Genomic DNA, 121,897 nt, shown 5'->3' on the forward strand with positions numbered 1-121,897 from the left:
TGGAAACCTGTCTGAAGACCAGGGGGCAACAGAAGCACAGTGTTCTGGCAGAATGGGAGACCTGCTCCTCTGGCCCCTGCAGCCCTGCCTGGCTCATGTTCCACGTCTGACCTCTGCCCTCCACCACCAGCAGCTAACGAGGGAGACCAACCCTGGCCCAGCCTGAATGGAGGGATTGGACCCGGGGGGTGACAACAGCAGGGAGAGGACGTGGGGGGGGGGGCAGGTGGAGGACGAGGGGACAGAGGGAGGACGGGGGAGGACAGGGGGGGCCTGTTCTGGTCGCCAGAACGATGCAGGGGGGTGACTGTTCTGGTCGCCAGAACGATGCAGGCGGGTGACTGTTCTGGTCGCCAGAACGATGCAGGGGGGTGACTGTTCTGGTCGCCAGAACGATGCAGGGGGGTGACTGTTCTGGTCACCAAGATGATGCAGGGGGGTGACTGAGATCTACTTAAAGAACTGCAACAGAAACCTGCTACATACGGAGATCTCATTAACGTCTTTGTAAACCCCACCGTCACTGTAACCTTTGTACTGACATGTATGCTTCTCATTTTCCCAGTGAGAGAGCAGAGAGAGAGAGATCGAGAGAGAGACAGAGAGAGAGAGAGAGAGAGAGAGCAGAGAGAGAGAGATCGAGAGAATACATCAATCCACATCAAAGTCAACCCGGATAATAAAATCACATCGCCAAACATTCCTTGGCCCTAACCCACCATGAGCATTCCTGAGACCCCAGCACCTCTTCTGCACTGTAGGTGAAGGCAGGGGGTGGAGGGGGTGTAGGGGGTAAGGGAGGAGGGGTGTGTGTGTGTGTGTGTGTGGGGGGGGGGGGGGTGGAGGGGGTGTAGGGGGTAAGGGAGGAGGGGTGTGTGTGTGTGTGTGGGGGGGGGGGGGGGGTGGAGGGGGTGTAGGGGGTAAGGGAGGAGGGGTGTGTGTGTGTGTGGGGGGGGGGGGTTGTGTGTGGGGGGGGGGGGTGTAAGGGGTAAGGGAGGAGGGGTGTGTGTGTGTGGGGGGGGGTGGAGGGGGTGTAGGGGGTAAGGGAGGATGGGTGTGTGTGTGTGTGTGGGGGGGTGGAGGGGGTAAGGGAGGAGGGGTGTGTGTGTGTGTGTGTGGGGGGGTGGAGGGGGTGTAGGGAGTAAGGGAGGAGGGGTGTGTGTGTGTGTGGGGGGGGGTGGAGGGGGTGTAGGGGGTAAGGGAGGAGGGGTGTGTGTGGGGGTGGAGGGGGTGTAGGGGGTAAGGGAGGAGGGGTGTGTGTGTGTGTGTGGGGGGGGGTGGAGGGGGTGTAGGGGGTAAGGGAGGAGGGGTGTGTGTGTGTGTGTGGGGGGGTGGAGGGGGTGTAGGGAGTAAGGGAGGAGGGGTGTGTGTGTGTGTGGGGGGGGGGTGGAGGGGGTGTAGGGGGTAAGGGAGGAGGGGTGTGTGTGTGTGTGTGTGTGTAGGGGGGGGGGGTTGAATGAGCTGTTTAATGGTTACATTCAACCAGACTGTGGTGATTCTCTCCTCAACACTGATGGATGTCTGGGAATCTGTACACACACATTCACAGGAAGATGAAAAGACCGACAGAAAATAAACAGCTGGGTGGAGGAGTGTTCTGAGGTGAAGAATGGCTGTGGTCACATGGTCCATAAGGAGGAACAGAAGCGTTAGGGTTAGTGGAGTGGGGTGGTGCATGGTTGTTTTCTATAGTATGTATCAACATTTCTCATTTTTTTAGACTGTATTTATGTGTGTGTGTGTTTGTGTCTGGTGGAGGAGGAGCCTGGAGCAGCAGCCTGGTGGAGCTGCCTGGTGAAGCAGCCTGGAGGAGCAGCCTGGTGGAGCAGCCTGGAGGATCAGCCTGGTGGAGCAGCCTGGTGGAGCAGCCTGGTGGAGCAGCAGCCTGGTGGAGCAGCCTGGTGGAGCAGCCTGGAGAAGCAGCCTGGTGGAGCAGCAGCCTGGTGGAGCAGCCTGGAGGAGCAGCCTGGTGGAGCAGCCTGGAGGATCAGCCTGGTGGAGCAGCAGCCTGGTGGAGCAGCCTGGTGGAGCAGCCTGGAGGAGCAGCCTGGTGGAGCAGCAGCCTGGTGGAGCAACAGCCTGGTGGAGCAGCCTGTTAGAGCAGCCTGCAGCTGAGCATGTCTTCACAGCCCCTCTCCCCTGCAGGAACAGTACTAGACCCTACCACACCTCATGCCAACAGCATATTAGCTGCTGAAAATAAATATGCACAAGCACAAAAACTTAGGTGAGAGACACCAACTTGAACAAAGCCCATCCTATACCCATCACCCCTGACCAGATGTGTGATTAGAAGAGAATATTTTCTCACTGCAATGAAGGGCCTGGCACCAAAACTGGTCCAATGTGGAATCTGCTGGCCAGAACAACCCAAACCAACTGCAGCAGTCAGCTGCCTGTCTGCTGCACAGTCAGGGCTCCAGGCTGGGACAGAGTATGTGTAGGCTTAGAAGTGCAAGTCAAGTGAAAATGACCAGAATCTGAATAAAAGATGGCTGTGTTTATAGAAAATAATACTGTAGAATGTGTTTATAGAATATAAGACTATAGAATGTGTTGAAATGGATTTGCAGATCCAGACATTCCAACAGATCCCGGCACAGAGGCTTTGACACTTAATGTGTCATTGACTGCCAACAGGGAAACGTTTGATTTTTTTTTTTTTAAGTGTAAACAAAAGGGTTTAGTATTTTACACGTAAGGTGAAAATATTAATCATTATAATTACCCCCAAAATGATAGTATCAATTCAAACGTATTAGTTACAACGCAGTCGAAACCAGATGAGTAGCTCAACTGGCAGAGTAAATTCAATGATCGTGTCATCATCGACTGAGCATGCAGCTCTGAAACTGTACATGCGTCCATGTTATAGTCTTGTAGGAGTCTGCGAAATTAGTCATCCAATGACAACGACTGGTTGTCGTCCGTCTCTCGCGTCACCGGTGCCGTAAAGCAGGAGTGAAACATGTCTTCCGTGCACAAGCTGCAGAAGTGCGCTGTCTCTCCAACTGGAAAACATTCGGCATCAATAATCTTTCTACACGGCTCAGGTGGTTACATTTTGAAATAATAATATAGATGGTTGCGGCTGATGCTGTCCCGTGTAAACAGGGTGAAGAAATTGCGCGACGGAAGCTGTGTGACAGACAGCCCGGCACAGGCAGCAGCTCGGGGTAACAGAAGGCTAGTTTACGAGACTGGAGCATTAAGCGTTTGACAACCATAGTTTACAGGGCACCCGTTAGGGTTAGCTTACTAGATAGCGGTTTCTAATGAGATGTTAAAGCATAATTTTTTACGTTGGTGCAGTCCATTTAAACACCTTGGAACAGATGGGACCAGCTGGCCAAACTGATTTCAAGCATCAGCAACATAGTCATCAAGAGTCACACGAATTGAGTGAAAAGAGACAGACATTAACGTTGCCAGTGTTGCCTAAAAAATCATTCCAGAAGTGGCTATTCAGGGTTGCCAGGCCCAAGAGACATTTCCAGCCCAGTGGCAGCTCAAAACCCTCAAGGAATGAAACATTCCGTCCAGACAACTTCTGGATTCCCATAAAATTCCTTAAAAGAAATGTTTACCTGGTTAGGGTTAGCCTAACCTGCTTTAGATTTATTTTATTGTTTCAGCATTACACTTATTTATTGTTTCAGCTTTAGATTTATTTATTGTTTCAGGCTGAAATGTAGTAGACCCTAATAAAATTGTAGCATTATGAAAGTAGCACAAAACTTGTCAACCCGGGCTCTTTAATTTTTCCTGTAACTGTATTTTCACAGCCAAATTTTGCGAAAAATACAGGCGTATTTAGTCAACATTTAGATCTGTAGATGTACCCAGTCCAATTAAAGATCTAACAGCCTACTTCTATAAACATTGGGAATGCTAAATCACTAAGAAAGACAAACGTGATGTTATTTTACAAATAAGTGAAAGGTTATTTGGTTGGTTTGTAGGAGACACAGGGCTGGGGCTGAGAGCCTGGGTGAGGGGCGTGTCCACACCAGACTTCACCTTCCCTCACATCAAAGTCATCTACCCCACAGCCCCCGCCAGGTACACACACACACCTACACTCTCACACATGCAGCTACACAAACTCACACAGCTAACACACACCCTTACACATACACACACACAGTTACACACGCTTACACACACCCTTACACACAGTTACACAAGCTAACACTCACACACACACACAGTTACACAAGCTAGCACGCACTCACTGTTACACACACACACACTCAGTTACACAAGCTAACACACCCTCACACACAAAGTAACAAAAGCTAACACACACACACACGGTTACATAAGCTAACACATACAGTTACACACGCTAACCTACACACCCTCACACACACAGTTTCATAAGTTCATAGACTTCTCTCAACTCAAACTACCACACATTGAGTTCTATGAACAACATCCTCTAGACCAGTGGTTCTCAACCCTGTCCTCAGGGACCCCTGTCCTGCATGTTTTAGAGGTTTCCCTGCTATAACACACCTGATTCAAATGCATGGGTCGTTATCTAGCTCTGTAGAAGCCTGGTAACGAATATGCATTTGAATTGGTTGTGTTGGAGCAGGGAAACATCTAAAACATGCAGGACAGGGGTCCCTGAGGACAGGGTTGAGAACCACTGATCTAGACTCCCCAAAGATATAATAACAAAATGGATTGCTATTTCTTGTTGAGGGGATAAGATGGCTGAGTGGTTAGAGAGTCGGACTGTTAATCAGAAAATTGTTGTTGCTTGCAATGTTTGGGACTACCTTGTTGCTATGATCAGTGACCAATGCTATTTTGTAAAGCTCTCTCTTGGAAGTCGCTTTCAATAAAAGCGTTTGCCAAATTCATGAATGTAAATGTAAGTCACTCTGGATAAGAGTGTCTGCTAAATGACTGAAATGTAAATGTTGAACTTTATCCTGTTCCCCTCCCCCCTGACCCCTGTCCCCCGCCTCCCCTGTCCCCCTCCCCCCTGACTCCTGTCCCCCTGACCCCCGCCTCCCCTGTCCCCCTGTCCCCCTGACCCCCGCCTCCCCTGTCCCCCTCCCCCCTGACCCCTGACCCCTGTCCCCCTGACCCCCGCCTCCCCTGTCCCCCTCCCCCCTGACCCCTGTCCCCCTGACCCCTGTCCCCCTGACCCCCGCCTCCCCTGTCCCCCTGTCCCCCTGACCCCCGCCTCCCCTGTCCCCCCTGACCCCTCTCCCCCGCCTCCCCTGTCCCCCTCCCCCTGTCCCCCTGACCCCTGTCCCCCTGACCCCTGTCCCCCTCCCCTGTCCCCCGCCTCCCCTGTACCCCTGTCCCCCTCCCCCAGACCCTACACACCCATGCATGGGGCCTTGTCTCATGTGTGGTTCGACCGGCACCAGATCTCCCCAGAGTGTCCAGAGCACCTGGAGTCTGTGGAAGCTGCGAGCGCCTCCCTGTCTGCCGTCATCCAGGACGAGGTCCGGGCAGGGGTACCCCGGCAGCGCATGATCATTGGTAGGCTGTCTGGTGTGGTGACCCTAGCATGATCATTGGTAGGCTGTCTGGTGTGGTGACCCTAGCATGATCATTGGTAGGCTGTCTGGTGTGGTGACCCTAGCATGATCATTGGTAGGCTGTCTGGTGTGGTGACCCTAGCATGATCATTGCTAGGCTGTCGAGTGTAGTGACCCTAGCATGATCATTGGTAGGCTGTTGGGTGCGGTGACCCTAGCATGATCATTGCTAGGCTGTCGAGTGTAGTGACCCTAGCATGATCATTGGTAGGCTGTTGGCTGCGGTGACCCTAGCATGATCATTGGTAGGCTGTTGGGTGCGGTGACCCTAGCATGATCATTGCTAGGCTGTCGAGTGTAGTGACCCTAGCATGATCATTGGTAGGCTGTCGGGTGTGGTGACTTTTTGTTATTTATGGATAATTTTAAAACTAAAAGATGTCTTCTATAGTGAACATTGGATTTGGGGCAACTGTACTACTATACTGCTCTTTGTTTTGTCCAATTCTGAGAATACCATGTGCTTTCTTTCAACCTCAGGAATATCCGTCTAATTCTAGTTAGTTGTTGATATTAGAGGAGTGTTTCCCTGTCACTGGCTAGACCATGGTGGCCTGGGTTAAGGTTAGGCCATAAGCTCCAAAAGTTTCTAAATGATCCAAAAATGTGTACACTTGTCATTACATAAAATGATCTACCCCCCCCCCTCCACACACACCTACCTGACACACACACAATGATTTATTCAACCCTTGTGCTGCCTTCAGGTCACATGACCCAAAGGTTCATAACGAACCATCGTTGTGTTTACCCAATTTTACCCAATACAAAAACAAATACAAATAATTTTCTTTTAACCTTCGTAATGTGGGGGGTTTGAGACAGCCCAACGGTTAAAAGAAAATGCTTCACTTTGTTTTTGAATGCGGTAAAGTTGTCGCAATACAATGGTGGGTCACAATGACTGATGGGTCAGAATGACCCGAAGAGAACACAAGGGTTAAAATGGTTCTCATATACATGTGTCTGGACAAACCTCAGTACTCGGAGCAAAGTTTGCAGAGAACTCCGCTAGCTTCTTCGTAGCTAAATATGTCCGAAAGCTTCACCAGCCTACGTGGACCATCACTTGTGTCCGTTTGAACAATTTCATCAAGCCATTTGTTTTTAAATGTAAAACTGCCCCTTGTGTTTGGGCGCCTGTAAAGGTAACGTTCCTGATTTTTGTTGCCAGTCAAAGCTTGAGCAGAGGGGGCCAGGATTGTTTTGTTAAAGGCTTGTGTGTAGGCTAGCATGACATGGAAATGTATGAAGTGGGCTTTGCCGCATTTGGGCGATCAACTTAACATTTATTGGTTTTATAAAATAATAATTTAAAAAATACAGATTTTATTTGGTGCGCGGTCTGAAAAATCTAATGCGGGGGTCCTTCAACTGGTCTGCAAAGTCGCGTAGGCACGAAGCCTGAGGGAACATTGCTCTATAGTGCTGACAATGGTTTATAGGCCTACTGCTGAAACTCTGGGCCTTCTGTTGAAATAAGGATCAGGTCTAAAGGGTGTGAGGATGTGAGACTGCTGCGGACATCTGATGTTATTCTCTTTTGGGCACTGAAGGCTCTTTCGCAGTTGGCAGAGCTGATTAGCAGAGCAAGAATAATCTGAACAAGGAACAGTAATCTTAAAGGTCACATGAGATGCTGTTTTTGGATGCTTTAATATAGGCCTTAGTGGTCCCCTAATACTGTATCTGAAGTCTCTTTCCCGAAATTCAGCATTGGTGCAGAATTACAGCCACTACGAGCAGTCCCACAATGAGCTTTCCTCAAACGCGCTGTTTCTGTGTCTGTAGTTTAAATGCTCAAGAGGAGGAGAGGCGGCAACATGCGTTAATGTTTGCAACGGATGTATCACAATGGCTCGTAGCCCCGTTGCGGTAAGATGCCTCAAATTTAGCTGTTTCTCATCTGATCACCCTGGTTTGCAGAGGTGCGCACTAAGTCATTTAAATGAGGGGAAAGACGGACATCGCATGCGCTGTAACACCAACAGCAGAACGATTATCCAAATAACAAAAAAGTGTACAACACTTGCGTTACAGCGTTTGTATTCACTCACATACTTGATGCCATCTACCTTTACATTAGCGACAGTAACTCAGCTGTTAGCTGCAGAGCTAATGTTACAGCCACATTCTAAGGGTAGCAAGTTCGGTAACCATGAAGTGACAAAATGATATAGCGTTACTTAACTTACTTGTCCGAAGTTTTGTAGCTGGACCAAGGTTAGTACTGATCCAGAATTTTATTTCAGCAAGGGCAGCTTTGTATTAGCTCAAGTTGAGGAAACAGTTGTGGCTGAAATGTTTGGCGCAGACATACAAAACTTTGGGAAGTTGTGACCTTTAAATTGTTTTGATAACAAAATAAGTATTAGGCTAAGCGTTTTCTGCTCAGACTGTAATTGTAGCTTTTTAGCATCTATCTCTGTGCGTGACGAGTGCCGGAAAAATCAAATTGATCTTTTTGTGAGATAAAGCGACAGAGGCAGTGTAACGTTTTACCTTCCCTAGCGACAGAAAATCTAGCAACGAGCGGCAAATCTAGTGACTTTCCGTTACTTTGCCAATCTCCGTTTTCGTTGTTGAGCAGCAGCAAATCATGCTAACTCGCATTCAAGTGACGGTGCGTCATTGAAATCTGCGCTAAACTTATTTGCCTCTAACTCAGTCACAGTGAAATCGAACAATTTACTATCCATTGGCTAATTAAAGAAAATTTTTAGTCGCCCAGCGTGAAATTTGGTTGCATATTTGAGTTCTTTATCGCATTGTAGAGAAGTTGTCTGTACTTTCTCTCTACTCTCTCTCCCACTACCATCCTCCTCCCTCTACTCTCTCTTCCACTTCCATCCTCCTCCCTCTACTCTCTCTCCCACTTCCATCCTCCTCCCTCTACTCTCTCTCCCACTACCATCCTCCTCCCTCTACTCTCTCTCCCACTACCATCCTCCTCCCTCTACTCTCTCTTCCACTTCCATCCTCCTCCCTCTACTCTCTCTCCCACTACCATCCTCCTCCCTCTACTCTCTCTCCCACTACCATCCTCCTCTCTACTCTCTCCCTCTCTCCTTAATCCTCCTCACTCTCCCTCTCTCTGGCTTCACCGATGTTTAATTTTCCCTTCAAGGTTATTTTTCTTGTTCTCATGCTCCCTCCCTCACAACACTCTCACACACAAACACACACCTCATCTTCACTGTGGTCATCTCGACCCTGCTGTCAGAGTATGAAAGGAACAATGTAGGTTTCTATTTCCTTTCATGTGCTGCCAAATAAAAATGTTTTTTCTTCTTCTTCTGAGGAATTCTCAAGATCCATAAAGCTTTTTTTCTCAACTATTGTGGTGATCAAGTTCGCATCTAGATAACAATGAACCAAACCCACTGGGACCTGGAGTTGAAAACATGATGGCTTACCAAGGTCACCGGAGATCTGCTGTGGATGTCTCTGACAGAACGAGGGATGGAAAAGAGTTAACCTACAGGTCCTGAAATATATAAATATACAGAAATAGTTGCGGAAAAAAGTAAGGTAGGAGAGGTTTGTGAGAGTGTGGAAGGGTAGAAAGCCCCCAAACTCGACTCCAGAGAAAGTGATTCAGAAAACACATGCTGCTGGAAGACTGCTGAAATATTATCTTCCTAAATCATAACATTTTGTCATTAACTATAAATACTCATTGGAGTCAGTTGGCCTGCCGGCGAGAGGCAGAGCTCTGTGGCCAGACTGCTTCCAGGACTGACGGACTGACAAGCACCAGAACTTTCCATGGAAAAGCTTTTCAAGAGGCGGCCCTGTGGGTCTGTGTGTTGACGCGCTTCAGTCAGAGGAGGAATCACACACACTCACACACACATACATACACACACACGCATACATACACACACATGCATGCACTCACACATACAATGCATACTCACATCCATACTGTTCTTTGGTAGTGTTAGCGGCTGCTGGTCTTGGGGTGGATGAGTTTACTCTGTGCTACACCATTCTTTCACCTGACATACAGATACTTATATGCTGTCGAATTTCTTCAACATTCTAGATCTGCTTAATAGATCAAATGTGAATTAACACTATTATTTGACCCGGATGGTAAAACATTGAATGAAAATCCTGATTTCTACGTTGAATAATATACACAACTAAGCGTGCTTTACCAGACTTCTTTATCATCCAAAGCTGCAACTGGTGGGGTTTTGAACCCATGACCTCTTGATCTGCTGTCAGTTGCTCCACCCCTGAGCTCCATCAGACAGGGAGAGCTCCAGTCAGCTGAGCTGTCCTGTGCCCTCAGGGGGGTTCTCCATGGGCGGGGCCATGGCCCTCCACCTGGCCTGTCGCCACCACCCCGACGTAGCGGGCGTCTTCGCACTCTCCAGCTTCCTCAACAAGGACTCTGTTGTATACCAGGTGAGAGCTGGATGTGATACTGTGTACCAGGTGAGAGCTGGATGTGATACTGTGTACCAGGTGAGAGCTGGATGTGATGCTGTGTACCAGGTGAGAGCTGGATGTGATACTTTGTACCAGGGGAGAGCTGGATGTGATGCTGTGTGCCAGGTGAGAGGTGGATGTGATACTTTGTACCAGGGGAGAGCTGGATGTGATGCTGTGTACCAGGTGAGAGCTGGATGTGATACTTTGTACCAGGGGAGAGCTGGATGTGATACTGTACACCATGCAGGTGAGAGTAGGTGAGACCAGGGGCCTCATTTGTAAAATATAGCGTATCTTTCATACCAGAAGCCGACGTACGGCCAAAAAGTACCTACGCACAGAAATATTCACATGTATGAAACCGGTCGTACGCTAGGTCCTGTGCATGTTTCCTTTCAACAATCAACATTATATTGACGCACGTGAACGAGCCACTGACCCCGCCTTGTCTCCTCCCTTAAATGAATATGCAGATGGACTATAAATGCACTCCTGAGGTCGTTTCTTTGTCTGAATTAAAATGGCTAAACATGCAAAAAAGTAAAATTTCACTGACTGTGAGATCGAAGTTCTGACAACAGAGGTGGAGGCAAGAAAATGTGTCATGTTTAGCGGCCTGTCATCAGGTATTAGCAACAAAAGAAAGTCGGCATCGTGGAAAACTGTCACTATTTGAGCCCTTTTGTGTTTTTAACCTGTAGCACTTTGAGATTTAGCTTAATGTAAAGTCCATTACAAATAATCATTATTATTATTATAGGGCCATAAATGCTGTAGGTTCGGAGAACTGGACCATGGCAGAAATGAAGAAGAAATGGTCCGATGTAAAACTTTAAATTAAGAAACGAGTGGTGGCGCATTGTAACAGCATGGCAGCTATAGGGTTAGTGACATGCATTTCCTAATTTTGTGATTTTGTCGTTCGTTTGACACCCTCAAGTTTAACAGAAATTAAGTGGTGGCGGATTAAACAGAAGGCTGTATAGCATTTCCCGTTTTGGGTTTTGGCATTTTGATGTGATCATCCACATTTATGATCAAACTGAAATTTTTATGCTTTTTGAATAGTCAACGTCATAGACGTATGACTGTAACTTTAGTGGAAACTTTATTTTGTAATGTTTGGTGAGTTTCGGTAGCCTGGCTGCCAGCCCAACTTCTCCCTGCCCACTAAAAAATGTGGTCGGGAAGTTGGGTCTGGAGGGTTTTGTATTGGGGAACAACTACAGAAAACCAGAATCTGGGCGTACCAATGAAATTGCCTGGCCGGGCTTTATACAATGATGGACAGATGATCAACAGTAACGTAATCACCCACGTCACAAAAGAGCGCTTAAGTTGAATTCGTTTTAACCAGAGCCTGTTTGTTTTAACTCTGTTTTGAACAAACAACATATTACGTTGCTCTGATTGGTTGTAGGTCTATTCAGTGGAGCAAAGAGGCATTTGTTTTCCAGGTTCGTTTGAAACACGCCCGTAGTCAAAGCCCAACGGAGAGTTCTCAGACTCATATTCTGACTAGAATTTTGAGTATGACGACGTCAGGCTAGAGTTTCGGCACTTTTCAGTTAGAATTTGCCACGTTACAGAGCCAGACAAGACTTTGCGGACGGTCCGCACATTCTCACGTCTGCTCAAAAGTTTCTGTGACGGCCCGCACATTCTCACGTCAAGTAAATCTTTATACATCACACCGTGTGCAAGCTCTTAGCGATAAGAGCTTCTTAAACGAATCTGGAAAACCCGGCCCAGGTGAGACCAGGTGATGTAGGTGAAACCAGGTGATGCAGGTGAGACCAGGTGATGCAGGTAAGACCAGGTGATACAGGTGAGACCAAGTGATGTAGGTGAGACCAGGTGATGCAGGTGAGACCAGGTGAGACCAGGTGAGACCAGGTGATGCAGGTGAGACCAAGTGATGTAGGTGAGACCAGGTGATGCAGGTGACACCAGGTGTTGCAGGTGAGACCAGGTGATGTAGGTGAGACCAGGTGATACAGGTGAGACCAGGTGATGTAGGTGAGACCAGGTGATACAGGTGAGACCAGGTGATGTAGGTGAGACCAGGTGATACAGGTGAGACCAGGTGAGACCAGGTGAGACCAGGTGAAACCAGGTGATGCAGGTGAGACCAGGTGAGACCAGGTGATACAGGTGAGACCAGGTGATGCAGGTGAGACCAGGTGATACAGGTGAGACCAGGTGATACAGGTGAGACCAGGTGATGCAGGTGAGACCAGGTAATGCAGGTGAGACCAGGTGATGTAGGTGAGACCAGGTGATGTAGCTGAGACCAGGTGATGCAGGTGAGACCAGGTGATGTAGGTGAGACCAGGTGATACAGGTGAGACCAGGTGAGGGTGTCTGAGTGTGTGCTGTGTTGCAGGCAGTGCAGGAGCGTGCTGGGGTGGGCAGGTGTGTACCAGAACTGCTCCAGTGCCACGGCTCCGCTGATCAGCTGGTCCTGCCCCGCTGGGGGAAGGACACTGCCAGGCTGCTGCAGGGGGCTGGCCTCCCCTCCTCCTTCCACTCTTTTCCCGGCCTCCACCACCAGCTGTCTCCTGCTGAGATGGAGCTGCTGCGCTCCTGGGTCCTCGCCAAGCTGCCCCTGGACTGAGTCTGCCTCCACCGACCGCCCACCAGCCCAGGAAACAGGCATCCCTTTCCAAACACACCAGACACCACACATCCCTCCCAGACTGGAACTGCTTGTGCTGATAAACCATCAATAAACCTGAGTTTTGTCAGATCCATGGGTCGTGATGTGATGTGCTTACTCATGCTGCTGTTGTGCGGTTGCCTAGGAAAAGCCCCATGTGACTGCAGAGAGCGCCCCCTCCTTCCAAACCCTGCCCTGTGAGGGTTGGCACTCCCTATTACACTTGTGATTGGTCAGGTTCTGGCTCCTCCCCCTCTGGTCTCCGGAGAAAGCAGGAAATGTGTGGCCCAACCTCATAGGCTGATGTGGGGACAAAGTTAAATGTTCCCCCTCTCTCCATCTCTCCTCACCCACCCCCTCCCCCCCTCTCTTTTCATACAACATTATCATTTCTGCAGGAAATGTGTTTAACATGTGGCGGGTGTGAGGAGTGGGGAGCAGGTGCACTAAGAATGAAGGGGTGGATCAGCCTATCACAGCCAGACAACTAGATGTTTGAATGAGAGTGGGAGGAGGGAAATGTAACACTGAATGCCCACTCCCCAAAAATGCTTACCAAAGTTTTCAACTGTACATGCATGGCTGCTCTCCTTCCAGAACACTCTGGTAGCGTGGCAGCAGCTTTTACAGCACCGAAAGGCCATTTATTTCAGCCGGGGTTTGAAAGTTATGTAACATTTTGTCTTCAACACAGCATTTAGGAAGCACTTGGCTTCAGTGTGTATTTCTCCCGATCTCCTGGACTCAGGTCCTCACCCACACATACACACACACACACACAGCCTTCCGCAGGTCCTCACACACCCACACACAGCCTTCCCCAGGTCCTCACCCACACATACACACACACACACACAGCCTTCCGCAGGTCCTCACACACACACACACACACAGCCTTCCGCAGGTCCTCACCCACACACACACACATACACAGCCTTCCCCAGGTCCTCACACACACACACACACAGCCTTCCGCAGGTCCTCACACACACACACACACACACACACAGCCTTCCCCAGGTCCTCACACACACATAGCATCTCCCAGGCCCTTCAAACTTTCAGACGCGGAGCAAAATGCAGCATGCAGCCATGCAAGAAAGCTAATCACCCGACAAATCATGTTTAAAGTTTATTTGTCAGACCTCTCTCCCTCTCTCCCCCCTGCTCTCTCTTCTCTCCCCCTTGGTCCTCTCTCCCTCTCTCCCTCCCTCTCTCCCCCCTGCTCTCTCTTCTCTCCCCCTTGGTCCTCTCTCCCTCCCTCTCTGTAAGTTTACTTTTCAGTTTTCTCCTTTCCCCTTGTCTCACCCCACCCCCCAATCTCTCCCTCACCCCATTCTCTCATTTTCTCTTCCTTCTCCCACCCCCCAATCTCCCCCCCCCCTCCCCCCTCTCTTGAGGAGAAGGAAACGTGAGTATCAGGTGAACTCTGATTAGGCAACAATGCTGAGATCATTCTGTGGTTTGGAGGACTGGGGGCCGGGGGAGAAGGACGTGCAAGAGAGTGGTGTGCTTGGGGATTTGGCTTGTCAAGATGGAGGGAGGGATGGAGATGTAGGGGAGGAAAAGAGATGAAAGTAGAGAGAAGAACAAATAAAATGAGCAAAAGAGATAGAAGGAAAGGGAGGGGGATGGAAGTAGAGCCAAATCAAACAGCCCATGCTGGTCTAGTGGTGTTTCTGGTCCTGATAGCTGATCCTTCCTCCCTCTTCACCTCTCTCCCTCCCTCTAAACCTCCTCTCCCTCTCACCTCTCTCTCCCTTTCAACTCCTCTCCCTCCCTCCTTCTTCACCTCCTCTCCCTCCCTCTTCACCTCCTCTCCCTCTAAACCTCCTCTCTCTCACTCTCACCTCCTCTCTCCCTCTCACCGCTCTCTCCCTTTCACCTCCTGTCCCTCCCTCTCACCTCTCTCTCCCTTTCACCTCCTCTCCCTCCCTCTTCACCTCCTCTGTCTCCCTCTCACCTCTCTCTCCCTTTCACCTCCTCTCCCTCCCTCTTCACATCCCCTCCCTCCCTCTAAACCTCCTCTCTCCCTCTCACCTCTCTCTCCCTTTCACCTCTCCTCTTCTTCCTCCCTCTAAACTTCCTTTCTTTCTCTCACCTCTCTCTCCCTTTCACCTCCTTTCCCTCTCTCTTCACCTCCTCCCCCTCCCTCTAAACCTTCTCTCTCTTCCTCTTAAAGATGCTGTAAAGCAAATTCCATGATTTGCTTCTCAGTACATTATATACGTGTGAAATGAGTTTCTGAAAGCATGTGCTCAGCACAAAAACGTTGTCACACTGAAATGTGGAGTTAGACCGTTGAACAGTTTCTCTTCCATTTTCAGCTCAGGTTTTGTAAAGGCGGGGCAAAAACCCGACCTATCTACGTCACAGCAACCTATCTACGTCAGATCACAGGTCTCAAGCAGAGAAGACTGCTCACAATTTCAAAGTCAATTTAACATACTTGTCTGTTTTTTTTCATTCGGATGGGTAGTTAACAACACACTTTCAATTCAACTTTATAGCATCTTTAAGCTCCTCTCACCTCTCTCCTTCTTCACCTCTCTCCCTCCATCTTCACCTCTCTCCCTCCATCTTCACCTCCTCTCCCTCCATCTTCACCTCTCTCCCTCCATCTTCACCTCCTCTCCCTCCCTCTTCACCTCCTCTCTCTCCCTCTTCACCTCCTCTCACCCTCCCTCTTCACCTCCTCTCTTTCCCTCTGACCTCCTCTCCCTCCCTCTTCACCTCTCCCTCCCTCTTCACCTCCTCTCTCCCTCCCTCTTAACCTCCTCTCTCTCCCTCTGACCTCCTCTCCCTCCCTCTTCACCTCTCCCTCCCTCTTCACCTCCTCTCTCCCTCTTCACCTCCTCCCTCTCTCTTCACCTCCTCTCCCTGCCTCTTCACCTCCTCTCCTTCACCTCCTGTCTCTCTTCAGGAGGAGACAGGGGGAGGCAGGGGAGGTAGAAGGGGGGAGGCAGGGGTGGAGGCAGGGTAGCAGGCACGGGAGGAGGAAGGGGAAGAGTCTGTGGCTCTGAAGATGTCCGCCCATGACAGCTCTCCTTCACCATACTCTGGGATCCCCTCAGCACTGCTACTTTATTCCCTCTCATGTATAGTTTCTCAGGCAGGGAATAGATGACCATAATACTGTAGATCCTCCAGAGTGACTCATCATTAATTTGTCATTCACTCTCTCCACTCTCTCTTCTCCTCTCCCCCTCCCCCTCCTCCTCTCCTTCTTCCCTCCTCCTCCTCCCACCCCCCCCCTCCTCTTCCCCTCCTCCTCCTCCCCCTCCTCCTCCTCTCTTCCCCCTCCCTCCTCCTGTCTACTCCTCCTCCCCTCCTCAGGAAAGGCTTGAGCTGGCTCTCCTGTCAGCTAAGAGCGCATGTGTCAGGGGGAAGGAATGTAAATCTGGAACGCTTGTGGCCATGGACTCTGGCTTTTCCTGCCAGTTTCCACTAAGCAGCTTTCCATGTGGATCTGGGGGGGAGTGGCTGGAGGATGGTCTGGGAGGGAAGGGGGGGGTGGGAGGGGAGTGGCTGGGAGGGAAGGGGGGGGCTGGGAGGGGAGTGGCTGGGGGATGGGCTGGGAGGAAGGGGGGGGCTGGGAGGGGAGTGGCTGGGAGGGAAGGGGGGGCTGGGAGGGGAGTGGCTGGGGGCTGGGAGGGAAGGGGGGGCTGGGAGGGGAGTGGCTGGGGGCTGGGAGGGAAGGGGGGGCTGGGAGGGTAGTGGCTGGGGGCTGGGAGGGAAGGGGGGGCTGGGAGGGGAGTGGCTGGGGGCTGGGCTGGGAGGGGAGGAGGGAAGTGGGAGGGGAGGAGGAGGGGAGGGCGGCTGGGGGGATCTGAGGCACTGACACTCTCCAGATATACCATCTAGCCACACACCCCCAAGCTCACCTCTCCATGGGGTGCTGGTGATGCTTTATGGATCCAGACCATCGTCATAGAAGCCAGCCCATAATCAGGTTAGGATGCTGACCTCTGTACTTTAGTATGATGTCTCATGTTTTCATGTCATTGGATTTTTCATTGGATTTTTCACCAGATCACTGTAGAAATCCCAATCAGGAAACAGGTTGTAATGATCTCACAGAATGCTACTCAACAAATGTGCTCTTTACAGCAGAAAGAGACATTCTCTTCATAATGTGTTTTGCTGCACAATAAGTCAGCAGGAGGTAGGGGTCAAGGCTCACAGAGGTTCTATCATTGCATTTTATAAACATGTTTCATTTCTTTGACAATATAACCAAATGTCCTAACCCTGACCTTTCACCTCCAGCCCCTCTTTTCCCTCCTCCTCTTCCTCCTCCATAGTTTAGTAGGAAGATGTGAACGTCCTTACTGCACCCCCCATCCCTAAAAACATAGATTAACCCCACCCAAAAATATCTCTCCCCCTCCCCCCATCCCTTGCAACACTACCTACCCCTGAACCCCCCCCCCCCACCAACCCAGCTCTCCATCTCTAAGGCTTTATCTCAACAGGACATCATTAAGATGTTGTTTTAGCTTAGCTCATCAGAACCCTTCTAATTCAATTAGTCTTTTCCTGTTGCTAAAAGAGGGCTTTTTATAATCGTTAACACAATCGTAATGAGACCTTTAAAAACCTAGCTCAAGCTTCAACCACATAGACGAACATTACTGTTTGGCAACAAGGACTGACAACAAAATACTAATTACAGACTGTGGTTTTACCCTGGGAGGGTTTCCTAATGCAATTTTTACAAACTGGTACAATTAGCTTTTTTTAAAAATAGTTTTCTAAATGGTAGAAATGAGTATTAGAGTGTAGTGACGCTTGGTCAGCCATGAGGTGTGGTCAGCTCTGAGGTGTGGTCAGCCATGAGGTGTGGTCCGCTCTGAGGTGTGGTCCGCTCTGAGGTGTGGTCAGCTCTGAGGTGTGGTCAGCCATGAGGTGTGGTCAGCCATGAGGTGTGGTCAGCTCTGAGGTGTGGTCAGCCATGAGGTGTGGTCCGCTCTGAGGTGTGGTCAGCTCTGAGGTGTGGTCAACTCTGAGGTGTGGTCCGCTCTGAGGTGTGGTCAGCTCTGAGGTGTGGTCAGCCATGAGGTGTGGTCCGCTCTGAGGTGTGGTCCGCTCTGAGGTGTGGTCCGCTCTGAGGTGTGGTCAGCTCTGAGGTGTGGTCAGCCATGAGGTGTGGTCCGCTCTGAGGTGTGGTCAGCTCTGAGGTGTGGTCAGCCATGAGGTGTGGTCCGCTCTGAGGTGTGGTCAGCTCTGAGGTGTGGTCAACTCTGAGGTGTGGTCAGCCCTGAGGTGTGGTCAGCCATGAGGTTTGGTCAGCCCTGTCAGAGTCCGGATCTTCTCCAGCAGACTCCACAGCTCTGTGGAGGCACAACCGTACATCCGACATTCAGGGACTGACCTTATCGTGACTGCACATAGTCCCTCTCCACCCTCCCTCTCCCTGTAGCTGTATGTGTGTAACAGAAGTGGCACCCCTGTCGGAGGTATACTCTGCCGTCGTTCGCCCGTACCTGGGATCGAACCCTCCACCTCTTGACATCCCAAGTGCAACCAAAGAAGCTTAGCGCAAGTTCAGTCAGGCAAGACCGAACCCTGCACTTAGGCTCACACAATATGTTCCATTATTATATGGCAACAGTACGAGCGCTCTGATTGGCTAATGGGTAGTCATGCCAGCTGCGTATTGACCTCATCGCTGGTCCGCGGTCTGATACGGATTATTATTGCCCTCCTCTGACGTCATCTTCAAAATGAGCAATATCGAGGAGTCAGCTGAGTTTACTATCCAGACGATACTGAAGACATCAACAGCAACGAAGACATTGTTAACTTTCTAAGAGTCGTTATTTGCGCTTTCTATCAAAAGTAATTGGTTGCTAGGCATCACCTGAAACACACAGTGAGAAGACTTGAGAGCTAGCTACAATTAGCCTACCATTTCTTTTTATTTACAAAATGAAAATAGCTAAAAATGCCATATAATAAACAACTTACTAACCTTGACCGTTCGGTCGAGGTTCGGCTTTGCCGTTCGGTCGAGGTTCGGCCTTGCCTCAGTTTGATATTTCCCGGCATGACCTCACTCTCGGTTAGTAAGTAGTTATTATTCACTCTTTCCGCTAACGCTCTCTCCTTTCCCTCTTGTCTTGTAGGGCTGTCATCTGGGTTTCAGTAGGCAATCGATTAGCCGCTCTCTTCTATCAATAAGCAGTGACAGAACTTTCCCTGCCTGCCAGCCTATCATAATGATGCCGTGCCTTTAAATATGTGTTTCTTCCTTTTTAGTTTGTCCAAGCTACCAAAGTGCGCGACCCTCCACCTCCCCGTTGCCGCCGATGACTTTGTTCCGGCTCCATGGGTCGTCGGCTATCGCCACCACCACCAGTGTCTGGACTTCGTGGGGGATTTCTCTTTGGATGGGGGGCAGACACCCTTTGATCATTTATTTCCCATGGGATTTAAGCTCCAAACACTTGTAGTACTTTTATCATCTGCAAATAAACACTTTACTCATCAAGGTCTCTCCTGATTGAACTACGCCAACCAACAACTGAGCTACGCCAAACAAAAGCTAGTGATTCACTGACGCGGATGGCCTGTATAAATACTTGAGGAGTGAGTTTAACTGAGTCTGGAGATAGGAGTCTGGAGGGAGGAGGGAGGAGTCTGGAGGGAGGAGATAGGAGTCTGGAGGGAAGAGATAGGAGGGAGGAGAGAGGAGATAGGAGTCTGGAGGGAGGAGATAGGAGTCTGGAGGGAGGAGAGAGGAGTCTGGAGGGAGGAGTCTGGAGGGAGGAGAGAGGAGTCTGGAGGGAGGAGAGAGGAGTCTGGAGAGAGGAGAGAGGAGTCTGGAGGGAGGAGATAGGAGTCTGGAGGGAGGAGATAGGAGTCTGGAGGGAGGAGAGAGGAGTCTGGAGGGAGGAGATAGGAGTCTGGAGGAAGGAGTCTGGAGGGAGGAGAGAGGAGTCTGGAGGGAGGAGAGAGGAGTCTGGAGGGAAGAGAGAGGAGTCTGGAGGGAGGAGAGAGGAGTCTGGAGGGAGGAGAGAGGAGTCTGGAGGGAGGAGAGAGGAGTCTGGAGGGAGGAGAGAGGAGTCTGGAGGGAGGAGTCTTGAGGGAGGAGAGAGGAGGGAGAAGAGAGGAGTCTGGAGGGAGGAGAGAGGAGTCTGGAGAGAGGAGTCTGGAGGGAGGAGAGAGGAGTCTTGAGGGAGGAGAGAGGAGGGAGGAGTCTGGAGGGAGGAGAGAGGAGTCTGGAGGGAGGAGTCTGGAGGAGTCTGGAGGGAGGAGATAGGAGTCTGGAGGGAAGAGAGAGGAGTCTGGAGGGAGGAGAGAGGAGTCTGGAGGGAGGAGAGAGGAGTCTGGAGGGAGGAGTCTTGAGGGAGGAGAGAGGAGTCTGGAGGGAGGAGAGAGGAGTCTGGAGGGAGGAGAGAGGAGTCTGGAGAGAGGAGAGAGGAGTCTGGAGGGAGGAGATAGGAGTCTGGAGGGAGGAGATAGGAGTCTGGAGGGAGGAGAGAGGAGTCTGGAGGGAGGAGATAGGAGTCTGGAGGGAGGAGAGAGGAGTCTGGAGGGAGGAGAGAGGAGTCTGGAGGGAAGAGAGAGGAGTCTGGAGGGAGGAGAGAGGAGTCTGGAGGGAGGAGAGAGGAGTCTGGAGGGAGGAGAGAGGAGTCTGGAGGGAGGAGTCTTGAGGGAGGAGAGAGGAGGGAGAAGAGAGGAGTCTGGAGGGAGGAGAGAGGAGTCTGGAGAGAGGAGTCTGGAGGGAGGAGAGAGGAGTCTTGAGGGAGGAGAGAGGAGGGAGGAGAGAGGAGTCTGGAGGGAGGAGAGAGGAGTCTGGAGGGAGGAGTCTGGAGGAGTCTGGAGGGAGGAGATAGGAGTCTGGAGGGAAGAGAGAGGAGTCTGGAGGGAGGAGAGAGGAGTCTGGAGGGAGGAGTCTTGAGGGAGGAGAGAGGAGTCTGGAGGGAGGAGAGAGGAGTCTGGAGGGAGGAGTCTTGAGGGAGGAGAGAGGAGTCTGGAGGGAGGAGGGAGGAGTCTTGAGGGAGGAGAGAGGAGTTTGGAGGGAGGAGAGAGGAGTCTGGAGGGAGGAGGGAGGAGTCTGGAGGGAGGAGAGAGGAGTCTGGAGGGAGGAGTCAGGAGGAGTCTGGAGGGAGGAGTCAGGAGGAGTCTGGAGGGAGGAGAGAGGAGTCTGGAGGGAGGAATCTGGAGGAGTCTGGAGAGAGGAGAGAGGAGTCTGGAGGGAGGGGGAAGGAGTCCGGAGGAGTCTGGAGGGAGGAGAGAGGAGTCTGGAGAGAGGAGTCTGGAGGGAGGAGAGAGGAGTCTGGAGAGAGGAGTCTGGAGGGAGGAGAGCGGAGTCTGGAGAGAGGAGAGAGGAGGGAGGAGTCTTGAGGGAGGAGAGAGGAGGGAGGAGTCTGGAGGAGTCTGGAGGGAGGAGTCTGGAGAGAGGGGGAAGGAGTCTGGAGGAGTCTGGAGGGAGGAGATAGGAGCCTGGAGGGAGGGGGAAGGAGTCTGGAGGAGTCTGGAGGGAGGAGATAGGAGTCTGGAGGGAGGAGATAGGAGTCTGGAGGGAGGAGAGAGGAGTCTGGAGGGAGGAGAGAGGAGTCTGGAGGGAGGAGAGAGGAGTCTGGAGGGAGGAGTCTGGAGGGAGGAGTCTGGAGGGAGGAGTTAGGAGGGAGGAGGGTGAGGGAAGAAGGGAGGAGGCCATGCTGACTCTGAACCCCTGGGGGGCCATGTTCAGGGGGCGGGGCATCTGGAATGTTTAGGGTGACAGGAACTCTGTTAGTATTCTAGAAGGTTCGGGTGCTGACCCGGGCTGGTGTAGATCCTCCCAGTCACAGAAACGGTCCAAACCCAGACACTGGGGCCCAAACACAGGATAAACACAGAGCCATCCAATCCCAACATGCCCCTCGCTTCCCTTGCTTATTTTAAAGAGGGATCACATAAAGATTTCACTCTATTACTTTTTTAAAGCGTGATCAAGTCATAAAATACCACAGCTTTTTTCCCCCTTCGTCTTGTCAAAAAATGACTCCTCGTTTGAAAGTGAAACCTTGAAACTATATCGGTGGAGGAAATTTAATTTCATGTATCTTTTTGTTTCCCATATCCACTCTGGTCTATTACAGTGATTCAATTGAGGCTTTTCAGAGTCCTCTACCTCAGACAGGGACAGAAAAAGCCCTCTGAAGTTCAGCCTGCAGCCTGGAGGAAGCTTCATCTTTAACACTGGGCCTTCTTCCAACATATATATTATTATAAGTTCCTTACTACCCTGAGACAGTACAGCTCTGTCCTCCCACAGCCCATAGAAGGCCTCTCGAGCTCTCCTCTCCAGCCCTAATCCTTCTCACCTCCTCCTCTCCATCCCTCCTCCTCACCTCTTCCTCTCCAGCCCTCCTCCTCACCTCCTCTTCTCCAGCCCTAATCCTCCTCACCTCCTCTTCTCCAGCCCTAATCCTCCTCACCTCCTCTTCTCCAGCCCTAATCCTCCTCACCTCCTCCTCTTCCTCTCCATACCTCCTTCTCACCTCCTCTTCTCCAGCCCTAATCCTCCTCACCTCCTCCTCTTCAGCCCTCAAAGCTGCCACCCCTCTCCCCCCTCCCCCCAGCCCCCCTTTAAGGAACCTGCTTGTCCATTCATGTGTTCCTCACACCCCGTCTGTGTGACTGTCGTTTGTCCAGGAAGCTCTGAGGGTGTGTACACTCTGAGGGTGTGTGTGTACTCTCTGAGGGTGTGTACTCTCTGAGGGTGTGTGTGTACACTCTGAGGGTGTGTACACTCTGAGGGTGTGTGTGTACTCTCTGAGGGTGTGTGTGTACACTCTGAGGGTGTGTGTGTACTCTCTGAGGGTGTGTACTCTCTGAGGGTGTGTGTGTACTCTCTGAGGGTGTGTACTCTCTGAGGGTGTGTGTGTACTCTCTGAGGGTGTGTACTCTCTGAGGGTGTGTGTGTACTCTCTGAGGGTGTGTACTCTCTGAGGGTGTGTACTCTCTGAGGGTGTGTACACTCTGAGGGTGTGTGTGTACTCTCTGAGGGTGTGTACACTCTGAGGGTGTGTGTGTACTCTCTGAGGGTGTGTACTCTCTGAGGGTGTGTGTGTACTCTCTGAGGGTGTGTACACTCTGAGGGTGTGTACTCTCTGAGGGTGTGTACTCTCTGAGGGTGTGTGTGTACTCTCTGAGGGTGTGTACACTCTGAGGGTGTGTACTCTCTGAGGGTGTGTACTCTCTGAGGGTGTGTACTCTCTGAGGGTGTGTGTGTACTCTCTGAGGGTGTGTACTCTCTGAGGGTGTGTACACTCTGAGGGTGTGTGTGTACTCTCTGAGGGTGTGTGTGTACTCTCTGAGGGTGTGTACTCTCTGAGGGTGTGTGTGTACTCTCTGAGGGTGTGTACTCTCTGAGGGTGTGTACTCTCTGAGGGTGTGTACTCTCTGAGGGTGTGTGTGTACTCTCTGAGGGTGTGTACTCTCTGAGGGTGTGTGTGTACTCTCTGAGGGTGTGTACTCTCTGAGGGTGTGTGTGTACTCTCTGAGGGTGTGTACTCTCTGAGGGTGTGTACACTCTGAGGGTGTGTGTGTACTCTCTGAGGGTGTGTACTCTCTGAGGGTGTGTGTGTACTCTCTGAGGGTGTGTGTGTACTCTCTGAGGGTGTGTGTGTACTCTCTGAGGGTGTGTACACTCTGAGGGTGTGTACTCTCTGAGGGTGTGTGTGTACTCTCTGAGGGTGTGTGTGTACTCTCTGAGGGTGTGTACACTCTGAGGGTGTGTGTGTACTCTCTGAGGGTGTGTGTGTACACTCTGAGGGTGTGTACTCTCTGAGGGTGTGTGTGTACACTCTGAGGGTGTGTACTCTCTGAGGGTGTGTGTGTACTCTCTGAGGGTGTGTACTCTCTGAGGGTGTGTGTGTACTCCTCTGAGGGTGTGTACACTCTGAGTACTGGAGCCATGTTGAGATGTTATTGTTAGAGAGAGAAAATATTCAGGTCTGATTCAGCCTCAATAGAGTTCTGTGAATGATTTTTATTAAGTTGCAGCAAAATCTCCAGAAAGTCAATGCCTCTTTCTGCTGAGGAAAGTCTATGAACAAACAAATAAACAAGCCAATGTCCCCAGTTAGCTCCACCCTCCTACCTCTCCTGACCAATAGCACAGGGTCACATTTCATTCCACAAATCTCCTCAGCCAATCACGCTAGGTCTGACTGATGCCCGCAGTAAAAGATGTTGTGGTTTAAGGTTACAACGGTGATGCTGTCCAGCCCTGACACACACACACACCACACGCACACACACCATACACACACCACACAAAACATTTGTTTTGTTACAGCCGTCGTGCCAGAGGGTTGTTTACCAGGCGGATGATTGTTTTACCAGATAATTGTATTTTATATTTGATTTTATTTATAGTCTCAATAGTAAAAGCCTGACCTCTTATGTAATACATTCTTTACAGGGTGCAATTGCCTCACCCATTTCATCTCAAAGAACTGAAAAGCCTTTTAATGTGTTTCATATGTTAAAGATGATTATGGACAGTGCACTTATACATTTCCAAATGAAACTAGAGAGCATACAATTTCTGGGGAAATTGTGAGGGTGTGCTTGCAGCTGTCCCAGCTGCCCATAGTCTTCTGGTGTTTACATATTTAAAAAAGCATTTAAGTGTATGACTGCAGTTCTGACCATTGTGTTCCCTTGATAATAAGTTTGTAAAAATTACATGCATCACTCAGATGGAGGAGAGGTGATACTGGTTGGTTGGAAGAGAAGGAGGCCAAATGTAGCTCATGAAAATGCAGCGCTAGGTAACTTATTAAATTGTAATCAGATAAACAACTTGTTGGTTGCCCAACAAGAGGAAGACACAGCATCTGCTTCTTCAACTCCTTAATCCTCTCAGGGCACCTGTTGCACCGGGTTAGAAAGACATCAGCATAATGTAGCTAATTTTACACAATACATTAAGGATTAAAAAAATCAACACCCATCTTTGCTATATTTAAAGGGTCAATTGTAGGCTATGGGACGTCTAATATTACAGTTAGTGTAATTATGGGTAAGACCGTGTTTCTCAAGTGGTGCGTCCCGACTCCCGACCCAAGTGGATCGCAAGCTGGTGTAGGACTTATTGATTCATATAACCATCTAAACTCCATATATTAATGTTTTCTGTTATTTAAAAGTAAGCTCAGACGTATGAATGGAAAAGGCATCTTTGTAAACCATCCTGGTCTGTTGTTATGTGTAAACCGAACATTTCACTTAGCTACTTGACTTTAAATAATCACTTTGTATTCTACCAAATACAACAAAGCTGACTAGACTAGCTAGATTATTTTTTTTAGCTAACTGACTATCACTACGGCACTAGCTGGTGGCTGGACGATTTGTACAGTACCTCCCAGAAGAGGTCTGGAACGGAAGACTAACAAGGTAGCAAGTTAGCTGTAGCTAAATCTAACACTTGGTAACTCTGCAGATAGTAGCAGATGCTGGGGTAACAGCTAGAGCTAACTCCTCTGTGAAATAGCAGGCCACTGTTTCCGAAAGTAGATCTACTAGCTTAGCTCTAATAATATCAGCGTAGTAGCTATAGAGCTATCATATGTAGCTAGCTAGCTAGCTATATTTCACAAACGTGTTTCATATCACAATGTAAAACGAAAACATTTGGCAGACCGGTGTAAAAATTGACCTAATCTCTATGACTTAAATGTCATTGCAAGTTTTTAACTTCTCGTGATATTTTCAGGCATTTAGCCTACTCATATTGCATTCATTCATTAATAAAGAACCCCCTTTGAAGCTTATTTTAATAACGACGTACCAGCAGTAGCTATCTCAGATGGAATCGCGATTAAAATAGTACCATCTGCTAACTGAAAATATGCCCCCAAAAACGTGAATAAGCTTGACATTTAGTTAGGGTAACGATTGAAAACAGATGCATCATAAACCGCAGTAAGATGTGTTGCCCGGGCAACAGAGGCTAATGTCATGATGCTAATGCTTCAGTTAAATTGTAGACTACCGTTTCCGAAAGTAGATGTACTTCCTTAATAATATTACCTTATATTGTACATTACACATCACAATTGTGTGTCATATCACAAAGTAAAATGAGCAAATAGTTATCACCAAGGCCTCTTTGTTTGTGGCGTTTCTGCAGCTGCCTTGCTGTAAAGAAGTTAGCCTAAGCCTAGCCATCTCCCAGAAGTTAACGAGCTGCTAAACTAATGTTCTGCTAGAGATAGTCACGCGAGTTTTCGTGACGTTAGTGACGTTAAAGGCGTCAGTGACTGGGACGTTAGTGACGTTAGTGGCGTCAGTGACTGTGGCTAGCAAGTTAGCCACCGTTAGCTTCACTTTTCGTCATAAAAACGTAATTTCTACTAAACCGTGCAACGGAACGTAAATCCCGATACAAGCAACTCAATCGCTACCAAGACGAAACTTTTGACACCTAGGTTGCCTATGTAGTCCAAATATTGACAGTTTTAGGGGTGGGAAAATAAATAAATAATATGTGAGATAACAATGGTTGTGCCCTTGCCGAAGGCAAAGCACACCCAATAATATATATGTGAGATAACAATGGTTGTGCCCTTGCCGAAGGCAAAGCACACCCAATTAAGAGTGATTGTATTTGTCTGTGCAAGTGTGTGTGTCCGTGTGTGTGTGTGTAGACAGAAGAATCTTCAGTCAGAACTGTGCTTCCTGGTACAGAGCACGTCATCACAGAAACACAAACATTATTTCATCTGTCGTCTTTGACACACACACACACCACACCACACACACACTACAAACATACACACCACACACACACTACAAACATACACACCACACACACACACCACATCACATACATGTATACCCTGTGTTTCCCAGAATCCCAGCAACCCGTGCAGGAGGAAGTGACTCCATGTGGACAGGCAGCGCTCCCATGACCAGACGCAGCATCTCACTTTGCCGCTTTCGTCTGGAGAAGAGGGCTGTCGTCAGCACTGGGGACTCGCCCATCACAGTCCTCCAGGAGGGTGTGTCTGGGGGAGGGTGTGTGTGAGTGTGACCCCTGGTCTGCCAGACTTCACTCATTCAACAGTAGGTTGTCAGAATACAGTGTTGCTCTGACAGTCCTGGGGAGTACCTGTAAATAACTCACAGCAACAAACTTGAGAGAGGGAGTCACACACTCAGACAGACAGAGGAATGTAGAGAGACACAGAAGCTGTGTTGAGATTGTGTTGGTCCTGTGTTGGTCCTGTGATGGGGCTGTGTTGGTCCTGTGTTGAGGTTGGTTGGGGCTGTGTTGGGCTGTGTAGGGGCTGTGTGTGAGGCTGTGTTGGACTGTGTTGAGGCTGTGTTGAGGCTGTGTTGAAGCTGTGTTGAGGCTGTGTTGGTCCTGTGTTGGGCTGTGTTGGGGCTGTGTTGAAGCTGTGTTGAGGCTGTGTTGGTCCTGTGTTGGGCTGTGTTGGGGCTGTGTTGAAGCTGTGTTGAGGCTGTGTTGGTCCTGTGTTGGGCTGTGTTGGGGCTGTGTTGGCTTCCATGTTTTAGCTGCTGAAGCCTGCAAAGGTTTTCCTTTCTAACCACAAGGTTGACGTCATACAGAGAGGCCCTGCAGACGCATGTGGTGTGTGTTTGAGTGTGTGTGTGAGAGGGTGTGTGTGAAAGTGTGTGTGTAAGTGACTAAGTGAATGCGTGGGATGGTAGGCAGGGTTTTCTTTGTGGAACTACTGTGTTACTCCCCGGCTTGCTGCTTGTGGTGGGGTCACCACTGGGGTCACCACTAGGGTCGCTGGGAGGATAAAGGACCGGAGGGTGAGGAGGTTAGAGGGGTGAGGTCGGAGACAGAAGGAGGAATAGAGCGATGGAGGGAAGGAGGGAAGGAGGGAAGGAGGCAGGGATAAAGGGGAATGTGAAAATAAGGGTAAAATGACTCCTGTCAGACACCAGGGGTGAATCATCCCGGATTAGGGAACGTCCCTCACACCCATTCAGGGTTACCTTCTTCTTGCACGCCCAGAACGTTTAAGTCAAAACAAACAGTTCTTCCCTCAAGCGCTTGTGTGTTGTGGCTCTCTCCCACCACAGGAAGAGGGTAAGGGAAGAGGGAGTGTGTGCTGTGTTTTACATCCAACCACCAACAACATTGTTAGTAGTATTGTTCCTTGTTGCCATGTGCACACATATATACAGATGAACTCTAATCTACACACCCCACACGGAATACATTTACATTACATTTAGTCAGTTTTTATCCAGAACGTCTTACAGTAAGTACAGGGACATTCCCCCCGAGGCAAATAGGGTGAAGTGCCTTGTCCAAGGACACATCATTTGGCACGGCCAGTAATCAAACTGGCAACCTTCAGATTACTAGCCTGATTCCCTAACCGCTCAGCCACCTGACTCCCTATTGGTATTAGAATATGTGTGGAAAATTAAATGTGTATTTTATCTGTAGAATGGTGGGGTGTTGAGGTGTTGTGTGTGTGTGGAGGTGTGGGGTGTGTGTGGAGGTGTTTGTGGAGGTGGGAGGTGTGTGGGGGGTGTGTGTGAGGTGTGTGTGGAGGGGTTGGGTGTGTGTGGAGGTATCAGCCTCTCTAGTGCTAGGTAGCGAAGGGCAGTTTGTAACACCAAGGGTAGTTTATAACGGGTAACAAAATGTTAGCCGTTTTCACAAACAGATACAACAGCTACTTGCTGAGCAACAGCGCAAAATAATACAGTAGCTAACAACGATAAATATGTATTTAGCACTGGAGACCTTCAGGTTCAGGTTAGTAGTCAGGTCGTTTCACCAATTGAAATACAAATCTGGGACTTCTGATTTATGTAAGAGGAGTGCCAAAAAGTCTGTTGCCGTTTGTTTGGCTTCCTAAAGTTTAGGTTACTAGTAAACCACAGTGGAATATTTGTTCTTACCAGTGTGTCTCACATACAGTGTTGCAGTGAGATACACTGGTTTGTAATCACAGGTAATGATAATTTCACCAGTTACAAGTTTACTTGTAATCTAATGTCATAATAAATCCTAAAACAAAAATGTATTTGTGAGGAATGTTTATTTCAACGACTGAAAACAGATGTATCACAGACCGCTGTCTATGTATCAGGGAATAGGGGCTAATATCATGATGCTAAATTAAATCAAGCCTAAACTGTGCAACGGAACATAAATCCCAATACAAGAAACGCAATCATGACCAAGACAAACATTTTGACACCAACGTTGTCTATGTAGTCAAAATATTAAGGGATCCTTCGGGGTGGAAATATAATAAATATATATAAGAGAGAGCAAAGGTTGTTCTCTTGCTGAAGGCAAAGCACACCCAATTAGAAAGCCCCTCTTTCTGGATGGAGATTAGTAGACAGGCGGTTTTAGTCAAAGGGAGCTGGACGCTGCTGTGAGGTGCACTGCCAGCAGAGGGCACTAGAGGGACACATGCTGGATGCCAGGGAAGAACAACAGATCTCAAGTGACTGAAGAACATCACTGCTCCTTCACACAAATCTCTACTAAGGACTGAGACACGTCTGTGAGGTGGAAAACTAGGAGGGTGGTAAGAGGAGGTTGGGAGGTGGAGGTTGGGAGGCTGTGAGGAGGAAGCTGAGATGAGGAGGCTGAGATGTGGAGGCCGGGCGGAGGAGGCTGAGAGGTGGAGGCTGGGTGGAGGAGGCTGTGAAGAGGAGGCTGAGAGGTGGAGGCTGGGAGGAGGAGGCTGAGAGGTGGAGGCTGTGCGCTGGGGGAAGGAGGCTGTGAGGCTGGAAGGAGGAGGCTGAGAGGTGGAGGCTGGGAGGAGGAGGCTGAGAGGTGGAGGCTGAGAGGAGGAGGCTGAGAGGTGGTGGCTGGGTGGAGGAGGCTTTGAGGAGGAGGCTGAGAGGTGGAGGCTGGGAGGAGGAGGCTGAGAGGTGGAGGCTGGGAGGAGGAGGCTGTGCGCTGGGGGAAGGAGGCTGTGGGGGTGGGAGGAGGAGGCTGGAATGGGGAGGCTGTGAGGAGGCTGTGAGTAGTGTTAGTTTCGTCAATGAAAATCATGACTAAATATTGTCGTCAACATACCGTGACGAAAACAAGACTAGACAAAACGTAAATGCCGGTCATGTGACGATGACTATAATTAAATGTATAAGGCAATATTGTTGAAGAATAAAAACAAGACGAAATGTGGTTTACAAAATAAAAACGAGACAAAATGTTTTAACGTTATTTCGTCTTGTTTAGTTGCATTACTATTATTAGCCAACTCATGAGGCTGTGGTCTGTGTCTCATTATAACGTTAGGTTAGACGTTAGCTTTAAACGTTAGCCACTGGAGATGAAAACGACTGAGACAAACAACAACTATGTGACTAAATCAAATCAAATGTATTTGTATAGCCCTTTTTACACGCAAGCATGTCACAGAGGGCTTCACATACGCCCATAGAACTGCCCCTCAACCAACCTAAACCCTCAAGGAAGACAAGGAAAAACTCCCAGAAAAACTCCCAACGGTAGAAAAAATTGAAGAAACCTTGGGAGGAGCAATTCAGAGAGGGATCCCCTCCTCCAGAGACGGTTGGTAAGAGAGAGGAGCAGAACACAAGCTAAACATAGTCATACAATGTCAATGGGTTTTGAAACACCAAAAATCCATTGTTCGGCTTTATAGACATTGGATGGGACCTGGAAACTCGCTGCTGGCCATATGACTAGCGTGTATGTGTTTGTTTGTGAGAGTGTAAAGTTGGTTAACACATGTAACTACTGTTTGTACTGTGTGTGTGTGTGTGTGTGTGTGTGTGTGTGTGTGTGTTTGTTTGTTTGTTTGTATGAGAGAATGTAAAGTGGGTTCTTCCTACCTGACTGACTGCATGTGTACAAAGCATCCCTTGTTGGCGAAATACTGTAGCTAGTTTTGTCACATAGCAATCACACTGAACTGAATTAGGCATCAACAACATGACTTTGAATACCTTATTCTAGACTAATACATACATTTAAATAAATGGTCTGTTTTGATTAAAAAGAGACTAAAATCAAATTTGTATTGACTTAAACTAGACTACATGTCATCAGTTTTCGTTGACCAGTAGCGAGCCGTGACTCTTGGACCTTGGCCCTCTGACCTAAATTACTCGTCGGGAAAGAACGCGATACAGCGCGCACAGCATTATGGCCTACATGAAATTGTGTTGGTCATTAAGCACTATTTGAGCCAGCCCCTGCGGCACTATTCACGGTAATTGTGCATAAGGTAATAGTGCATAATGGCGTTGCATTGGTTCATAAAGCCTACAGATTGACCGGTCATTCTGCACAACACTATAACATATAGGCTCTCAAAAGCTTTGGTTTTCTGCAGAAAATTAAGTTCTGGTGTAGGTCTTCCTTTGCCAAATAGCTCCAACTTCTCATTAAAAGTTAACCTTGAAAACGGCGCAATGTCCTCCTCACTAGCTGGAACGTTAGTCACGGCTTCACTTGTGAAGTGAACAAACAGGCTAGCTAGTTTATTAAGCTTGTGGTCGCGTATCTCCGTTCCCACAGCGGAATAGCGGAACATGTTATTAAATTAGCAATAACAAGGCCTACCCATTTAGAGGGAAGATATGATTGGTCGATTTTATTGTCAATGGAAATTAGTCTTTCATTGAATTTCTATCAAGCGGCCCTCTGTAAATTTCATAGCTGGACCACCAATCACAGAGCTAGCTGTATAGCATTTTCCTCCCTACAACGGAGGCAACAAAATTCTGATAGGGTGACAAATGGGATTGAACTCTTCACATTACAACATAAACTGAATAGGGCAGGATTGAAGGGTTTATTTCAGAAACATTGTCAAATTATGGATTGATAAAATAAAATTATAACAGATAACTTTTAAAATATATATTTTTAGAACATATTAGGCCCTCTCTGAGGGCCTAGAGGGCCCTGACGGTTCCCCACTGTCGATGACTAAAACTAGACTACAATGTCAGCAGTTTTCGTTGACTAAAACTAGAGGAAAATAGTAATGAATAAGTCTGACTTAAATAAGACTAAAATGCTCAGACTTTTAGTGGACTGAAACTTGACTACACTAAAAAGAGTATGCACGTGACTAAAACTAATAAAAACTCAAATGACAGCGTGACACAAAGACTAGACTAAAAAGAAAATTAAAACAGGCCGCCAAAAACCACTAGCTGTGAGGCTGGGAGGAGGAGGCTGGGAGAAGGAGGCTGTGAGGAGGCTGGAAGGGGGAGGCTGTGTGGCTGGGAGGAGGAGGCTGGTACAGTGTTTGGTCTGACAGTCTGGTTCGCATTAGCCTCCATGCCTGCTTTGGTCCACTACATTTAAGAGTGTAGTTTATGTGCTCCTGACCCCAGGAAACCTTTTAATCTGCGAGAAAGCATTTCTTTTCTCTAATTTGAAATGCTTGATCTTTGACTTTCATCTGACATTGAGGGGCGGGGCTTGTGTTTATAGTGGAAACAAGCATGTTTTATGACTTCAGTCTCACACCTCTGAAATTCAGTCTTTTCATAACGATATCCAACTGGTTGGCTTTATGAAGCGTTTCTTAAACAGGAAGCTGTGATGTGACAGTCTGATAGAGATGCAGACCAGCCTGTTCAGGCTTCAGGTTCATCATTCTGAAATCTAAAAGGACAGTAACTGGTGAAGCAGCAATTTGATTCCCTATTCCCATCATTTTAAATATCCTTTACGTTCCTGAACCAAACCTTGCAAAAAACACAATACCCCCAAATGAGCCAGTTAATAGTGCAGGTGTGGTTATTGTATAACATCCAGGATAGTTATTGTGAAGGAATGATAACTATACTGCTAATCAATGCTGCTATACCAATCACTACCTCAAGTATATAATATGTGTAATGCTTTATACTAAAACATATATCCAATTGTGATCAATTGATTTATTAAAGAACAGATGGGATCAGGCAACAGGATGTTTCTGTGTAAGTAAGGTTGTGCTGAAATGTGTCAGTGTAGTAAGATCGTGCTAGAATGTAACTTTGATGTGTGGGCAAGAATTCTGATGTCAGGCAAACTGTCAGGGGAGGCAAGTTTGTGACGCTCAGAGACCGCAGTGAGCACAATAGGGCTACTCAGTTCATGGGAAGAGTGTCAACTTGGGAGATGCTGGGACTGTAACTTTTCTGCTTCAGGACAAGTCAGACCAGCCGGTCTGACTACCATTTGCACAACCCCCCCCCCCCCCTTCTCACTGGATGCCCCCCCCACTTTCTCCTGGAGACACAGCTCCCAATACCCCGCACATCATCTGGACCTTGGAATAATCTCTTCCCTACCCTGGAGGACCCCCCCCCTCTTGATTGCATCAGACCTGTGGGTCTTCTCCGCCCCCTCCTCTCTGAACATCACCAGATCCTTGGACCACATTCCCACCCCACGGTCTTCTGACCAATCACCTATCACAGACGTCCCTCTCTGGGGGGTACAAGACCTGTCTCCCGAGGACAGGGAGACAGAACTTGGACTGGGCAGAACTCTCTCTGATCTCTGTCAAGACTACTTTTTCATAAAGGCCTTCGTTATCATCTACTCTGTAACTCTTTGCTCTGTGAAGCTGTATGACATCATTGACTGGTTTTACTGCTCTAGACTAAGAACATCCTGGAGTGATGCATTCTTTGTGTATTCTTGTGATTGCATCATTACTTATTAATAAATTACAAATAACTTGGTCCGGTATTTAACCTTGTATCATTCTCCACTGCTTGACACGCCTCAACATTATCCAGGAGAATCTGGATAAGGGGTTTACTAAGAAGCCCATCTCCCCCATTAAATCCCCCCTCCCCCATTAAACCCCCCCTCCCCCATTAGAACCCCCTCCTCCCCCATTAGACCTCCCCCCCTCCAACATGGGGATGTTGTTCCTCCTGCAGTCTGAGACACTGCCTGTTTGGCGAGCTCACTGCCTGTCTGGGGAGCTCACTGCCTGTCTGGGGAGCTCACTGCCTGTTTGGGGAGATCACTGCCTGTCTGGGGAGATCACTGCCTGTCTGGGGAGCTCACTGCCTGTCTGGGGAGCTCACTGCCTGTCTGGGGAGCTCACTGCCTGTCTGGGGAGCTCACTGCCTGTCTGGGGAGCTCACTGCCTGTCTGGGGAGCTCACTGCCTGTCTGGCGAGCTCACTGCCTGTCTGGGGAGCTCACTGCCTGTCTGGGGAGCTCACTGCCTGTCTCGGGAGATCACTGCCTGTCTGGGAGCTCACTGCCTGTCTGGGGAGCTCACTGCCTGTCTGGGGAGCTCACTGCTGCCTGTCTGGCGAGCTCACTGCCTGTCTGGGGAGCTCACTGCCTGTCTGGGGAGCTCACTGCCTGTCTGGGGAGATCACTGCCTGTCTGGGGAGCTCACTGCCTGTCTGGGGAGCTCATTGCCTGTCTGGGGAGATCACTGCCTGTCTGGGGAGCTCACTGCCTGTCTGGGGAACTCACTGCCTGTCTGGGAGGTCACTGCCGGTCTGGGGAGCTCACTGCCTGTCTGGGAGCTCACTGCCTGTCTGGGGAGCTCACTGCCCGTCAGGAAGCTCACTGCCTGTCTGGGAGCTAACTGCCTGTCTGGGGAGATCACTGCCTGTCTGGGGAGCTCACTGCCTGTCTCGGGAGATCACTGCCTGTCTGGGAGCTCACTGCCTGTCTGGGGAGCTCACTGCCTGTCTGGGGAGCTCACTGCCTGTCTGGGGAGCTCACTGCCTGTCTGGGAGCTCACTGCCTGGCAGGAAGCTCACTGCCTGACAGGAAGCTCACTGCCTGTCTGGAAGCTCATTTCCTGACGGTGTAACAGAGTTAGAATGTTATGTTAAGCTCATGTGAGTTTCGCCATAATTGAGCTGCTCTAGCCAGTATACATTATTGTGAAGCCCCCTGTGGAGTTGTGGTGTATTGCAGGGCTGCGTGTTTTTTATCCATGCGGTGTTGCCGTACCTCAGGAGTATCGGTAGACTTGACTGCATGAGGTACGCACTCTGTGCAAATGCTCTTTGTGTTTTATAAGTTGTTGTGGATAATCCTGTAATTTCAATGAGAAACTTCGACTTTAAAGTATAAACTTTTATTTTTGGCATGTATTGTGATGGTTTCTGTATAGGTTAGTACACTCATTATACATTCATGAACATTTGGCCTTTGCCCCAGGTTCTGTCTTCTAGCAACGTTCTTCATTCCAGTTACCATATATTAACATAAATGTTATTTTATGAGAGCAGATTCAGAAGAACGACACCTGTTTGGTGTACTGAACAGTACATTCACGCAATTGTGCAAAATGGTGGTTTGTTCGCTTGTCGCGCAGGAAAACCTCACAGAAGTTAGTGTGGATTGGTAAACAAAACAATCATTTTTGCATCTTCCCCAATATAGCTAGGTACCTATCTATTATCTAAAGCTAGCAACCTGACTATGAGAAAAGATGCAAAGAAACCAGCTGGTTTGACGCGTTTGAGAGAACCAGTGAAATTGTATGAGGAGATGGACGATGAGTTGAACATATTTGCTTACATTTGATTAGAAACACAGACAGAAGAGCAACGAGCTGAACATGTCTCGAGCAGATAAGGGAGAAAACACTGGCTGTTTATCGATCCACGTTTTTCCCATTCTTGTGTCCTTGCAAACTCGTTTGACGTCCTCTTTCATTGCCCAAGTACGGTTCCAATCCAAAGAACACAAGTCACCAAAAACGCCAAAAATACCCGGAAGTGTTCTTAATCTGCCCCTTATATTGAGGATGCATCGGATGGTGACTTGGTCAGCTAGAACGCATCTGATTTCCCAGAATTCATTTCAAAAACACACATCTCAAATTGTTCTCCGTCCTTGCGGTCTTGCAAGACCATTTTTGAAAGGAAGCTTGGCAAGAATTTTCTTCTAAAGAACACAAGTACGTTCTTAGCATTCTTTGGATTGATAAACGGCCAGTGTGCTTGTTTGGCAGATCCAAACATGGACGAAGAGATGCATTTCAAATGTATCTGGAAATCCCAACTCTATGTAACTCTTCCCTCTCACTCATCCAGCTAATAATGGTTTGTGCGGCTCTGTAGTCTGCGTACGCGTAGCTTTGTGCTTGGAGAGTGGCAGACTCTAGCTGTTGGAAGGGCAGGGGTGGAAAAAATCTTAGGGCTGCTACTGCACGACATGGGTCCCACCAGTGTAACAATTGGAATGGGATGGCACCCCTTGTGTCATCACTGCCTCACTTTGGGAAAGCATGCCCTAGTGGGCACATTGCATGGACTTATATATTAATAGACACAGCTACTTCTGTCTTCCAAGATGGCGTCCCCATTCATTTCTATGAAAAGTGCTCAGTGCCACAATGAGGCAAGCGAGAGCGCAAAACCGGACTGCGCCATCTTTCCACTTCCGACTTTTCCGGTTTAGCGTTAAACAGTGGCACGCTTTTTTCCTACTTACTACTAGCTGTACACGTCATACTTTGCGACAACCAGTCGGGACTCCCAAGCATAGACTTATACTCTTATCTCCCAATTAAACGTACCGGTACGTTTATTTTTTTTACTCAAAAAATACACCTGATACGTTCTTATTTTGGAGGTACGTTTATTTTTGGGGGGGAAATCGAGCTACCTTAGCTAGCTAGCTACTGGCAAGTAACTTACATTAGCTAATGTCGTTAGCTACCAACTGGTTGTCAGTGCAAGCTAGTAAATGTTAGCCAGAGCCTCTTTATGGCTCTGATGTTAGCTCTGGCTACTGTACACTCACATAACGGTTCCCATTCAGCACACCAGCATGACGTACAGTCAGTACAGTAGATACTTTGAAGGTGTAACTAGAACTGGTGCAAGTTCAGGATTGTATGCCGCACAAGACGCGGATTATGAGGTGCTGCGCAATGTCATTAGAAATATCTCAGCACATGCAATTGTGCTGCGCAGCAGTCGTGTTTACTATAAGTTTGTTGAGGTAAACCAGTAGTCATGGCATGTTTGTTATTTGACAGATTTGTAACTATGTATTTCCAAACTACAGGCATTGAAGTATTTTCCTAGCAATGCTTCATTTGGTAGTGGTTGTCATGTTGACTGTAAGCTGTTTTAGGAAAAGTTTTTTTAACTTTGTAATAACTATGTATTTTCAGTGGTTTTCATGTTATGATGCAGTCATGTTGACTGTAAGTTTTTCAGGAAAAGTACTACCATATATTTGTAACAGCCTCTTTTTTTGAAATTTTCTAACAATGATTATGTATTTCCAAACTACAAGTTTTTTCCTAGCAATGGTATATTTGATGACCATTTCTATTCCTGATTGCAAATGACAGTAAAAGATGCGCACTTACACCGGTAAGAACACATTTTGATAGCATATGGACCGTTTGTGTGCTAATTTGGCAATTTTCCAGGGGCTACTTTTATTCCGGGGGGTACTTTTATTTGGGAGGTAAAAGTATGGTTGCCAGTGTGTGAGCTAAGGCATTGCAGCGGCAGAATGAGGTACAAGTCCGATAAGAATCAGAGACATGATGCAAACTTTACAGAAATGTATGCTGTCACTGTATAGTATTCCTTTCACTTGGTTTTTAGAAATAGGCTATGGGGTAAATATAGGGCTATTCTGGATGGAACTCATCACATGCTGCTTTTTTTCTTCGTGATATGAGTATGATTTCCAACGCATTGTATCGGATGAAATAAACTGTTAACATGAATAGCTCCGTCGTTGTTCTCGCCAGGCAAAGAAAGCTTAATGGTTATTTTGGTAACATAAATCTTTCATAATGCAGACTTACCATAGCTTACTGTCAACTTTATTTTCAAACGAAATGCCACGAAATTCACACTGCCTTCAATTTAACATTAGTGTAGAAATGTGGCCTGTGTTTTATATGTTCATCCTACAAAACCAAACGCTTATTAATGGATATAACGTGATCTAACAAGACTTGGTAATAATGTAATAAATAAAAGCTTGAGAACTGTGTCTGAAATATACTTTATTGAAGATTTGCCTTTGAAAGGGGCATATTAACAGAACTCTATTCTGATTCTGATATAGGGTACAAGACGTTTTCATCATATTTAAGTGGGGGTGAAACAGTTAAGCACCTGGGAAGCACCTGGGAAGCTCCTGGGAAGCTCCTGGGAAGCACCTAGGCAGTAAAACACCTGGGAAGCACCTGGGTAGCTCCTAGGCTGTTAAGCACCTGGGAAGCACCAGGGAAGCACCTGGGAAGCACCTGGGAAGCACCTAGGCTGTTAAACACCTGGAAAGCACCTGGGAAGCACCTAGACTGTTGGAGGGAGGGGCGTTCTTTCGATTTTATCATGAACTGTTGAGTTTTGGGTGTTTGAGGAGTAAAAGATATCACGGTCTGTGCGACCTTAGCTGTGTGTGCGGTCTCTGAGACCTTAAGCTGTGTGTGCGATCTCTGAGACCTTAGTCGTGTATTGTTTGTCCTGTATTGTGTGTCCTGTTACAAAGTAGCGCTAAAACCCTGTTTTATTTTTGTTCTGTCCGATACTCTGTATCGGGTCGTAAAAGATAGTCCCGAGAGTTTTTGTGACGTTAGTGACGTCAGTGACTGTGGCTAGCAAGTTAGCCATTGTGAGCTTCACTTTTCACCACAAAAACGTAATTTCTACTTAAATTGTGCAACAGAACGTAAATCCCAATACAAGCAACTCAATCGCTACCAAGACAAAACTTTTGACATTTAGGTTGTCTATGTAGTCCAAATATTGACTGAGTTTTAGGGGTGGGAAAATGAACAATAAATCTGAAATATATATGATAGAGAACAATGGTTTGTGCTCGCCGAAGGCAAGCACACCCCAATAACCCCAATAAGTGTATTGAAAAATCTCAGATATACACAATATTATTCTAATAATCTGTGGCCTACTTCCACACCCTTTACTCTATCCATTTTTTTAAATTATTGCTCATCTCTGAAAATAGCATGAAATCCTTGCTAATCTTAATAACTTTTTCAAAATTGTGTCAAAATGCTGAAATATACACCAGAGTATTCTAATAAAGTCTGGCCTACTTCCACACCCTTTACATTTTCAGTTAAGGTTCAAACTGAATGATAGAAAATTGCTCATCTCTGAAAATGGCATGACATCCTCGCTAATCTTAATAAAGGTTTGAAAATTGTACTGAAAAATCTTAGATATACACCAGATTATTCTAATAATCTGTGGCCTACTTCCACACCCTTTACTTTTTCTATAATTTTCTCTGAGCTCCTCACAGATTTGTTTTTTGAAAAGGTATGGAAGTAGGCCGGACATGATTAGAATAATCTGGTGTCAATTTTAGATTTTTTATCACAATTTTGAACAAATTATTAAGATTACCGTGGATTGCATGCTACTTTATTGAAAAGATAAAGAGTGTTGAAGTAGGCCAGACTTTATTAGCATAATCTGTTGTATATTTTAGATTTTTTGAAACAATTTTGAAAACGATATTAAGATTAGCATGGATTTCATGCTATTTTCAGAGATTAGTGATTTATTTGTAAATTGTGATTTTGTAAAAAACGTTATTGAAAGTTGAAAGGTTGTGGAAGTAGGCCAGACTTTATTATTTAGAATAATCTGGTGTATATTTGTGATTTTTCAGTACAATTCTGAAAAGGTTATTAAGATTTGTGCAGACAAAGCTATTTTCAGAGATTAGTGATTTTCTATCATTTAGTTTGAAACTTAATTGAAAAAGTAAAGGCTGTGGAAGTTTACCAGACATTGTTAGAATACTCTGGTGTCCATTTGAGGTTTTGTATTCATACAAATATTGTAAAGGTCATACTTTTTCAAAATTGTATGGGTAGTTTAACGCGACAATATAAATAGTTGCCTGTACCCCAGTAGGGCTTTCTGTCTAACAACACCCCTGATGAAGAGCCATGTGAAATACTTTGAACCTGCTAAACAAAATACATTTCCTTTGGTAATCATAGCTGGGGTATATTTCCTCAGAATGCGATGTTGTGGAGCAAGAATGTTGGGTCGCGTTCATTACTATACGGTTTGGATTACGAGTTTTAAGAATTTTGTGTTGAGAATAATGTCTTCTATTTACACAGAACCAACATTCTTCTCTTGAATTCTATAACAAAAACAGTATAATGTGCAACATCTGTCTCCCCTCCGTTTGGTTGCGATATCAAGACAAAATCCTTCATTATTTAATTCAGAGTGGTTCGCGCGCGCTCCCGCGAGGGGGTGCCTCATGGAAGCCGTGCATCTGATGGCACAACACCGGATTGCCCGATATCTTCATTTGATCCAACTTTTCAACTGAGGCCTGTATAGTTTATCACTATTCCCTCTTGCAGGGGAAATGAGAAGACAACCGTTTCATTCTACACTTCACTTTCAGTATTTTGAATTGTAAATGAGCAGCAACAAATGTATGCTTTTAAATCTATGCAATCTTCATACTTAATAAGTATTTTTATATCAGTTGTACAAATGAGTTAATGAACAGACCTCTCTGCAACCAACGCAAGCACACCTTACAGTTTCCCCAGCAATTGTACTCTCTAGTAACCTGATTTCTTTGAATTTAGAAAACATTAAAAAATCTCAACTTTGATAGCAATCTAAATAAATGTAAGTTAATTATGAATAACTGGCTCCAAAGAGAAATTACAATATGTGGATGACATTTTACATAATTTATTTTACAATCTGCGAGAGGATGGTGAGAGGTTTATAACATACTGTATGCACCAAACCCAGGCCAGCAGGACACTCAGCTCTATGGGAGGATGTGAAACTGACAGTGAGAATCTCTTGGACGTCATTGAGGAGACCAGTCACACACACACCATATCCCAAGGCATGTATCTGTGGAAAGGTTGTGTCTGAAATAGCCTGTATGTAGGTTAAATCAACAAAATGGGGACTTCCATCCACACTGCAATGAACCATCCACACTGCAATGAACCATCCAAACTGCAATGAACCATCCACACTGCAATGAACCATCCACATGGCGCCACCTGTAGGTGTTGTGGGTGTGTGCGTGAATGTGTTTGTACTTCTGAAGTTCATAAGTCTGTGTAGGTACTGTGTTCACGAAGGTACCGTGTTTTAGTTGGTGTGGATCTGACAGTCACAGTGTGGAATAGGGTGACCAGAAGTCCGGATTTCGTCCGGACAGTCCGGTTTTCCAGCCCTTTGTCCGGACCGCTGCTGCTTGTCCTCCTTTTCACCCTTTTGTCCTCCTTTTTGACCCTTCCTGCCCCCCGTCGCAATTTACCACTCGCCTACGCTTTCAGATGCCAAAAAGAAATACCTTCAAACCTACGTGGAATTCAGAACTACACTTTGTCAAGAGCAGCAAAGATCAATAAATGCCTTCTGTAAGCTCTGTTGCATTGATAAAGATGTGAGTAGTAGGGGTAATGAGGCTTTAGAGCGTCATGCAACGGCACAAGGATAATGCTAGTTCTACCGGGCACTCTTCCTTAACATCATTTTTTGCTCCGAACACAACAACAGCAGATGTTAAACAACCGTTGCTGAGCTGACCAAATGTTATATTTTAATTAATTTTACAATTGAAATTATTTGGGGAATGGTACTGTCTTATTTTCTTATTTATATTTTGACTAAACTTAACCCCGCCCCCCCCCCCTTTCGGGGGGATTGTCCTCCTTCTTGACCCTTTGTCCTCCTTTTTGGCCCCAGGTGTCCTCCTTTTCAGGGTCATGCTTCTGGTCACCCTAGTGTGGAAGGATGAGCTCACATACCAGGGCTCCAGACTGCAACCAAATGGTCGCATTTTGCGACCAGTTTTTGAGACAGTGCGAACATTTTTTACAAGCATTCGCGCATGTGCGACCTACACATTTTGAATTCATTGGGTGTGCACAATGTCAACACACGTTAGCAACAATGCATAGATACAACGTTCTAGTAAGACGGCGATATCAGCTTTCCTTCTGCATTAGTACCGTAGCTTAAAGTCTAGGAAAGTTTGGGCTATTTTTCGCTAGGTACCTATAAACCTAGCTAAAAGTCTTGGAAAGTTTAGGATATTTTTCGCTTGGTGCCTACGAACATGTCTTAATCTGCCAGACAAGTGGGTGCCCCTTCGTTCTTTTGGTGAGCAGTTTCACTAGCCCTTCTTAACCGGCGTCATGGAGCACTTGATGGCACTTCAGTACGGTGTTCATTTAAGGACATCCTCAGACTCAAACGAAAAGGCGTCAAGTCTCAGACCAAACAGGTTCAGTCTCAGAAAAACCTCTGTCATTCTCAGACAAAACGTCCTCAAACTAAACGCTGTCAGAAAACCTCTGTCATTCTCAGACCAAACGCTCTCAAACCAAACGCCATCGTTCTCAGACAGAACGCTCTCAAACCAAACGCCATCGTTCTCAGACAAAACGCCCTCAAACCAAACGCCATCGTTCTCAGACAAAACGCTCTCAAACCAAACGCCATCGTTCTCAGACAAAACGCTCTCAAACCAAACGCCATCGCCTCCTGCTGGTCTCCTGAGCCCTGATCGCTCCATCCCTCTTTTCTTGTGAAAAGTACTTAGCAGAAGCCTCAGTCACCATTTTAACAACCCTCTCATTACTGTGCGTGTGGCAAGGCCAGTTGAGCACCTCCGTTGGGGTGTTGAAGTTCTTTACCAGTGAGGTGTTTAGGGAGCAGGTAAGCGGTGGCTCTGACACACCTTCAGACCAGCTGATCAAGTCACCAATACTTGAAGCATCACAATGGATGTCAGGTGTCCTCCTGGTTCTGACAGAGGAGTCCCCCAGCTGAGTGTCTGGGTCCCCCTCTCCCCTCATGGCCAGGATTCTCTCCACCGCCTCAATCCTCTCCCTCTGATCCTCTGAGCACAGCATTGTTTGGAGTATGGCTTCACTGTTGGCATAACTAGATCCAGCACCTCCTTCCTCTGAGACTTGAGGCAGTCCAGTTGAAACCGGATGTGCCTAGGTCCTTCAATCCAGGAGTTCTTGACCTTTACATTGAACCAACATGGATAGTACACCCCAATGGTGAAATCAACAATAAATTGCAGATTCTTTAAGTTATTTCCTTTCAGTCTTTGCTTTGACACCCAGAGCCTAAGAAGTCTGTTTGCTGTGGTGAGCCAGCGGCTGTGGTTCACTGGTCCAATCTCCAACAGAGCCAACTTGGCAGGTAGCACTCCATTCCTGACTGCACAGACAATATTAAAGCCAAAGTGTTGATCAGTTGAGAGATCTTGAATGACCTTGTCTGGCAACTTGATCAGTGGAGGGCCAACAGAAATCAGGGTGAAGTTTGGATTCTGAAGTCTGTAGCAGAATCAAGGAGCTTTCCTATGGGCCCAGAAAATGTGTTGTCTGACATAATAGGGCCATCAAGATCAATAATGAGACGCGCAGGGGTAGTTCACCAGTGTGGAGGTTGCACACTAACCAGAGCAGTTTTCTTCCCAGGTGCAGCTCCAGCTTCCTCACTACTCCAGCATGTACACAAGTGTTGACATTTGTTGAGTCTCCTCCAATGGCCAACAAGGTCTTGTCAAACCCCCTTTCTTTTAGCCACCCAAACATGACCTTAGCAATCTGCTCAGCATGTGAATCCTGTTTAGTTGCTTTTTCTGGGGTAGGGTTAGGGTTATACTTATACTATACAACAACAAAAAAATCACTGCCTGATTCCAGACCTCCTTCAGCTTGGACATGATGGTCACCTTTTCAGAAAGAACAGGTGGTTTGAAAAGAGCATTAGCTTTGCTCCACTGCAAAACCAGACCAGGGTAGATGTCCCCCACCAGCCGGTCTACCCGGTAGTTCCTCCTGTCATCTCCACTTTGCTCCCTCAAGTAGATGCCATACTTTTGGATATCCCTTACAGTTGGCAGTTCAGACACCAACAGCTCCCGTCCTTTGCCAACTAAAGTACTCAAATGAGAACTTGATGTCTTCCTTGTTCTGACTTTAGCCATTTCTTCCACTAGTTTTAACTCAACACTGTAGTCTTGATCAATGACAACTCACTCCCTTCCCTACAGAACATAATGACAGACTGAAATCTCCACCAGAAAAGATGCTGGTATTGCTGTTACTATTTTGTGACTGAATTGGGTTTTAACTTTTGATTGCTTTGAAGATGATCACTTGTGTCTGGAAAAATTGACCAGACACAACAATGTGTGTGTGATTTAAGTGAAATAGCAACACAATTTCCTGAATCCCCATTTCACATTAGAAAATTCAACTTTTCTAAATGTAAAGGACAAATAAGATTTCTCACTTAATAAACCTCTTCAAACTACCATATTATTACTATTTTTGATAGCTAATAGCATTCTGATTCCAGAATGATCTGTTTCATTTGTGTACCATACATAGCGTAGTTTGGACGCCCCTGCAGTAAATCAACCTACTCATGGTCACCCTGCCTCCTAGTGGCCGAGCAGAGAAGCAGGGCTCAGCTCTATCTGCAGTGGACAAGGACACACAAACACACAAACATCATTTTAAAGTAGATTTATATATTTTACACAACTCCTTAAATATTTGAATAAAAAAGGCCTTGGTCCTTGTACATTCCTGGTGAGAATACAGAACCTCCCACTAACCTAACCCCACAGGCCCTTTACGCTCACCCTGATACAGAATTATATTTGAAGACGGATGCAGGTCTGGTTGAACCAAGTTTGTCATGTGGGTAACCAGGGTTGTCACAGGAACCAGGGATCAAACAAACCATTTTAAGAAATTAAATAAAATCAATAATAGATGAGGATGCTGTTAGCAGGCTGTCTGTGAGGCTGAGGTGTGGTGGTGGTGTTGCTGCTGCAGGCTCCGGAACACAGCCTGACGTCTGCAGGGTCCTGGTCGGCTCCTGTAGGTCCTGGTCAGCAGCTACAGGGATCCTGGGAGGAGCAGCTGCAGCAGGACTGCCACCAATACCAGGAGGCCCCCCAGGACCAGCAGCAGCCATAGCGGGAGGGACCCTGGGGAGAGACCAGGGTTTACTGATGCTTGATGTACAGTAGTCCAGCACAGCTTGTCGTCAGTAGCAGGTGTACAAGGTGTTGGGGCTGCAGGGCACCAGAACTCACGTCTGCTGCGGACAGTGTGCATCTGGCAGCGACTGTCCACCGCCACACTCAACATGGCGGCCTCGTGGTTGCCTCGCATCAGCTGGCCTTGAGCAGAGTCAGGCAGGAAGCACACATCTGTCACCACAATGCCATGAGAGTCCTTCACGTAGTACAGCTTCTGCTCTCACACACACACACACACACACACACACACACTTAATGGCAGGATAGATATGTTTTGCAAACCCTCAAAATCCAAAGCGCATGACCACTGCCGAGAGGTAGACAGATGAGAAGCCCGTCCAATTATTAGTTCCGGTCCAACCTTAATGATCGGCCATGTTTACTACAGTCCTGTGACGGCCATGGATTTCAGATTGATTTTATTTATTATCAAACCATTCATTATTGGTTGCTATTAGGATGTGAAGTTTCTGTCAGCAAATATGACCCCCAAAAATCTCAACAACATTACCTGCCTTTACAACCAATGTGGGATGGGTTTTGTTTTTTGAATGTGTATGTGCGCACACCTGGAGTGAGAAGGCAATGTAGACAGCCACAGATCCTGTCACAGTTCCCAGCCCTAAGTATGTTCCAGAGTCACTGTGAAGGAAACACAGCAACAACAACACTTAGGTTTAAAACACATCACAAACATCACAGATAAACAGGCTCATCCCAACTACTTCTCTGAGACTCCCTCCTCCCCCCCCTCACCTGATGGCCAGACAGGATATGACCTCGGTGCCGCAGGGGGCCACTAGCATAGGCAGGAAGTTGGATGCATCCCACTTGGTGAGGTAGCACGGTGGGGGCTTCCTGTCTCGCTTGTGAGGGATCTGGACGGTGTACAGCCTCCGGGCTTCCTCCTGGTCTTCCACCCGTCCGAACCTGCACCACAACACCACCATCACAACACCACCATCACAAAACCACCATCACAACACCACCATCACAACACCACCATCACAACACCACCATCACAAGACCACCATCACAACACCACCATCACAAAACCACCATCACAACACCACCATCACAACACCACCATCACAACACCACCATCACAAGACCACCATCACAAAACCACCATCACAACACCACAATCACAAGACCACCATCACAAGACCACCATCACAAGACCACCATCACAAGACCACCATCACAAGACCACCATCACAAAACCACCATCACCACAACACTACCACCACAGGGACACCACCACAACAACAAGTGATCAGGGGGCTGTTCCATAAAGCTAGTTTACCATTTAAGCCAGGCTTACGTCAAAGGCCTGGTATCTGTAGGGCTGTATGAGGGTACCTGCAGGCCTGGTATCTGTAGGGCTGTATGAGGGTACCTGCAGGCCTGGTATCTGTAGGGCTGTATGAGGGTACCTGCAGGCCTGGTATCTGTAGGGCTGTATGAGGGTACCTGCAGGCCTGGTATCTGTAGGGCTGTATGAGGGTACCTGCAGGCCTGGTATCTGTAGGGCTGTATGAGGGTACCTGCAGGCCTGGTATCTGTAGGGCTGTATGAGAGTACCTGCAGGCCTGGTATCTGTAGGGCTGTATGAGGGTACCGGCAGGCCTGGTATCTGTAGGGCTGTATGAGGGTACCTGCAGGCCTGGTATCTGTAGGGCTGTATGAGGGTACCTGCAGGCCTGGTATCTGTAGGGCTGTATGAGGGTACCTGCAGGCCTTTTATCTGTAGGGCTGTATGAGGGTACCTGCAGGCCTGGTATCTGTAGGTCCTTTCTGCCACCTGAGGCAGAGCTCTGCTCCAGTCTAGACTCATGTTTAGCTGCGTGCCACACCACAGGCTGCAGGCCAGGTCTCTGCCCACCGTCACCAGGTGCTGGAACACAAACATATGCATGCATATCACACACAATAAAATCCCACTGGCTACTTTAGAACGTTGAATGAAAGGCTTCTGCAATTTTATCTTCACTAATGTCCAACCTTGTTGTCTTCACTAATGTCCGACCAGGTTATCTTCACTACTGTCCTACCTTGTTGTCTTCACTACTGTCCTACCAGGTTATCTTCACTAATGTCCTACCTTGTTGTCTTCACTACTGTCCTACCAGGTTATCTTCACTAATGTCCTACCTTGTTGTCTTCACTAATGTCCAAGTCTTCTACCTCCCCCTCGTGGGCTTTGAAGTCATACTTCTCCTTCAGGGACGGATACTGTAGGAAGTACAGTCAGACAACAGTTTAACAAGAGATACTACTGTAGTACAGTCTTGTACCTGTCCCCTCCCGCTCCCCCCTCCCCCTCCCGCTCCCCCACAGCTGACCTCCCAGACTCGTATGTGCCCGTCCGTGCCCCCGACCAGCAGCAGACTGAGGTCTGGGCTGAACCTGACCACCTTCTGGAGGGGGTCCTGGGGGTTGAGATCAGACTGCACCTCTCCCACCCCCTCCACGCAGATCTGGGGCGTGTCCTCCTTGGTGTCCCCCCCCGCAGCCCCCTCTCTGGCCCCCCGCCCTGCTCTCCTCCTGGTGCCACCCTGCTCGCTGCTGCCCCCTGATGGACACATGGGGAACCACAGAAACATTTCAGCATTCTGAGCACTATTCAGCCCTTCTTACAGAGACCCTGCTGGGCTGCTGTTAGAAGACCCCCTGCTGGGCTGCCGCCCCTATTTACCCTCTGTGGCTGCAGCCTTGCGTCCCTCCTTCTCCTCCTTGCGTCTGAACCGCATGAGGCAGCAGCTACCGTCCTGCCCCGCAGCGATGACGTCGCCCCCAAGGGCCATGTTCATGGTGGCCCGCGTCTCTGTGTCGTGGGTGTGGAGCAGCGTGGCCGTGAACTGGCCCCCTGACATCCCCAAACCCAGGAAGTGCTGCAACAACAATAACTGGGTGATTCTTATCCCTACATAGGAGAATTAACAATCAGGGCATAAAGAATGTGTTCATTTAACATCTCTTGATCTGAAGTTAAATGCTCCACAACAGAGCTCTACCCATCCCAACAGAGCAATCAGATCAGAGCAACATAAAGGGCTCTTTATTACCAGAGCGTTCTTTATCCCCGTCTTCGAGGCACCTCCACCGCCCGCCGTGATTACCAACCCCGTTGTAGGATGTACTTTGACGGTATAGAGGGGGAAAGGGGCTCGGTACAAGTCTGGTACCTTCCGTCTACCCATGACTTAACGTTTGGTAGCTCGTTCTCCAATTCTAACTGCACTGTAGAAATAAGACCCACAAGACAAAACACAGACAAACTTAACAGAAACAAATGAACACCTTGCGATTAACATGATTCAGAACTGTAAGTGGAAGTTTGCCAATCGACGTCGGTGCGGATACAGCCCGTACGCTGACATGTCCATTATTAGCAGTGAGTAAACAAGGTATAAAGGACCTAAGTTGCTAGCTACTGCTGGCTGGCTAACTTCATTAGCTAAATAACGGAATGATCCTACAATTGTTTTGTCTTGAAACTGGGTGTACAGAAGCTTGCAATATTCTCATGTAACACAACCATTATACACGCGATAACTGCATAAACAGAAGTGAGATCCACTGCCATGTTGGAGCCCAGATGGCTCAGTTACACCAAAGCGCATAGGCATTACAGCCCTACAGAAGATCAGCTGTACTAGCTATGTGCTTCTCCAGCTTCCTACTGCTAGCAGCCGTATCCGCGTTTTAGATGGCAAGCTTGCTAGCCTAGAGTTACCTGTAGGAATTGCTCCGTTTTGTCTTCTGTTGTAGTTGTGTTAGCTACCTAGCTAATAACATTATGAACTGTTAATGTGTGCACACAATTAAAGTAGCTGAAACCCAAGTGTCAAAGCTATCTGACATTACTTCCTTCCCCAGCCTACACGTCAGCTGCACAAGCGTCAGCTCAACGTAATTACGTCACTCCGTCAAAAAAAGGTCCATTCGACATCAACTGCGGCAGAGATATCTAACCTAGAGAGAACCATAGACATAGTAAAGAACAGGTTTACTGGAATATTGAACGTTTGCCATTTTATCTGCTCTCTCACTTCAGATTTTCTTTACCTGCAATATAGGCAGTCAACATACTTGTTGTTTCTTGTTCTGGTAGTTAGCATTGTTATGCTAATATATTCTCACTCAATCATTTATAAGTAGCCTATGCAACGCTGGTTTCCATTATTTCTTTCTCGATTTGCGATTGTTGTTTAACTCTTAGTACCCTACTTTGTTCTATATTTCATGTTGTCGTTATCTATTGTGTCACTCAATGCTAGGGTGTTGAGAAATACTGTAAAACGCAAAGCGTCATTTTTATTTGCCAAACAGCTTAAAACAGATTCGTGTTTTCATTCGGTTGCCAAAGAGGTCAATTTCTGGAGATCTCAGTGAGGTAATGATGTGAGGCTCTCATGGTTCTAAACGCTCTGCTGGAGTTATTACTCTAAAGAATAACTTAAGTGGAAGTATTTTGCACTCCGACTGTGACCCTTCTGGTCATGTTGTTTGTCTTGTTATCAACTGTATTCATCATTATTATTTCCAACATTTATGGTAACAATTCCAAACTTGAAAATGATCACTTATTGGAATCTTTCGGAAAGCGTATTGTCCACGCAAGTCCCCCAACGCGTTAATTATTGTAGGAGGGGACTTCAATAGCCTATTTCTATGAACTATTTTATTGATAGATGGCCTCCGGGACAGTCCACTTCTATGAATACGAGTTTGAGGCAGTTTATGGATAGGCTTGATATTATAGATATTTTGAGAGTAAAGTTTCCTTCTGACAAGTCTTTCACATGGAGTAATAAGGCTTGCTCCAGACAATCATGCACCGTGGTAAAGTTGGTTGGAAGTTCGATATTCAACAGATATGCGGACGCCCAGTAGTGAGCTAATTTAGCCGGGGTTTAACGCCGCTAAGACCACCGCTTAGCCCATGTGTTTGGCTGCCTAAACAACGCGTATGTTTAGGGACCATCAACAAATTACACATTTTAAATTTCAAAACTCTTTTCAACAACATGAATTAGGAATATAAAAATTATGTTTAACTATTCAAAATATATGCATAAACATTGCACGGCCTTTATTTTGTTCATTTTCATGTCAGGTTGTAACAAAATGTTTTTAATTCAAAATCAATCTTCAAACTTCAATAGCTTTTTGGTCATGTGACCTATCATCCTCAAATCTATTTCAGAGTTAATTGACCATGCATACATGTTGCACACCTTTAGTTTTTCATTTTCACCTCAAACAATTTTCAGTGAATTTCTGAAAGTTTGAAACTTCAATAGCTTTTTGATCATGTAACTTATTATCGTCAAATTAGTTCCAGAGTGTTCATTGACTATGTATACATGTTGCATGACCTTTAGTTTTTTCATTTTCACGTCAATTCTTTTTCAGTGAATTGTTTAGTATTTCAAACTTCAATAGCTTTTTGGTCATGTGACCTATCATCCTCAAATCTATTTCAGAGTGTTCACTGACTGTGCATACATGTTGCACAGCTTTTAGTTTTCTCATTTACACCTCACTTTTTTCAATGAATTTATTAGTATGTCAAACTTCAATAGAGTTTTGGTCATGTCACCCTCAAAGTCTTCACTGACTAGTTGAATGAAGACCCAATTAACACGATTCGTGTTTGTCATCTCAACTTTTTAACTTCTTTCTGGCACAGAAACAGCTGACCAGCTGACTCATCCCCTTGCGTTTTATTTACTGTAGCAAACCTACTGATTGAAGGTGTACGCTGACCTCCAGGAAAAGACCGTATCTAAACCCTTTGTTTAAAAACTGTTTCTTACCCAATGCGACATATAATTCCTTAATAATAATAATAATACATTTTATTTATATAGCGCTTTTCAAGGTACTCAAAGTCCCTGTACATGGTTAAAATAAACATAAAACAGGTACATCATATAAAATCCCAGCATTATTTACACATTAAAAGCAGATCTCAAAAAGGTGTGTTTTAACTAATGATTTAAAAGTTGACAGGTTGGTGCAGTCTCTGATGGGTTTGGGGAGTGAGTTCCAGAGGGAGGGAGCGGTGATGGAGAAAGCTCTGTCACCCCAGGAGTGGTGCTTGGTCCTGAGTGGGGAGGTTGGCATCAGAGGAACGGAGGGAGCGGGAGGGAGTGTGGTGGTGAAGCAGGTCGGTGAGGTAGCGGGGGGCCTGGTTGTTAAGGGCTTTGTGAGGGAGACACCTTACTTACACCTTACTCATGTGGACAAGACACTCAGCAGTGTATTTGTATGTTTTTAAATACTGTTTTTTTGTGTTGTCAATAATTTGGTGTTAAAAGTAAGCTATATATACGTAGCCTACTGTCTAAAACGGAGGTTGTCATGTAGTGTAGTGTGATTATTAATAGGACTAAGAAATCCACCCCTTTGTTACCAAGATATAACATGTTGAATAACTAAAGTAAATGATAATATTATCAATATGAATTACTATTTTAAAAGGCAGAAGATTCTTGTAATCAGTACAGAATACTGTATTTTTCGGATAAGGCTACACAACAACTAATGCTATGGAGCTTTTTTCTACTAAACTACAAGAATACACATCAAATACAAATACAAAAAGTAATGATATTCTATAGAAAAGGCTCGATGATAGGACACATAATCAGAGATATGACAAAAACAAGAACAATGCAATGCAAATGGTTAAGCCATTTTAGTGAGTGCTTGTTCCAACTGGACAACACTGATTGATAAAGCAAGGTAAAGCCAGGAGTCCAGTCTTGTGCAGTGTTGATGTCCTTGGTGTTCAGTTGACCCATGGGATAGCAGTTCATAGTTTGATACAGCAGACTCCAAAGAGCTGGATCTAGTGATCTGCTTTAACAGCAGGATCTGTACCTAGTTCGTGCTGTGTACAATTGTGCTGGTGCAAGTGGGCCATTGTATTCACTCATTCTTGACTGACTCTCTTGTGATGAGAGGGGGCAGTGGAGTAGGCCCACACAATCTCCATAGTAGTACAAGTAATTGTCAAAGATGCTTTACTGAAAATCAAAGTATCATTTGAAATTATATAATGAAATGAAAGTAGGCCTAAGTAAATAGTAACCGTTTAAGTATGTACAAAGTATGGACAATTTGTCACATTATCACATTATCTCCAGTGTACAGAGATACAATATTTAATAATTGTGTCTTAATACCAACCATTTAATCTCCCATTACAATAAAAGTTTATTTACTAGCTTATGCTTCTCTGAAACTCTGTTGATTACAATGACTGTGTCCAAAGCCGTCCTCGTACGTCCTTTTTCAACGTTCATTTGTTTGGTTTATGATCATCGTCGTTGTCGTCATAGCATGTGCACTAGCTCCACAGATGTATGTCTCTGGGCCATGGCATCTGACTAACAAGAAACATATTAAAAAGGGGAAGGGTGGGGACTTGTAAGAGAAATGATTAGGCTATCCCAGTGTCAGCATATAAAAAGAACCAATGCCGTCCCTGGTTCATGGGCCGGTCAATGGGCAAATTGTTATTCTTCTTATCACATTTTTATTTTACACCGGCCCAAAAGGGGCTTCAGCCAGCCAGGCATTTGCCCGGTATTACAAATGACCAGTCCAGGCCTATTTGACTTTACAATTGGCCTTTGGGTTTTACCCCTTACTCCACTTCATAGGAGTCGAAGAGTTTGGATATGTCACTGTCATTAACACAAATTGTGATTGGATGAGAGAAAGTCTCAGCCTCTACATGGACATGTGTGACTGAACTTTGTCAGCAGTTAAACAGGCCTTTGAAATATACAGATCACATGACCGAAAAGCTTTTGACGTTTCAAACATTCAGAAATTCATCTGCTATTGTGTGAGAAGAAAATCAGAATCAGAATTTGGTTTTATTCACCAAGAAAGTTTACACAAACACGGAATATACTGTGGCCGGAAAGTGCAAACAATAGACATATACGGATCTTCAATCAAAAAGTATAAAACTACAGTAGTCTAACTAATCCTAGGAAATAACAATTTAAAAATAAAACAATTTAAATTCTAAATGGTAAATTATAAATCAAAAATATATAAATAATAATAAGAATATGTATGGGTAATAGTGCAAATAAGGTGACTTGCGCATAGTGCTATCGGTGTCAGATGGAATAATAATAGATCATAGTTAAATGTCAGTGGGAGTCCTTGGCCTTGATGAAGAGGCCAGTAGAGGATGGAAAGAAGCTGATGTTGTGGCGTGAGGTTTTGGGCCTGATGGACCGCGGCCTTCTGCCGGAGGGGAGTGACTGAAACAGGGAGTGTCCAGGGTGGGAGGGGTCAGCCACAATCTTCCTCGCTCGCCTCAGGGTCCTCGAGGTGTGCAGGTCTTCCAGGGTAGGTAGATTGCAGCCAATCACCTTCTCAGCAGTGTGGATGATACGCTGCAGCCTGCTCTTGTCCTTGACAGTGGCAGCAGCGTACCAGATGGTGATGGAGGAGGTGAGGATGACTCAATGATGGCTGTGTAGAAGTGCACCATCATTGTCTTTGGCAGAATGAATTTCTTCAGCTGCCGTAGGAAGTGCTTTCTTGGTGAGGGAGCTGATGTTCAGTTCCTACTTGAGGTCCTGGGAAAGGATAGTGCCCAGGAAGTGGAAGGACTCCACAGTGTTGACTGGGGAGTCGCACAGGGTGATGGGGGTGAGTGGGGCTGTATTCTTCCTGAAGTCCATATCCACTGTCTTAAGACCATTGAGCTCTAAGTTGTTCTGGCTGCACCATGTCACCAGGTTGTAAACTTCCCAGCTGTAATCAGACTCGTCCCCGTCAGAGATGAGCCCAATGCGGGTGGTGTTGTTCACAAACTTCAAGAGTTTGACGGATGGATGACTGGAGGTGCAGCTGTTGCTGTACAGGGAGAAGAGCAGAGGGGAAAAGAACGCAGCCCTGAGGTGAGGTGGTGCTGATGGACCGGGAGTCAGAGACTTGTGTTCCCAGCTTAATGCTTCTTGTCAGACAGGAAGTCTGTGATCCACTTGCAGGTGGAGTTGGGCACGTTCAGCTGGGAGAGCTTGTCCTGATGCAGGGCTGGGATGATGGTATTGAAGGCAGAGCTGAAGTCCACAAACAGGATCCTGGTGTAGGATAATGGGGTGTCCAGGTGCTGTAGGGTGAAGTGGAGAGCCATGTTAACTACATCGTCCACAGACTTGTTGGCTCTGTAGGCAAACTGCAGGGGGTCCAGTAGGGGGTCTGTGATGGCTTTGAGGTGTGCCAGCACCAGGCCCTCGAAAGACTTCATTACCACAGACGTCAGGGCGACGGGTCTGTAGCCATTATGTCCTGTTGGCTTGGGCTTTTTGGGCACAGGGATGATGGTGGAGGACTTGAGACAGGCTATCACATGGCATGTCACCAGGGAGGTGTTGAAGATGGTGGTGAACACCGGAGACAACTGTTCAGCGCAGTGCTTGAGGGTGGCTGGAGAGACAGAGTCCAGCCCAGTTGCTTTGCGAGGGTTCTTCCACTTGGAAAGTCTGTTAACTTCTCCCTCCTGAATGGAGAGAGTTGTCACTGTGGTGGGGGGGGGGGGGGGGGGCTTCTTTGGTGGGGAGGTGCAGTTCAGTAGCCTGGCTGCCAGCCCAACTTAGCCCCGCCCACAAACAAATTTGGTTGGGAAGTTGGGTCTGGAGTTGCCTGGTCCTAACCAGACCCTCGTACATTTAATTTGTACAGAGGGTCTGGGTTCTCTCCATTGACAAACGTTAACTTCCTTGAAGGCGGGTCCTCTGTTGAAGTTTAAAACTATTGGATCCGCCCAGAGCCACTCTGATTTGCCATAACCAATCGGAAGCGTTCGCCTTAGCCAACTCCTTCACCACTACTGTAACGGAGCTAGCTGCCGTAGCTGGAAAATCAAACTTTTCCCGAACCCCGTGGGGAGGAGGGCCACAACATCATGGCCACCAACAAAACTCAGCAAGGAATGTTCTTGCTCTGGCTTTAACCTATGGATATTCGGCAGCGTTGCTGCCACAACCGCAGAATAGTTTCGCTCGCATCTTTCTCCGCCACCATTACTGAACTACTCAAACTAGTGCAGGACATTAACTTCATCATTCTCAGCCACTCCCTCTGTTCGCTGATTGGACCTACAAAAAATGTGTTTCTAGACTTCAGAGCCTAGCTCCCAGACCTATGTACAAAAGCAAAATCCAAATTGAGCGGAAATACGTAGGAGGGCAGAGCCAGGCTAGGTCTGGAGTAGCTCTGTTGCGGAAAAACTATATCTGAACAGGAGCTGTTCGGACCAATGAAATTGTCAGGGCAGGCTTTATACAATGATGGACAGATGATCAACAGTAACGTAATCAACCACGTCACCAAAGAGCGCTTGGGTTGAATTTGTTTTCAACAAACAACATATTACGTTGCTCTGATTGGTTGTAGGTATATCCAATTTAGCGAAGAGGCATTTTTTTCTGGGTTCGGTTGAAACACGCCCCATACTCACAACCCAACGGAGCGGTTTCAGACTCATATTATGACTAGAATTATGAGTTTGACAATGTCAGGCTATCCATTGCCCTTTTGACGGCTAAAACTCTGGTCAGCTGCGATAGCTTGTCCGAGTCAGCGACAGTAAATAAGGGGGGCGGGGCTTAGAATCTAATCTAGTGTGATTCTGTTTTATAAGGATTTTACTTTTTACCCCCCTCATTTTTCAAGGATAAGCAACACGGCTGGGTGCATCACAATGAAAATCAAATGGGAGCATTAAAAATACATTATCATTGTTGTCCTAGCAAAGACTGGCATGGTGTGGATTGGTCACATCGATAGGTGTGTTCGACTTCATGCTGCGCCGGCGGCGCCGACAGCAGCTGGCTGACTTGAAGCAGTGAATGCCATTGGCTGCTTCAAGTCAGCCGGCTGTCGGCACCGACTGCACTGTATGAAGTCGAATACACCTAATGTTTTTTACAAAAATAAAATAAATGATTTGCTCTCGGAAACACTTTAGGATGAGTCTGGAATCATAAATTGCACATCAGATTAACAGCCACACATCATTACCACGTTTATTGTAAAATATATTCAAGAACATAATCAATGAAAAGTTTTACTATTATTTATTCATCTGCCGTCCAGATGTTAAATGAAGTGTCTTAATCCATCCCATAATCTCAATCTTTTTATTTAGCTCATCATCCTCTGTCCTTCTATAACTCTGGAAACAAATAATTAACTTGTTGGCTGGTCTCTCTTTTCTCCACAGGACTAAGGTAATAATGAACTTGTTGGCTGGTCTCTCTTTTCTCCACAGGACTAAGGTAATAATTAACTTGTTGGCTGGTCTCTCTTTTCTCCACAGGACTAAGGTAATAATGAACATGTTGGCTGGTCTCTCTTTTCTCCACAGGACTAAGGTAATAATGAACATGTTGGCTGGTCTCTCTTTTCTCCACAGGACTAAGGTAATAATTAACTTGTTGGCTGGTCTCTCTTTTCTCCACAGGACTAAGGTAATAATGAACATGTTGGCTGGTCTCTCTTTTCTCCACAGGACTAAGGTAATAATTAACTTGTTGGCTGGTCTCTCTTTTCTCCACAGGACTAAGGTAATAATGAACATGTTGGCTGGTCTCTCTTTTCTCCACAGGACTAAGGTAATAATGAACATGTTGGCTGGTCTCTCTTTTCTCCACAGGACTAAGGTCATAATGAACATGTTGGCTGGTCTCTCTTTTCTCCACAGGACTAAGGTAATAATGAACATGTTGGCTGGTCTCTCTTTTCTCCACAGGACTAAGGTAGTAATGAACAATAACTGCTGGAGTGTCACCTGTAGCTCTTCTTCCAAAGCGACATGAACACTACCATGGCCTTTGGTTCGCAGGCCTTTGTGACGGAATTACACATCAAAGGAGGAAGACAAACTGTGTGTGTGTGTGTTGTTTATATATTTATATATATATATATATATATGTGTGTGTGTGTGTGTGTGAGAGTGTGTGGTGAGTGTGTGTGTATGAAAATGGGGAAACCATGTGAGCACATTAGCCTCAAAGGATGGACTCATGTGATTTCTGGTGAGGGGAGAGGGGATGTGATTGGTTGATTGAGGCCACAGAACCCTACAAGCTAGATGTTGATAAATTATTTCCTGCTGTCTGGATATTGATCAGAGAATCAATATAGGGTGTCAGTGGAAGGATCTATACAGACCTTATGGCAGCGTCAATGACAGCCGGTGTCAGACAGGTCCAGTCCGCTAGTGATTACAGTACCTCCCCCACACTGACCTGGTCCAGTCTCTCTCTCTGTCTCTCTCTGTCTTACTCTGTCTCTCTCTCTCTGTCTGTCTCTCACGCTCTCTGTCTTACTCTGTCTCTCTCTCTCTGTCTGTCTCTCTGTCTTACTCTGTCTCTCTCTCTCTGTCTGTCTCTCTCGCTCTCTGTCTTACTCTGTCTCTCTGTCTCTCTCTCTCTGTCTCTCTCTCTCTCTCTCTCTCTCTCTCTGTCTCTCTCTCTGTCTGTCTCTCTCTCTGTCTCTCTCTCTGTCTGTCTCTGTCTCTCTCTCTGTCTCTCTCTGTCTGTCTCTGTCTCTCTCTCTGTCTCTCTCTCTGTCTCTCTCTCATTTTGTGAGCCAGATAAAGGCTGATATTGCTGGCTGATCAAGGCTGCCCTTGCCCATGGCAATTCAGATCAATATTTGAACAAGTCTATAAATATGTTTTAACACTTTCAAACTATTTGATATGACTTGAAATGATGAAAAGTCATATTCATACGCCAACATTTTGGTCAGCATAATTTAAAAATACAGGCTACTTTGCAAAATGTCTATCTCTGATCTCAAAGTTTGTCCCTTCTTTTGGTGACAGAGAGCTCTCGTTTGTGCATGGGGGCGGGCTTAACGGGGGGAGAGAGTGTCATAGTAGCCAGTAAGAGAGCAGTGTTGTTCCGCGTTTTCTACGGAAGGCTGTTGAAGATCAAGGCAGTATTCGGCGTTACAGCCACTTAATGTGTCGATGAGGCTTGTACAGGGTTTTATATGATACCAAGATGCCGGCCGGGTGCTGATTTCATGATCGAAAGAGACATTAATCCCCACTGAGACGACAACTATCTAAAGGGGACCTAAAGTGTTCGTTTTTTCATGGCTCGGTAAGCGGATGCAACAATATGCGGATGATTTTCACAGCATCTGGCACTAACCCTCGGCTCAGAGTCGTTAGAGAGGAGACTCACAGATCCCAAACATCTAGTCATCGGAAGATGACAGACTGAAAGATCACGTTTCTTTGGCTATTTTTGTCAGTCATGTGTGAAATTAACAACATGTGTGAAATGGAGCCTTTTTCGCCAGTCGATCGGGTTTGGTGGATATATCAAACCAAGCCTTCATATTCCTCTTAAACTGTAATTTAGCCAAACCGATTTTACACCGAGGCCTATGTTTAAAGGGACTCTTCTTATCGTTAAGCTATGCCAAGCATTTAAAATAGTCTTTACACTCATACTCGGGGCGAGAACACACCAGGCTTGTGCAATTTAAATGGAGGATTCCCTTTGGATGTTTTTTGTGTTATTTTAGAAATCAATTTTCTTGTTCAGTAGAGTGTTGTTTAGAGCGCAACATGTAGCCTGTTTCCTGGACGCGCTCTATGAAATGAGCAGCACTCCAGCGTAGAGCTCCGGGGATATTATCCTCTTAAAACACAGACGCTATCTACTCAAGGGACACATTTGTAATGAACTACATGCCGTCTTTTCATATAGACAGTCAAGCCCCAGCCTAGGCTACATGTCAGCATTTGGGTTCGTTTTTTCCTTTTCCGCTGGTCATCAAGAAGTTGCACTATTGGGACCGGAGCCGCGTGTGAGATTGTATTATATCTAGTTTTGAAGGTTGGATGGAAGGGGCTTTGCCCACTGCAGTGCCCCTTCTGCATTCCACCTTCCCGGTGTTTTTTTTATGTTACTTTTCGCCATGGAAACCCCACGTGAACGATGGCGCCGACTGCAGTGGACCGAGAACGGAGATAGGAAATAAACACCAAGGTTTTTTTTAAAGGAAACAAGGACATTCATGTGGCACGTGAGCTCAATTCAGGGACTATGTTGGCATTACGGCCCTTATACCTGGACAGGTGCTTCTGAAGGAACCGCATCAACCACCATTTGTACCCTGAGTACTTGATAGACACATTTGTACCCTGAGTACTTGATAGACACATTTGTACCCTGAGTACTTGATAGACACATTTGTACCCTGAGTACTTGATAGACACTGTGAAGGGAGGTGTTAGGGTTATAGGTGTTTTGAAGCTTGTGTGTGTTCTGTTCCTCCAGGAGAGGCATCGTTATGGCCCAGAACCAAAATGACCAGTCACACAAAACCAGCATGTAGGAGTGACTGGTCCTCACACAACAGGGCCTGACTGTCGGCACGGTTACAGTTAGGGTGAGGTTACAAACAGGGGGATGTTACAAAACAGGCTCTGAAGGTTATTTTGCTCCTCCATCGTAAAGGTCACCTTAAACAGAGTTGGTGTTGTTTACAAGCCCCAAGTTTGTGTTCACCATGCCTCGCAACCGGGCCTTCTCAGAGCCGGAGTACTCAGCAGAGTATTCTGCCGACTGCTCGGTGACACTGCCGTCCGACCCGGGCCAGGCGGTGGGCCGGACGCACGAGGTAACGGTCCGCAGCTCTGGCTGCTGCCTCTGCCTTCCTCGTTTTATGCGCCTCACCTTTGCCCCCGAGTCTCTGGAGAACCTGTACCAGACATACTTCCGGCGTCAGCGTCATGAGACCCTGCTGGTGCTGGTGGTGTTCGCCGCGCTCTTCGACTGCTACATCATCGTGATGTGTGCCGTGGTGTACACCGGTGACAAGATGGCGTCAGTGGCGGTGGCGTCAGTGGGGCTGGCGTCCGACATCCTGCTCTACGTGCTGTGTCGCTTGGGCCTTCTGCCAGGCCGGGTGACGCGCAGGGTGGTTCCCTACGCCCTGTGGGTGCTGATTGCTGCGCAGGTGTTTTGCTACCTGGGACTGAACTACGGCCGCTGCCACCAGGCCAGCGACACGGTGGGCTGGCAGGCCTTCTTCAGCTTCTCCTGCTTCCTCACGCTGCCACTCAGACTCACACCCATCGTGCTGATCACTGCCGTGACCTGCAGCATTCACACCCTGGTACTGGGGGTCACCATCGCACAGCAGCAGCAGGATCACATCCAGGGGGGGGCGCTGGGGAGACAGGTGAGGAGGGGGAAGGGAGACAGGTGGGGAGGGGAGACAAGTAAGGAGGGGGGAGACGGGGGAGACAGGTGAGGAGGGGAGACGGGTGAGGTGGGGAGACGGGGGAGTAGTTCCTGGTGAGTTAGGGTTAGTTACTCACCTGCTGAATTACACCTATGGGAGCCAGAGGTGCAGCATGCTAGCTCTTCCTTGTTTACTGCTTTAGAGGAAGTAAATCACATGACCGTCCCTTAACATGTCATAACTAGCCATCCAGGAAGTGTGGGCTGATTTCCCAGAGCAGCTGTGCTGATCACATGGAGGTGTGGCTGAGCACGTGCTCTGTCCCTGCTGCAGTCTCCGCCATGAAACAACCATATTGATCCTTCTGCTGCATGTCTGTATTTATGAAACAGCAGAGTGGAAAACAGAGGTTTGAAGTGTCCTGACCCAGACAGGCCTCTTAGATGTTGCCAGAGTTATTGCTCTCTACCTCCCTGTCCTCTGTTCTCCATGTTCTCTTGTTTCTCTATCATATTGGCACATTATCGTCTGACCAGGACACTATAGCTGCCAGGCCAGGGGACACTATAGCTGCCAGGCCAAGGGACACTATAGCTGCCAGGCCAGGACACTATAGCTGCCAGGGGACACTATAGCTGCCAGGGGACACTATAGCTGCCAGGGACACTATAGCTGCCAGGCCAGGGGACACTATAGCTGCCAGGCCAGGGGACACTATAGCTGCCAGGCCAGGAAACTATAGCTGCCAGGCCAGGACACTATAGCTGCCAGGGGACACTATATCTGCCAGGGGACACTATAGCTGCCAGGGGACACTATAGCTGCCAGGCCAGGAAACTATAGCTGCCAGGCCAGGACACTATAGCTGCCAGGGGACACTATAGCTGCCAGGGGACACTATAGCTGCCAGGCCAGGGCACTATAGCTGCCAGGCCAGGGGACACTATAGCTGCCAGGCCAGGAAACTATAGCTGCCAGGGGACACTATATCTGCCAGGGGACACTATATCTGCCAGGGGACACTATAGCTGCCAGGCCAGGGGACACTATAGCTGCCAGGCCAGGAAACTATAGCTGCCAGGCCAGGACACTATAGCTGCCAGGCCAGGAAACTATAGCTGCCAGGGGACACTATAGCTGCCAGGGGACACTATAGCTGCCAGGCCAGGGGACACTATAGCTGCCAGGCCAGGAAACTATAGCTGCCAGGCCAGGACACTATAGCTGCCAGGCCAGGACACTATAGCTGCCAGGCCAGGACACTATAGCTGCCAGGCCAGGACACTATAGCTGCCAGGCCAGGACACTATAGCTGCCAGGCCAGGACACTATAGCTGCCAGGGGACACTATAGCTGCCAGGCCAGGACACTATAGCTGCCAGGCCAGGACACTATAGCTGCCAGGGGACACTATATCTGCCAGGGGACACTATATTTGCCAGGCCAGGACACTATAGTTGCCAGGCCAGGACACTATAGCTACCAGGCCAGGGGACACTATAGCTGTCAGGGAACACTATAGTTGCCAGGCCAGGGGACACTATAGCTGTCAGGGGACACTATAGTTGCCAGGCCAGGGGACACTATAGCTGCCAGGCCAGGACACTATAGCTGCCAGGCCAGGGGACACTATAGCTGCCAGGCCAGGACACTATAGCTCCCAGGGGACACTATAGTTGCCAAACCAGGGGACGCTATAGCTGCCAGGGGACACTATAGCTGCCAGGCCAGGACACCATAGCTGCCAGGGGACACTATAGCTGCCAGGCCAGGACACCATAGCTGCCAGGCCAGGACACTATAGCTGCCAGGCCAGGACACTATAGCTGCCAGGCCAGGACACCATAGCTGCCAGGCCAGGGGATACTATAGGTAGCGGGCCAGGGGACTCTAGCTTTGACACGGACGATCAAGAAAGTTCAGACAACAGTACCCTGCTTCAGCTCCCCCATGACATGAGTGTGTGTGTATGTGTGTGTGGGTGAGTGTGTACGTGTGTATACACGTGTGTGTGTACATGTGTGTGTACGTGTGTGTGTATGTGTTTATATGTGTGTGTGTTTTGAGCAGCTCCTGGCTAACCTGGTGATCTACATGTGCTCCATCACTGTGGGAGTCATGTCTTACTACATGGCCGACCGCAAGCACCGCAAGGCCTTCCTGGAGGCTCGCCAGTCCCTGGAAGTAAAGCTCAACCTGGAGGAGCAGAGCCAGCAGCAGGTGAGAGACGGAGGGGGGGGGGGGTTGGGGACAGAGATGGAGGGAGGGAAGGGTGGAGGGAGGAAAGGGTGGAGGGAGGGAGGGAAGGGTGGAGGGAAGGAAGGAAGGTTGGGGGGACGCACCGAGACAGAGGAAGTACTGGAAGGTCATAATGCGGCTGGTAAAGAGAGAGGAGAAGAAAGGGATAGTCAGCAGTGTGTGTGGTAGGCAGCAGTGTGTGTGGTAGGCAGCAGTGTGTGTGGTAGGCAGCAGTGTGTGGTAGGCAGCAGTGTGTGTGGTAGGCAGCAGTGTGTGTGGTAGGCAGCAGTGTGTGTAGTAGGCAGCAGTGTGTGTGGTAGTCAGCAGTGTGTGTGGTAGGCAGCAGTGTGTGGTAGGCAGCAGTGTGTAGTAGGCAGCAGTGTGTGTAGTAGTCAGCAGTGTGTGTGGTGGGCAGCAGTGTGTGGTAGGCAGCAGTGTGTGTAGTAGGCAGCAGTGTGTGTAGTTGTCAGCAGTGTGTGTAGTAGTCAGGTATACATACCAACAGTCACATGTGGACAGTTTATGTATGCCTTTAAGTGTGTGTGTGTGTGTGTTTGTGGTATCACTCCCCTCTGCAGTCTCTCCTGTGGCCAGGGGATTGTAGATAGAGAAAGGGGGAGAGAGACAGAGAGAGAGAGACAAAGAGAGAGACATACAGAGAGGCAGAGAGAGAATGAGAGAGTCACACAGAGAGAGAGGTAGAGAGAGACACACAGAGAGAGAGGAGAGAGAGAGATACAGAGAGACAGAGAGAGAGAGAGTTAGAGAGAAAGGGAGAGAGAGGTAGAGATTCTGATAAGACCATGAGGGGAGGAAGTCCCAGAATACTAATGGAGAAGTAGAGGCTTCTGGGAGAAGAGGGCATCTGGCCAATCAAGAAGCCTCCGGTCGCTGCAGGTTACCATGGTGACCAATATCCTGAGACGATGTCAGCTGTAATCACAGTGCTGACTCGCCCATCCAGTTTTCTCTGTCATTCTCTCTCTGTCTCTCTCTCTCATTCTCTGTCTCTCCCTCTCTCTCATTCAGTTTCAGTTCAGTTCAAAGGGCTTTATTGGCATGAAAACAACGATTGTTCATATTGTCAAAGCAACGGTAGAATTACAGAAATATTCAACAATGTAAATCATGGCCTTAGATATACTTGTATTTCATACACTCACATACAGAGAGACACACGGCAGTTTAACATACGTGTAGCTACACCACACAGGTGTACAACTTGTATCCATGTTATTATTATTCAAGTTGGTATATTATTAATGTTGCCAAATAATCGGTAGAAATAAATACATAAATAAGTAAATAGATACACACACACCTATATACATATGCATACACACGTGTACATACACCCACATGTATATATACATACATATATACCCATACATACACATACATACGCACATATACCAGGTTATATAATGATAATAATAATGGTAATAATCAAATAATAAAAAAATTATAAAAATTACAATAAAATTTAAACAAAATATGAAAACCAAAATGAAAACATGAAATGTTTGCCACATTATACATTGTTCTTGTGGTGGCTGTCTCTGAGGCCATGACAGGCTGATATACACTTTGCTGCTAAAATACAGCAGGTAGGTTTTTCTCCTCTCTCATTCTCCCTCTCTCTCATTCTCCCTCTCTCTCATTCTCCCTCTCTCTCATTCTCCCTCTCTCTCATTCTCCCTCTCTCTCATTCTCCCTCTCTCTCATTCTCCCTCTCTCTCATTCTCCCTCTCTTTTATTCTCCCTCTCTCTCATTCTCTGTCTCTCACATTCTCCCTCTCTCGCATTCTCTGTCTCTCTCTCATTGTCTGTTTCTCTCTCTCTGTTGTGTTTAACCTCTTCTCACTGGGAGTGTGTGTGAATGGAATACACATTCATGTGTCTTCATTAGTATGCGTCAGAGTGTATGTGTACGTGTATCTGTGTATGTGGTGTGTGTGTATGTAGTGTGTACGTGTATCTGTGTATGTGGTGTGTGCATGTAGTGTGTGTATGTGGTTTGTGTGTATTTAAGCCTTTGTTGGCTTGACAAGTTCAAGTTTATATTGCTGGTGTTGGATCACTTAGATTCAGGCTCTGTAGCTAGGCCTGGGTGGAGGCAGTTTGAGGCAGGTTCTGTAGCTAGGCCTGGGTGGAGGCAGTTTGAGGCAGGCTCTGTAGCTAGGCCTGGGTTTTTAAGTCTGGATCCATTCATCCTACTCCCCCCTCCCCCCAGGAGCGCCTGCTGTTGTCCATCCTGCCCAAGCACATCGCAGACGAGATGCTGCAGGACATGAAGAAGGAGGCCAGTCAGAAGGAGATGCAGCAGTTCAACACCATGTACATGTACCGCCACCAGAACGTCAGGTAGTGGGGGGCACCAGGTGGGGGGCACCAGGTGGGGGGCACCAGGTGGGGGGCACCAGGTGGGGGGCACCAGGTGGGGGGCACCAGGTGGGGGGCACCAGGTGGGGCATGAGGAGGAGGGGCAGGAGGAGCATCCTGGCTAACATGTGTCCTCTCCTCAGCATCCTGTTTGCAGACATCGTGGGCTTCACCCAGCTCTCCTCCTCCTGCAGCGCCCAGGAGCTGGTCAAGCTACTCAACGAGCTGTTTGCTCGCTTCGACAAGCTGGCCGCCGTGAGTCATACACACACACTCACACACACACTCACACACACACAGTCACACACACTCACACACTGACATACAGTACATGCGTACTTGTGTGTGTGTGTGTGTCTGTAGAAACACCACCAGCTGAGGATCAAGATCCTGGGAGACTGTTACTACTGCATCTGTGGCCTGCCTGATTACCGTGCCGACCACGCCGCCTGCTCCATCATGATGGGACTGGCCATGGTGGACGCCATCTCGTAAGAGAGGGGGGAGGGGGGAGGGGAGGAGGGGGGAGGGGAGGAGGGGGGAGGGGGGAAGGGGGGAGGGGGGAGGGGAGGAGGATGAGGGAGGAGGGGGGAGGGGGAAGGGAGGGGGGAGGGGAGGAGGGGGGAGGGGAGGAGGGGGGAGGATGAGGGAGGAGGGGGGAGGGGGAAGGGAGGGGGGAGGGAGGGGGAGGAGGAGGGAGGGGGGAGGGAGGAGGGGGGGGGGAGGATGAGGGGGGAGGATGAGGGGGGAGGGGGGAGGAGGGAGGGAGGAGGGGGAGGAGGGGGAGGAGGGAGGGAGGAGGGGGGAGTGAGGTAGTGTTGTGTGGTGTGACAGGTGTTAGGAGGGGGGAGGTAGTGTTGTGTGGTGTGACAGGTGTGTGTCCCCAGGTATGTGCGTGAGAAGACCCAGACGCAGGTGGACATGCGCGTGGGGGTCCACAGCGGCACCGTGCTGGGGGGTGTGCTGGGGCAGAAGCGGTGGCAGTACGACGTCTGGTCCACCGACGTCACTGTTGCCAACAAGATGGAGGCTGGAGGGGTTCCAGGGTGAGACATTGCCGACCAGCCACCACCCCTGGAGACCAGGGTTAGCTAGCCTAGTTAGCTAGCCTAGTTAGCTCCTGGAAAGATGGCAGGTTTAACATCCAGATCTCCCCGCCTCTCTTCCCCCCAGGCGGGTGCACATCTCAGAGAGCACCATGCAGTGTCTGCAGGGGGAGTTTGAGGTGGAGCCGGGGGATGGGGGGGAAAGGTGTGACTACCTGAAGGAGCGAGGAATCCAGACCTATCTGGTGGTCGTCCCCAAGGACCCCATGGGGCGGAATGCTATCAACGGAGTGGTGAGAGGAGCACATGCACACACACACACACACGCACACACACTCACTCACTCACACACTCACACACATAAATACACAACATACACACACTCACACACACACATACTCACACACCTGATGCATGACCTCACAGCTCTTGTCCCTCCTCCTTTCAGAAGCTGTCTGTGACCTCATCCAATGGGAACTCTCCGTTGCTGATCAACACCAGGGAGTGTAACGGGAGTGTGAACACAGCCTGCACCACACCTGAGGAACCAGAGGACCTGGACACACGGGTACACACACACACATGCACACACACACACAGTGTCCAGTACACCTGTGGCATTGTCAAATACTGCTGCCTACGCCTGTGCCATACTCACTTTTTCTCTCTCCCTCCCCTCCCTTTCTCTGTCTCTCTGTGTCTCTCCCTCCCCTCCCTTTCTCTGTCTCTCTGTGTCTCTCCCTCCCCTCCCTTTCTCTGTCTCTCTGTGTCTCTCCCTCCCCTCCCTTTCTCTGTCTCTCTGTGTCTCTCCCTCCCCTCCCTTTCTCTGTCTCTCTGTGTCTCTCCCTCCCCTCCCTTTCTCTGTCTCTCTGTGTCTCTCCCTCCCCTCCCTTTCTCTGTCTCTTTGTCTCTCCCTCCCCTCCCTTTCTCTGTCTCTCTGTGTCTCTCCCTCCCCTCCCTTTCTCTGTTTCTCTCTCTCCCTCCCCCCCCCCCCAGGTGGTAAACCCATCCTTCCCTAACCCCCGGCGGAGGCTAAGGCTGAGGGACCTTGCAGAGCGCGTCATCGATGCCCAGGAGAATGAGCAGGAGCTCAACAAGCTGCTCAACGAGGCTCTGCTGGAAAGAGAAACCATCCAGGCGTGAGTGTGTGTGTGAGCGTGTGTGTCTGAGTGTGTGTGTGTATGTGAATCTCATTAGAGGACCAGCAACATATTTCCCCTTTTCTCTCTTTTTCAATCATTTATCCCTCTGTTCCTCTCTTTCTCCCTCTGTTTCTCTCTTTCTCCCTCCCTCCCTCCGTCAGTCTGAAGGGGAAACACACCAATCCTCTGTCGTTGCGCTTCGTGGACCCAGAGCTGGAGACCAGGTATTCTGTGGAGAAGGAGAAGCAGAGCGGCGCGGCCTTCAGCTGCTCCTGTGTGGTGCTGCTCTTCACCGCTGTCATGGAGGCCCTCATAGACCCACAGTGAGCTGCTCTTTCTCTCAGCCTCCCTTTCTCCCCCTCTCTGTCTCCTTCTCTCTCTCCCTCTCTCTCTGTTTGCACATGTTCCATTCTCACCTCTCTCTTCTGTCTCCTGATAGGTTGATAGCCAACTATCTCACCCTGGCAGTGGGAGAGATCCTGCTGCTCATCCTCACCATCTGCTCCCTGGCGGCCATCTTCCCTCGGGTGAGAGCTCTCCCTTCTCCGTCCCCTTTCTTGTCTCCCCCTGTCTGTCTCCCCCTCTCCGCCTCTCATCCATCCATTTCCTCTCCCTCCTCTTCTTCCTTAAGAACAACCAATCAGAGAGCAGAAGTCAGCCAGTCGTCTATTGACAAAGAAACATGACCTGAAATGCACATCACAGGGTCTGTTGAATTCTGCCTTGGCAGCTTACGGCAATGCCATCAAACAGCTGTGGAACAACCATGTTGTGCCGTGTGCAGCAGAGTGGAAGTGTAACGTGCCTTAATGTCATGTGGTGTTGATGAAGGGCTTGCTATCCTGAAACACAAGAGCCCAGGCACTTCATGGAAATGTTCAATGTATTGACAACAGCAATGTATTGTAGTATTGATTGATGCAGCTGTTATGTACAAGTATTGATTGATGCAGCCGTTGTACAAGTATTGATCGGTACTGTGCCCCTAGCTTGTAATGCTCGCTATCTTTCTCATGCCTCAAGGCTTTTGAAGTTCATGAACATAATGGACGAACATACACGTCAGCACATTACATTTACATATAGTCATTTAACAGAGCGATCCAGAGCGACTTCCAGTATAGTGACATTCCCCCGAGGCAAGTAGGGTGAAGTGCCTTGCCCAAGGACACAACATAATTTGGCTCGAAATCAGATGACTAGCCAGATTCCCTAAACGCTCCCTCCCTCTCTGTCTCTCCCTCTGTCAGAAGTTCAGAATGCTTTATTGGCATGACAGTTTGGGTTGAGCAGTATTGCCAAAGCAGTCCATATTGGATGGACATTTTAACATAGTAAGTTGGGGACTGTAGAAAAGTAACAGATAAATGCATGTTACAGTAAGATATAGTGTCCACTCTTGAGGGAAATGTCATAGAGGTGGTTCGTATGTACAAATATCTTGGTGTGTTGATTGATGATTCCCTTTCCTTCAAACCCCATATTGATAATCTTGTGAAGAAACTGAAACTCAAATTGGGTTTCTTCTACAGGAACAAATTTTGTTTTTCTTTTGAGGTCAAAAAGCTGCTTGTCACTGCAACGTTTTTATCCAGTTTAGATTATGGAGACTTGATTTATATGAATGCCTCAGCTAATTGTCTATGTAAGATTGATGCTGTTTATCATGCTTCGCTGAGGTTCATTACTAATTGTGGAGCCCTGACCCATCACTGTGACTTGTATTCTCGAGTGGGTTGGCCCTCTTTGTCCACCAGAAGGCTGGGACACTGGTGTACTTTTATTTATAAGGCCATGTTAGGGCTACTTCCCTCCTATATTTGTAACTTAATCACACAGAAAAGTGTTGCTTCCCACAATCTGCGTTCAAACAATCAGATGCTTCTGTCAGTTCCATTTGCGCGCACAGAATTAGGAAAAAGGTCTTTCATCCATTCTGCTCCCACCACATGGAATTGGCTGCAAAAAGATTTTAAACTAACTGAATTGATTTCTTTGAACGCTTTTAAATCTAAGCTGAGAGCATTTCAGAACACCTCTTCTACTTGTAGTTGTTTTTTATGATTTTTAATTTACTTGGAACTGTTTTTATTATTTTAATTGAAAACAGTTTTTTCTGATTTTATTTGATAACAGCTTTTTTAATTTTAATTTTAATTTGTGTCTTGTGAGTGTATTATGGTGATTGATCATGTAAATTGTTGCTGCCTCTTGGCCAGGACTCCCTTGAAAAAGAGGTTCTTAATCTCAATGGGACTTTCCTGGTTAAATAAAGGTTAAAAAAAAAAATAGTCCCCTCTGATTCTTCCATTTAGGAAGAACAGGCTTGAGGTGCGACAAAGATGTATTAATTCTCTCCCACTATTATTTACTACTCCATCTAGACTATTCCATAGTGGGAGCGGTCCATAGTGGCCCTCCTCTTCTAGGGCCGAGAGGGGGGGTTCCTGGACTGCGACCCAAGGCAACGTCTTTTAAGGTCTTAGCGAATATCTTTACTCCCTCCCTGTGGAGATGCAGTCCATCATAGAGGTCCCAGGTGCCGATGGTCTGGTGGTGTGTGAGGTAGATGTTTGGAAGGGCTGCACATCCTCTGCTGATCTGTGTTGATGTCGTGGATCACGTGTGGGGGGGTGTCGGTGCGGGGTAGCAGTGTTGATATGACAATGAGTCCTCGTGACAATGAGTCAAGAAATTCACTGTAGCCATGCCGTGGCGAAGGGAGTTAAGCTCATTTGTACCAGTATGGATCAGGATGTGTTGTTGGTTCCCAAGGGTGTGATGGTTGAGCAGCTGCAAGGCTTGACCTGTGTTTCTACAGCGTTTATATAGTACACTTTGTCGAGGAAAGAGTTTGTTGGTGTCAATGTACTTTCCGTTGGAGTCCATCAGGAGAACCACCTCTGGACCTTGCTCCTCTGGAGTGGGGGGGTAGGAGGGTTGAAGGTCTGTTGTGTGGCCTCTTGTGCATGGTTCCCTGTAGGAGGACTGTACCCTTAGTGTAGTATGTCATTTTCAATACTGGGTTGTCAGTGGCCAGGTTCTCATCTTCACGTATTGTGAGACTGCCACCTCTTCCAATGCCCTCTTTTAGTACACGTTGCTAGTGCATACATAACATTATCTTCCAGGCTTTAAAACATCCAGTGTAGAATATAATATTGTTATTGGTCCTTCTATTATTTTGCTGGACGTGGTCAACAAAGAGAGAGTGGGGATGGTCATGTAAAGTCTTTTCTTTTTGCTTTTTCCTAGCATTTAGACTTTTTGTAGGGTATTTTATCTCTAAGCTAGCTCCTGGGCTGTGCTGTGTACTGCTACCTGCATTGTTGGTTGTCATGGTAATCAGGTATTGTTTGTGATTCTCTAGCTAGCCAACTGTCAAAACTAGCAACAATGTAAACTTTTGCTTATTTCCTTGTTCAATTGCTTGTTATATGTTGACCAAGAAAGACCTTTTCACTTTACCAAGTTTCTGTTTGTCTTCTTGACTCCTGTGACAGGATTTTTTGGGTTAGGTTTGCCACTGTTTGTCCAGTTACTAGCTGGTGATGGGTTGGTTGTTGACATTTGAAAGTTGTTCTCTGCTGGAAGTAGTTTCTCTTCTTATTTTGAGATGGGTATCTTTTTATACCAGTACTATATGGGAGAAAGTTAAGCCCTTTCTATTATTTATATGTTTAGAGTTATTTACGTTCTCTGTTTCACTTTTTGGTCAATTTTTTAAAGATTTGTAGGAGCTAGGTAAATTTTTGTTGTGGTTGCTTCTCTTGAATGGAACTCTCTTACCTCCCTCTGTCCAGCGGCGTAACAATGACTTGGCGGGCCCGAGTGCAGATCTCACCAACGGGCCCCTTAACCGACCTATCGTCGGGCGAAATTATTGTGTGTTGATCTTAGCGAGGCGCATGGAAATGTACTTATCAGTGTTGCGTCTGAACACGTTCATGAACTTGCTCATAATTTTGGTGAACGTGAACTGAACGTAGCCTACTGTATTACTGCCTGGTGAACGATACTTTGCAGTGGACGCATTCATTCTGGTGTCTGTGAATGGCGCGTTTACTCTTTTTAATTTTGTTTAATAAGGTGCCAGATTTCTAGCGACTTCCAGGCTAAAAACACACAGTTAACAGTCTTGTGTATAGGGTTACCCAACCTGTCAATCGCTGCGTTCTTTATTTCTTTCTTTCTTCTACTGTCTATGCATGGCAAGTGTGACTGTGAGAACGCCGAATTGCGTAGAGGCAGAGAGCGGTATTGCAGACGGCAGCCACATATTGAAAAAAAGAACTGAACTAACTAATTTGGAGAATTAAACTTAGTTCAACATTTTGAATTATGAACTGAACTAGTTCATGTAGAAAGTGAACTTTCCCAACACTGCTTATTACAATATACATTGTGAATTGATTGATTAGCCACCATGAGTGATTAGCCTATCTAGCGTTAGCTATTTTCCAACAAAATCCTGCACATTGTTTTCAATATCTAACCTGGCTGCTGCCTTGTGCCTATATGTGCATTTAATGACGTTTAATAGCCATGTCTTAATGCATTCAATAAGCTATACCAGACAGTAAATGTTAGCCTACCCTGGTGGCTGAGTTTCACGCATTGCTGTTGGGCTGGGGGTCAGACATAGCGTCCTCTTGAACACCTCGCCACAAATCCAAATGAAGATAATTTTGCCAGCGTTGCCACCCTTTCATCCTGCTCTTTGCGTTCGTGCCGCTTCCTGCAGCCACTTTTGTGTTTTTGAATGAAGGGCACGGGGTAGCTTAACCGCAATTACTCAATACACAAGGCAATGCAACACAACAGGATGGCAAACGATCACAACGTGTGGGTGGGCGTTGACAACATATTACCCAGACAATATTACTTAATAAAAACGAGATTTGTTTCATTCACCAAAAGGCAAATGAGGCAAAATGAATTAGGCTATTTGCTGTTGTTAAAACTGACTATTGTTAAAATGTTTATTGGGCAGGTGAGAATAACTGACACCATAATTGAGAAATGTTTGTGAATTGATCGGACTGGATCATGTGTTAACCTTTCTGTGATTTACGCGGAGCGAGGGGCCCAGTCAGTTCTTCAGGTAGAGTTCTCACTTGAGATCGAGGACGGGCCCCCTTTCGCCATGGGCCCTAGTGCAGCTGCACTCCCTGCACTCCCTATAGTTACGCCACTGCCTCTGTCTCTCCCTCTCTGTCTCTCCCTCGCTGGCTACCCCATCATGGTGTTATTAAGAAGGATTGTGGGTTTTGAGGTGAATGAGGCTGTTGTTTACCTCAGATGTTGTTTACCTCAGGTGTTGTTTACCTCAGATGTTGTTTACCTCAGATGTTGTTTACCTCAGGTGTTGTTTACCTCAGATGTTGTTTACCTCAGGTGTTCCCTAAGAAGCTGGTGTGTTTCTCCACCTGGATGGACCACACACGCTGGGCCAGGAATACCTGGGCCATGGCCGCCATCTTCATTCTCACCATGGCCGACATTGTGGACATGGTGAGAAGCTGTAGCCGTATTACCATAGTGGGGTGGTGGTAAAGGTGTTATGTTCGTCACTAAATATGTTAGTGATGTCTCTGCTTTTCGGAGTCATCCCTCCCTTCCTTCTCCCTCTTGTCGCTCCCTGTCTTTCCTCCCCTCCCCCACAGCTGAGCTGCGTGTCTCCGGGGAACGCCACTGTCTCTTCGGCGACCATCTTGTCAGATGCAGATGGTTGCGTTCAGAACCCAAAATACTACAGCTACATGTCTGTGCTGGCACTCATGGCGACCACCATGCTGGTCCAGGTCAGTCACATGGTCAAGCTCACACTCATGCTCCTCATCACCGTGACGACTGGCATCGTCAACATCTACAGCTGGAGGGACATCTTCGACCGCTACGACATGGCCCGTTTCCAGGACTACCGGTGAGTGTATTATGGGATGGCAGTGTTGGTGCAGGTGTGGTTTCCTCCCACTCAGACGAGCCTGTGTTCTGTCAGGTCGGGGCAGGTGCCCTCCAGGTACTCCACCACCTCCATGATCCTCGTCATGATGGCCAGCCTCTACTACTTCTCTCGCCACGTAAGTCAGCAGGATGGGTCCTCATCAGGGTGAGTCCTCATCAGGGTGGGTCCTCATCAGGGTGGGTCCTCATCAGGGTGGGTCCTCATCAGGGTGAGTCCTCATCAGGGTGGGTCCTCATCAGGGTGGGTCCTCATCAGGGTGAGTCCTCATCAGGGTGGGTCCTCATCAGGGTGGGTCCTCAGCAGGGTGAGTCTGTGTACGAGCTCACTGTGCTTCTGGCATTTTTCTCCCCTTCAGGTGGAGAAGCTGGCTCGCACGCTGTTCCTGTGGAAGATCGAGGTTCACGAGCAGAAGGAGAAGGTGTATGAGATGCGGCGCTGGAACGAGGCTCTGGTCACCAACATGCTGCCGGAACACGTGGCCAAACACTTCCTCGGTTCCAAGAAGAGGGACGAGGTGGGCGGGGCTCTCCTCTCTCTGTATACACTGTATCTCCTCTCTCTGTATACACTGTATCTCCTCTCTCTGTATACACTGTATCTCCTCTCTCTGTATACACTGTATCTCCTCTCTCTGTATACACTGTATCTCCTCTCTCTGTATACACTGTATCTCCTCTCTCTGTATACACTGTATCTCCTCTCTCTGTATACACTGTATCTCCTCTCTCTGTATACACTGTATCTCCTCTCTCTGTATACACTGTATCTCCTCTCTCTGTATACACTGTATCTCCTCTCTCTGTATACACTGTATCTCCTCTCTCTGTATACACTGTATCTCCTCTCTCTGTATACACTGTATCTCCTCTCTCTGTATACACTGCATACACTATCTCTATTCTATCTGTATACACTACCTTTTTCCTCTATCTGTATACACTATCTAACTCTACTCTCTTTATAGACCCTCTAACTAAAATGTGGACATGCAGGGGGAGGGATGAGGACATGCAGGGGGAGGGATGAGGACATGCAGGGGGAGGGATGTGGACATGCAGGGGGAGGCATGTGGACATGCAGGGGGATGGATGAGGGATGTGGACATGCAGGGGGAGGGATGAGGACATGCAGGGGGAGGGATGAGGACATGCAGGGGGAGGGATGAGGGAGGTTACTGGAGCTCTGAGCTGTAAGATTTTATATTTATTTCAACAAAACAAAAACAAAGAAATTCACTGAACGTGATATTTATAATAATAATGTATTCATTGAGACTGAGATTGCAGTGTAGATAGGAGGCATTTAAACCCTGCAACCCTTGATCTGAATTCAGATACTCTAAGCTGTACCCCCCCCAGCAGTCTCCTCACTCCCCTCCTAATGATCCCTCCAGGAGCTGTACAGCCAGTCGTACGACGAGATCGGGGTGATGTTTGCCTCCATCCCCAACTTCTCAGACTTCTACACGGAGGAGAGCATCAACAACGGGGGCATCGAGTGCCTCCGCTTCCTCAACGAGATCATCTCCGACTTTGACAGCGTAAGCAGTGATGTTGTCGTCCCTAGAGACAGTAGCTTCGCTCTAGCAGGAACAGGAAGTGATTTGTAATGTTTTTAACTAAGACGTGACCTTTAACCTCTGGTCCTCTTAGCTCCTGGACGAGTCTCAGTTCCGTTGCATCACCAAGATCAAGACCATCGGCAGCACCTACATGGCTGCCTCTGGCGTCACCCCAGATGCCAGCTATGGATACGCGGGTCTGAAGGTACAGGATACGTCCTGGAATACAGTCGCTCATGTCTTTATTCATGATTTGCGTGTGTGAGATATTTAATATTTATTAAACCGCAACAGGTTGAACAGTGTTTCAGACAAGACAAATGTACATGATCTTATAAATCAAGTTAGGGATAATGCCCGATGAGGTGTACAATATCATCCAATAATGGACGATGCGGAGGCGTGAACCGTCTGACGCGCAGCGGATGATATTGTATACCTCGAAGGGCATTATCCCGCTTATAACATGGTCACTTGCCAACGATTTGCGTTTATTCGAAGGCCACGTTTAATTAGTAAGATAAATTTAGTGAATTGTAGCTGCAGTGTGGCCATAGACAAACAAAGAATAGACAAGGAGGTCAAACACAAAGCCTAGTGATGAAAGGCGAATTCGCGAAATCACACTTGTGATTTACTTGTGTGATAAATACTGTTTTAATTTAACCAATTAAGTAACAGTTTTTTTTTGTTTTGTTGGTGTGGTGTTTAATCGAGGGCGGCGTTTATTACACAATGTTCATTTTTGGTGCAGCATTTATTTGAGGATGGCATTTAATCGAAGAAGTACTGTAGATTGACTAGCGAGGTGAATAGCGAGTGGGATGTGAGATGAGCGATTATGTGACACTGACACAGAATATTCAGAATAGTAACATTTTTCAAACAGGTTAAAAGAAATATTGAAGTCACTCATTGATGTACATTTTAGCTTGTTAAACTCTTTCAACATTGTAAATGGAGGCTTTGACTGTGTCCTGTTGTTATGGTTACTTATTTCAGACACTTTGTACAGGCTAATACTATGTAGCCAGCGCAATAATTTAGAATGGTGAACAGACAGTTTTGCTGGAACTACTTAGTTGGTGTCCATATATCACCTGATAATGGACACCCCTGTAGCCAATCAAATTAGAGTATTCACCCAGACCATGGTATGAATCAATGTTTACTAGTTTAAGCCTGCGCAGGGTCAGTGAGGACCAGCCAACTGTACTTTGATGATAAATACACACCTCCTTGATGCTGACCCCAACATACTGTAGATATCTGCCCTTCTAATGGTTTTCTGCTGTACTGTCTAGATATAAGTATGTTTGGATCAAAGCGTGGTCTAAAAGAACGTAAACATGTCAAATCTACTAACAGGGGTTACTAACATGAGATGCCCAGCTGATGAGGATGATCCCTTTATTTAGAACCGCATCTCAACCAATCAAAGTATCCAGAGTTCCTAAACAGAACATCCACAGTTCTCCTTCAGGTCAGGCAGAAGTCATCTAGAGGTCATTGAGTGGGCTGGAAGGATGAGGACATGATTTAGAGGTTATAGTGGGATTGGTGATGATGATGGTGAAGACACAAGGGTGTTGAGTGCAGTTCCTGCTGTGACCAGAAGGAGGAGCTGTGTGAGCGTGAGCGCTGGCAGCACCTGGCAGACCTGGCAGACTTTGCCTTGGCCATGAAGATCACCCTGATGAACATCAACTACCAGTCCTTCAACAACTTCATGCTACGTATAGGTGAGGACTGAGCCGCACTGGGATTAGTGGTGTGTGATTGTGTGTGTATGTGAGTACAGTTTGATGTGTTGTGAACCCCCTGCCAGGTCTGAATAAGGGGGCGGTGCTGGCGGGGGTGATTGGAGCACGGAAGCCTCACTACGACATCTGGGGCAACACTGTGAACGTGGCGAGCAGGATGGAGTCTACTGGGGTGATGGGGAACATCCAGGTGAGGAGAGAAACTAGAGCTGGCTTACATACTGAGGACTAGAAGCATGGGACAGACAGGAGGAGAGGGAGACAGGGGTGGAGGAGAGGGGGGGTGCGGTGTTGTTGGTTGAGGAAGAAGCAGAGCTTGCAGAGAAGAACTCCTACATCATTACAATAACAACAGCATTAAGACAAACTTGTCTGGTGACATATCAGCCAGGGTTAGGGTTATAGGGTTATCCCTAACCACTCCACTATAGGGTTATAGGGTTAACCCTAACCACTCCTCTCCTGTGTCTCCCTCCCCTCTCCTCCACTCGACTATAGGGTTATAGGGTTAAGCCTAACCATGGTCCCCCAACATCAGGGTTAGGGTTATAGGGTTATCCCTAACCACTCCACTATAGGGTTATAGGGTTATCCCTAACCACTCCACTATAGGGTTATCCCTAACCCTGGTTCCCCAACATTAGAGAGAGGCTTCAATTGGATTAGCAAATCTGGGAGTACTGGGGCCTGTACTACGAATCAAGATTTGGCGTTAGCGAGGTAACTTCAGGTTCAACCCAGGGTTTTCTGTACTACGACGGTGGATTACTTGTTACCGGGGTAGATCACCATGGTAACATATGCTGAACGGCTAACCTGGTCGGGAGCAGGATAAGTTGGAGATCAGAGATCAACCGGTATGAAAACCCCGCCCATTAACTAATTCTTGACGATAATGTCGTCACCGTTCATAGTAGATCCTGTGCAGCTTGGTGCGCTGATGCTGTAGTGAGAGGTGCGTTCAGAAGAGCCAGAACATTTAGAGACCGACAAAACCCTTTTGCATTCCCTCATGAGTATCTTTCTGAAAGATATAGATTCTTAGCAGAGGGAATTACGTATATTGCCAGCTTCTTGAGCCGTATGTTGCCAATGCGACGCATTGAAGCTATGCACTCAGTCCCACAGACTGAATGCATAGCGTTTCGTTATTTCGCTATGGGTAGCTAGTTTTATAGTGTGGGTGATCCGGAGAACCTGAGCAAGAACACGGTCTGCCACGCAATTTTGAACGGATTTTATGATGAAAAATATATATCCAAAGTGCCCTTTGTAAAAACTTTGGACTCCTAATATGTTGACAAAATGAAAGGAGGTTTTTCACTCAATGTTCTGATTTCTGTTCTGGAAATGTATGCAAATAATATCATATTTTACAACGTCATCATTTGCTCATTTAAACATAGGCCTACATTTACAGGAAACTAGTAATGAAAACATTATTTGACCTACTATTAGTTATCAACTTGGGAGGTTTCATGTTGTATGTTATCCCTATTCACTGTGTCTCCCCTTAACCCTTTTGTCCTTGGGTTGCTTTGACCCATTTTCTAATCATTTCCATATCAAAAATTGGGGTTTCTTTCAACCAAAACCTTTCAAACCAAAAAGAACAATGGGTATCTGTACAAAGCTCTTCACAAGTGATACATAAATGATCATTTCACTACTTTCATTGATTTTTGATGTTTCATTCACTTTTATAGCATTTTTCAAAAATAATAAATAGGACATTGAGAGAAGTGGTGAAAACCCCCACAAAAGATTCAAAAGGCACAACAAAAAAGCCACAAAAAGGTATAAAAATATCAAAACGTAGACAAAAGTTTAACAAATACATCCTCATGTGTTCTCCCTCCCCTAGGAACAGGAAAAATATGTCAGTGTAACTAAGTTTAGTGTCGTTCAGTCATGTACGATCTCTTCTCATATTCCAGTTTTTCTGTCTCCAGCCTTGTTTTTTTTTATAAAAAACCTTATAATAGAGCTCCAGGGTTCTTTTATACAGGGCCCTCACACTGTCTGCTCCTGAAACAAATGAAGAACATTGTCCCTTTGCAAGGCACACTTGGAGAAAGTTGAAGGTGTCCATTTGACTACTGTGGTTTTTTGCTTATACCTTGTGTCTTTGTCTTGGCCTTGAAGTGGAGGCCCTAGGCTCGGGGAGGTATGTTTTTTTTTTTCCAGCTTGGCAGCAGCGACTTTGTTGAAATTTGCCTGTATTATGTCTGTATTCCTGATATGCTTGTATTACAATATTTCACGCAGGAGGAGTAGACAAAGTTTGTAAGATTGTCTGCTCCTCCTCCGTGAAATATGCGGCTCTTGTTTCGTCCATGTTTGCGATTGGACATACGGTTCAAACACCGCCCCTTTATGTGAACGCGCACGTCTCTAGATTGGAAAGATCTGGGTTGAGTTAGAGAGTTGATAACCGCCGTCGTAGTACCACTTATCGTGACTGCAATTGTTAGGCTTCGCGTAGCCGGGTAACTGAAAGTAATCCAGAGCATGTTGATCTTGATTCGTAGTACAGGCCCCTGGTGTTGGAGAACCTGGCTCACACACAAACAACATATACACACACACAGTCACACATTATGAAGCATCAATACAGCTGTCTTTGCTGCCCCTAGGTGGTGGAGGATTGCTACATCATTCTTAAGGGGTACGGCTTCCGTTTCGTGCGGCGGGGGCCGGTGTTTGTGAAGGGGAAGGGAGAGCTGCTCACCTACTTCCTGAAGGGGCGGGACAAACACGGCTCCTTCATCAACGGCTCCTCCGTCACCCTCCCTCACCAGGTGGTGGACAACTCCTGATCTCTCTCACACACACACACACACACACACACACACACACTCCTGATCTCTCTCTCACACACACACACACACACACACACACACACACACACACACACACACACACACACTCCTGATCTCTCTCTCACACACACACACACACACACACACACACACACACACACTCCTGATCTCTCTCTCACACACACACACACACACCTGATCTCTCTCACACACACACACACACACACTCCTGATCTCTCTCACACACACACACACACACACACACACACTCCTGATCTCTCTCTCACACACACACACACACTCCTGATCTCTCTCTCACACACACACACACACACACACACTCCTGATCTCTCTCTCACACACACACACACACACTCCTGATCTCTCTCTCACACACACACACACACACACTCCTGATCTCTCTCTCACACACACACACACACACTCCTGATCTCTCTCTCACACACACACACACTCCTGATCTCTCTCTCTCTCTCACACACACACACTCCTGATCTCTCTCTCTCACACACACACACACACACACACTCCTGATCTCTCTCACACACACACACACACTCCTGATCTCTCACACACACACACACACACACACACACACACATTCCTGATCTCTCTCACACACACTCCTTATCCCCTCTCACATACACACCCTCTCACATACGCACATGTGGCACATACTCCTGATCTGGCAGACTCACACAGGCGCACACGCCACACACGCTCACTTAGCCTCACACACACACACTCACACACACACACTCCTTATCTGCCTGGACACACACAGGCACCATACATCTATGCACACACAGATACACATAGAACCATATATCTATACACAGATACACACAGAACCATACATCTATACACACACACAAATACACCTAGAACCATATATATATATACACACACACACAGATGCACACAATCAGATAAACACTTATGTTTTTACATGAAGTATTAATTGATGTTAAAGCATACCAACACTGTCTTTTTGATCCACAAAGCATTGTGGGACAAAGGGAATGTTCTTTTTCTAAAAGACTATCCTTTATACTTTGCCTTTTCAACCCGAAATTTAGAATCATTTTAAAGAAAAGTTAAAATGCCACCGTAAACACACACTACTGTAAACACACACTTCAAGATGTAACAAACTCTCAAATTCAGATGCTCACAATCGCCTTCCGAGAAAAACTATAGAGGGTGAAACGTTGTCATGCTGTCAACATAACACAATCAAACCAAACGTGTTCTGGCTTTTGGACTAAATGCCTGATTTTTAGTACCTTGTCCCATGTTACCAAACTGCATCTGAAGGCAGAACTGGGCTGTACTGGGATCATCTGCGCTGCCTGGAGGAAATGGATGAGACATGTTTCAGCCCTGCAAGGCCTGGCTGTCTGGCTCTGACCAGCAGGCCTCCACCCTCCCAGCATCCACCCTCCCAGCCTCCCACCCTCCCAGCATCCACCCTCCCAGCCTCCCACCCTCCCAGCATCCACCCTCCCAGCCTCCCACCCTCCCAGCATCCACCCTCCCAGCCTCCCACCCTCCCAGCATCCACCCTCCCAGCCTCCCACCTTACCAGCCTCCACCCTACCAGCTTCTTGTCATCCTGGGGTCAGTATTACTCCTCCCTGGGTTTTGATCAGCCCCCACCTCTAACCTCCAGCTCCCATCCCCACCTCTACCCTCCAGCCCCCACCTCCACCTTTACCCTCCAGCCCCCACCTCCATCTTCCAGCTCCCACCTCTACCCTCCAGCCCCCACCTCTACCCTCCAGCCCCCACCTCCACCTTTACCCTCCAGCCCCCACCTCTACCCTCCAGCCCCCACCTCGAACCCATGTTTGTATGAATGTACTCCATGGTAGACAGGATAGCAGGAGCAGAAGTGCTTTGATGGTGGTTTTCCACCAGTATCTTTCTTATACTGGATGAAAGTGCAAAATAGTTTATTCTTCTACAACACCCTGTCCAACACCCCTTGTGCAGTAACAACATTCCTGTCCCTTTAATTCATATTTTTATAAATAATGACTGTGTTTGTTTCAATTATATTTAAAGAGAGTGGATGGGGGAACTAACAGGTGAAAGTGTAAGTTGTACATACAGGTTAAGTGGTTAAAAGGTTTAATAATTTAATTTATTGCAGATGTCAGGGACACATTTCGTTTCTTACCCAGATGTGAAAGTGCCAATGCTGAAGGAATGACCGAGGTCATTGTGGCCAAAATGTGGGCCTTCGCTATTTCTATTTCTAAAGAATCTCAGGCTTGGAGAGTAAAAAGGCACTTTTAAATAGTCTGTAACTGTGGTGTTGAGTAATTGGTTACCCTTAATGTATTTTATTTAAAATACCTGTCATTTTAAAGTGAGTTGATTAATAAAAACAAATGACATTTTAAATTGTCTTTTTGATCCATGACTTTGAAATGTGTGAAATTCCACAAAGACTTTTTGAAAAAGTGTTTGTTACCCTTTCATGCATGCATGAAGACCACTTAACCCAACCTTAGTTAGGATGTTGATCTCCATGATGACAACTTTAGTTAGGATGTCAAAACTCTTTAGGCATACAAAAATGAAGTTGAACATTATTTATTTATTCACACATTTTTTCAAATCGTTTTTCCACTCAAGTGGACAGGTTGGTCTGGATTGTAAAGAAATATGAAACTGAAGAAATATGGATTAACCAAACCAATGAACAAAATCGTATATTATGCTGTTCTGGGGCATTGTTAGACATAAATCTCTACTGGGGATCTCTACCCGGACCGCGGCATCAACCCAGGGCTTCTGTTTAGAGAAAGACCAGACAACCTTCTTGGGGATGATGTCATTGATGCATTAGCTGGAAACGGTGTCTGTGTATTGGTTAATGTCCCCATCTGCTGCCTCCTTGAACATCAGCCAGTCAGTGGTGTCAAAGCAGTCCTGGAGGGTCGCCACACTCTCGTCACTCCATAGGTGAACTTACCTCTCAACCGGTCTGACCTGTTTTTCATCATATGCAGGGAGGAGAAGAATGGAGGTGTGATCAGCCTTCCCAAAAGCAGGGCGGGGGAGGGGTTTGTAACTGCCCTTGAATGGTGTATAACACTGGTCGAGGGTCTGCTCTCCAAGTGTGAAGAAGTCAATGTGCTGATAGTATTTGGGCAGGACTTTCTTCATGCTGGCTCTGTTAAAATCACCAACAACAATGAAGGCTGCCTCTGGGTGCACATTTTCCAGACCATTAATAATCCCATTCATAGTGGGGGTGGGGGACGACGACAAAATAAAGGCTGTGCATCATGAATGCATACATCTTCAACAGTTTAACATTATTTTGACGCTCCTAGTTCATGTTGTTGAAAAGCAATTGACTTTTGAGATTTGTAATTTGTTGATGGTCCCTAAACATACGCGTTGTTTAGGCAGCCAAAAGCTAAGCGGCCAGTCGTAGCGGTGCTAAACACCGGTTAAAATAACACATACTGGGCGTCCGAATATCTGTTGAATATCGAACTTAAAGCCAACTTTACCATGGTCTTGACGGACGTATTAGCAAGATATTCTTGCGCCAGCGGCGTTTTTGACAATCCGTTGGCCATCTTGGATTTTCGAAAGTAATCGTAATTACTTAAGTAATCGTTATGTTTTAACGCGTAGCCTACCTGAGTAATCCTTAGGCTGTTTCAACATAATGCAACATCTCTGTAATCAAGAGCAGGTGCGCCACCTACCGCACTTTCTACTACCCTGACGCAAAGTCATGTCGGAATATCCGGTGACGTCACTGCTTCTCTCTATAATGGGTTTGCAGCTGTCAGAGCAACAATAACAAGAGGAGAGCAGTAAAGGAAACCCAAACGATTTATTTTGAAAGGCTCAAACACCCTTGTCAGTCACGAATTTCATTAATACTGTCACCAAGGCTCTTGGCAAATTAACTCTGGCCTCCGCTTCTTCCTCCTCCGATTCAGAAACCGGCGGAGCGTCGCCGCCACCGCGGAAGATACACAGATTCAGTCGCAGAAAGAACAGGGGAGTGCGCGGCTGCAACTGGGTTAGCGGGCCTGACAGTGGGTCTTTTCACTTATCCAACTTTACCCTTTACACCTGCCATCCGCTCAAATCCGCATAGCGTCGTCCATATCAACACTCATAACATGCAGGCCAACGGGGCAGGACAGGCTCCAGAGTCAGAACTGTCCTGCCTGAATAACGGTGCGCAAAACGGAGACGGTGGTGGAGCTCACTCCAACGGACTATCAACCGTAAACAACGGAATCTCGGTCAGTAACAACGGGCAAGTGGGCTTGAACTCCGTGGCTTCGGATACAAACTCGACCGTAAAGAAAAATAAATGTCCTTCTCAGTCAGAGGAAGACGTCATCAGACTTATAGGACAACATCTACACGATCTAGGACTCAAGTAAGTTGCCGATAAGTCGATGTTATCAGCAAAATTCTGTAAACAGCGGCGAGATGAGGAATGTCGCTCGTAATGATAATATAATTGACGTGAGTCATATTGGCATGATGAGTCATGGTATTGCCGATGATGGTATCAATTTATCTACTATTAATGAAGTCCGAGCTAGCGGCAGCTAGTGATGACTTGCTGTGCGCTGGCCTATAATCGTCTTTACACAGGACAGCTGCCTCAAATATAAAACCTGTTGACCTTTTTTAAGCAGCTTGGATACTTGAAAGTTGGCGTATTTGCCTCAAAACCAGTTCAACTTGCAATCACATCCTTCTAAACGCAGTGGGCCAAATTTGGTGATATTTAATAAAAAATGTACAATTATATTAGCCACATTTGAATTCAAATTATATCTCTTTGCATACACCCCCCTCCCTCCACACTTCCTTTTTCTCCCTTCTCCTGTCTCCCTCCCACCTCCTGTCTCCCTCCTTCCTCCTGTCTCCTTCCCTCCCTCGTCCTGTCCCCCCAGCCAGGCAGTGGACCTGTTAATGCAGGAGTCAGGGTGCCGGTTGGAACACCCATCTGCCTCCAAGTTCCGGAACCATGTGATGGAAGGGGAGTGGGACAAGGTTGGCCATAGAAACACATCCTGTTTCCTGCATTTAATATTATTATGCCACATTTTTGTGGCAAAATACTCGTCTCTGGTCTGGTTTTTTGTATAGAATAATCAGGCTCCTGTTTTTCACAAAATTATTTATTTAAACATAGGCAGAGAGTGACTTGAATGAACTGAAGACATTGATGCATTCTCCAAGTGCAATTGTGGTAAGTCCCAACATCATATATTGTTATGTCTCAACACCTAGCTCTTCTTAGCTACATGCTAACACCTAGTTCTACGTAGCTACATGCTAACACCTCCTAGCTCTATGTAGCTATGATCCAACACACCAGGGAGAGACAGGCCTGGTAGCTTGTCTATGTAGCTATGGGAACCTTGCCTTTGTAGCTATGGGTACCTGGCATATTTAGCCATGGATACCTGGCATTTGTAGCTATGGTTACCTGTGACATGTAGCCATGGATACCTGGCATTTGTAGTTGTGGATACCTGGCATTTGTAGCCATGGATACCCGGCCTGTGAAACTGGCTGTATCTTAAATGTTAAGTATAATTTGTGGGTGTCAGTACCAGCCCTGATGCCATGATGCTGTCGCCCCCCCCCCCCCCCCCCCCCCTCAGCGTATGAAGTTCCTGCTGCTGCAGCAGAAGTACCTGGAGTACCTGGAGGATGGGAAGGTTCTGGAGGCCCTGCAGGTGCTCAGGGCAGAGCTCACCCCTCTGAAGTACAACACAGACCGCATCCACGTCCTCAGCGGGTATCTCACACACACACACACACACTGTATACACACATAGTGTACACGCATACTGTATATACACACACTGTATATACACACACACACACAGCATACACACACACAGTGTACATTCATATTACAGTTCCTGGAATTTGTAATTTCGGTCCAGATTGCATTTTTTTGTGTCCTTGTGGAATTCCGGCCTTGAATAATATTTAAAAAGCTGTTACCTCATGAACAAGCACATCAATTTCGTTATCACAAAATCTTTGTTTTTGCTGTTTTGACTTTGGTGGCTGATCCATGATAGAAAGAGAGAATGAGGCCCATTCAATTGCTCTTTTAAATGCAATTTACGGTAAAGTGGGCGGAGAAAGGCGCTGATTACCCGATGGTTTGGTAAATACGACGTAAGATGAAGTATCACAGCGTGCGCTTCCTGCGGGTTGGCCATGGCGCTGATAACGCTACGTGTATGTACATGAGGGACTCGGTGTACACACCCACTGTATATACACACACACAGCATACACACACACAGCATACACACACACTGTATATACACACACACAGCATACACACACACTGTATATACACACACACAGCATACACACACACTGTATATACACACACACAGTGTACACACACACTGTATATATACACACACTGTATATACACACACACAGTGTACACACACACTGTATATACACACACACAGCATACACACACACTGTATATACACACACACAGTGTACACACACACTGTATATACACACACATAGCATACACACCCACTGTATATACACACACACAGTGTACACACACACTGTATACACACACAGTGTACACACATACACAAAGTGTACACACACACACATTCTGTACATGCACACACGTGATGATGTCCTCAGTCTGAGCAGGATGATGATGTGATCATTGTGAGCGTGATGACGTCTTCCTGAAGGTACCTGATGTGCAGCCAGTCGGAGGACCTGAGAGCCAAGGCAGAGTGGGAGGGCACGGGCCCAGCCTCACGCAGCAAGCTGCTGGACAAGCTGCAGAGTCAGTCCACGCACACACCATACACACTACACCTTACACGCATTACACCTTACACACACACACTACACCTTACACGCATTACACCTTACACACACACACTACACCTTACACGCATTACACCTTACACACACTACACCATACACACTACACCTTACACGCATTACACCTTACACACACACACTACACCTTACACGCATTACACCTTACACACACACACACTACACCATACACACTACACCTTACACAAACACACACACTACACTTTACACACACACATTACACCATACACACTACACCATACACACTACACTTTACACACACACACTACACCTTACACACACACATTACACCATACACACTACACCTTACACACACACATTACACCATACACACTACACCATACACACTACACCTTAAACACACACATTACACCATACACCTTACACACAAAACTACACCACACACACTACACCATACACACACACACTACACCATACACACTATACCATACACACATACACTACACCACACACACACACACTACACCATACACACTACACCATACACACTATACCATTCACACTACACCATACACACTACACCATACACACTACACCATACACACTACACCTTACACACACACACACACACACACACACTACACTATACACACTACACTTTACACACACACACACACACACTACACCATACACACTACACTGTACACACACACACACTACACCATACACCTTACACATACTACACCATACACACTACACCACACACACACACCATACACACTACACCATACACACACATTATACATACTACACCATACACACACATTATACATACTACACCATACACACACATTATACATACTACACCATACACACACACTACACCATACACACTACACCATACACACTACACCATACACACTACACCTTACACACACACACTACACCATACACACTACACTTTACACACACACACACACTACACCATACACACTACACCTTACACCTACTACACCATACACACTACACCATACACACACATTATACATACTACACCATACACACACACTACACACACACACCATACACACACACCATACACACTACACCATACACACACATTATACATACTACACCATACACACACACTACACACACACACCATACACACACACCATACACACTACACCATACACACACATTATACATACTACACCATACACACTACACCACACACACACACCATACACACTACACCATACACACACATTATACATACTACACCATACACACTACACCACACACCACACACACACACACCATACACACTACACCATACACATACATTATACATACTACACCACACAATACACACTACACCATACACACTACACCACACACACACACACCATACACACTACACCATACACACTATACCATACACACACATTATACATACTACACCATACACACACACTACACCATACACACTACACCATACACACACACCATACACACTACACCACACACACACACTACACCATACACACTACACCATACACACACATTATACATACTACACCATACACACACACTACACCATACACACTACAGCATGCACACACCACAGTGTTTCCCACAGATTAGAAGCTATTTGTGGATGGAGGGGTTGTTTCATGTCAGACCAGAGGGGATATATTAATAATTCCTTAATTACACAGAACTTTATTAAATATTAATCCAAAATGATTCACACCTTCACAAAATTAACAACAACAAACAAATAATTTCTGCATATGCAAGAAACGCTAGTGCTAAATAACTACAGTGCATTGCAAAAGTATTCGGCCCCCTTGAATCTTTCGACCTTTTGCCACATTTCAGGCTTCAAACATTTTTTTTTAACGCAAAATCAACAACAAGTGGGACACAATCATGAAGTGGAACGAAATGTATTGGATATTTCAAACTTTTTTAACAAATCAAAAACTCAAAAAAATTTGAACGAATACGTTGCGTGTTTAACCTAAATGGTGCAAAACATCTTTTTTTACGAAGCGCAATGTGGCGGCCATTGTTGATTCTGTGGTTCACCCCCACAAATGAGTCTATGTGTGGGAAACAATGCACCATACACACAGTCATGTCGTTGTTTAGTCAGTAGTGTATTTCATGTGAAAGTGTTTTAGTGAAGAGCATCACACGTCTCCCCCCCCCCTTCAGCATACCTGCCCCCCTCGGTCATGCTGCCCCCCCGCAGACTGCAGACCCTGCTGCTGCAGGCAGTGGAGCTGCAGAGAGAGCACTGTCTCTACCACAACACCAAGCTGGACAACAGCATGGACTCAGTCTCCCTGCTGCTGGACCACACCTGCTCACGGTCAGTACTGTCTCTCTCTCTCTCTCTCTCTCTCTCTCTCTGTCTGACTCTCTCTCTCTCTCTGTCTCTCTCTGTCTCTCTCTTTCTTTCTGTCTCTGTCTATGTCTCTCTCTCTCTCTCTCTCTCTCTTCATACAGTACTAGTAATGGGCATTTAAAGCAAAACATAGTATGTGATAATCACTGGAAATAATAAACAATTCTTTGAAACTCCCATGCATGACCCATCCCTAGTACCCGACTGTTGTTAAAGCGTAGCTAAACTCCTCTTTCTGAGTGTAGTTACACACTGTAAAGCTGTCATTGGAGGAAATTTTAATTGACAAGTGAAACTGAAGTAAAAAATAGGTTGTGGGATCTGCAGTGATGACATTTGCTGTGGTTGTTCTGTAGGAAGCGGTTCCCCTGCTACACCCAGCAGGTCCTGACGGAGCACTGTAACGAGGTCTGGTTCTGTAAGTTCTCCAATGATGGAACCAAGCTGGCCAGTGGCTCCAAGGACACCACTGTCATAGTGTGGCAGGTTGATAGTGTGAGCACCTCCTCATTCATCCATCCAGACAGAGATCGGTCTGGGGGCGGGGGAAAGGGGGCCAAGGGGCCAGGGAGCTAGCTTGGAGAGGAAAGTGTAGGCAGGATCATACAGACAGGAGATATACATGAGATTGGGTTTGACAGGAGATATACATGAGATTGGGTTTGACAGGAGATATACATGAGATTGGGTTTGACAGGAGATATACATGAGATTGGGTTTGACAGGAGATATACATGAGATTGGGTTTGACAGGAGATATACATGAGATTGGGTTTGATTGACAGGAGAGTTACCAGGTGAAGCTGATGAGGACGCTGGAGGGGCATGCGTACGGGGTGTCCTACCTGGCCTGGAGCCCCGACGACGTCTACCTGATCGCTTGCGGCCCGGACGACTGCTCAGAGCTCTGGCTGTGGAACGTCCAGGTGAGCTGGACCTCCGGTCATCTGGACCTCCGGTCATCTGGACCTCCGGTCATCTGGACCTCCGGTCATCTGGACCTCCGGTCATCTGGACCTGAAGATATGTTGTTGTAAAGCCAGTTTAGCCCACTCAACAGTTGCTGTTGGTGGCAAACGTATTCAATGTATTTGTGGTGAACCCCACATCCAAACTATTTCATGTGGGTCGTGAGAAATACAGCTGCTTCAACATCTTACAAGGCCTGAGTCATGAGATTATCTAGCCACAGAGAGACCCACAGAGTTAGATGATGAATGTGGTTATTATGCAGCTGAGCCTGCTGTGTTGTGTCAGACAGGAGAGCTGAGGACCAAGATCAGCCAGTCCCACGAGGACAGCCTGACCAGCGTGGCCTGGAACCCAGACGGCAAGCGCTTCGTCACCGGGGGCCAGAGAGGGCAGTTCTACCAGTGTGTGAGTATCAGAGAGGGCAGTTCTACCAGTGTGTGAGTATCAGAGAGGGCAGTTCTACCAGTGTGTGAGTATCAGAGAGGGCAGTTCTACCAGTGTGTGAGTATCAGAGAGGGCAGTTCTACCAGTGTGTGAGTATCAGAGAGGGCAGTTCTACCAGTGTGTGAGTATCAGAGAGGGCAGTTCTACCAGTGTGTGAGTATCAGAGAGGGCAGTTCTACCAGTGTGTGAGTATCAGAGAGGGCAGTTCTACCAGTGTGTGAGTATCAGAGAGGGCAGTTCTACCAGTGTGTGAGTATCAGAGAGGGCAGTTCTACCAGTGTGTGAGTATCAGAGAGGGCAGTTCTACCAGTGTGTGAGTATCAGAGAGGGCAGTTCTACCAGTGTGTGAGTATCAGAGAGGGCAGTTCTACCAGTGTGTGAGTATCAGAGAGGGCAGTTCTACCAGTGTGTGAGTATCAGAGAGGGCAGTTCTACCAGTGTGTGAGTATCAGAGAGGGCAGTTCTACCAGTGTGTGAGTATCAGAGAGGGCAGTTCTACCAGTGTGTGAGTATCAGAGAGGGCAGTTCTACCAGTGTGTGAGTATCAGAGAGGGCAGTTCTACCAGTGTGTGAGTATCAGAGAGGGCAGTTCTACCAGTGTGTGAGTATCAGAGAGGGCAGTTCTACCAGTGTGTGAGTATCAGAGAGGGCAGTTCTACCAGTGTGTGAGTATCAAAGAGGGCAGTTCTACCAGTGTGTGAGTATCAGAGAGGGCAGTTCTACCAGTGTGTGAGTATCAGAGAGGGCAGTTCTACCAGTGTGTGAGTATCAGAGAGGGCAGTTCTACCAGTGTGTGAGTATCAAAGAGGGCAGTTCTACCAGTGTGTGAGTATCAGAGAGGGCAGTTCTACCAGTGTGTGAGTATCAGAGAGGGCAGTTCTACCAGTGTGTGAGTATCAGAGAGGGCAGTTCTACCAGTGTGTGAGTATCAGAGAGGGCAGTTCTACCAGTGTGTGAGTCTTAGCGAGGGCAGTTCTACCAGTGTGTGAGTCTCAGCGAGGGCAGTTCTACCAGTGTGTGAGTCTCAGCGAGGGCAGTTCTACCAGTGTGTGAGTATCAGAGAGGGCAGTTCTACCAGTGTGTGAGTATCAGAGAGGGCAGTTCTACCAGTGTGTGAGTCTTAGCGAGGGCAGTTCTACCAGTGTGTGAGTATCAGAGAGGGCAGTTCTACCAGTGTGTGAGTATCAGAGAGGGCAGTTCTACCAGTGTGTGAGTATCAGAGAGGGCAGTTCTACCAGTGTGTGAGTATCAGAGAGGGCAGTTCTACCAGTGTGTGAGTATCAGAGAGGGCAGTTCTACCAGTGTGTGAGTATCAGAGAGGGCAGTTCTACCAGTGTGTGAGTATCAGAGAGGGCAGTTCTACCAGTGTGTGAGTATCAGAGAGGGCAGTTCTACCAGTGTGTGAGTATCAGAGAGGGCAGTTCTACCAGTGTGTGAGTATCAGAGAGGGCAGTTCTACCAGTGTGTGAGTCTTAGCGAGGGCAGTTCTACCAGTGTGTGAGTCTCAGCGAGGGCAGTTCTACCAGTGTGTGAGTCTCAGCGAGGGCAGTTCTACCAGTGTGTGAGTATCAGAGAGGGCAGTTCTACCAGTGTGTGAGTATCAGAGAGGGCAGTTCTACCAGTGTGTGAGTCTTAGCGAGGGCAGTTCTACCAGTGTGTGAGTATCAGAGAGGGCAGTTCTACCAGTGTGTGAGTCTTAGCGAGGGCAGTTCTACCAGTGTGTGAGTATCAGAGAGGGCAGTTCTACCAGTGTGTGAGTCTTAGCGAGGGCAGTTCTACCAGTGTGTGAGTATCAGAGAGGGCAGTTCTACCAGTGTGTGAGTATCAGAGAGGGCAGTTCTACCAGTGTGTGAGTATCAGAGAGGGCAGTTCTACCAGTGTGTGAGTATCAGAGAGGGCAGTTCTACCAGTGTGTGAGTATCAGAGAGGGCAGTTCTACCAGTGTGTGAGTATCAGAGAGGGCAGTTCTACCAGTGTGTGAGTATCAGAGAGGGCAGTTCTACCAGTGTGTGAGTATCAGAGAGGGCAGTTCTACCAGTGTGTGAGTATCAGAGAGGGCAGTTCTACCAGTGTGTGAGTATCAGAGAGGGCAGTTCTACCAGTGTGTTCCAAGTTTTCCAGTTGTAACAAGTACAGGTCATTTTAACACAGTGGGATGGATGGCTGGATGACTGGTTGTATGGATGACTGGTTGTATGGATGACTGGTTGTATGGATGACTGGTTGTATGGATGACTGGTTGTATGGATGACTGGTTGTATGGATGACTGGTTGTATGGATGACTGGTTGTATGGATGACTGGTTGTATGGATGACTGGTTGTATGGATGACTGGTTGTATGGATGACTGGTTGTATGGATGACTGGTTGTATGGATGACTGGTTGTATGGATGACTGGTTGTATGGATGGATATCTGTCTGTCTATGTCCAGGACCTGGATGGTCACCTGCTGGACTCGTGGGAGGGGGTGCGTGTGCAGTGTCTGAGTTGCCTGGGTGACACCAGGACGGTGCTGGCCTCTGACACTCACCAGCGCATACGAGGGTACAACTTTGAGGACCTGACGGACAGAAACATGTAATACCCTCCTGAGTTCTACACACTTTAACCCTAACCCTACACATCTCCTCACACACATTCCTAACTAGAGCCCAACCGATATTATCAGCTGATATTAGGCATTTTAAAAACTATTGGTATTGGCATTTATAATGGCCGATAAATGAATATAAAAAATAAATTTTAAAAACGACAAAACACCCTTCAACCATGTTATGAGTGTTGGCATTGCCACCAGAGGGCACTCTACAACGTCCCTGTTTGCAACACTCGTGTTTAGAACGCCACAAACCCTACAACCATCTGATCCAGCCAGAGTTGGGCAGAGTGTTTATGTTTAGTTAAGTGTTCCTGGATTTTTTTCTTTTAATACAGTACCAGTCAAAAGTTTGGACACATGGGAAAATATGTCCTAGCTATTGACTGGTACTGTACACACACGCACACATACAGATACACACACACACATTCACACATACACACACACACACACACATACAGATACACAAACACACACACACACACATACAGATACACAAACACACACGCACACATACAGATACACACACACATACACACATACACACACACACATACACACATACAGATACACACACACAGACACAGATACACATCCACACACACACAAGCAACACACAGGTTGGCAAAGTATCATGTTGTTCACATCACGTACAGTACCAGTCAAAATTTTGGACACAATTTACCATTCCATGTGTCCAAACTTTTGACTGGTACTATATATATTAGCCGATATATCGGAATGTCCGATTTTTAAATCACCAAATATTTGTATTCATATTGGCCTTTACCGGTCGGGCTCTACTTCGAACCCTAAGTTCTACAGAGTTACCCCCCATCCCTGTAAGCAGGGTACTGGGTTGTTTTATGGGTTTGGCTACTCAGACTGTACAGGACTTTGGTAAACTGCTGTTTTTAAATGTGCCCTATAAATAAAGTTGACTTGACTAGCATATTCGAGAAATGTATTTATTTGTACTTTTATTTATTTCATCTTTTGAATTCTTCTTCTGTGTGATGACAGAGTCCAGGAGGAGCATCCGATCATGTCCTTCAGCGTCTCCAGGAGCGGGAGGTTAGCTCTGCTCAACGTGGCCACACAGGTGACAGCTAGCTATCGATACTGCTCCGTAGTCTCCAAGTGTTTTAGCTTCTTAGTGTCTTAGCTCCCCAAACTACCTAGCCTTTTAGCTTCCCAACTTACTAGCCTTTTAGCTTCCTAGCCTCCTAGCTTCCTTCCTGCAGCAGTCCCTGTAGCCCTTGTATGGGAGTCTCTGCAGAGCAGGAAGTGTTGGAGTATGAGCAGTTGTGTGTGTGTGTCCTGTAGGGGGTGCACCTGTGGGACCTGCAGGACCGTGTGCTGGTGAGGAAGTACCAGGGTGTGACCCAGGGCTTCTACACCATCCACTCCTGCTTCGGAGGCCACAACGAGGACTTCATTGCCAGCGGGAGTGAAGGTGACGACACCAACTTGAAACTCACGGACTGACCTTCTCTCACATCTTTGAGAACTTGTTTGGGTTCACAGTTGGGATACTTTACATGAAACTCAGCCTCTTTCCCCTCCACCCCCCTCAGACCACAAGGTGTACATCTGGCACCGCCGCAGTGAGCTGCCCATCGCTGAGCTGACGGGACACACGCGCACGGTCAACTGTGTGAGCTGGAACCCAGTGCTGCCCGGACTGCTGGCCAGCGCCTCTGACGACAGCACTGTACGCATCTGGGGCCCTGCCCCCTCCCTGGAGGGCCAGGACGCCGAGGGAGCCAATGGTAAGGAAGTGATGTCATGCTGTGCCACCACATTGACAGGATGTGATGTCATGCTTTGTCACTACATAGGAAAATATGTGTGGTTTTTCAGGTGTTTTTAGTAAAGAACGAACTAAGGAATGTGTTGTTGACTGTCCGTGCTTCTCGCTGTCTCTTCCAGAAGGTTTCAGCATGGACAGTTGATGGTGACCCCAAGAGACCCACTTGGGGTTCCCCGATGTTTCCTTGGTTATAGGAGAACCCTGCTACTGACTCTAAACGAGCCAGGAGAACCCCCTTAACGAGGCAGAACCCTGCTACTGACTCTTAACGAGCCAGGAGAACCCCCTTAACGAGGCAGAACCCTGCTACTGACTCTTAACGAGCCAGGAGAGCCATGTTTCACTCTTTAACAAGCCAGGAGAACCAGGAGTTTTAACAGCTGCAGTCTGGGGGGTGCGGCAGTGAGGCTGAATGTCTGAGCACAATGTTGATGTCAGAGAGACATCAGGCTGGTCACTCAAATGAACCTTTCTGGCAGGCAGGCAGGGAGGCAGGCAGGCAGGCAGGGAGGGAGGGAGGCAGGGAGGCAGGGACCTGTGACCTCCTGCCTCACCTGCCAGGCGTCTGTCTCACCTGCCACCACCAGAACCTTTATTTATTATATCGACTTTATTTAGTCTCATGTGTCCATTGGATCATCAGGGCTTTAGAAAGAAGGTGAGGGTATGTTTGAGTTACTCAACATCCACAGTTTATTTAAGTTGTAAATTCAGCCTTTGAGTCTTCAAAGGGTTTGATGTCATGTTGTTTTTGTTTGAAATTGCTGAAATTGAATATTGTTTTTCTCTCCTGAACTGAGATTTTTAGGAGGAATTGAAAGCATTTTAACTAAAATCAGATGAAAACTCACAAAGAGTATCTAGGATATGCTTGTATTTAGATGATGGTTGTGTTATTTTTTTTCTGTTGTGGTTCTTACAGAAGGTACATTTTACTCAAGTGTTTTCTGATGCAGAAGGGGAAGGAGTGTATTGATAGTGTTTAACGGCCACACTTCATGGCTCTGGTCATCTGCTCTGCAGACTAGTTTGACAGCCTTGTGGCTACACAAGGTAAGGCTTCACAGAGGGCTGCTGTACTGCAGAACAGGAAGCAGTGTTCTTCCCGTCCCTGTGACCTCACTTCCTCTCTCGAACCCTCTCCCTGTTCTGCTCAAGGAAACGTGTCTTTCTTGGTGGTGTTTTAGTTTATCAGGACTGTTAAGTACTCTACATCCTGACATGACCGGTCAGCTAAAATACTTGGTCTGTTATGATTTTTTTCCATGGATAATGTTATTTTGTATCATTTTGTTGCAACATGCATTTCTATTCCTGAGTGTATGGTATTTAGGATGTTGTACAGAGGATGCCTGGGGGACAGTCTTGAGGTGGGGAGACTCCTACGGTAGTGTGTGATGTAGGAGCAGAGTCCAGGCTGTGGCCCCCTGCCAGCTACACCTTTTCAGAGCATAAACACATACATATATATATATATATATATATACACACACACAGATCTAGATCAAATGATTCACTAATTCCAGACATGGTGTTCTAGTTTCTGCATATGAAGTACATTTTTGTTTTGACTTATGCTTTTGTGTTGTTTCCTTGGTGTTGGGTTTCCCTGGAGCCACTACAGCTGGCGTGTTTGCAGCCTGATTCTTAATGTTTAGCAATTAAAGGTGTTATTACAAATGACGTGATCGTACCGTGTAGGAGAAGTGTCATGTATGCTTTTCTTTTCAATAAAAGCATTGAGGATTTTAAAAGGCTATTACGTGTGGATGGCCTACTGGATGAATAAATGACAGTCTGGAGGATTGTTTGGAGAACCAACTCAGGATGTGTCTACTGATTTGAGCTGCATTTATCACTCTCCTCTTTCAAGTTTATTTAAGAAACTCCATAATTTTCAAATGCAAAGTTTGTATAACCTTCCAAAATGAATCTTAAAATACTTCCCTCCCCAGTTTGGAACATAAAGAAATACTGATGTATTGAACACAGGTACTCCCACACTGCCTCAGAAGCTAGAACAACAGCAGGCATGTTCTCATGGAAAAAGAAACAAACAGGCAATGCATTATCCTCCAACGCATCAAGAGACAGAATCAGTCAAAGTTGAAATGACCCAAATCAGTGTTAGACAATTTCTGAGTGAACTTCCATCACCAGCCAGTGTAACCTCAGAGCTGGATCCAATATCAGGTTACTGTAAACACACTGGCTGGTGATCTGCAGTACAACACTATGGTCAGAAAGAAGAAAACATGAAGAAACAGACAAAACGCATTAAAAAGAAAAAAGCAATTTTTAGAAAGCTTGCTGTTCAGGGGGCTGGGCTGGGATTCCTCTGGCCTGGAACACCAGGAGACCTCTCAACATGGCTGCAGCAGAACACATTCACACATGCTCACACACCATTTACTGAGGACAGTTTTGAGATCTGAAGGAGCATGTTATTAAAACTGATATGAGCTGGGCTGAGTGGTGGGAGGTGCTGGGCTGGGAGGTGCTGGGCTGGGCTGGGAGGTGCTGAGCTGGGAGGTGCTGGGCTGGGAGGTGCTGGGCTGGGCTGGGAGGTGCTGAGCTGGGAAGTGCTGAGCTGGGCTGAGTGGTGGGAGGTGCTGAGCTGGGCTGGGAGGTGCTGGGCTGGGAGGTGCTGGGCTGGGCTGGGAGGTGCTGAGCTGGGCTGGGAGGTGCTGAGCTGGGCTGGGAGGTGCTGAGCTGGGCTGGGAGGTGCTGAGCTGGGCTGGGAGGTGCTGAGCTGGGCTGGGAGGTGCTGAGCTGGGCTGGGAGGTGCTGAGCTGGGCTGGGAGGTGCTGAGCTGGGCTGGGAGGTGCTGAGCTGGGCTGGGAGGTGCTGAGCTGGGCTGGGAGGTGCTGAGCTGGGCTGGGAGGTGCTGAGCTGGGCTGGGAGGTGCTGAGCTGGGCTGGGAGGTGCTGAGCTGGGCTGGGAGGTGCTGAGCTGGGAGGTGCTGGGCTGGGAGGTGCTGGGCTGGGAGGTGCTGGGCTGGGAGGTGCTGGGCTGAGTGGTTGTCCGAGGTCCATGGAGTGTGATGAAGTCTTGGGATGAGCAGGAGGCTTGGCCCAGGCCAGGGTTAATCTCATACCCAAGAGTTCATCATTTGGCTGCTTGGGTTGGGAGCAGAGCAGGACTGTCAGTCATTGATCAACGCCAGGATCATGCTGGGAAGAAAATACAACAGTGTTTCAGTTAGACCACTAAACTAATTACCAGGGTGGAGGAACTAAACCTAAACTCTGCAGCAGAGCACAGCGCTACTGTCCTGCACTCTGCAGCAGAGCACAGCGCTACTGTCCTGCTCTCTGCAGCAGAGCACAGCGCTACTGTCCTGCTCTCTGCAGCAGAGCACAGCGCTACTGTCCTGCACTCTGCAGCACAGCGCTACTGTCCTGCACTCTGCTGCAGAGCACAGCGCTACTGTCCTGCTCTCTGCAGCAGAGCACAGCGCTACTGTCCTGCTCTCTGCAGCAGAGCACAGCGCTACTGTCCTGCTCTCTGCAGCAGAGCACAGCGCTACTGTCCTGCTCTCTGCAGCAGAGCACAGCGCTACTGTCCTGCCCTCTGCAGTAGAGCACAGCGCTACTGTCCTGCTCTCTGCAGCAGAGCACAGCGCTACTGTCCTGCTCTCTGCAGCAGAGCACAGCGCTACTGTCCTGCTCTCTGCAGAAGAGCACAGCGCTACTGTCCTGCTCTCTGCAGCAGAGCACAGCGCTACTGTCCTGCTCTCTGCAGCAGAGCACAGCGCTACTGTCCTGCTCTCTGCAGCAGAGCACAGCGCTACTGTCCTGCACTCTGCTGCAGAGCACAGCGCTACTGTCCTGCTCTCTGCAGTAGAGCACAGCGCTACTGTCCTGCACTCTGCTGCAGAGCACAGCGCTACTGTCCTGCTCTCTGCAGTAGAGCACAGCGCTACTGTCCTGCACTCTGCAGCACAGCGCTACTGTCCTGCACTCTGCTGCAGAGCACAGCGCTACTGTCCTGCTCTCTGCAGCAGAGCACAGCGCTACTGTCCTGCTCTCTGCAGCAGAGCACAGCGCTACTGTCCTGCTCTCTGCAGCAGAGCACAGCGCTACTGTCCTGCTCTCTGCAGTAGAGCACAGCGCTACTGTCCTGCTCTCTGCAGCAGAGCACAGCGCTACTGTCCTGCACTCTGCAGCAGAGCACAGCGCTACTGTCCTGCTCTCTGCAGCAGAGCACAGCGCTACTGTCCTGCTCTCTGCAGCAGAGCACAGCGCTACTGTCCTGCTCTCTGCAGCAGAGCACAGCGCTACTGTCCTGCTCTCTGCAGCAGAGCACAGCGCTACTGTCCTGCCCTCTGCAGTAGAGCACAGCGCTACTGTCAGTGCACTCTGCAGCACAGTTCTGAGTGCTGCACTCTGCAGCAGTGGACAGATGAGACTTCCCTGTAGTAGACAGACGTGACCTGGACTCACCTGTACAGGTAAATGAAGAAGCAGAGCAGGTGGAAGCCCAGTTTGATCATTGACTCCTTCATGTGGGACTTGAGCTGGCCACGGTTGTGTATCTCAGTGGGGTCGAACACGCCCATGTTCCCCATCGGCACCTTTACAAACCTGCCAGAGACAACCCACAAACCAGCAGACTTAGTACATGTCCAATGCTGTAGTTCCACTCTACCAACGCACCAATGAACACATTCACTGATAAGAAACAATGAACACACAACAGAATGCACTGTTCATGTCACTTTAGGTAACTGATATACATATGATAGGATAACTGAATTATGTAAGATAGTATATTTGAATTCTATGTACATTGTAAATCTAGCTCACCTGAAGACATTCCAGGCCGCTACAGGCAGGTTCAGTAGAAATATGAACCAGTGCATGGACACCAGCATCAGCACTGTAGCCAGGGCCTGTCCTACCAGCTCTGGAACAACCCACTACACACAAACACACAAACTGATTTCTTATCTGAAAATAAGGTTTAAGGTCGGAGATGCGGGAATTTCATCCTGTCAAAAAAAAAAAACATAACTGTTTTACTGATATCGACTTACTTTGTTCAACTTCGAACAGCAAGCTCGTGCGTTAATGTAGTCACACTCCAAATCCGACAGTGTGATTATCTATCAGTGAAGTTAAGGTGCAAGTAATTAATATATACCACCTATGCTGGAACAGTTTTATGTGACAGCTGAAGTTATTTAGCTATAGGAAGGGGAATCGATGAGCCTAACGTTTAGTTGGCTAACGTGCTAGCTTACTGTGTCATGGCTTCCCGTGTGATGTTTTTCAGTAGCAAGCTCCCAGTCTCAACATCTGCAAGCAGAACACACCTTGACACGGCGGCACCTGCCGGGGCTGGAGCTAGGAACTAGGTAAATACTCAGAATATACAGCTGCAAGGCAGGGGAAGCTACTGCAACGTAACTTGTGGACTGTAATTGATTCTGCATTCGAACACAACTTACTCCCGCCTATCCCGGGGCACCAACGCCGGAGCCCTATTACAAAATATAAATAGGTCTTCACTCGAGCCCAGAACACATTACGTGTACTTCGGGTGGCAACAATTAACGTTAAAAGGATACGAAGTATACCGACAGGAAGATGAGAGCGCAGCAGTCGACCAGCGAGAGGATGAATACCGCCGCCTCCATGTCTCGTCCTGCTTCCGTGGTATGCTGTCATTTCCGGTGAAGCAGGAACGGTGATGAACTTTAAACCGGGACAGTTTTATATCGCCATCTAGCGCGCAAACAGCGTCCCACACATGGGTGGAGCTTGGGTTACAAAACAACCCCTATAATAGGACTATGGCTACTACAACCTTTGTTTACCGTATAAATTAACGAACAACATAATCGGTTTTCTATGATACATGTGCCCATCGTAGAGATAGGATTTGGGCTTGGCTACAGTATTCTTAACACGAATAAAAAAAAAACGTGAATAGTAACAAGCTTTCGTGTATTATGTAAACCGGGTGAAACCTATGGAGGACTAATGGTGCCAACATGAATTAAATAAATACACCATTAAATAATTACTTAATTGTGTCATGAATTCATTAAAATACCAGTTCATTTAATATAAAATACATATATAATTATTTCACTCTTTAATTAAGTATTTAATGGTCCTCTAACAGTGTGGACAATATTCACATGCATGCATTTACGTTGTGAAATGTAAATGCAATTGACTGGGGGCACTGTTTAGCGTACTGGCCGGGGGCATGTTCCATAAAGCCAGGCATGTCAGTTACTTCTCCGTTCATTTGGTAAACTCGCTTTATGGAACAGGCCCCCGATGGTTGACCTCCGTCAAAAATAGAAAAGCATACCTATCTCTCGGGAAGTTGCGCGTAGGGTAGGAGGGTCGCGTCTGGGACGCTTCTGAAACGCGCCGCGGCGCGTCTGGCGTGAACTGCACCATTGATTGTGGCCGCAATCAGCGGTCAGCCTCAACTCACGGACTAAAATCAGAACCCTTTAAAGAAGAACACAGAATATAAACCAGTATTGGGGGAGGTGTTTAACATGCTGAATCTGAAGGTAGATGGCCTAACAGAGATGGAGAGGGAGTGCTACTTACTGTGGATGAGATGTCAATCACAACAGGTGTGGAGCTGCACCTGGGAACAGGGAAGCTCTCGGGGGACATGACGTTACCTGGTAACACAGGACAGGCAACACAGACAGTGTGGCAACACAGAACAGGCAACACATAGACAAGGTGGAGAGGTAGTGGCTGATCAAGCGGAGCTGTTCATGAAGTGGGACGCGAGACAAAGCGCCTCATTAGCAGCGCGTCACTGGCAGCGCGTCATATCACAGGGGCACACCTTCTTAGCAGGGCGGGCTATTTAATCAGGATATCGCTGCACTCTGCGATACAGGTTGCCTTCTGTTTCGGAGGCAGATTAAAAGTAGTGTTTTTTACACATTCTTACCTTGGCACAGCTCCATCATACAATACAGTACAACTGTTCCTCAACGACGATGCTGCTGTGTTTGAAACTGATGCTAGCTCGCTCTAGTTCTAACTAGCCTACAGTACAGTACCATGAACGTAAAGCCAATCAATTGATGCAACCCTTTCTCTTTATGACTCTGCGTGCAGTTAAATGGTACAAAATGGCATCCAGAGCCAACGCGAAAAAGTAAAACAGGGCAGCCAGATTTGGTAGCACCCCCCCCCCTCCCTGGGGCTAGCTTTCGCTCTCTCTCTCTCTCTCTCTCTCTCTATTTCTCTCTCTCTCTCTATTTCTCTCTCTCTCTCTCTCTCTCTCTATTTCTCTCTCTCTCTCTATTTCTCTCTCTCTCTCTCTCTATTTCTCTCTCTCTCTCTTTAATAACTTAATGTAATAGTTTATATTTGCATATACCCCTTCATGGGCTAGTACAGCTACACTTTATTTGTATAAAAAAATGTTTTTCTTTCGGGTATGGAATGCGACTTTGTTTTCAAGCAAGATCGGAGCAAAAATGTTTGATAAACTCGTATCTGATATTCAGTAGGCTAGTTATCCATTTGGCATTTGCAAACTAACTCAATAAAATGGGTTTTCAAAGCAAATTTTGTCAACAGAACCTGGGTCAGATGCTGCGTCCGGAGTTCCTACCGGTACCGTTACCGCATACATCACGGGCGGCGGCCATGATGGCGGCGCGCTGTGAGTGGCAGGACTTTAACGACCTCAAGACGGTTCCAGAGCAGGGGACTCGGATGAACCTAGATAAATTGTTACTGGATGAGGTGAGGGGAATGTTAAAGGATCTTCCGGAAGTAGGCAACAGCTTTTCGAGTGAAATAGGCAGTTTCCAGTCAATGGAAGATCTGAAAAGGTTTGATGAGAAGTTGACAGTATGCTTTCAAAACGTCAGTATCAAAACAGAAATAATTGCTCCCGTACAGCTCATAAACGAGGATACAATAATGAGGAATGACGAGTAAGTATATTTATTTAATCAAGAATGCAAGTCTCACTGTAATAAGGCCGTTGCAACTAAAGTATCAAATTCCAGTGTCTAGTTCGTCTTTCCTCCAGGGCAGTGACTTGCATTTGTAAGAATAACCATCCAACGCGGACCATGCACGTTTTACATAGGTCTATGTAAAAGCGTGTTGTGACACAACGCGTATTCAACACATGTACCCGTGAAGATTAGGAGCGGGAATAATCACGTTTATGCGTTTATGGTAGCTCCATCTTGACGAAAACAAGTAGGAACTATTTATTTCTAATTCCGGATAGAATGACCGTCCCCTGGAGCTGGAAGCTGACCAATCTTTCCCCTTAATTCATTTTCTCACAGGATATGGAACGCCCTCACGGATAACTATGGTAACGTGATGGCGGTGGACTGGAAACAGTCGCACACACGTACCCTCCACATTCCCGCTCTCAACCTGGAGGACAGTCCAGTGAGTTTGATAATCTCTCCTTCCCTCTCTCATTCCGTCTTTCACTCTTTCTCTCACTCCCTCTCTCTCCACCCCTCTCTCTCCTTCCCTCTCTCACTCCCTATCTCACTCTCTCTCACGTCCTCTCTCACTCCCTTTCTCTCCATTCTTCTCTTTCTCTCTCTGTCTATTTCCCCCCCTCTCTTCCTATTTCCCTCCCTCCCTCCCTCCCTCCCTCCCTCCCTCCTTCCCTCCCTCCCTCCCTCCCTCCCTCCCTCCCTCCCTCCCTCCCTCCCTCCCTCCCTCCCTCCCTCCCTCCCTCCCTCCCTCCCTCCCTCCCTCCCTCCCTCAATTACTTCATCTCTCTCTCTCTCTCCCTCTCTCTCCTTCCACTCCCACCCCATACCGGCTGGTCAGAGGGCGTGTGGAGGTCAGAGGGCGTGTGGAGGTCAGAGGGCGTGTGGAGGAGAGCTGCTGCAGGAGGATGAGGAGATGAGGGAGCAGATGGACCTGCACTCCATCATCGTGTCTTGTTTCAGCGATGAGCCGGTCCTCACAGCAGAGCAGGTACAAACACACGTGAAATGTTGACTCGTTGGTTGGGGGGGGCGTTGCTTTGCACACAGTAACATTTGGGTTGGCCCCACCAAATCGAACTCCAAGCCCTGCCTTGCTGTCGGCCTGTTTGACTGTCGGCCTGTCTGACTGTCGGCCTGTCATGTACATGTGCATGTCTGTGTGTATACATACATGTCTGTAAGTGTGAAGCATGTGTAGTGGGGTTTGCTCATTTAAGATAGGCTTCGTGTGGGTAGGGGGAAGGGAGAGAGAGAGATAGGCTTCGTGTGGGTAGGGGTAACGGTTGCCCTAACAAAAGTTACGTTATTTTACTTGTAATCTAAATCAAACACAGACAAATTAAACCACAACATGCCAATGTTACTAGTAAGAAATGTAGCTAGTCGCAGTTACTTTTTTCTTGTGAAGGAGAGGGGTCAAAGTTCTGTGGTCGTCGTCAAACGGTCCGTAATATAAAACAAAGGGATCTTTTGTCAAAGTTCCTGGTGGTCCAGTGAATTTCTGATTTAGAAGAATAGGTTAGGAGTGACACGTTCACTTCAGGTTTATTCCTACGAAAAAGCGGGGGTGATCGTTTGTCATGGGTTTTTATAATCCACGAGGAAAGGGGGGTATCTTTGTGAAGGTGAATCCCTTCATTGGTCACTTCCTCCGGCTGGGTGTTCTCCTGAGATTCACTTATAGGTGTGAAATGGACGGTTACTTTGGTTTCAATGTTTCAAATGTTTCTGCATTGCTTATACTTACATTTATTCATTTAGCAGACACTTTTATCCAAATCGACTTCCAAGAGAGAGCTTTACAAAGTGCATAGGTCACTGACAGTGTTGGTAACGAGTAACTTAACGCGTTACTTATTTAATTGAATGAATCTGTTACTAGTTCCTTGTTCAAACAAGTAACGCATTACTTAATTTAGTCTTTTGGTTGAGAGCACACAGCATGTAGCTAAAACTCTAGGAAAGTTGAGGCTACTTTTCGCTAGGTATCTACGAAAACGTCTTAATCTGCTAGACAGATGGGTTCCCCTTCGTTCTTTTGGTGCGCAGTCTCACAAGCCCAATTTAACCGGCGTCATGGAGCCGACCAACTAAATAATTATTTAAGACTTGCATATACAGGCCTACGTAATGTCACATTAAATAATGTATTGAACTCAAGCTTGTGTGATGTGTTGCTGTATCGCGCAGTGGTTTCGGTTTAGGATTATATTACAGTAAGTAAAATAGTCTGGTTTAGTACATAAGTGAACACCATTTTGCTACCATATACCTAGCTATAGCTTAGCTTCGTTTTTCTCCTAGATTCAAACCTATCCCTTGTAGAGCTAGCTAACTACTAGACTTCTGCCTGACATTTCACAACATTATTTATTGATTAAAGACTTTCTTGATTGAAGAACTTCATGCAAATATTGCTTTTCATTATAGTGGATTATTACCTTGAATCCGTCTTGCTGTATATTGAGGATTGATCATGTTATATGCGAGTGACACTGAATATTCAGTACAATATGTGCTATTGCTGAGGTCAACCCATTAAATGTGCCTTCTGGGCATAAGAGTGACCAAGGTGAATTGTCTTAGAAATAAAATACTTAATGTAACTTAACACCTTACTCTCTACAGCAAGTAACTAACGTAACTAGTTACTTTACAAGGAATGTAACTAGTATCTAATTAGTTACTTAGGTTACCCAACACTGGTCACTGATAATAACAAAAAGATAGCCCCAAAACATTGCGAGTAGCCAAAACAAGAAGCACATATTGTGAACGACCAAAATAAGTGCCAAAGGCAAGAACCATAAAAACATGTAGTTAAACAAGTTACAATTAATCAACATGAACCGCTATAAGTGCAAGTGTACTTGTAGAAAAACAACAAACAATAAAAACAATATATCACAGCGAGTACATTTTTAAAAAAATCAGTTACCACTAACCACAAGAGCAACAAGTCTCTAAGCAAGAGTCATTGTGATCCTTGAGGAAACTAACATATGGTCAAGCAAACCATTCCTAAGTACAGTTGTACTCCCGGAACAAGTGCGTCTTGAGCCTTTTCTTGAAGGTGGGGAGACAGTGTCTCTGATGGAGGTGGGTAGTTGATTCCACCACTGGGGGGCCAGGCAGGAGAAGAGCTTGTGTTGAGACCGGGCAGTCTTGAGCGGTGGGACCATCAGGCGGTTGTACTTCAAAATATAACAATACAACATTCATAAATGGTGTTACAGGCCCTTTCTAGGGGAAAGGCCGTAACACTGCTCAATGAGCCTATGACACCAAGACACACTGAGGTACAAGCCAACAAAACGTTTGTCTAACACAAAAACACAGCCGACCAGAAAAAAAAGTAACTAACCAAAAAACGTCCCTATACTAAAAACAGACATGGGTGGCAAGCGCTCCTTACCTAGGGTGTTTAACAGGGGTTAGCTACGTGATGAGGTGCATGCCCATGGGAAGCTTACCTGTTCCAAAGCCTCTGTGCGACTGAACTAATAAAACGAAAAGCATGATACCAAGTATCGGCGATAACTAAACTAACAAACAGGAGGATGACAACGTATAACACTAAACAAGAGTCTCAGAAATATTGGCAAATGGCACAAACGCACCAATGATAAACACACGGCTAGAGACTAGCGAGCAGAGGGCAGGACAGGGTTTAAAGGTGGACGGACAGACGGACAGACGGACAGACGATTAGAGGAGTGGAGTGCGTTGGCGGAGGGGGAGTGGTGACGACAGCCAATGGGTGTAGGTGTACCGGTGACGGGGAATGGAGGCGGTAGCCAATCACAGACAGGCACCTGGTCGCAGCAACGAGAATGAGGGGAAACAGAAGGGAAGACAAGCACACAACAATACAGAACACACATTCAAGGAGGGCGAGGGACAAATGGTTTTGTTAGTATGATCGAACGTTGTTATGTTGGACCAACTGGCTACTGGGGTGTGGACCCAAATGCACGACTCCACTGGAAGTATAGTTGACTGTTTTATTGAAATTGAGGTGAAGGAGAGCGAAGGAGATCCGGTTCGGCAGGCAGGTGTGGCAGGCAGATGAACCGGAGGATGTGGTCTGTAGCAGGCAGAGAGAAAACAAGGTATTAGGATAGACTAGATATAGTACCATATACTAGGAGCCGATACTACCTTCTGGACGAAGCGTTGAACTGGCGATGAGTGACAGGTAAACCGGGGTTGAAATACTGTGGTAATGATGAGGGGATGGGTTGCAGGTGTGTCAATTACAAAGGAGGAATGGTGTATGGGATGAAACCTGGAGCCGGCACATGGGTAAAACAGAAATCCCGGCCCGGATTAGGCCGGGGACATAACAAACGTAACTGTACCTGAAGGGAATTTATGGTCAAACATCAAGTAAAACAACATTCTGAGTAATGAGAAAAGCACACATTATAGCACATCAACCACTGTCATTGAAATAGTGTCCATGAGTTGTGTAGTCCTTGGGGAATGTTTACAAATCATAAAAAAAAACATTATAAAAAAAAACATTATAAAAGTTAGTTTTCCTCAGACTCCTTTGTCTCCATACTGTAAGACTATTTTGGTCTACCTTCTGACTCCATGCTGGGCCAGAAGCTTTGAAGCTTCTCCTGGAAGATAAGAAAAGGGGGAAACCCTTTCTCTTGTCGGGGGTAGAAGGGTGTGAATAGTACCATGTTTTATTGTGTGTGGTGTGTTACTGTGTGGTGTGTTGCTGTGGGTGGTGTATTACGGTGTGTGGTGTGTTACTGTGTGTTGTGTGTGTGTAGGTCCTGGAGGAGATAGAGGAGATGTTGCAGGACTCTCCAGACCAGAGCCCATCGCGGCTAGACTCCTCCCTGGGCCCCCCTGGGTCCGCTGGCCCTCCCTGCTCCACCACCAGCCTGAGACAAAAACTGAGTGAGTGGACACTCCTGTGTGTGAGTGTGTGTGAGAGAGTGTGTCCCTGCATGTGTGTGTGTGTGTGTGTGTGAGTGTGTCCCTGCATGTGTGTGTGTGTGTGTGTGTCCCTGCATGTGTGTGTGTGTGTGTGTGTGTGAGAGAGTGTGTCCCTGCATGTGTGTGTGTGTGTGTGTGTGTGAGAGAGTGTGTCCCTGCATGTGTGTGTGTGTGTGTGTGTGTGAGAGAGTGTGTCCCTGCATGTGTGTGTGTGTGTGTGTGTGAGTGTGTCCCTGCATGTGTGTGTGTGTGTGTGAGTGTGTCCCTGCATGTGTGTGTGTGTGTGTGTGTGTGAGAGAGTGTGTCCCTGCATGTGTGTGTGTGTGTGTGTGTGTGTGTGAGAGAGTGTGTCCCTGCATGTATGTGTGTGTGTGTGTGTGTGTGTGTGAGAGAGTGTGTCCCTGCATGTGTGTGTGTGTGTGTGTGTGAGTGTGTCCCTGCATGTGTGTGTGTGTGTGTGTGTCCCTGCATGTGTGTGTGTGTGTGTGTGTGTGTGTGAGAGAGTGTGTCCCTGCGTGTGTGTGTGTGTGTGTGTGTGAGTGTGTCCCTGCATGTGTGTGTGTGTGTGTGTGTCCCTGCATGTGTTTGTGTGTGTGTGTGTGTGAGAGAGTGTGTCCCTGCATGTGTGTGTGTGTGTGTGAGTGTGTCCCTGCATGTGTGTGTGTGTGTGTGTGTGTCCCTGCATGTGTGTGTGTGTGTGTGTGTGTGTGAGTGTGTCCCTGCATGTGTGTGTGTGTGTGTGTGTGAGTGTGTCCCTGCATGTGTGTGTGTGTGTGTGTGTGAGTGTGTCCCTGCATGTGTGTGTGTGTGTGTGAGTGTGTCCCTGCATGTGTGTGTGTGTGTGTGTGTGTGAGAGAGTTTTAGCCCACCAGTAAGGGAGGGAAAGAGAAGTTATGTAAAAGCATATAATGTTATTGTCCACTGTTTAGTAATAACATTTTCACACAATGTTCAATCCCTGTGTGTGTGAGTGTGTCCCTGCATGTGTGTGTGTGTGTGAGTGTGTGTCCCTGCATGTGTGTGTGTCCCTGTGTGTGTGTGTGTGTCCCTGTGTGTGTGAGTGTGTCCCTGCATGTGTGTGTGTGTGTGTGAGTGTGTGTCCCTGCATGTGTGTGTGTCCCTGTGTGTGTGAGTGTGTCCCTGCATGTGTGTGTGTGTGTGAGTGTGTGTCCCTGCATGTGTGTGTGTCCCTGTGTGTGTGTGTGTGTCCCTGTGTGTGTGAGTGTGTCCCTGCATGTGTGTGTGTGTGTGTGAGTGTGTGTCCCTGCATGTGTGTGTGTCCCTGTGTGTGTGAGTGTGTCCCTGCATGTGTGTGTGTGTGTGTGAGTGTGTGTCCCTGCATGTGTGTGTGTCCCTGTGTGTGTGAGTGTGTCCCTGTGTGTGTGTGTGTGAGTGTGTCCCTGTGTGTGTGAGTGTGTCCCTGCATGTGTGTGTGTGTGTGTGTGTGAGTGTGTGTCCCTGCATGTGTGTGTGTCCCTGTGTGTGTGAGTGTGTCCCTGTGTGTGTCCCTGTGTGTGTGTGTGTGAGTGTGTCCCTGTGTGTGTGTGTGTGCAGGGTTGCGGGCTCGCTGCGTGGCGGAGCTGAACGAGGTTCTGGAGGAGGTGGAGACACACATCCGACTCTTGAGTGAGGAGCTGCTGGAACAGCTGGCTCTGAGAGACGAGCTGACCTTCCACAAGGAGGCCAGCAACACCTTCATCTCTGCCCTCATCGATCTCCAGACCCTCCACAAGGAGCAGCAGAGGAGGAGGAGGAGCCTGCAGGGCCGGCCGGAGCGGCAGCAGGGATCAGTAAGAATCCTCCTTAGGATAATCCTCAACCTTTCTCTCAGGATAACCCTGACCCTCTCTCTCAGGATAACCGTGACCCTCTCTCTCAGGATAACCCTGATCCTCTCTCTGGGATCCTGGGGGAATACCACCTTCCTTCGCTATCCAGTAGCTATTTGTTAGAAGGCGCAGCTTTTAGAAGGCGTAGCTGTTAGAAGGCATAGCTTTTAGAAGGTTAAGCTTTAGAAAGTGTAACTTCTAGGAGGCGTAGCATTTAGGAGGCTTCAGTTTTAGGAGGCGTAACTTGCTAAAGCGATCTTTGTGAGAGGTGGTCGTTGTGACAAACGTGACCTATTACAGTGTGAGATCTCAGTCCTGTTTCATTCTCACCAGGCTTCTAGTCTTCAGATGTGTATCTCTCTCCTTTTCTCTTTTCTCACATCTCTCTCTGCCCTGCCTCTCTCTGCCCTGCCTCTCTCTGCTTTGTCTCTCTCTCTGCCCTGCCTCTCTCTGCCCTGCCTCTCTCTGCTTTGTCTCTCTCTGCCCTGCCTCTCTCTGCCCTGCCTCTCTCTGCCCTGCCCCTCACTGCCCTGCCTCTCTCTGCCCTGCTCCTCTCTGCCCTGCCTCTCTCTGCCCTGCCTCTCTCTGCCCTGCCTCTCTCTGCCCTGCCTCTCTCTGCTTTGTCTCTCTCTGCCTTGCCTCTCTCTCTGCCCTGCCTCTCTCTGCTCTGCCCCTCTCTGCATTGCCTCTCTCTCTGCCCTGCCCTGCCCCCCTCTGCCTTTCCTCTCTCTCTGCCCTACCTCTCTCTCTGCCCTGCCCCTTTCTGCCTTGCCTCTCTCTCTGCCCTGCCTCCCTCTCTGCCCTGCCTCTCTCTGCCTTGCCTCTCTCTCTGCCCTGCCTCCCTCTCTGCCCTGCCTCTCTCTGCCTTGCCTCTCTCTCTGCCCTGCTCCTCTCTGCCCTGCCTCTCTCTGCCTTGCCTCTCTCTCTGCCCTGCCCCTCTCTGCCCTGCCCCTCTCTGCTCTGCCCCTCTCTGCCCTGCCCCTCTCTGCCTTGCCTCTCTCTCTGCCCTGCCCCTCTCTGCCCTGCCTCTCTCTCTGCCCTGCCTCTCTCTCTGCCCTGCCTCTCTCTAGCGATTCAGCATGAAGGGGCTCTCCTCTGCCATTCAAAATGGCTTCCGACACACCTTCAGGACCAGGGCCAAGGACGCACAGGTGCTTCCTCCTCTCTCTGCCTTCCATCCCTCCTCTCTCTGTCTTCCATCCCTCCTCCTCTCTGTCTTCCATCCCTCCTCCTCTTTCTCAACCTTCCATTCCTCCTTCTCAACATCCCACTTCCTCTAACATAATCTCCTATGATCACTTCCTACCCCGTGATCACTTCCTGTCCCATGATCACTTCCTCACCCATACCCACCCAACACTTCCTCTAACTAGTGTTGTCACAAAAACTGGTACTCCGGTACCAAATCAGTCAAACAACTGAAACAAACAAAAACGGTACAATACCAGAATGCCAGTTATGGTAGTACTGGAAATCTCACCAGAAGTCGCTAGTGGCTCTCTAAATAGTCGCTAAAAGTCGCTCGGGAAGGTGAAATGTTGTAAAATTTGGCAACACTGGACAAGCAGCCAATGCTGCAGGGACTCCTCTAAAAGTTGTCGACAAGAAAAGTGGAAGAGTCACGTATGGAAATACTTTAGGTGTGACAATGAAAACATCTTCGATCACCAGAAACCAATTTGCAAACATCACCGTTCATGTCCTTTATGGTTTGCAGCATACTGCAAATGCAATACCTAATACTGAGGCATACGAAAGGAGAAAACAGGGTTAACACTTTTTTAAAGAAGCTTTTAAACTACATAGTTTGCAGAAAGTTGTGTTTTGGAGTTTGGGTTGTATACTGTATTTTTAGGACTAAGTTACTCAGTCAAAAAATTTGTCATGAAGAGGAAAAAAACATAGTCACACTGGACTATAAGTCGCATTTATTTAGAAATGTATTTCAAAAATCGAAGACCAAGAACAGACATTTCATCTGGAAAGTCAAGTCATTCAACTACAGCATTTAGATATTGTAGGTGATTGTCACTGTCAACAAATGAGAGTTGTTCAATAACCCATTTTAGTTTTTGTCTTTGGTATCGAAAATGGTATTGAGTACCGTAAAATTTCACTGGTATTGGTATCTACTACTGAAATGTTGGTACCGTGACAACATAACCTCTAACACAATCACTTCCTCTAATAATTTCTTCCTGTCCCATGATCACTTCCTGGGAGAGACCCCTCCCTGGACAGCAGCTTCTTAAAGGGACAGGGCCTTCACAGAGAACCACATACTGTCATCCTCCCTATTCCATCTGATATCCTCACCCTCCATTCTGTAGTCCGTTGTGTGAGTGACTATTTTCTATCCTGTTATATGTGGATGGTCAGTACCTGACCACAGTCATCCCTTACGAGAAGAAGCCTGGACCTCCGTCGGTGGAAGACCTCCAGATCCTCACTAAGAGTCAGTGTCTTTACCCACTTCTAACTTCCCTACATATCACCAGTATCACTACAGTTACGGGGCATTCATACCAACAGCAACACAAAACAAGGATCTTATGCAATGCAACGCTGTGCTAGCATTAAATTAAATCTCTGTGGGTTGACAAAGTTGAAAGCTACGTAAAGCTAACTAGCTAGCTAGTCATGTTCGTAAGTTATAAGCGTCCTTGTTTGCATTGTCTGTCTTTCAAACACCAGTCGAAAGTTTTATATTAGGCTACATTAGCTTTAGTTACTACGCTTTGGTTTAAATGTGGTAATCATCAGCGTTGGGAACGTTACCAAAAATGAGTAACTAGTTACAGTTACTAGTTACTTATTTCAGAAGTAACTGCATTAGTTAGTTACTAGGTCTGTCCCTGACTAAGATTTCTTTGATCGTCCAAGACTCGACTAAAACTTCTGAAAATCGACCAAACGAACTTTGAAACGCTTTTAAAAAAAAAGTACAAAAGTAAAAAGCGAGTCAGGTGGCTGAGCGGTTAGGGAATCGGGCTAGTAATCAGAAGGTTGCCAGTTCAATTCCTGGCTGTGCCAAATGATGTTGTGTCCTTGGGCAAGGCACTTCACCCTACTTGCCTCGGGGGGAATGTCCCTGTACTTACTGTAAGTCGCTCTGGATACGAGCGTCTGCTAAATGACTAAATGTAAATGTAAATGTAAAAAGTACAAACATTTTCACGATCTGACTCAATGGCGGCTGGAGATTCAGCCACTAATAGCCTACCAATAATAAGACTCGTATCACCAGTCCTGTTGTAACAGAATGCCGATGGTATTAAGTATCTTTTACAATGTACTACAAATTTAAAATATTGTTTGTTTAACATGAAAATCATCAGAGCGCGCTTATCACTGCTTGAAAACTTGCAGCATGCGAACTTATGTAGAAGCTGAGTGGGGAACAGTGCAACAGAGAAGGATTTTGTTGGCCGGAGAAGATAATGTAATTCGATTTGGATGTGATTCTTATAATAGGCATATTCATTTTTCAACCCAGGGCGTTAGCATGAGCGAAGTAGGACTAGGCCAACTTATGTTTTTCAGTTGGTAGGCTACATCATATTCGACGTCGAAAAATAAACCGTTGTTGGCATTCAACGTTTTTCGAGTCACCCGGTACTTTGTAAATGTAAATGTTCTTTAACGAAATGCTGCCATACCACAGATTTCTTAGCCATTTTGACTAATAACACCGACAAAGTAGACTATGGCAGAGTTTGTAGTTCTGCAGCCAATTGTGCTCGTGCCGTGTGCAAAATACCAAACCAAAACAAAGGGCAAAAGGGAAAACAGTATCACCTTTTCTTTTAAATTATATATTTTTTGAGTCGCTTTATGTGTCTTAAATAATATAATCTACAATTTTTGTAGAACATTTTGTTAATTCAGCAATGATGACACAAGCGGGAATCAGATCTCACAGTGCCATATGGCAGCTTGACTAAAAAAATCTTCGACCAAGAGCATATCAACCAGAAAATCGACTAGTCGATTGAGTGGGGACAGCCCTACTAGTTACTGCATAGAAAAGTAATTAGTTACAAGGAAAAGTAACGTTTGTGTTACTTTTAATTCCCTGCTTCTATTATCAAATTAACGCACACAGATAGTTATAATATTTTAGTGTTGCAGTGGCACAGTGTGGGACACGACAACTGTAAAATGTTATATCATTGTATGTTGCTAATTAGTTGCCTGAAGGCAACTGACTCAACTGTTGACATAGGTTGCATGTCTTGACAACATACCTGGCAATCAGTCTGTTTAGTTCTGCCTGGCAGACTGGAATACTTCTGTTTCAAATCAAGCCTCGGCTGTTTTGATGAAGTGGCTCCGACTGCTTGATCAGCGAAGCTAGCACTGGGTTCTTTTGCGATTAGCTTTGTAGAAGCTTGTTGTTTTACTAGGTGCTTGTGAAGATTATAATTACTATTATTTGCAGTGGATGAAGTTCTCGCACCTGCACACAAACTACAACCCGACCAGTATATTTGTATCCTTGATCTGGACAAGGGAAAAATAATGTTGATATTTCCATGACAAAAAACTTGCACGGTTACTTTGTAACGCATTATTCCCAACACTGGTAATCATACAAACCCATTATATACAGTAGCACTCGAACAGTTAGAGACCACAAGAACATGTACGTCATTTGTTTCTGTAAGGTGTCCGTTGATAGGTTTGCATGCCCCAGTGTCACTAAAAAGTTGAACATTTGTCCACTTTCATTTACGCCCTTCAACGCTTGTATCCGACCTGCCGCTCCTCAATGCCCCTCAGCTCCTCCCCCAGCGTCCTGTGGCTCCTCCCCCAGCGACCTGTGGCTCCTCCCCCAGCGACCTGTGGCTCCTCCCCCAGCGTCCTGTGGCTCCTCCCCCAGCGTCCTGTGGCTCCTTCTAAATGCATTTTGGCTCGTCCCCCAACACCCTTTGCCTCCCCCCTCAGCGCACGTTTTCATGCCTCGTTGCATCACACTGCCGTCAGTGTGAACGCCCTGTTACTGTGGTTGCTGTTGCTGTTTTACTGTGTCATAAATCCCTTGTGTTGTTGTGTTGTATTCTATTTGAGTTAATCTTATTTTTATCTTACTGTTGCTTGCACTTAGAGATTCATGTTGTTTAATTGTAACTTTCTTAACTGCATGCTCATATGGTTTTTCCCTTTGGCACTTTTTGGTTGTTCACTATGTGTGCTTCATGTTTTGGCAACCGCAATGCTTCGGGGCTATCTTTATATTATCAGTGACCTATGCCCTTTGTAAAGCTCTCTCTTGGAAGTCGCTTTGGATAAAAGCGTCTGCTAAGTGAATAAATGTAAAATTTAAATGTTTTGGGTGTAGTTCTACAAGCCATGAAGGATGACAGTGACAAGGTGCCCAGCCTGCTGACTGACTACATTCTGAAAGGTGAATATGAAGCACATTTGATGTTAGTTTCCTTCAGGAACACAATGACTCTTATCGAGGGACTTGTTGCTCTTGTTGGTTTGTTGTAACTGATTTAACTTATTGTGAATTATATTATTGTTGCTTGCTTTTCTACAGGTAAACTCTTACACTTTTTGAGGTTCATGTAATTGGAACTTGTTTAACTGCATGCTCTTATGGTTCTTCCCATTGGCACTTATTTGGTTTCCAAAATGTATGCTTCATGTTTTGGTTGTCCTATCATCTTGTCATTATGATCAGTGACCTATGCACTTTTGTAAAGCTCTCTCTTGGAAGTCGCTTTGGATAAAAACGGTCTGCTAAATGAATACATGTAAATGTACATTTCCCAGCGGTACAGCAATACAGAATATAGAGGCAGAGCTTATTTTTCTGGAATAAAAGCTGTAGTAGGTGGGGGAGGGGTGGGGATTGGGTGGGGGAGTGGAGTGGTAGGGCAGGGGTGTTGGGGGGTTAGTAGTGTTGGTTTTCCTAGTGGTGTTGATAATGTCACAAAGAGAATGATCACCCTTTACTCGACTCAGGAAACAGACTACAAAGCCATGAGTAGTGTGCTACACTGACCTGTCCTCATGTAGACACAGGTAGAAATGTCTAGATGTCTCGTAGAAATGTTTACATGACTTGAAATACGTGAGTCCTCTTTGGATCTGTATTGACATGTGTTCTACACCGCAGCATTCTCCTCTGCTCTGTCCCACCAACGATCGGCCATCTTGACTTCTCTGCCTCTGTTTCCCACAGTGCTTTGCCCTTGACTTCTCTGCCTCTGTTTCCCACAGTGCTTTGCCCTTGACTTCTCTGCCTTTGTTTCCCACAGTGCTTTGCCCAACGTAACCACAGAACTCTGAAGATGCAGACGCACGATGACAGCAACACTGTGTTGTAACTGTCAGCATTACGCACTCTTCACTGATTTGCCTCTGTGTTTATGTATTTATCATAATAATATGAAGTACTTACTGCAAAAGGAATATCATGTAAAGTATTACATATTCATATGATGACAGTAAGGGGTGTTGATGTTCTTATAGCTTTGACCAGGAATTTTGACAATATGACTTGGTGTGATAGTTTAAGGGTTGTTGTGTTGTGAAATTGTAATTATCAGAGAGCTTTGAGAAGACTTTAAATAGACAGAATAGTAACATGACTGTAGTGAACTCAGTTTCCCATGAGGCTGTACTGTGTCCCCAGAGAAGCTGCATGCCAACAGCAGCAACATGACCACACAGGTCAAGGGTTCACGAGGTCAAGGGTCAGAACTGTAACCAAGCGCTGATAAATACTAACTATGCATTTGAATGAAGGAGGAACAAGGAGCTTCAGACAAGGGTGTGAGGCTGGACAGCAGCCAGACGAGCCCCCGTAGCCCTCGTCTGGAACACAGGATTTATATCATTAGGAATCAAGCTGCCTTTATCTTTGCCTGAATCTTTTGTACATCGTTAATTATTTTTTTCAATGGAATATTATATCGAGCTACTTATCTGATACATTGTTCATGTGTTTTGTAAATATTTACATTTAAATAAACTGAAAGCTTAACATTAAACTTTGTCTGTCCTCTCATTAGTTTTCCAGTGATGTCATCAGTGATGTCCTCTCCCAGCATCCCAACTCAAACCCTAACTGTAAACAGGAAAGAAGAAGATGTGGGGAATCATGTGTTATATAGCTCTGTGAGACATTTCCTCGACTTGCGTGGTAGTATTTTGGAAAGAGAATGTTGTGTTGCTGGCAGCCATGATCTAAAGAGCATACAGGGAGCTCCCGTCTGTCCTGGTGGCCTGGAGAGGAGCCTCTCATAGCAGCTGCTATCACTCTCCACCCTGAAGGGGCTTATCTACTTAGACAACAAAACTGTGTTCTTCCTCCACACAGCAGCAGTGTACAGTATCTGATTGTTGGCAGAAGAAGGGATGGCTGTGAGTCAGTACAGCTGAAGACCACAGGAGATAAACACAATAAACAGATTACTGATATATGTACACACCCCACCAATAACATAGTTCATAACACACTCCATAACACAGTTCATAACACACTCCATAACACAGTTCATAACACAATCCATAACACAGTTCATAACACACTCCATGACACAGTTCATAACACACTCCACACTCCATAACACAGTTCACAACACACTCCATAACACAATTTGTAACACACTCCATAACATAGTTCATAACACAGTTCATAACACATTCCATAACACACTCCATAACATAGTTCATAACACAGTTCATAACACTCAATAACACACTCCATAACAAAGTTCATAACATTCGGTTCATAACACGGTTCATAACACAGTTCATAACACATTCCATAACACACTCCATAACATAGTTCATAACACAGTTCATAATACTCAATAACACACTCCATAACACAGTTCATAACATTTGGTTCATAACAGTTTATAAGTTTAGTATGTGCTCTGTACCTGTGAAAATCTCACTCTTTAGAGCGTATTGTACGCCGCTGTATACTGCCCACCTGTGGTGTCGTTATAAACAAGGCAGCATTAGAAAGCTTACAGTGGCCTATAATGATAGCATGAGGCTACTGCTGAGAGCTCCAAGAAGCTCCAGTGCAAGCCAAATGTTTGTAAGTGTTGGGGTCCCTACCTGCTCTGCTGTGTTACGTGGCCTGATGTATGGATTTATGTGTAGGGCATCTGAGTCTGAAAATAACCTAATTGCAGTTTTGGCCAACCCTCTATGCAGTTCGGTCAGATTTTCTTCCAGACTGTGGAACCATTGGCGATCATGTCTGTATGCTTGGCACTGAATATTGTGAAAGGCTGTGTATTTTTTACTCTGTGTTTGTGTATTTGTTTATGTTGTTTGTATTGATATGGATCCCCCTGGGTCTGAAATAAAGAATTATATATATATATATATAACACAGTTTATAACACTCCATAACACACTCCATAACACACTCCATAACACAGTTCAGAACATAGTTGATAACACAGTTCATAACACTCAGTAAGTCAGTCAGTACATTTTATAAAGTACACTCACAACACAGCAAGGCTGACCGAGGTACAAAAGCACAAAAACAGAATCCAAATACTTCTTTTTTTTAACACTATAAAATACACAGTAAAACAAAATACTAAACAGTCAACATCAGAAAAACAAGCAACAGCACAAGTGGTGGGAAACGGCAGAACATAAAGGTGGGTCTTAAACCTGGATTTAAAAACAGACAATGAAGGAGCCTGCCTAATAGATAGGGGAAGCTGATTCAACAGCTTAGGACCAGCAACTGCAAAGGCCCCATCACCTGTGCGTACACAGCGTGATCGGGGAGTGTATAAAAGAAGCTTGTCCGCAGACCTCAGTGACCTAATGGGTGCGTGCAATTTTAAAACGTATGAGATATATGAAGGTGCCTGTCCATTAAGAGCTTTAAAAACAAACAATAACATTTTAAAACGTATTCTAAACTGGACAGGAAGCCAGAGCAAAGAGGCAAAGACTGGGGACATGTTATCAAACTTTCTAGTGGACGATAACATTCTGGCAGCAGCATTCTGCACCATCTGAAGACGGGCAATTGAGGACTGGGGGACACCATCATAGAGGGAATTACAATAATCTAAACAACAGTTACAAGTTACAATAAAAAAACACTGACATTTCTCACAGATTTCACCAGAAGGAGCTACTTTATAATGAGAGGTTGGATTAATTGCAGTATTAAAGGTAGCAAATACAATCTTAGGTCTATTAGTGTGTGTATTAATTAAATCTGAGAGGTATCTTATTCTAGCCATCTTAGGTGCACTCTGAAAGCTCCTCAAACAGTCATTAAAAATCTCATAAGAGACAGTAAGTCGGTCCTTCTTCCATCTCCTCTCAGCTATACGACAGGCAAAGATCGGGAATTATCATCTAGCCAAGGGTAAGATTTCATTGTTTTAGCTCGTTTCAACTTCAGAGGAGCAATAGAGTCCAAAATGGTTAAGCAGGATGAGTAGAATAATGAGAGAGACAGAGAGTATTGAGCAGTTGATAAGATCAATGATTAAGCTGCATTTTCCTGATAACTGTCAGCAAATTGGGCTACAGTAGTATAATTAATAAAACGAGAATACTGACCAGTGGACCTAACAAAAGATAAACGGCCATGCCTAAAAATATTAAAAACAATAGGCAAATGATCTGAGAAACTAGCATCCTTAATTTCAATACCTTCAATGGGGAAACCATAAGACACAATCAAGTCAAGTGTGTGACCAAGAACGTGTAGGACCTGCAATACAACTCAACTCAATACATTATTAAACTCAGAGACCAAAGGTTTACCTGGACAACACATATGAATATTAAAATCCCTCAACAGCAGCAAGAAAAATCAAATCTACAATAAAAGCTTTGTCACTCTTAGGAGGTCTGTAGACCAGCGCACATAAAGTCGTTGTGGAAGCAGACTCAATCAGCACACACTGCAGTTCGAATGATGAGTATGAGCCAACAGAGATAGTTTGAAGCTTATACAAGGTCTTGAAGACCATAGCTACACCTACACCTTTGCCAGTGCTCCTCGGGGAGCTAATGAAACAACAGTCAGGTGGGCAGAGTTCACCGATCATTGTAGAATCCCCGACTTTAGCTCACGTCTCCGTCAGGAATAGAAAATCCAGGTCATGACTGGTCAAAAAGTCATTTCAAAATAAAGGTCTTATTCAACACTGATCTGGCGTTTAATAAAGCCATTTTAAGACGGGAGTGCGGTACCTGAGCCTGAATCCGACCAACATACTCGAAAAGCTGAATGTTTGACAGGTTTATTCCCCCGCCGAGCAGACACGGTCGTGGGGGGGCAATGAACATAGGTGAACAAGTCATGTCAGATATAACGAGCACATGACAGGAATATGACAGGAATATGACAAGCATATGACAGCTCTGGTTAAGAGCGTCTGCTAAAAATGACTCAATGAATAACTAGGATCCAGAAAACGACGAGACAAAGATAGAGTGATATTCCATGGGAATTTAGATGAGGGTTGCAAAAAGGAAGTATTAACTGCCCTCCTGATCCTCACGCGAATACCACAGCGATTCCCCCTTTTCCTACGGCGCTTCCTATGGCGCGGAATCCAGCAAGGAAAGCGATTAGAGGTAGGGGAGATCGAAAGTTGTCAAACTCATAAAGAGTAGGGCATCCAGGTAGACGGGATTCAATCAAATGCTTTATCCAGATTAAAGTTTGTCTGTCATATGTCAACAGAGTATCCACACCAATTGGTAGTGACCAAACACAGACTACAAACAGATAAAAGGCAAATAAAAATCGAGCGGACAGAAACGTTAGAGACAAATTAGATACACGGCGTGCCGACAAACACACTGGCGCTATCTTGGAGAACCGGTAACACAATCAATAACACAGTTCATAACATTTGTTTCATAACACACTCCAAAACAAAGTTCATAACACAGTTCATAACATTCGGTTTATAACATGGTTCATAACGTTCGGTTCATTGAGGAAGGTCTTGTCATATTTGGGCACAGAGAAGCCAGATTCTGGTTCTGGAGAGTTCCGTCTCATTAGCATACAGGGCCGATAGGCGAAGCCCGTGGTGAATTCATTCTTTTTTCAGTGGGTTAGGGTTAGGGGGGGGCCAGGCCACTGCAGCAACCTTGTTCGAATGTATCTCCTCCCCCACTGGTAAATATTATTGTTGCTAAAATACTGACTTTCCTGAGGGATCTGACTCAGCGTATAACCAACACACACACACACACACACACACACTTAAGCCCCACTTCACCGCGCATCGCGGATCCAACTGTGTGAAATACGCCTGGATCACCGGACACGTTCAGTTGCTATATTGAGGTATCGTTGTCAACCGTCTTGGGGGAAAATACGGAAGGTTTACCGCGTGTGAAAGTATAGCTTTGTGGGCTAATGATGAACAGCAGAGTCATGCGTATGTTGTGCCTTCTTCTTCTGGCACATTCCGCTTTCCAGCAAACCAGCGAAAACACGTCCAGCTCGAGGAAGAAGAACGAAAACAGAGGTGTGTAACCGGGGGACCGGGGGTGTTTAACACATAAGTAGCCAGGAGGCATTCCTCTGCACGAGGATCAGCAGACTGATCACTGCTGCAGTTTTGACAATAAACAAACAACTGTTGATCTGTTGTTCTGTGTTCAGACGCCAGCAATGCTGCCATCGAGGAGCTAAAGAAGCAGATAGAAGACATTATCCTCGACCTGAACCTGCTGAAAGAACAGCAAGCTTTACAAACAGGTCAAAACGTAATGTGTTATGTAAATAGCGAGTCATGTGAGGTTTTTTGTTGAGTCCCGATGAGAACCTGGCGGGAAGCTTGAGGGATGTTTCACATTAGTCATGGAAAGCTGAGCGTTTTTCCTGAAGTGAAGACCAGTTGAAGGCACACAATATATAATCTGAGAGTCTGACGCCAATGACTGTAATGTAACAGTAATATAACTTTAGAGTTTATCATTGTTTGTAAATAACTATATTAGTAAAGGAAATAAGTAAATAGCCTCCCATTAAATTAATCAAAAACCATAAAACCAAACACCATAAATAAACGTATACAAATCCTGTCCCCCTAGTTTGCCTGAAAGGCACCAAGGTCCTTGGTAAGTGTTTCCTGGCAGATCCAGTGAAGAAGACGCACCACACCGCTAGCGATGACTGCATCGCTAAGGGCGGGACCCTGAGTGCCCCGCTGAGCGGGGAGGAGAACGACCAGCTGAGCGACTACGTCCGCCGCAGCATCGGCCCCAACCAACATGTCTGGCTGGGAGTCAACGACATGGTAACGGAGGGCGACTGGGTGGACCAGTCTGGCAGCGCGCTGCGCTTCAAGAACTGGGAGACGGAGATCACCCTGCAGCCGGACGGGGGGCGCAGCCAGGACTGCGCCATCCTCTCCGTCTCCGCTAACGGGAAGTGGTTTGACGAGAGCTGCCGCGGCGAGAGGGCCTCTGTCTGCGAGTTCAACATCGTCTAGACGCTTTCCAGGCGGGCTGTCGGCCGAGACAGTGCAGACAGGCTGAGCTGCAGACAGGAGGACCTATCAACTTGCCGTCATTGTGCTTATCCTGTATCCTGCTCACCATTACAGTTTCTGCTGTCTGCTGTATCATGCAGAGACAAGATCCAGGTTGTGGAGTAGGATGTGTCTGAAAGTCTTGAGAGTTTAAGTTATGATATCTGTATGATCTATCAACCCCCTGCTGTCAGACCAGTGAGTTGTGAGGACAACTAGCCTGACAACATGTATCCTCTTCTGATTAATCAAATAAACGGTTTAAATGCCATTAATCAGCTTCTCTTATAAATGGTGGCCCTCGATGGTCTGTGGGCCCCGATTGTCAACACAACACTACAGACACAACAACACAGCAACAACACAGCTACAACACAGCTACAACACAGCTACAACACAGCAACAACACAGCAACAACACAGCTACAACACAGCTACAACACAGCTACAACACAGCTACAACACAGACAGTCAACAGAGCTATTTCATCCATCTGAATCAGTAATCCAGCCCAGAGACCAGTCTGGAGACCAGCCCTGTAGAGACCAGCCCTGTAGAGACCAGCCCTGTAGAGACCAGTCTGGAGACCAGCCCTGTCCATCCCTGTAGAGACCAGCCCAGAGACCAGCCCTGTAGAGACCAGCCCAGAGA

At 46.9% G+C, this 121,897-nt stretch overlaps 7 protein-coding genes, 2 long non-coding RNA genes and 1 pseudogene across 18 annotated transcripts; 5 read left to right on the forward strand and 5 right to left on the reverse strand.

Annotated features, from left to right (window-relative positions):
* The first annotated feature begins 2,929 nt into the window (after positions 1 to 2,929).
* Positions 2,930 to 12,765, forward strand: lyplal1 (lysophospholipase like 1). Its single transcript, XM_084702151.1, has 5 exons — positions 2,930 to 3,053; positions 3,963 to 4,062; positions 5,336 to 5,505; positions 9,865 to 9,980; positions 12,394 to 12,765. Exons 1-5 carry the CDS (start codon positions 2,969 to 2,971, stop codon positions 12,622 to 12,624), a joined length of 702 nt encoding a protein of 233 aa, XP_084558277.1. The 5' UTR covers positions 2,930 to 2,968; the 3' UTR covers positions 12,625 to 12,765.
* A 31,363-nt stretch (positions 12,766 to 44,128) lies between these two features.
* On the reverse strand, positions 44,129 to 48,569 carry preb (prolactin regulatory element binding). Of its 2 annotated transcripts, XM_084702152.1 has the most exons (10): positions 48,407 to 48,569; positions 47,736 to 47,910; positions 47,366 to 47,561; positions 47,013 to 47,242; positions 46,822 to 46,902; positions 46,437 to 46,564; positions 45,424 to 45,597; positions 45,237 to 45,309; positions 44,722 to 44,881; positions 44,129 to 44,613 (listed from the first exon to the last, which is right to left on the reverse strand). In XM_084702152.1, the coding sequence occupies exons 2-10, from the start codon at positions 47,868 to 47,870 to the stop codon at positions 44,522 to 44,524; spliced, it is 1,269 nt and encodes a 422-aa protein (XP_084558278.1). In that variant the 5' UTR covers positions 47,871 to 47,910; positions 48,407 to 48,569; the 3' UTR covers positions 44,129 to 44,521. The 2 variants fall into 2 exon arrangements, with proteins under 2 accessions (XP_084558278.1, XP_084558279.1); XM_084702153.1 differs by lacking the exon at positions 44,129 to 44,613 and having other exon boundaries at positions 44,722 to 44,808.
* A 9,083-nt stretch (positions 48,570 to 57,652) lies between these two features.
* adcy3a (adenylate cyclase 3a) lies at positions 57,653 to 81,277 on the forward strand. Its single transcript, XM_084702154.1, has 20 exons — positions 57,653 to 59,922; positions 61,996 to 62,145; positions 64,397 to 64,527; positions 64,689 to 64,800; positions 64,909 to 65,036; positions 65,433 to 65,591; positions 65,719 to 65,884; positions 66,040 to 66,159; positions 66,588 to 66,730; positions 66,895 to 67,056; positions 67,173 to 67,260; positions 72,131 to 72,247; positions 72,400 to 72,659; positions 72,735 to 72,816; positions 73,057 to 73,215; positions 74,095 to 74,241; positions 74,354 to 74,467; positions 75,878 to 76,004; positions 76,091 to 76,215; positions 78,662 to 81,277. The coding sequence occupies exons 1-20, from the start codon at positions 59,248 to 59,250 to the stop codon at positions 78,842 to 78,844; spliced, it is 3,348 nt and encodes a 1,115-aa protein (XP_084558280.1). The 5' UTR covers positions 57,653 to 59,247; the 3' UTR covers positions 78,845 to 81,277.
* LOC146300295 (uncharacterized) lies at positions 66,601 to 71,993 on the reverse strand. Its single transcript, XR_014764382.1, has 3 exons — positions 71,329 to 71,993; positions 67,150 to 67,358; positions 66,601 to 66,962 (listed from the first exon to the last, which is right to left on the reverse strand). It is a non-coding gene; the product is annotated as an uncharacterized LOC146300295 (long non-coding RNA).
* Positions 81,278 to 81,453: 176 nt separating the features above from the next.
* LOC146300296 (uncharacterized) lies at positions 81,454 to 82,601 on the reverse strand. Its single transcript, XR_014764444.1, has 2 exons — positions 82,399 to 82,601; positions 81,454 to 81,868 (listed from the first exon to the last, which is right to left on the reverse strand). It is a non-coding gene; the product is annotated as an uncharacterized LOC146300296 (long non-coding RNA).
* A 48-nt stretch (positions 82,602 to 82,649) lies between these two features.
* Positions 82,650 to 95,802, forward strand: wdr26a (WD repeat domain 26a). Of its 2 annotated transcripts, none has more exons than XM_084702156.1 (14): positions 82,650 to 83,291; positions 83,818 to 83,917; positions 84,060 to 84,116; positions 84,535 to 84,671; positions 85,618 to 85,715; positions 87,959 to 88,115; positions 88,508 to 88,646; positions 88,937 to 89,077; positions 89,409 to 89,528; positions 92,001 to 92,146; positions 93,192 to 93,270; positions 93,495 to 93,624; positions 93,746 to 93,940; positions 94,104 to 95,802. In XM_084702156.1, the coding sequence occupies exons 1-14, from the start codon at positions 83,026 to 83,028 to the stop codon at positions 94,121 to 94,123; spliced, it is 1,785 nt and encodes a 594-aa protein (XP_084558282.1). In that variant the 5' UTR covers positions 82,650 to 83,025; the 3' UTR covers positions 94,124 to 95,802. The 2 variants fall into 2 exon arrangements, with proteins under 2 accessions (XP_084558282.1, XP_084558281.1); XM_084702155.1 differs by having other exon boundaries at positions 82,651 to 83,291; positions 94,101 to 95,802.
* Positions 95,803 to 95,842: 40 nt separating this feature from the next.
* cnih4 (cornichon family member 4) lies at positions 95,843 to 101,055 on the reverse strand. Of its 2 annotated transcripts, none has more exons than XM_084702158.1 (7): positions 100,560 to 101,055; positions 100,309 to 100,454; positions 99,554 to 99,646; positions 99,020 to 99,088; positions 98,790 to 98,902; positions 98,427 to 98,567; positions 95,843 to 97,154 (listed from the first exon to the last, which is right to left on the reverse strand). In XM_084702158.1, exons 3-7 carry the CDS (start codon positions 99,620 to 99,622, stop codon positions 97,127 to 97,129), a joined length of 420 nt encoding a protein of 139 aa, XP_084558284.1. In that variant the 5' UTR covers positions 99,623 to 99,646; positions 100,309 to 100,454; positions 100,560 to 101,055; the 3' UTR covers positions 95,843 to 97,126. The 2 variants fall into 2 exon arrangements, with proteins under 2 accessions (XP_084558284.1, XP_084558283.1); XM_084702157.1 differs by having other exon boundaries at positions 99,554 to 99,710.
* Positions 101,056 to 101,515: 460 nt separating this feature from the next.
* Positions 101,516 to 115,739, forward strand: fez2a (fasciculation and elongation protein zeta 2a). 6 transcript variants are annotated; one of them, XM_084702160.1, is made up of 9 exons: positions 101,543 to 101,917; positions 102,284 to 102,392; positions 102,807 to 102,938; positions 106,738 to 106,867; positions 108,461 to 108,696; positions 109,806 to 109,886; positions 111,115 to 111,190; positions 114,077 to 114,142; positions 115,005 to 115,739. In XM_084702160.1, the coding sequence occupies exons 1-9, from the start codon at positions 101,568 to 101,570 to the stop codon at positions 115,019 to 115,021; spliced, it is 1,197 nt and encodes a 398-aa protein (XP_084558286.1). In that variant the 5' UTR covers positions 101,543 to 101,567; the 3' UTR covers positions 115,022 to 115,739. The 6 variants fall into 6 exon arrangements, 5 of the variants coding, with proteins under 5 accessions (XP_084558287.1, XP_084558286.1, XP_084558285.1 ...); XM_084702159.1 differs by having other exon boundaries at positions 101,547 to 101,917; positions 102,789 to 102,938; XM_084702162.1 differs by having other exon boundaries at positions 101,602 to 101,723; positions 102,789 to 102,938.
* Positions 115,740 to 117,065: 1,326 nt separating this feature from the next.
* On the reverse strand, positions 117,066 to 118,617 carry LOC146300300 (uncharacterized; annotated as a pseudogene).
* Positions 118,618 to 119,874: 1,257 nt separating this feature from the next.
* Positions 119,875 to 121,522, forward strand: clec3ba (C-type lectin domain family 3, member Ba). Of its 2 annotated transcripts, XM_084669185.1 has the most exons (3): positions 119,884 to 120,239; positions 120,377 to 120,472; positions 120,808 to 121,522. In XM_084669185.1, the coding sequence occupies exons 1-3, from the start codon at positions 120,128 to 120,130 to the stop codon at positions 121,206 to 121,208; spliced, it is 609 nt and encodes a 202-aa protein (XP_084525311.1). In that variant the 5' UTR covers positions 119,884 to 120,127; the 3' UTR covers positions 121,209 to 121,522. The 2 variants fall into 2 exon arrangements, with proteins under 2 accessions (XP_084525312.1, XP_084525311.1); XM_084669186.1 differs by lacking the exon at positions 120,377 to 120,472 and having other exon boundaries at positions 119,875 to 120,239.
* The last annotated feature ends 375 nt before the right edge of the window (positions 121,523 to 121,897 follow it).

The sequence above is a fragment of the Hypomesus nipponensis genome, chromosome 2 (assembly GCF_054491055.1).
Source record: "Hypomesus nipponensis isolate SF chromosome 2, ASM5449105v1, whole genome shotgun sequence".
NCBI classification, from domain to species: Eukaryota; Metazoa; Chordata; class Actinopteri; order Osmeriformes; family Osmeridae; genus Hypomesus; species Hypomesus nipponensis.

Coding starts and splice junctions, on each gene's coding strand:
- lyplal1 (XM_084702151.1), top strand. CDS start 2,969: ATGTCTTCCGTGCACAAGCTGCAGAAGTGCGCTGTCTCTCCAACTGGA. Junction 3,054..3,962: donor AATCTTTCTACACGGCTCAG/GTGGTTACATTT, acceptor GTTGGTTTGTAG/GAGACACAGGGCTGGGGCTG. Junction 5,506..9,864: donor CCGGCAGCGCATGATCATTG/GTAGGCTGTCTG, acceptor CTGTGCCCTCAG/GGGGGTTCTCCATGGGCGGG.
- preb (XM_084702152.1), bottom strand. CDS start 47,870: ATGGGTAGACGGAAGGTACCAGACTTGTACCGAGCCCCTTTCCCCCTC. Junction 45,310..45,423: donor ATATCCTGTCTGGCCATCAG/GTGAGGGGGGGG, acceptor TTTCCTTCACAG/TGACTCTGGAACATACTTAG. Junction 44,882..45,236: donor ACATTGCCTTCTCACTCCAG/GTGTGCGCACAT, acceptor GTGTGAGAGCAG/AAGCTGTACTACGTGAAGGA.
- adcy3a (XM_084702154.1), top strand. CDS start 59,248: ATGCCTCGCAACCGGGCCTTCTCAGAGCCGGAGTACTCAGCAGAGTAT. Junction 59,923..61,995: donor GGGGGGCGCTGGGGAGACAG/GTGAGGAGGGGG, acceptor TGTTTTGAGCAG/CTCCTGGCTAACCTGGTGAT. Junction 74,242..74,353: donor TCATCTCCGACTTTGACAGC/GTAAGCAGTGAT, acceptor TGGTCCTCTTAG/CTCCTGGACGAGTCTCAGTT.
- wdr26a (XM_084702155.1), top strand. CDS start 83,026: ATGCAGGCCAACGGGGCAGGACAGGCTCCAGAGTCAGAACTGTCCTGC. Junction 83,918..84,059: donor TGGAAGGGGAGTGGGACAAG/GTTGGCCATAGA, acceptor ATTTAAACATAG/GCAGAGAGTGACTTGAATGA. Junction 93,271..93,494: donor TGCTCAACGTGGCCACACAG/GTGACAGCTAGC, acceptor TGTGTCCTGTAG/GGGGTGCACCTGTGGGACCT.
- cnih4 (XM_084702158.1), bottom strand. CDS start 99,622: ATGGAGGCGGCGGTATTCATCCTCTCGCTGGTCGACTGCTGCGCTCTC. Junction 99,089..99,553: donor TCTTCCTGTCGGTATACTTC/GTATCCTTTTAA, acceptor CTTCACTGATAG/ATAATCACACTGTCGGATTT. Junction 98,568..98,789: donor GCGGCCTGGAATGTCTTCAG/GTGAGCTAGATT, acceptor TGTCTCTGGCAG/GTTTGTAAAGGTGCCGATGG.
- fez2a (XM_084702159.1), top strand. CDS start 101,568: ATGCTGCGTCCGGAGTTCCTACCGGTACCGTTACCGCATACATCACGG. Junction 102,393..102,788: donor TCAACCTGGAGGACAGTCCA/GTGAGTTTGATA, acceptor CCGGCTGGTCAG/AGGGCGTGTGGAGGTCAGAG. Junction 111,191..114,076: donor CCTCCAGATCCTCACTAAGA/GTCAGTGTCTTT, acceptor TTTTGGGTGTAG/TTCTACAAGCCATGAAGGAT.
- clec3ba (XM_084669185.1), top strand. CDS start 120,128: ATGATGAACAGCAGAGTCATGCGTATGTTGTGCCTTCTTCTTCTGGCA. Junction 120,240..120,376: donor GAAGAAGAACGAAAACAGAG/GTGTGTAACCGG, acceptor TTCTGTGTTCAG/ACGCCAGCAATGCTGCCATC. Junction 120,473..120,807: donor ACAGCAAGCTTTACAAACAG/GTCAAAACGTAA, acceptor CTGTCCCCCTAG/TTTGCCTGAAAGGCACCAAG.